Genomic DNA, 144,179 nt, shown 5'->3' on the forward strand with positions numbered 1-144,179 from the left:
GGGTTACTGTTTTAAAAGCACTATTTGCAAAAAATACAATGTATTCTATCCTGTGTTCAGATCACAGAAGTACAGGTCCAGGTAACTGAGAGCTCAACAGCATTAAAGGAATCCACAAGTATGTTGACTGAAGTTAGGAGGAAGTATCAGTCAATGGACATTGATCTTCAGTCTGCACGCAGTCTGGTAAGAATGTGTCATTCTGCAGTGTCACCACACGTAGGGGTGACTGGCAGCCAGTTATCCATGTTAGGTTTAACTAGGCATTTTGCATTCATATCTTGCATCTGCCAAGAATTACACTCCCTGGAAGTTGTTGGATTTCTTAAAGGAGTTATGATGCTTTACCTTTTTCCTTAAATGGGTTGAAAAGCTGTTGTGCTTGAAAAAATTCTGCAAAGCTGCAAAGTCTTAAGTCCACACTAAAGTCAGTTATTCTCTGCAACATAGTATCCTGCCCCTAACTACCTTAAACACTCTGTTTCTCCCTGTAGTTAATTTACATGATCCCTAGAGGCTAGACATACATACTTTAAACAAAAATGAGTAGTCTGAGCACACACAGTCTATTGTTTCTGACCAATCGGAGACCTCTTGAGAAGAAGAGACAAGCTGAAGTGAAACATTTCAGACATATAATGAGCTGCAGTGGAGTAACACATAATGTTTTCTTCATTTTGAAAACATTATTGCATATAATAGTGAAACCCCAAATTATGATTATTATCAGCATACAATCTTCAATTCTATACACCCAGGGTAGAGTTAGCTTATAGTTTAGCTCAAGTTCTACCTGCCGACACTATTAACACTTATGTGATCGAACTAAAGTTTATTACTTTTTGGTTTTGTAGGTGTAATAATTGAGCTTCAGACATCCTAGTAGATGGATTTTGTCACTTCAAAGTGCGTTAGCCATTGTTGCTAGTCTTAACACTAAGCTAAGCTAACTAAAGCTAAGTTAAGCTAACATGAGCTGTATCTTCATATTAAAAGGAGCAGCACAGCAGCTATTGATCATTCATGTAACTCTTGAAACTGTCAAAAGTATCATCCTATTTCCCTGCTGCAACAGTGAGTCTTCTCTTTCCTCTCTTAACAGAAAGAAGCCCTGGAAGCTACCTTGCGTGACATTGAGATGCGTCACAGCATTGAATTGGAGAGGTACAACTCAATCATCTTGAGGGTGCAAGAGGAGCTGAGTCAGATCCGCACAGACATCCAGCAAACCACAAGAGAATACGAGCACCTGCTGAATATCAAGGTGAAACTGGAGGCTGAAATCGCTGAGTACAGGAGGCTACTGGACGGTGGAATTGAACTGAAGTGAGTATGAGAAAGATAACATGGGTGAAATAGTTAAAATGACTTATATAAGTGCAGGTGGTAGTTTTGCCTGAAGGGATACAACTGGGATTACTTTTGCATATTTAATTCAAATAACCTATGCAAACATGGAGCATCACTGATATGGAAAGTTAAAATCCCTCTCCCATCACATTTAAAGTACAATGTAACTACAATAGTTTCTGTTTTCTTTTTCATATTAATAGACTGGAAGATGCTGTTGACAAGAAGACGGTGGAGAAAAAAGTGGTGACGGTCACTCTTGTGGACGGCAAAGTGGTGTCAGAGGACATTAAAACCACCGAAAAGATTGAAATTAGTTAAAAACTTAAAAAAAAAACAATCTAAGTAACAAAAATAAAAAAGAGCAAATATTAGAAAATGTGCCTGTGCCTTTTTTTTAGCTTTACACAAAGAAGCAACTAAACCATCACAATGACGATTTTGCATTCACAGTAATCCACTGGTTATTCCTGTTCTACATATAAAATAAAAAAGGGGGAAGCCATTTGTTCAACTTAACTAAAAGACCACAATGAATTAAGCTAAGCTAACTATATCATGGCAAAAGAGTGATACAGATCTTATTTATCACTTGTAGAGGAACCAAACTGAATCTATTTCTCAAAGTGAGTTATTATTTTGTGTTTGATATTGAATGAAAATTAACACCGTTCTAACAAGAGAGTTGCTGCATATAAACACAACGTTAAAACATAACAGCTTCACAACAAAAGGCATCTTTGCTGTTATGTAGGCATTTATAGCTGCCTGGCCTCCTGCCATCATCCTCCCACTTATCCAAGTCTGCAGGAAATTCTTTCAGCCTCTGAGAAATTCACATTGTGACCTGAAGTTCTTCAACCTTGTCCCATTGCAGGCAGAAAGCTGCTATTCCCATGCCATGCTCTAGCTGCCCAGTAAAGTCCTGTCTCTACTTTCAGTTTATTTATGTTTACATGAGTCATACTAATTCCTGTGAACTATTCTAAACAAACTGACCCCTTTGGGTCTGTTTGATTAAGTTGAATCGCTGCATAACTTTGGGTTTGTAGGAAGTGAATGTGTTAATAGAGATATGAGATGCAGCAGATTTGGTCATTGCTGGGATTTGATTGGACAGTTGAGGGATGATTACAGCCATAACTCGCACAATGGGACCATTTTGGAGAAAGAAAATTGCAACATTCCACAGACAGCACCATTTATCTTGCTGCCAGGGTCTTTTTAAAGCTTGTTTCTCAACTGCTGCCGAGAATAAGTGAAAGTTCCCTAATTTGTTCCAGTTTACAGTGGCCTAAAGCTGTTGTGAGACGTGTGTGTGGCAGCATGGCTGCTATGAGCAGCTCCTTGTAGCAGCCACACCAACTTCCATGTGTAAGGTTGTAAAGCTGTCTTTGTTCAGTGTTTTTTGGGGTGGACTGTAACTCTTTGCAGACATATGCTTCATATTTTGGCCTCACTGAAAGATGTTGAGCATCCAGATTGGTGAAAGGAAAAACATTCCTGAAGACTAGTGGAAAAGAGAGGGTGGGACTGATAAGGGTAGGAGGAGAAAATATAGGGGGCAGATGTGCATATCTCTCATATACTGCATGCCTGTAATCCTTGGGTGGGCCCCAAAGGGAGCTTACAGAACAGTTATTTTCTTTCATAGGATTCCTTTAGCTCTGTCATGCCACTCACCTAAAACAGCAAGGAAAAAATTAAAGTGATCATTAAATATTCTCTAAATTTTTACCACAGCGCAAGGAAATATTATAGACTTCACAGTGATAAACGCAAAATTTTTTAATGCCTTTTCATCTAAAGATCAGCAGTGAGCAGGTTTCTAACTTTGACCAAAGAATAAAAGAGAACAAACATATATGCTTTATTCTCTCACCTCTGTTCTTTTATATCCCTTTTTGTGCATGCAAAAGATCTGCAAAATTACAAAGCACACATCTATCTGTCTATATTTCAGACATTAGAAAAGTTTACAGTTCTTTTAACTATTGGGGGAAGTCCTCCCTTTTTCCCCCTTTCAGAAGCACAGGAACTGCATGCAGCACAGAGTTCAAAGGATTTCTTTTCATTTTTAAACTTAGCAATGCAAGTAGTGATTTACTGTGTGGGCTGGCGACAGAACAACACAATTCCAGATCGTCTACAAACCATCACTTCAGTGTTTCTATGGACATGCAACATGAGAAAAAAAAAAAAAAAAGAAAATCACATGGGTGTGCTCTCTTTCAGTAAGCTACCCAGTTTCCGTTAATCTCAGCAAGCGCCTTCGAGTCTTTCAGTTGAAGATGCAAATCTTAAACTAAACTGCCTGAAATGCTATGTCATGTGTATTTCATAATGTATGACATCACAATGCAACACTTGTGCATTCCCTCAATGCCTGCCTAGTGCCTGTTTAGGCATTTCTCAAAAAAAAAAAAAAAAAAAAAAAAAAGAAAAAAGGCACCTCCCTTGACCTAATTAGCTGACCAGTTAGACCAGAGAAGATACATGATTTAAAACTGGATTTTAGTCTGAAGGTGACAAGAGGTGCTGCAGCTATTTACAGTATGTGGTAATGTCTTGTGTGGAAGAAAAGAAATTAGCTTTTCAAAAAAACTGGGCTGGCCATTTCTGGGAAGAATCACTCATCCACACTTTTGCCATCAATCCATTGTTTCTCAAAGGAACTTATTTATTCCTAAAATGCCAACTTTGTTTAAAGAAACAAAAAACAAAGCTTATTAATCAATAAAAAAGAAAACATAAAATAACTGTCCAATCCATTAAAGAACTATTAAATCTATAGTGACTTATTTAACTTCAAAAAAATATTCTGACAAATATCCGAAGGTAGATTCATGCTTCTTTTATTATTATTATTTTTTAAAGAAAAGTGAGCAGGAGTTTTGGATCCTAGACTGCTGAGGTTCACAGTTAAACATGCAAATGATTCATTTCATAAATGTGTGGCTCAAGAAAGTTAAGCTGTGTAAGACTGTCCAGTCAGAACACAAAGGAGTGAAATACCAAAAAAAAAAAAAAAAAAAAACAGTTATAGATTTATTACATACTGTAATTCTCAACTTCGTGAGGGCTCTAAATGAAAAAGAGAAAAATCATGTTTTTCTTCTCTCCTACAAAGCAACAAGAGACCCTTAGAATGTGATTTAATATACTTTACAAGAGCCACAGCACACAAAGTTAGGATCCTATTACTTAAACTGCCTTAAAGTTAAATAAAAAAGCAGATTTTTTTGCTAAATAAAAACACAATCAAATTCCTGTGTGAGAGTTGAGCCATAAAATTCACTTTTGTGCTTAAGCTTACAGACAAGAAGACATTAGTTCATTCTAGAAATGACAACCTCTACTTCAGCATTTCAGTAAAGACACAAATTTGAAAAATGTTTAACCTAAAAATCATCCAAAGGTAAATATATAACTAGTGGAGGTGTGAGATGTGTAAAATATTTCTTACTGAAGCTGAGATGAGAAAGGCCTGCATAAAATTTATACAAATTTATTATATGTAAAGGTGGTGGAAATAAAGTCTTGCAGAGTTGATAAATATTGGAGATAAACTCTTTTTTTTGTTGCACCCACATTGCATCACCCACAACAAGATACTGAGGAACTCCCCTTCAAATCACAGCTACAGACCCTTCCAGTTTATTTTAACAGGACGAGGCCTGTTAAGAGGCCTATATTAGCAGCTATCATGAGTTAAAGTAAACAGTTTGAGAATTCATTCAGGATTTTCTCCAAACTCTGCATGAGTCACTCGTAACGGTATAAAATACTCCCGTTTCATTTCTTTCCGCAGTAAAACAGTTAAACTGTGATAAGACATTAATCATCTCACTCTCACCCAGTAACCTGTTCTTAATAGTTCCCTCTACTCCACACATCTGCAGGGTGTGTTCAATGTGAGTCAGTCATCCAGAGCTCTCAATTTGTTGGGCCTCGTTCCAGTGGGCTTAAAAATGGGGGAGAAGTGAGGGACAGAGGGTGTGTTTGTGTGTGCAGGGAAATTTCAGGAGTTTTGTGGAAAGTGGGAGTAAAGACATGGGAGCAAGAGAAACATAAAGCGAACTGATGAAAGCTGTTGTAGATTTGGTCTAATTGGCAGAATAAACACACAGTAGAGAACAGACTCCCCACAGGAAGAGCTTCTAATCAAAGCCTGCAATCAAAATCAAAGCAGTCTTTTTTGTCCTCTCACAGCATCACAGACCTGACAGATCTGGACATTTCAAAGTTAAATAGGGGAGTGGGGGTGGAGGATTGAAACTGAAAATGAGTGACAGATGAAAAGAGGGTAAAAACAGGAATGTGGGTGAGCAGAGAGCAGAGGAGGCCTTGAAAGTGGAGGAGGAGCAGAGGACATGTAAGTAAAAACAGAACTGGGCAGCCAGCCACCCTCCAGCCACCTTTTGCTCTCCCCACTTTCATTTTCCAGTGCTGCTGCGTGGGGGAGTGAGCTGGAAATCCAAGTCTCACCTCCCAAACTGAAAGGCTGAATTGGCTGAACTTGCTGAGTGACTCATCTGTCTGGTTTCTGTGGAAACTAACCAAAGAACTTGGTGACCAGAAAGTAGCCAGCTGTACACCCAAAGGAGAAAGATGATTGCTGCCTGTGCTCTGCTAAAAATACAGTGGTGAGGCTCTCTGGCATGGATGAATCCAGCTCTTAACAACTCCTAAACCTGAGTTCATCAAGTTAAAAAAGCATACAGTGTCTTTTGTTTCTCTTTCACACACTTTTATCCTGCTATCAGCAGTGGTTTCATTGACCTTGAGATTCTTGGAATCAGTAACTCACTCACATTCCAGAGCAGAGGGTAAATGATTAAATGTGTGAGATCATACTGCTCTGTACAGAGTAAAAAGACAGTAACGTTTTCAAGAAAGAATATAATACATTCATCTTTAATAGTTTCTAAAAGATCTACAAAATTACAAATTTTGTTTCCAAAGGGATTAGCTGGCTCATGTAAACATGAACACATTGCTGCGGTTTTAACATTGCTCTGTTGACTGCCTGTTCATTTTGGAATACAATTTAAGATCATATTAATTTTTAAATCCCTTCATGGTCCTGCACCACCCTACCTCACTGGGCTCCTTCCCGCTTACATACCTACACGTTCTCTAAGATCAGCTGATCAGCTGCTCTTGATGGTGCTCAGAATAAAGCGGAAGCTCCGAGGAAATCAGGCCTTTGCTATCGCTGGTTCCAGATTGTGGTTCGACCTACCTCTGCATATCAGACAGGCCTCCTCCTTCCCTATTTTTTAATTTCTTCTTAAAACTCACCTGTTCTCTTTGGCTTTTTTACACTCTTGAGATGTTCACTTTTTTTTTTTTACATTTTATATCTGATATTTGAACAAGTTTTATTTGTCTGGTTTTATTGTTTATTTTATTTACTGTGCTTTTATTTTTCTGTACAGCACTTTGGTCCATTGTGGTTATTTTAAAGTGGTTTATAAATAAAGTTGACTTGGACTGGATTAGTATGATGACTTGTACATATACAATAAATGAAAGAATAAGTTAACTGTAAAAAATTATAATGAACTTTGAGAATAACTTTTCTCTGGTGACTTGAACTTTGGTAGACTGAGTTAAGAACCATTCCAACCTATATTTTTACAACACACCTTACTAATCGGCTGGAGGATATTAGAATTGAATGGCACTTCAACAAAAATACTATTTAAACTGCTGACTGCTATAAAATTCCATCTAATTGCATAAACCTTCACCATGAAGGGGCAACATGTTTTTAGTCTCTGAGATGAGGTCTGCTTTTTGCTCTTCACATCTAATGTTTCTGTGTTGCCTCTTTCTGTTGCCTCTTGGCCAGGTCGTCATTGTAAATGAGAACAGGTTCTCAACTGACTCACCTGGTTATAAAATAAGGTTACTACTACTACACCAAACTTCATCTGTTGACAAAGCTAGCCATTGAGGCTGATTAGTAGATGGACCTTCTGTTGGATGTTTTGCTCTTAAATGACTGTATGACTGACTTATGATGTGCTAGCTTTCCCTCGCAGGTCGCAATGGACTGGATTTTTCTTCAAGTTGTTCCAGACAGACATTTTTGACATTTGTGGTCTTTGGCCATACATCTGTTCATTTACTTCTGCTTATACAGGGTCAGGTCATGGGAATAGCAGCCTAAGCAGGGTAGCCCAGACTTTCCTTTCCTACCTCACCACAGAGGTATCCAGGAGGCATCCTAACCAGATGCCCAAGCCACCTCATCTGGCTCCTCTTATTATGGAGGAGCAGCAACTCTACTACTACTTGACGATCTCCTGCTCCATTCTTCCCCAAGGTGCACAAACTCATGGGACAGTGCACAGGGCATGCATGTTGCAGTAAGCAGCCATGGAAAAGACAAAAAACTTTTAACAGGAAGGACAAATCTCCAGCAGAACCCACCCCAGGGTGGGCGGCCATCTGCCTCTACCGTTTGGGATAGTATGGTTAGAGTTAGAGTTAATGGACATGTTTAGGTTTAGATGTTAAACGGTTTATGATCAGGGTAAAAAAAAATAATGTATATTGGCTGTTTGCTACTTCGACATAAACTAAAATTTCACCTAGTTTTGAGATAATTTTATCACCCAGCTCAATAACCTGAACATATTTATGAGAAATAAATTCCCATTAATTTAATGCCTCTAAGGTTTCATTTTAAGGCAAGTCAAATATTTTAAAGCTCACTAATTTTTCCTCAACTTCAGAGGCTGAAAAATAGATGTTAATGCTTCAAATGGCATTGACAATTCTGTAAATGGACTGTACTTTTGTAGCGCTTTTCTAGTCACCTTTACTACTCAAAGCGGTTTCACACCACATGTTGAATTCATGCACACATTTATGCAGCACTTTTATTATTATATACTAAGTGCTTTGCTCTATCACAAACATTCCTTCCCCAGTAGACACATCAGGAGGTAATGTAGGGTCTTGCCCAAGGACACTTCAGCAGGTAATCAAGGGAAGCCTGGACTCAAACCACTGACTTTCGGTTGGCAGACAACTGCTCTCCTCCTGAGCTACAGCCGCCTCAATTCTTCAGAAGTACCTCAAGTTTAGAAAGCTTGTTAAGACCGCCAAAGTTTACAATGGTTTTTAAGGGTTAAAATAATCCTCACCACAAACATTCTAGGACTTATTAATGATTAGTGAACTTTATTTATGATATTCACAGAAATCAACAATCTTATAGATGGCATCATTTGTCCATACTGATTAAATTAGACATTTCCATCAATAAAACTTCTGTATACAAAGGGAAAATGAAAATATGTACATTATATAATATAATAGATAGATAGATAGATAGATAGATAGATAGATAGATAGATAGATAGATAGATAGATAGATAGATAGATTAGTTAGAGGGTTAGAGGATAATTTGCTCCCAACTTAAGGTCAATGTTACATTATCATTGTAACAATTAAAAAAGATCACATATTTCTACATGACAGTCAGGATTTTGTTCAGATCAGTATATTCTGCATAGCTGATACATTCCTGCTATTTGTAATGAATCCGCGCGCTTGGAATTTAATTAACTTCAACAGGACTTGTCACAAGATACTCCTTCTTTCTCATGTCTACTCTCATTGAAGAAAACATTCAACAACATAGTTTCCTTAAGACAGAACTTTCTAAGTTTTTGAGTAGTTTTGATTCCTACTGTGTCAACATAAAAAATGTTTTCTGTAAAGGAAAAAATTGTATTGATAATAACTAGAATTTGATGAGTACTTTGTACAAAGAGCTTTTTGGTTCTTTGTGAATTTTCTTGACCTAACCCAAGATAATCTACTTACTGCTAGATGCTGGTTGCGAGGAGGGGAGCTCTAATTATAGAGATTGTTTGGGAGATGTTTTGTGACAAGAGGAATTCCACCACAGGAAAGGAGGGCCAACATTTAAAGCGCTCTAAAGGTTCCAGTGACGCTGCCATAGCAACATGCCCAGTAGGAGTGACATTCAAACACATATTCTCATAGTTCAAAGACACACACATGCAAACCTGCATGATTCCTGTTCCTGTTTTCTGTCCTCAAACTTTCAGTCATGGGTAACATAATCTTGACAGAGCTTTGGCTTGTTTTACTGTGTGAAATCCAGGTCCAAGTAATTTAGGCACAGTGTGAGAACAAAGACCAAAAAGAGATGCAAACTAAGCTGCTGAGGCTTATCTCTTAATGGTAGGTAGTAAAACCAGCTAGATTTAAGAGGAAGGCAGTGCCGGGTTAGAATGATAATGAATCATTGATAAATATTTAGTGTGCATTTGGGAAAGGGAACTGGAATGTGGAGTTTTAAGGTCGAAAAGTTACAGAGTAGGTTATGAGAACAATAAAACATTGTCAAAAGCTTTTGTTCCCCCTTCCTCTCAAGTCACTCTAATTTGATTGTCTTGCAGACAACACAAACACTGACTTTGATCAAGAGTACTCCTGAGTGTTGATAGGCTTTGTTATTACCTAAAAACAAATTCGAGGTATGAAGATTTTATTGAATGCCACAACCCTTGTAAAAAGTAGGACTAAATTAGAACAGTTGGTAATGGGGACCCAACAACACAGGTGATAACTGTGCGGCCATTTTTAAAATTTTGCCAAGTAATATAAAAGCGCCTTCAAAATGTTTACACCAATTCTATAGTGTGCCTTTGTTCATGGTCACTTTCTTTTTTAAGGAGAAGCTCTTTTTTTTATTATTACTCAAAGTGAGAAGCCTTGCATGAAGTCAACACACCTTTAATTCAGTACTTTGCAGGGCAGTTGTAACCTTGAGTTTTCTGTTTTTGCACACCTGAATTTGGGATAATTTCTCCTGGTAGCTTTTCTCAAATTTGATTGTAAACACATCTTAACTATCACCTGAGGTTTCTCCAGGTGATCCATGAGTTTTAAATTTGGGCCATAGAAGGCATTTAGAGGCCTCTCCTGAGGACACCTCAGAGTTGACTATTTAAGAGTTCAGTGTCATTGGATCATTCTCCCAAACAATTACCTCTAGGTTCTAATTAGAGTTTGGCTGATACCGATACTAGCATCGGAAATACTTGCCGTTCCTGCCAACAATAAGGGTATCGGCAAGTATTACTATCTAAACACCATCCGTTTGTTGCCTTAAATGAAAGGCACAACAAACCACAGCAATAACAAACGCTGGCAAACGCTTTTAAAAAACATATAACATATTTATTTTAATTATAAATTTAATAGACCTCCCTTTAAAATAACACGTATCAGATCAGTACTTGGTTTCAGCAGATACCTAAACCCCAGGAATCAGTATCAGTATTGGACAGAAAAAAATGGTATTGGAACATCCCTAAACTCTTTATAATTTAGTGAGAAATATCTCCTTAGCATAATGCTAGACGACGAAAAAAGGGTGAGCTGTTGCATCTCTAAAAATAGATCAAGGTATCGACTCTTAGTTTCACACAACCCTACACTGACACAAGCATCAAGGGTATGGGAATGAAAATGTAAAACAGCAACCAATTCCCAGCAATTACTCCAATCAAAGTGATCAAGTTCATCCCCCATTTATTTTACCACTTTGTCATGTTCAGTCAGTAATACAAAGCTAACCAAAACTCTTTTTTAAGTCCTGGTTTGGTTACTTGCTTAGACTTCACTTATCTTCTCCCCCTTGGCTACATTTCCATAAATATAATATCAACTTCCATTCCTATGCAGACAACACCCAGCTCTACATCTCCCCCTAACCATACTCTTCTCTTCCACCTTCCTCTCTGACTGTCTGCAGGAAATCAAAGCATGGCTCTCCTCCAATTTTCTCAAACTCAACAGCAGTAAAACTGAGGTTCTACTTGTCGGTACGCTCTCCACTCTAACCAAGCCTCACAGTTTCTCCATCAAAATTGACATTTCTACCATTTTTCCCTCCCCTCAGGTCAAGAGTCTTGGCGTCATTCTCGACAGCACCCTATCATTTTAAGCCCACATCAATAGCATTACTCGGTCTGCTTACTTCCACCTTCGTAATATCAATCGTCTGCACTCATCACTCACTCCGCATGCTGCTGCAATCCTTATCCATAGTCTTGTCACATCCCCCATTGACTACTGTAACTCACTCCTCTTCAGTCTTCCCAATAAATCCCTTCAAAAACTGCAGCTTCCCAGAACTCTGCTGCTCATATCCTGACTCAAACCTCTTAAACATATTTCCCCTGTACTTCAACAACTCCACTGGCTCCCAAAAAAATACCAAATCAACTATAAGTTACTGGTCCTCACTTTCAAAGGCATTCACAATTTGGCCCCTCCTTACACTATCGTTCAAAAGTTTGGGGTCACTTTGCCATGGGATTCAATTGGGAAGTGACCCCAAACTTTTGAACGGTAGTGTATCTGTCTGATCTCCTCCATATTGCCACTCCCTCCTGTGCTGTTAGGTCATCCTCCTCCGTTCACCTTCATGTTCCCCGGCCCGTCTCTCTACCATGGGGAGCAGAGCCTTCAGTCGCTCTGCTCCCCAGCTCGGGTATTCACTCTCACCCGAGATTCGGTACATCAATTCTCTTCCATCATTCACATCTGCACTCAAAACCCACCTGTTTAAACTACTCCTTATAATCATGTAACTGACTGTCTTATGTCACTTTTATATCAATGTCTTTTAATCTTTATTTAACTCATATGTAATTTTTTTTTCCTTTGTGTACGGTGACCTTGGGTATTGAAAGGTGCCAAGAAATAAAATGTATCACTATTATTATTTATTATTTTAAAAAAATCTAAACTACTTTCTTAAAGCTAAAAACATCATGATTCGGACTAAAATTTGTTCTTTTTACAATGCCCCCACACAAGAACTGGTTCTAAGTTAGGCTTTGGCTCCAAACCTGCCATGAAACCACTGTGTTTGGTATCCAGTTATGCACATGGGCCATTCTACAGTGCAAACAGGCCAAACAATGTCTACCATCACATCAGCACCTCCACAACTCTGCTCCACACCACAGCTGGAGCAGGGTTGGGACACAGCCATCACAGTCTTCTTCACACCAGTCATGCAGGACAATTTAACTCTTCATTTCAACAGTTATTTCATCCCAGATGAGTTTCTTTCAACTCTGTACGTAGCTAAAGGTTTTTTGCTTTAGATATAGACCTAAGCCATTTCAGGATCTATAATAAATCTTGTGATAAATCATCTTGTGATGGATGTTCAACTTCTCCTCTATTCTTTAACACATCCTCTCATGTGGAAATGTGTTTCCAAAGGGAGCCACTTATAGCAGTGACTAAATGACAGGAAGTGTCACAATCTGTTTCTTTCTCCTCTAAGCGCTAAACAGGATGTGCTACTGAATTTCAACAAGCACTGCAAGGAGCACTTTCTCAGAGATAATGGATGGTTAGTAAAAGCTACATGATAAAGCCATTTATTCACTGGAGTAGCCACAATTAGCTGCACAGGGAACAAATAACTCTGGTTGTATCAATTACACAGTTTTTGCCAACAATATTACACAAGACATGAGAAAGCAAATAAAATTTGTCTTTTGGGGAATAAAATATAAATGTTTTGTACATTTAATTTAGTCAAAAGGAAAAACTCTTCCAGTGATGCTAATCTTTCAAATAGCCCATTCAGACAGCCACTGCATGGCGATGAGTTTTGCCAATGTCGGGTCAAGCAGCAGTAATGCAGCTCAGTTCTGAGTCTACAGTTCTGTCCCTCACAGCTGGTTTATTTGGCTCCTATTATTGTGATATGACCAAAAAAGGCGTTTCACTGCTCAGTGTTGCTGGGAATCCAGCCGTTATCTCTCACCCACATCGCTGGACCATTGCTAAAGGTCCTCATGGGATATTATTGAAGAAAAGTGACAAATGGCTGAGCTGGGACTGAAAAGACAAAAGGTAAGATTGGCGACAGTTAAGTCTATGCCAGTCTGACTTTAGATGGGTGTGCAAAAATTACAAGACCTTTAAAACTTTTTAAACAGGTCTTGTAATTATTAACAAATCCACCTGATATAAGGAAGCTCTGCTTGGCAAAGACCACTATAAACAGATATATTTTTTCAAACATTTATTGCTTTAATCACCTTGACATGACAGGAATAGTAGATATAGCAGTAACACATTGAGAGTTATGGGTTTTATCTGAAGTCTGACAACCAGGTGCAGATCTTTTCTTCTGGTTAATACCCACAGTAATCACCTTCTACAAACAAGCCCTCAGTTAATCTGAACAACTTCAAAAGGGTGAGAGACTGAGAGAGAGTGCACAAGGAAATTAATTCAAATTATAGCAGACAGCCTGATCACAGCCCAGGAGCACCTAACATTGGTTTTGGCTTGGATTCAGTGTTCTTATATAAGCAGGATAAAGTGTGCTCTGAACTTCCTGTTGTCTTGGAGTCCAAAAGGGACTGAGGCTCTGTGAGAGAGACTCCCGCAGTGATCTTATTTTAGAGGTATCTTGCTTTTGTTTTTTGATTTTTTTTCATCAAGTGACCATACCAAAATGAACCCTAAATGTTTCTGGCCTGACTTTGCCTAATCTGGTGTGCTGTTTGGAAGTTGGCTCACCTCTGCATACCCACAGCTCTTCATCCTCCTCTGTGTTCAATTTAGGCAGCGGAAGTTTAAAAGCTTTCCTTATAAGAGTAGAAAGTGCGCCTCATAAGACCAGCTCATCTGCAAAATGTTACAGTGCAACAGATACGAAGATGCTGATGTTTTAAATTCCTGGCTTGATGCACAGTGACAGGCTATCTGACCTGCATCAGACTACTAAAAATCATTGGTTGAACCTCCTTGAAGTTAAGCGAAGACTTTAGCTGATCTGCTGAGACATCTTAGACATGATTTTTCCTGTGTTGTTTGTCACCGTGTGCATGTAAGTGCAATGACTTTACCATTAACCTGAAATACAGAGGTTAAAACTGGATTAAAACAGCAATACTGAACTTTGGCACTTCAATGTCTCCTAATAAAGGATTGTATCCTGTCTCTTATCTGTGCTCTCCCCAGCCAGTTAAAGTCAAAACAATGCATTGATATCCATTTGTTGGCATGTGACACAGTGCTGGATGGTAAATAACAGCTCTTGCATGATGTTCCGGGCTTGAAAGCAAAGTTGTAAAATGTGGTTTCTTAGTCTCAGGACAATCTAAATAAATATAAATTAAATAAATAATAAATTAATAATACATAAATAATATATATAAATAGTAAATAAATCTATCTACCTATCTGTCTGTCTGTCTGTCTGTCTGTCTGCAATGCTGATCGTTAGTTTCAGGGTTTTTCAAAAGAAATGGCACTTTTCACATACTGACTAAATTGGTGGTAAACTTTTAATGAGTCCAGCTGTAAGTATGGACTGAAAAAGTTCTGACATACAGTGGAAGGTTAGCTGGAGAAAATGCAGACCACAAGGCCTGAGTGAGGGCCGATATTAAGGTCTAAATTAGCTTTGTACCCATTATAACTTCAGAAAATTGGTAATAATTTTAGAATGAGAGAGAGCTCTGTCCTGGGGGAAGTGTCTTCCTGAGAGTAAGAAGTATCTTCTTCTAATGATTGGTCTGTTTCCTGGAGGTTTGTCACAGAGCCTTGCAAGGGAATTATAGTGGCCCATGATTTGGTAAAATTCATGTTGCCAGTTAGGAGACTATTGCAAATTCTTTTATTACATGACCACTGTATTTCTTTAGTATGAAAAACACCTCAATTACAGCTGTATATGGAGTTGCTGGTGAGTTGCTAATGACTTTTCCTTATACACAATATGAAAAGTGTGTGGTGGTTCGTAAATGCAAACTATGGTTGATCACACTATAGGCAACTCAGATCCGACTTTTTGCCTATATATGAGCCAGCCTCTCACTAACATGTCTGAGCTGTGTTCCTTTTTAGGGTTTGCTAGCTATCGCCGCCATTTTATATGGAGGGTTTTCCAAAGCTGGCTGCTCCACTGCATTGGTTGGTCACAGAGCAAGGAGATAAGAAATCCAGAAAGGGAAAAGATCAAAGTTGGACAGAGGCTTGTTCCGAGGAATGTCATCTCAGCTTTGAAGCACTGAAGATCAAGCTGACTACAGTTCTTGTGCTTGCTAATACTCACTTCTCTTTACCCTTCAACCTGGAAGTGGATTTTTTTGGTGCAGTGCTCTCACAAAGAGCAAGAGGGCAAGGTGAGGCTTGAGGCCCCCAGAGCACAACATGCAAAATTACAGCTCAGTGAACTTAGAGTTTTTGGCACTCAAGTGGGCCATGACTGAAAAGTTCAGGGAGTGCTTGTTGGGTCAAAAATTAATTGTTTATGGTGACAATAACCCACTGAGTCATCTTTCTTCTCCCAGGCTTGGTGCTACAGAGCAACGCTGGGCTGCACAAATTGTAGATTTTGATTTTGAGATTTGATATCAGTCAGGGTGAAGCAGTAGAAATGCTGATGCTTTATCACGTCAGTGTCCGCCTGACAAGCAGGTTTTGGAAGATGTGGTTCGTGATACCTCTCTGCCTATACCACTACAGCAAGTTCTGCATATAGAACACTCTAATGCAACTCAACCTGCTGTCACTGTGTTGCATCAGCATACCTTGACCGATATCTGTGCTCTTCAGCAGGCTGATCCTGTCATTCGGGACGTGCCTATTTTGTGGGAAACAAAAACAATGCCCCAGTTATGAAGAGCAGAAACGGCTCTCCAAGTCAGCCATGTTGCTCCTTCACCAATGGGATCGTCTGGTTGAGAAAGACAGAGTGCTTTACTGCCAGATCTTCCATTCAGACGGTGCCGAATCAGTGTTGCAGTTGTTACTACCGGCTGTTTTGGTCAGAGAGGTACTGATCGGAGTGCATCAGTGTTATATGTTATATGATAACTTGTTTCAGCTTTAATTGCACAACTTCTTAACTGATACACACAAGCTAACAAGTGTAGCATCCATATTTACCTCCACAAACACAGTGTGCCATGTGTGACATCACGTCTTCCTCTGCAGGAAAATGCAGGTCACTTTAGGACCATGAACGGTTCATACTGGAGTCTGATGGCAACCACGTTATAAAACTTGGATCTCAGCAAAAAATCTGAATTGAGCTTTAACTCTCTATGTTCCATCAAACACGGAACCGGCACAGAAGTTGCTTTGCAACTTTGCAGCTGATCACAACAACTCCAGTGAATCAGAGTGCTTCCACCAGGCGTGCCGTAGAGCATTTCTGAAGCGCCACTGAAGCTCTGCTTCTCTCTATATAAGGGAGAGAGGACTCAGTTATTGGTCATCTTCAGGTTGTGCACATTCACAAGAAGAAAGGGACGCCCACTTTCACTGCTCAGTGTAAGGCAAAGACACCGCGGTGGATACTGCAACGTTTTCAGTGTCAACATGTCACACAAAAAAATGCTTCTTCGGCTGTGAGAGCAAGCAATATTTATTCAAATTCCCAAAGGAAACAATGGTTAGACAGTAATGGATTGAGTTTGTTTTTGGGAGCCAGCCACAGAGTTTATACCAACGTTTGTATTTGTGACCAACACTTTAGCAAAGGCTGCTGGATGAATAAGGGCAGTACAACAAAGGATTTGTGACCAGGCTTTAGCTGAAAGCAGGATCTAATTCTACAATCAAGGATAGTGTTTTTGATCCGCAAGCTGTAAGTAAAACCGAATAAGTTGTCTGTTTTGTTTTGTTACGCATAAAATATCAACCAGGCTATAAACACCCATCTGATTAGCCAAGTGAAACAACAGATGTATATGGAGTGGCTAGAAATACAGCTAACTATAGTGTAACAATGCATGAAAGTGTTAGCAAGTAGCATCATTACCTTATCTATTTCTTGCAGCAGATGTTTTCCACCTCTGCTGGTATTGTGGTACATTTGCCACACGTGCACCTATTAACAGGGGCATGTGCAAATATATAAGGCGAGTGGAGAACGGAAAACAAAATTATGGCAGTCTACAACTTGAACTTTTACCAAAATAGATACGTCCTGCATGTTTTTCACTCGTTTTCAGGGGTCTGATTCCGGTTCAAACATGTAAAGCTGTACGTTTTGTGTTGGCATTGTTTACAGAGTATTTATATTACTTTGGTGTTTTTTACAAGTTCTGCCTGTTTTTCAGTGACAAAAACAGTGCGCACTCTCAACAATTACCCTGGCAGTTGACCAGTCGGAAGCAGCCCACATCAGGGTAAGGCGGGGCTCAGGGCGGAAACGTTTCATTCTGCTTGTTTCTGGCAGAGGCTGATCTGAGGGAATCGATATAAAATAAATAAAGGGGTATGTGAAAAATGCTGGATTGATTCCTGCCCTTGTGGACTCACATATTAAAATAAATTAGCCTGAAATGAGCATAACAGAGCCACATTAAAGTTTTCTGGTAGTTTGTTCCTGATATTAGCATAAACTCACAGGTAGGCATCCATAAGTTCTCTGAAAATGGACCAAAATATGCATATAAGATACTGCAAGTTTGGTATTGATCTGATACCAAGTAAATACAGCATTATATCATTGATCCCAATACTTATAGGGCAGTCAAAATTAACACATTAATGCAAAGAGTATAATCTGTGGAATTACCTAATTTTGTGTGTTTGTTTTTATGCATAAACAAAGTTGTTACTCATGGCTTATTAAAAATCTGAATTTGGCATTATCTTGGCAAGAGAAGCTAATTTAGGGCATGTAGTTGCCTCATCACCAATGTGAAACCACACTACCAACTACCAAAAACCACATAATCTACTTATTTATGAAGTTTGTAATAGTTTTCAAGCCTTAAATTTTGAATTTTTATAATTTGATGTCCTTAAACAGTCATTATTTGTGCCATTTTTAAAAAAACTGAATTTGACATTATCTCGGTCAGAGAAGCTGATTTTGGGCATGAAGGTGCTTTGCTACAGCTGTAAAATGAATCTACTAAACTACTTTATCCTCCCCATTTAATGAGATTTTTAAGTTTTCAAGCCTTACAATACAGTTATCACATGAGTATCAATCGATACTGAGATCAAAGTTGATAATGTCATTGTCGATATTTGGATCCATCCACCCACAATTAGTGTCCATCAACAAATGCATTATTCTCCCATGGGATCTGCAGTTTTTCTGAACCCACAAAGTACAGAGAAACAAATGTAGTGCCAACTTAAAACTGGAAAGAGGTTTTCGTTCATTTTTCACAAAAACAAAAATACAGGTTACAAAATCTGATCCTGAGACAGAAGCTGGTTTATACACGACTTTATGACTTTCACATTTATTTCATTGGCGGACGAGATGATAGTGATAGTATCTCCTTCATGGGAAATATTTTAAATCTCCACATTCTCACTCACAGCTTTTCCTAATCCAAATTATGTGAATAGAAAAGACAAAGGACATTTATTCAAACATGAGACCCACAATCTTACTGAGCCTCTCCCAAACTCAAATTAAAAAATCACCATATCGTACAACTATCTGGAGACAAAGGGCCCAATAATGTTGAGTGTCGGCTGTCACCAGCCCCAGCAGCAAACTGGAAGGCCTGACTGAGCCCAGGCATGTCAGACAAAACTAGTCAAATAATGAGGGGTGTTACACAAAATTAGCTAAGTGTTTGTTGTGGTCAAATATTTTCAGAGCAGTCTATTTGAATTGCCTGGTTCCATGACATACTCCTGTGAAGAATGAAATGACAACAGGAAGGTTTGGGAAATCTTTTCAAAAGTATAATGATGTCAGGTTATACAAGTCAGCACCTTCCTCCCCATTACATCACCATGTCATATTATAATCCTCCAAGATTTTCTTAACCTGCGGGGTGAATAGCACATGATGCAATGCATAAACACAGCTAGTCTCATAAGCTGCCAAAATATTTAAACATACCTCCTTTAACTTGAATGTTGATGGAGATCATTGGTGTATTAGTGGTTTAGTTTTTTCAGTTGTAAAAACAGTCAGGAATTGTTCTCAGACTCAAGAATGAAAAAACAAAACAATGTGCAGCTATAAATGGGGCGTCTAATTCTTTCTTACTGTGAATCATGTCTTTCTTCACTCCAAGCAGAATATGAGGCAAACTGACATTTCCGTGAGCAGCTCCACTGGGAAACCTCATGACATCAGTTTGCTTGCCAAGTTTCTGCTGGGAGAAAAAGAAAAGAAAAGAAGGGGAAGGAAGGAAGGACAAAGACAGTGGTTTTGGAGGATTATTTTTAAGCAAGTGTTAAGATAAGGGAAGACATAATTATGGTAGCTACTAATTAAAAAGAGTCAGCAGCATCATCAACTTTTCACTTGAACTGCTTTATATGGTGTGTAATGAAAAGACAAATAGGGTGCATCTCAGCAGGGAATAATTGAAATGACTCAGCAGTATTGTTGGAACAACATGTTGTCACAACATGTGGAAGTTCACAATGTTGTATATGACTTTTAAAGGAATAATTTTTTATTACTGAAAATATTTATAATGGAAAGATTAAATCTGTTCATTATAAAGGAGTGTCTAGATCAAATGATATCTAGAGGTTTAAATCATAAATGGGATGCATAGATATTTTGGTGTTTTTATGCAAAAGGAATTAGATTTGTGCAGACGTCTCGGCCTCTCACTTTAGAAAAAGGACATGCATGTTATCCTCTGCAACCATTTCAAAAGTAGAATATGTCCTGTGCAAGGAGCAAGTGATCCAACACTTTCTCAGAGAATGGCCAACAGAAACTGTTTGGTTGCGGGGACAACATCACCCTGTTTAGATTCCCAAAAGACCCAGTGATATTGGATGAGCGGATGCAGTTTTCACCAAAAATGTTTGTGAAAACTTTATTTTTTTTACCACACTTCACGACAACTGTGTTATGACCAAGCGGCAACCTCAGCAGTAAAATGTGAAGCCTATGCAGAAGTGCAAAAAATTGTAGTTCACTCCTCATCCACTAGGGACTGACTCCAAAACAGAGTAAATCCCCATAGACTCCCATGTAAAAAAGGCCAACTTCACAGCAGGAATAAACATGTTTAAAGCCTGGTACAAAAATACATTTTTAACGCGGTTTTTAGACGGCTAACAGCGCGCCTTAGCTTTAGCCCACCTACCTTCATTAACCGGTTAGCTCATGTTAGATCCGAGTTGGCTCAGTTAGCTCCTAGCTACAGGCAGCTCTGAGTTTGATAGACATCAATCATCCACCCTCACGCACACAGCCCCCCTCTCAGCTCCACCACTTTAACCATTTTTGTATTTTCCGGGAGAAACGGCAGGCGTGACGCTTCACTTTTGCTCTTCAGAAACCTACGGGTGAGATCACGGAGGCTCCGTCCAGTCTATGGTTATGACAAGCCCCAGTATAATGCTGACTTTGTAAAGACAAACAACACAAAAGACGAAACAGACCAATCTGAGTCTGTTTTCCAATAAAGTTAGAAAATGTCCCAACTTGATAAATAATGTTGATGTTCAGCCTTTATTGGGTCAGTGGATAATGTTGCACAGATATGATTCCTCAAACAACTTCTGCTGATTCAGGCAGCAAAGTTCTGTTCCAATCCAACTGGAATCCAATGGACACCTTTGCACCTTTGCAGACTACAACCTGAAAGAAATCCATACAAAATTATGGCTTTATTATTACTTTTAAATATTTCTTTGACCAATTTCACCTTAAAAGTTCTATACTTCTTTTGTTTTAGTAAAGCCTCTTTCCATTGGCAAACGCTTTCCTCTCTGCAAACTCCTCCTCACTGCTCGTCATCACTTGTCCCCGGGTCACCGCCCAGCTGACAGTAAAGGAGCGGACCCAGTCTGTGTCACAGCCAAACACATGAACAACCAGGAGATGCAGCAACAGCAAGTCCCGAGAAAACAGAGTAAGAGTTTTAATCTGGAACCACAGACATCACTTTTCATCAGAGATAAAAGACAAGGACGTTATGAAAAATGTTCATTATGATCAGAAACAAAGTTTTTTTTTCATGGTGGCTGTAAACAGTTAGAATCACCTGAAGCTCCTCTCCTATAGGAGGAGCCTCGACATCCTGCAGCCTGAGATTAGTGTCCATGATTTTTCTGTTGGTAATTTATTCCATTGGTTTCCATTTCAATCATTAGTCTAATATTCGGTTTTATTATGAATTAATGAACATGCAGATGATTTTGAAAGGAACATATTTGAACATTTTTTAAAAATGTAACATAGTAGTTGCTTTTTCAAGTAATTAATTATTTACTATAATGCTGTAACTCTGTAACTAGTACCTATAATTAACTGCTTTTTTAAAGGTAACATGTCCAACACTGGAAGTGCGTCAATGTGAAATGCTCTTTTATGTTCTACACTAAATACTCATGCATGCAGACGGAGCCTTCTATCCATCTATCCATCCATTTGGAAAGCTTACACTGCCTCTTTTAATATCACTTTCTGTGAATGTAGGTTATAATGATGGTTACCTGATGATGTTAAATTCACACTTGCGTCATTTTTATGGATATAAATCTCAGCAAGGGAGCAAATGCTACATGAACAATGAACCATTGCTTCAGGCTAAATAAGACAAGGACATTTTTTCCATTGAAGTTTTCCTCTGCATTAAAGCCGTATTTACTCTTTACAAACGTCATTTTAAAATGCATTTCTCCATAACCAAACAGGTCAAATATGAGATCATCTCCTCCCAGTGTGCCAGTCCAAGACATTATCTTAATCATTATGTTTGTAGCCCTGTCAGAGCTTGCAGTTAATCATCCTTCATTTACAGGCTCAGAGTTCATGTCATGACTAATGAGAGTCTCTTTCTGTCATTTTTATGTTTCAATAAATCACCATTGTTTGTTTGGTATGTTGTGTAAATGAATAAATCCTCTTAATCATGTTATGTGCCTGCTGAGTTCATGTAATGTTGGCAAGGAAGGGGCTTCTCTGTGGTTTCTCACAATGAAGTTACAACAGATACCCTGTAAAACCCTGTGAGGAACTCCACTTTTAAAGGTCATAATGCGCACACACTTCCACCACGACACAGGAAGTTGTGTCAGTGGATCATAGGCAGGACATTCTTCCTGGAGCAAAATTAAAAATGTTCATTTCAATGTCATCCCTATAAATCAAGGAATACAAAGGTCATATTGTACCATTCCACCGAAACTCTAATACCAAAATTGTCAGAAAATAATTGGAACAATCTCACTGATTCATTTTGTTTGAAACCACAAAGGATGCACAGTGCTGTTCTTTCTCTGCTCTGTCAGAACAACCAGGCCTGTCTAAGGAGACAATACAGTCACGTGAATTTCTGAAAGCCCTTCAGATCAAGTTCAGCATGAAGTCTTTCTGACCTCACACTGCATTTCTAAGGAATCTAAAAGGTGATTAAGCCAGGAACCACACAGAGATTCAACTCAAATGAAGCTATGGGTCTCTGTATAGACACAATCCCACTGGAATCTGCAGTAAGAAATGGAAGTGATGCTTTATTAAGTGAACTTCGTCTCTAATAAAAATTTAATCTGGTTATGAAAGGATCTGTGAAAGCAAAACATAAAAAACTAAAAAGGACCCGAACATGTAGCAGTATGTCCTTCATGCAGCTTACCAGAATTCATGTAACATCACTAACTTGCAATTGAGGCTTTTTATTCTTTAACTTTCTCCATAAGACTCCTTAAGATCTAAAACATTTTTTTCAAATACCAATGTAAAAAAAACAAAAACAAAAAACAATAATTTAGATCATTCTAGAAGTATGTCCACCCCCACAGAAAAGACCACAATTAAACCAGAAGTTTTAGTGGTTTAAATATAAATATACATCATTCAAAGTTCACTTGGGACCACCATGTCGTCATTGTAACTCTGCACTAAAAGACTTTTCAAAATCTGGTACCTCTCTCTGTCTAATCAGGCAAAATTGAAATTTCTGAGGCAGGAAATAAACATGACAAACGGGACATTACTGTAAGTCAAATGCAGTCATATAAAAGGAAAGTCCATCGTCTTGTAATTCTAAATTATTCTAATCTGGATAAAAAAAACTCATCAGGTCTTTACACAACCTTCATACTCCTTGATTATTTTCTTTGTCAGTCTTAAATAATAATAAATAATGTAAATATTTTTGAATGAAGCTACAAACGTAGTAAGTTCAGTTCTTAAGTTCAGTGGGCAGATAGTTCCTTAACCCTTTAACTGACGGTTAAATTTTTGACCGTTTCACTAGGGAACACAGGGCAACGCTTTAGGGGGAAAAAAAAGTTTTGAAACTCAGGTTAAAGTCAGTGGAAGAGCCATGAGGATTTTAGGATCAAATCAATGAAAGTCATCACTCCACCGTTTTTGACAATTAGGTGAGGCGTATGAGGCATTTGTGCTTCTGTACTGCGTTTGTTTTTAAACAAATGTTTTACTGTGTGTCATCTCCAAGCATTTTCAAAAAGGCTGCCTTTGCCCAAGTTTAAGACCTAGAAAGGACAAGAATTTTTTTGTTTTTAATTCATTTTTCTTATTACTTCAATTTTACCCATAAGAGCCCAACAGTTTCTGAGACATTTTGCTTCAATTTATGATATAAACTTTGCTTAAAATCCTGTTGAACACAATCTGATATTTGTCCCCTAATAGATACCCAGAAGCAGAAAACCACATTATAATATTTTTAAAATATCACATGGTAATAAATGGTAGATATCCCCCCCAAAAATGTAATTTTTTCTGTTACATTTTGTTAAATGGCCAAATAGAGACCTCATATTTTAAAAAAATTGGACTTTTCTTACCATTTTTTCCATCGGTCGGGCCTTTATGGGTTAAAGAGACACTATGTAACTTTCTAGCCTTAAAACTCTGCATTCCAGACTCATTTGATGGCACAGTGACATCTATTATGTGCACTTCAGCAGGCTGAAAAACCACACTAAACTTTTTCATCCAATTCACGCATCATATCACGTGCCAGCAAACCGATACTAACACACTGTCTGCTTTGAACGTGCATTGTGGCTAATAGCACTGATCTCGAATGACGTCACATTTACTCATCAATATTCATGAGCTCCGGCAACAGCGCGAGTTCGGACAAACAAAGAGTTAGCTTACAATGGCGACACCGAGTGTACGTGTAGTTTTGGAAGAAAAAGACGTCCCGGGAGCTTCATTTCAGTACAGTTCAATCAATAAACACAGTGTTGTTGAACTTAAACGTTGGTTGACATGTAGAGGCCTCAAAGTGAGCGGAAAGAAAGCTTTATTAGTTGAAAGGTAAGCTGTTTTTAAGCTAGCTCTCGCTCAGTTATTAGTGTTGTATGCGGTGTAACTAGTGTGTTTCACATTTCAGCAGACCTAAACACACTTTAGTCACCAAAATGTAGTAAGAATGTTATAGTAGGAATTTATTTTAAATCTAGGCTATTACCCATCATAACTCTGACAGTGCAACCCTAACTTGTTAAGGAGCTAAACGTGATATAATTATTATGGAAATGGATAGGAATGGAAAACAAATCTTTTTGTGAACAAAAGATGATTTGTTTTGAACGTCATCTTCATTGATGCATTACATGCAAATCAATTTTCCTTTTTTCTACATCGATTTCCATTTAAACCAGTTTGAATTGATTTTAAATCAATTTTCGATTGTTTCCTTACATCCCTAGCAATCAATGAGTCATTCGGTTTTATGGACTTACCCCTTATACCACATAATATACTATGTAAAAACCATTCTTCTTAGACATATTAAAATAATATCAGGTATAGCTCCTTTATGAATTATAAATACAAAGGCAAGATATATTTATTTTCAGAGACATTGTTCTGTTTGATTATTAGATAAATACATTACTCCATGCATTGTATTTGTACAGATGCCAGCATGCTGTGGATCAAAAATTACCAATTGATCCAGCTGTAGACGGTGGTGCATGGTATAACATCAAAGCTGCATTACAGCGAGGGTCAAGTCCAGCAAATGAGGATCTTCAACCAAGATCACAGTGAACATTATCAGTCACAATAAAAAAAACAAATGCATCTGAAATGTTTTTATTTGAACTTCATTTCTATTACAATTAATTACTTCATGACAGAGTAGTTAATTCAACAGCTCATGTATGAATTAATTCAAGAACTTCACTGCTACCTCACGTTCAACATCTTTCCTGTTATGTTACAAGTGGTTCTTGAAAGTTGACTAAGCAGGCAGCAACAAAAACCATTTGTGAAAATACAGGCTGCAGTGACAGGGGTACAACTTTACTGAGCAATCTAAATTTTTTTATTCTCTCGATGCATCTTTCAACATGGATTCTTACTCTTGCTATCTTTTTAGTGTAAATTTCTTCCTCTGGCGTGAGCCGTATTCTCCCACTCAAAAATGGTGGGATGTTAAGGTGAACCCCCCTTTCTGCTAAAATTTCCCTTATTGTGAAACCCCGATCAGCTAGAACAAGATCCCCAGCTTCAAGATTATCAAGAAATCCACTTTGCTTTACAATTTCAACATCAGAGATCGACCCTTCGTATGCATCAGATACAAACATAACAGCGCCAGTGGGGGACACACCTACTAAAACTTTATATGTCCCATGACTTTTATACGATGAGTACAGATTACCCTGTTGCTCAAAATTAGAGGCTTGTTCAACAAAAAATTCAGTACAATCAATAATGGTTCTAATCCCTTTGAATCTCTTAAAACACGAAGGGAGATTTCTGGCAACAATTTCTCGAGATGCAAACATTTGTTTTCTCAATGTGGAAAACTCAAGATACATAAACTGAATCCAAGTGGTGACTATTTTTGAGACTAAACTAACAGAAACTCCAAATCTAAATGCCAAATCCTGATGAAGTAAGCCAGTTCTCAGTCTTATTAGGGTAAGAAATAGTTCATTAATGGGATCCAGTTTTCTTTTGACACCTGGCCTTTTACTTGGAGATATTTCTGACCTTAATGTGCTTTTGTGATATGTTAACTTATCTGTAGAGGGTCCAAGGAAATTCCAGAGAGCCATGAACTGAAGCCATGTCAGACCAGTGTAGAATTTTGCCTGCTTGTCATCATTTCTGACATCATCAACAGAAAAAGTGCTTTTCTGCTGTGCATTTACATCTTGCTCTCTGCACTTTGAGAGTTCATCTTTTTGAATCTTGTTTTCCAGTTTTAACTTAATCAGTTCATCACATGTAGCATCGGTCTGACAGGATTGGTCCATCTTATCAAAGCTATCCGTGATGATTTGAGCTGAAAGATCTGAAAAATATAAATTGAAACAATAAATTTCCATCCTGATAGTGTGAAAAGACACAGATTAAAAATATATTTTTATTCTTAATTTTGAAAAAATATATCACACAACCTGAAACTGAAGAAAGGTCCAGAAGGGCGGTTGCAGCTGTGGTATCATCATTTATGTGAAGATCAGTCGATTCATGTTCTGTCTCGTGGCTACTCGATGGAGTGTTATTGTGGGTCAATCTTTTCCTCTTTCTCTTTGCTTCAGAAACAGCCTCATTTCTTTGGGTAGGAGCTTTCCTTTTGCGGGCTATTTTCTCCACCTAGAAACAGAAAATGAGTTTTATAAGATAATACCTCATTTGGTTTAAAAACACAATCACAAAACAAAACATGACAATAGAACATTGGCTGAGCAAGCTTGGCTTGTTTTATTGACACCCAGCTGACAGGCAGGTCAAAGAAAAATAAATAGTGGCCCATTAGTCTTAATACTTTGGTGGCTTTGAGAGGTAAGGTCTAAAAAGCCTGTGTTACAAAATGTGGAGTGTTCAGCTACTGGATTCCATGACAACTGCCCACAGTAAAGCAAAGTTTATCATCTGTTGTTCATTCTTGTCTCATGAGACTAGTTTGAGCTTCTCATACTCGTATCATTCTGTGATCATTTGTTGCTGAATTACTTCTCCTAAGGTTACCATAGGAGCAAGAGGTAAGCAAAAAAGGGGAAAAGACATCATTGAGACAAAGGAGGTTGAGTTGAGATAACTACTTGAGCAATACTTGAGAAGTGGGATTAACAGGTGGGATCTCACTAATGTCTCAAATTCATCTGAATCCGAGACATTATAATTAATAATAGTTATAATAGTTCGTCCAGTAATGAAAGACAAGAAGTTGCCTTAAGTTCAGTAAAGAGTGGAGCTGTGCGTATAGGCAATTGTCTGGACAACCAGCTACGGAAAAAGGATATCATGAACTGTATGAATGACCATTCTGCCGCGGAAAAGGCAAAGAACCTACCTGTCCAGATGTTGTTGTTGCTGGTATTGGGTCTGGATCATCAATTGTTGGCCCTTTTCCACCGAGGAAATGCAAAGAGCAAATGTATGTATCCTTTGTCACATTTTTCTCAGTGAATCCCTCCCGTTTACAAGCTCGTACCCAACGTTGGCATTTCTCTGGTTCTCTTCCGGGCTTTGGAAATGGAATGAAAAAAACTCCCTTCATATGTTCACGGTCACTATATCGCGAGTCACTTCGGCAGACACCGAAGCAGCAGTGTTTAGTTGTTACCATAATGGTTTTGTTAAAGAAATATTCGGATATTCGGAATGCAACTTTGCTCGTACAAACACAGTATACACGCTCTACAGGTTGTTTGTCCGAATCCAATATGGCGGCAGCGCCTGCGCAGTACGCTGTTCTAAAAATAGCATTTTGACGTCATTCGTGATCAGTCCTATTCAACAAAGAAATGCAAGAAGACATTATTGGAGGACGAGAGATAAAGAAAGATGAAAAAAGGCCAGAGCAAGAGATTAGATAAGAATCAAGATAAGACTGTTTTTACTAGCTGGAGAGAGTTTAAAATGCAAGTAGGATGTAAGGTGGAAGCCAAATTAGCATCACTGTGAAAATATGCAAAAGTTCTGTAGTGCATCTTTAAATGTCCTGATATGAAACACCTAAAAATTAAAAGTGTGTACTAGTTTCTTTTGATTTGGCTTTAAAATAAAATAAAAAATCCTCCTCACACATCTTTGCTTCCTCATAAAGCAGCTGCTGTTTTCCTTTCACCTCTAATTGGCCTCTCCATCATTCTGCTTTTAAACAGCAAGTCGGTGTACAGTGTCAACAATGCTTTCTTCTGTTTCAGCTGTCCCTTACACACACATTTGACCCCTATTAAGTCAACACACAGACCTCAACACATTGTTATTTTGGTTATCCATAGCACAGGCTGTGACACACTCATTTAAAGTATTGAGCAGCTTTCATTTGGCTGTATTAATAAAAGCACACTGGTGATACACCTCATGTGCTCAGTATGAGATGTTGTTGACAAAGGTCTACTGGGAAGTGACGAGTGAATTTGGCTAAATGAGCATGATTGTATTAAAAGAATAATTCCCTACAATACAAGCCAGGACATAACGTGATCTCAGGTTTCTGGAACTGTCCCTGTATGTAGACCTCTTGAGTTTACAGCTAAACATTTTTGGAAATTTTTCCTCAGAAGACACTGCCACACAAATTTAATCTGGTAAGAGCATGATTCATGTCTCACCTAAGCCTCAAGAAAAAGCATTCTGTTGATGGTTGCCACATGTTAAATGAATCTAAAGAATTTATTTATATAACAGAAAAATTTTCATTGATGAAAGTTAGTTTTGCCCTCCTTGTGATTTTAAATGGACATTATGTTTCTGATGTTTACTGGCCAAAACCGGTGTCTGCATGTATGTGTTATCATTGGTGTATTATGTCCCCTGCTAATGATCTGACACAAAATATTTTAGATTTGTTCAAACTTATGATGGGTAAGCCAGTAGGGCAGCGCCATGATGGTCTGCCATCTTGAAACTACAGCCACCAAGGGACAAATAGCGCCAACTATGCATTTTTCCTTCAAGCCAGTGCACAGTGATTCAGACCCAGGAGAAGATTAACGAAAGAGGCTTACTACCACGGCAAGTTGGGAAATCTGTTAAATTGTTATTCACAAAAATGCAGGACCATGCATATGCAGCAGCAGCATGGAAGCCATTTTCACCATCGCCAAGGAAGCAAAAAAGGGAACTTAAAAGGTCACATGACCAGATAATACAATAAGGACAAAAACAAAAAAGGAAACACATTGGGCTATCCTTTCCCAGGTAGAAGGAGCTCAAAAAGGAGAAAGATTTTAAAAGGGATGCAGAAGTTGACAGCCGTCTCCTCGACAAGTAAGTCAGCAGTACTGCCTAAATGAGCCTGAAGCTAACTTTATCATTCGGTTTCATTCACACTAAAGCCAGACTAAAAGCTAGTCTGGCTTTATAAGCTGGCTTTTTCTGTGACCAAAAGCCGGTGTTGTATCAAGGCCAGTTTCCCCATCAAGATCCATTCCTCCTGTGAGAACCATTCTTCCTTCTAATCACAGAGGAATGATATCTGACAGTGAATTTCCGTCCACCAGATGTTTTCCTTCTGACCAAAAAAAAGAGGGAGGACCTTCTTCACCTGGGTGAATACTCTATTAACTGTTGGTTGACATGCCATGCTTTCACTGGTGTTGTCAAGGCTTTTGGGGATTTTGTGATGGCAAATAACAATGTTTACACATGCAACTTAAACTTAACCACACAAGCATAACAACAGATGGAATGCAATAAATTCAATAAATTATAATACACAAAAATATATGGCTTGAAAAAAACCCAAAAAACAATAAGAAAAAAAGTGAAATTAGTAATAAAAACCTGTTTGTCCCTGTGTTTCACAGACACAGGGACAAACCAATTTTTAAACTGTTAAACCTGCATCCAGGAACTCTATTTCTCCTTTCTGGTGGTAGTAGCTCAAACTCCATTTAATTTCATTTATTTTGCTCATAACCAAGCACAAACATCATGCCAAAGTGTTTTATCGACCAGTTACTTAAGGAATTCCTGTGTTATTTCATCTAAAATTACAAATTGCTTGCCTATAACTAAGATTTTCACAAGTCATGTCATTAATTATTTTAATGGCTTGTCTATGAAAGGCCTGTTCATAGATGGTCTGCATTGGCACATTGGCACCCCAATGATTTTACACACAGTGTTAGATAGAGGCAGCAGTTTCTTTTTCAGTTGCACAGCAAGGCTACCAAACCAAGCTGTAATGCTGTATCTTAGAAGGTTCTCTAGAACAGCTTAGTAACATAAAACATGATCTTCAGGCTAAAATATTTGGGGAAATGTCAGATGAATAAATTAATCTCTTGCCTATCTGGAACAGGCAATTATAAGTGGCATAAGTGTTTTGGTGTTTGTTTGTTTTTTTTTGGTTTTTGTTTTTTATTTGCTTTAAAATGTTGCCATGACAACCAGAAAAAAAGAGGATGTACATGTGAATGTCCTGACAGCAGCCAACTGAGTGAATAATGGATTTCTTTCTCTGTACTGTAACATTTCTGCTCTAACATCCCGTCCTTTGCCTTCTTCTGATGATTAGCCAGAAAGAGGATGTAATGTCCAGGAATAAGAGGGGGGAAAATCCTGGGTGGCACATTAATAAAAACTGCCACTGACAAGTCTACAGCAGTTTAGGTCCAGCAGCTACTGCTGGAATGTGAGGGGGTGTCACTGTTGTCAAAACAATGATTGAACTGTTTGGGAGTTACCAAGAACGTTTAAGCTTTGGGTTTGATGGCCAGCAGTGGGGGAAAATGAAAAAGAAAAAAGGAGTAAAGGAGTAATAAAATCCTCCTTAGCTAATGTTGTCTCCTTTAACCCTCTGCTTTCACAATCACACTTATGTCAACACATGTCGTCCCCTATCAATACAATTTGTATGCTTTTTTAATGTACACAAACATCTTTTCCCTTAGAAGTTGCTGCCAAACAGATAATCACTGGGTTTTCAGTAACACTGAGCAGTTGTTGACCTGGTTCAAAGAATCAGTGGCCGTTCAGCAACAGTTCATTCAATAGGGGTGTAATGGTTTTTTCAAAATACCTGGAAATGTAACAAGGCAAATCTGACAATGTGTCTCACGACCGGTATCACCACTGAGATTAAACTTCAAGCTTTCATTAAATGTTATAGTTATACAAAGACTTAAAAGTAATTTACAATTAAAAAGGTTAAATATGCAAATTAAACTAAACTATTAAAAAAAAACATTACTTGAAAGACATTGAACAACTAAGGTAGAAGAGAAGAAGTACAGTAATTTCTCCTACTAGAAACCTACTGAAGCATGAGTAAAAAAAATCATTTGGGTTTGAGTCACACATGTGCCTACACTGCCCCCTAGTGGCTTCTGGTTAAAATACTAGTACAGTAGAACCAGAGATTAATATCAGCAGTTCTGTTACAAACCAGTGACCAAATACTACAATCATTATTCACAGGGTTACTACACATTATGGTTAGCATCGAATAATCCATAACATATATACTGGCCTATGCACACATACATAAACACACACATCATTTTAATTGTTTTAAAGTCTTTAAATGACCTGGCCCTATCCTACCTTTCTGAGCTGTTACAGTGTTCTCCCCCTCCCTGTCCTATAGGTCAGCTGATCAGGTGCTCCTACAGCAAAGCTCAGAGGGAGGAGCTTTTTCTGTGGCATGACCACAGCGGTGGAACTCGCAGCCACTGCAGGCTAGACAGGCTTCTACACTGTCCAGCTTTCAATCCCTTCTTAAAACACACCTCTTTTAAATGCTATTTCACCAAGTATGAGAGTTGATTTAATTTTTTTTCTTTTTTTTTTCTATCTGATTTTATGTCTTGTAATGTTTTGGTTATTTTATGTTCAGCACTTTGTTCAGTAGCTCCTGTTGCATAGTGCTTTATAAATAAAGTTGGCTTGGCTATCAGATGTTGAAACTGAGCCATTTTATCATTTCACGGAAAATATGAGCTCATTTTAAATCTGATGGCAGCAACACATCTGTTAAAAGTAGCTCCAGCGTGATGTTTAGCATTGTGTAGTATCCCCTCTTCTTTTAACAACTGTCTGTAAACATCTAAGAGGTGAAGATACCATTTGCTGGAGTTTTAGGAGAGGAATCTTATTTTGGTCTGATGCAGGATTCTAGCTGCTCAACAGTCCTTGACCTCCATTGCTGGATTTTTGCTTTCATGATACTAAACATTTTCCACTGGTTAAAGTTCAGGACTGCAGGCAGACCAGTTCAGCAGCCAGACTCTTCTCCTGTGAAGCCATGCTGTTGTGATGGATGCAGGATGTGGTTCAGCATTGTCCTGCTGAAATCTGCAAGGCCTTCCCTGATAGAGACATTGTCTGCATGTGAGCAGAATGTGCTCTAAAATCTCCATGTACTTTTCAGCACTGATGAAGCTTCACAGATGTGGAGGCTGATCACACCATAGGCACTAATGCAACCCCATACCATCAGAAATGCAGGCTGTTGAACAGTCCACTGATAACAAGCTGGGTGCTCCCTCTCTTCTTAGAGCTAGCATACAGTATACTTGCTGTTAGCGACACATCCGCGTAGATATCATGGCTGCCACATGTTCCTAGTGTTCATTTGGTAAATAGGTACGCAACATAGCTTCAATATTGACTTGAACACTAATGGTGCTCATGCAAACTCTCCCATCCACTTCCATCTTATTCCAGTAGCCCACGTCTCGCCAGGGTGCTCTGGTTCCCCAGCACCTGATGCAGACCTTGTTTGACCGGGAGACGTCTGAGCCGGTATGTCTCGCGTTCCCTTGTCTCTCAACATATGAGTTAGGCAGTAGCGCAGAGGGTCTTGCCTAAGGACTGAAGTTTTAAAATATTATTTGTTGGTTTTAAAAGATTTGTTCACCACCTGTAAATAAATCATCAGAAGGAAGAGTGTTCAAAAATCCACATTTTTAAAAGAAGGCAAAAACACCAGAGATTGAGTAGAATTGACAATTCTTTGTTAAGCCAGTAATAAAAAGAGCAATACATATCTCTTAAGAGGAGGCCTGTTAGCTTAGCTTCTGGTCAACTAATACACGAAGTGTCGGGACCCTTCGGTTCAGCCAAAAGACCCGCCTACCTAAATTATCCTCCTCATTTATACTGATACAATGCATTGTGGCTATGTGCGTGCATGTGGTGCGCATTCATGTGAATGTGTATGTTGCAAGGGGGTCCTTCCTTCTTCCGGGTCCTCCTTTTGGGGTACGTCAGAGCTGAAAGGAAAGAAGATGCTTCGCTCTGCCCTGTTATCTGTCTGCCTTTCTATGCTGACTCCCTTATACTTTTTCTCACAGTTTCACACAAAGGCTGCTCTTTTAATAATTTCTGTGAGTTACTGTGAATTCAGTTCTGCTTGGAGTGAGAAATAGATAAGTAAGGAGATACGACAATATTTACAACCACTCCCTACTGGACATCCAGAACATTTTCAAGGTCCCTGTTATTTTCTCAGTATTGAACTCAGTAACCCTGTATGAGTTTGTGTCCTGTTTGTGAATGCATTATCTGTAAGCTGTGAAGGAATAATAATAATTAAGCTGTTTTCACCTCAGCACCACTATATAATGTAGCTCTATTAATTAAAATCAGAGCCTAATGAATGTTACTAAAATCTAAGGATAAAATGTAAATGAATAAGAATGCTTAAATGAGTAAATGAATGAGAATGCTTATAAAAATATTTGCAACAGGACCCACACTAGGTGTTGGTAATTGCCCCGGCCAGGATGTGAACCCGGGTCTCCTGCGTGAAATGTGTATATGTGTGTATATATATATATATATATATATATATATACAAAATTGTTGGTACCCTTTAGTTAATCAGTGGTCACAGAAATAATTTGAATCTGACAAAAGTAATAATAAATAAAAATTCTATTAAATTTAACCAATGAAAGTCAGACATTGCTTTTCAACCATGCTTCAACAGAATTATTTAAAAAAAATAAATTCATGAAACAGGCCTGGACAAAAATGATGGTACCCTTAACTTAATATTTTGTTGCACAACCTTTTGAGGCAATCACTGCAATCAAACGATTCCTGTAACTGTCAATGACACTTCTGCACCTCTCAGCAGGTATTTGGCCCGCTCCTCATAAGCAAACTGCTCCAGCTGTCTCAGGTTTGAAGGACACCTTTTCCAGACGGCATGTTTCAGCTCCTTCCAAAGATGCTCAACAGTTTAGAATTTGAGTGTTTTTAACTTCCAAAATAATAGATTTGTATGTTCCCAATATCTAACTTTGCAGATGACCCTTATTGCTTTTTTCTGTTCAGTGTGTAGTGGTTGCAATATGTGTAGTCTATTTGGATTATTTACAGTGCTCTTTCTTGGTTGTATTTTGTGATAATATATTTATCGACCATTTATCTGTGGACATTTGATGTAGATATGAAGCTCTGGATACTTAGGAGTGTTTTCTATGACCTGTGTAATTGTTTTACAGGTTTACACGGTGGTCTGACAACTTCCTGATTTGGGATGGTTTTTATTGGATTGGGCAGGTTTTAGGCTGTGATTGAGCTGGAAACTGTTAATCTCATCTGCACACTTTTAGTTTTTAGTTTCTGTGATTTTCCTGTGGTGCCCAGTAATTAATGTTTTTACATTTATAGTTTTATTGAATATTAAATGTCCTTTTAAAAAGTCCTTGGACATTAAGAGTAACTAAATTAGCACTTAACACTTCCTAACATATTCAACAATATTTTTATTATGTGATATTTATAGTGTTGATGAAGAAATGTTAAACCTGATGAAAATCAGTGGTTTCCTTAGAAAACTACAGGGACCAAATTGGAAAATAAGGACATTTATGTCATTAACTGCTGCGATACTGTTATTCACGAAGCTGGCGTTACAGAGACTCACCAGGCGGACCCATGCCGTGCCAGTCCTTTTTGCCAGTGCTGCCAACACGGATTTTGTTGGCAACCAGCATTTTCCAGAGGGAAAGCGGTTGGTTGGTTGGGGATATCACAGCCAACCTTCAACCATATTAAAAGACATCATTGGTTTGTCACAACGTTACATTAACTTTCCTACACTGAGGGAGAACGGACAAACAAAACAATGAAATTTGCAGCAATGTCCGGTGTTCCTAATTGACACTATTGACTGCACTAAAGTGAGAACAAAATGAATAATAATAATAATAATAATAGTAATAATAATAATTAAAGCCGCAAGCGGTTCGAGCCTTGTGGCCCCCACCACCCGTGCTCGCTAAATGCTAGGTAATATATGGTAAAATGGCTAGCTGAGAATCTGATATGTTGAAATACCTATTTATCAATTTTTGCTAGCATGCTAATTTGTTAGCATTTTAGCTAAATGCTAACATGCTAAGTAATATGGTAAAGGGCTAGCTGAGAATCTGAAATGTTGATTTACCTAGTTAGCATGTTTTTGCTAGCTTGCTAATATGCTAGCTAACATGCTAACAGATGAGATTTCCTCATAATGTGCTTATTTAAGTAGCCGGGATTCTGGCATGTTGATGGACGTAGTTAGCATTTGACGCTATACAGCCATTTCTCCATACCAGTGATTGTAGTGTGTTATGGACCTAACAACAATAGGGTCCTTCCATACTTCGTATAGCTCAGACCCTAATAATAATAATAGACATTTCAACAACAATAGGGTCCTTCCATACTTCGTGTGGCTCGGACCCTAATTAGATTTGGAGTTACCTTTAGACCTGGTTTTACTCTCAAGCCCTCATTCAGTTTATCATTCTGGTCTCTGTTAAAATGTGTTTTGATATTTTCATCTTGTGTTTTTGTTTAGCTCATTCTTTGCACCTTAATAAATTTATGGTTTTTGTATTTTTTAATGATTTAATTTTTATGATTTGTTATTTTTATTTGCAATTATCAAATTTAACTATTAAAATGTTGTACATTACGCCAACCCTCGATCAATTTTTAGATTAAGATAAATAGATAAGTAAGCTGCATAAAAAAGCATCTAACCTTCCACTTTTTAATTCGTAGTTATGTCTGTGAAATTAGAAAGAAATTAAGGTTTGGTGTGTTTTTGCATGTGAAGATATTGTCGTTTTTTTCCAGTAAGCCTCAGGTTTACTGAGGCATGATTATATTGGGCCAGTAGATAGCAGCATTGTATTTTTTTTTTACCTCTGATGATCAGTTTTTTTTCTAATCTTTCCCCTTTCACTTCACTTTCAGAGGTGTTTGGGGTGAATTGATTATGTTACGGGCCTGACTGATTATACAGAGGGGTTTTGTTCTATGTTTCATGGTGAAGTGGCTGAACCAGGAGGAAATGTTACTTGTTTGAGGCCTTTAGATATTTATGGCAGAGTATTAGGGCCACTGAAGAAAGAAACAGTAGAAATCTGAGATTAAAGTCAGAATTTTTTCCATTTTTCAGTGGCACTAATGCTCTTCTGTAGATTTTCTTGTACTCATGTCTCCATTTTCGTTTAAAAAGGGCACTGGGTTTGTTTTTGTTTTTCTATTGGCTTGTTTTTTTTTTTTTTAAATGTGCCTTTGGAACTTTTAAAACTTAACCTCACTCTGGTACAACTGTGCCATGATCTGTGGCTCTTGGGTTGGGTTTTTTGTGTGTGTGTGTGTTTTTCCTATTTTTGTTTTGTGGTTCTGTGTGCTTTGGTTTGGTTTTGCTGTAATATGGGTTCATTGTATTGTTTGATTTCCTTTAGTGTTTTCTAAGTTCATTCCTCTTGTATAACGTATTCCGTTTTGCTTGTTTTCACCTGGTTTGATTTTCTCTTTCACTTCACCTGTTCCTTATTAGCTCCTTAGTGTATTTATACCAACTTGTGACACAATAGGAACGTTAATGTATTAAATAGCACATGTTCCCCTTCTATGTAATGATAATAATAATAAAAACAAGAAAAATAAAGTAAAAGAGAAAAACTAAATGCTTTAGGAATTCTTGAAGAAGCCCTTTGCTGTCTTCCATTTCATAATGTGACTCGTTTTCCCCAGAGATAGCTTGTCCTTGTGACATGAAATCAGTATCACTGCTGACCAAAGGATCAGCAGGTCTTTGAGTGTGTCCAACATTTTGCCACAGTTCTTCATTTTCAGTTTTCTTTTGTCCATTCATGTGATCCAGGGGTTCGTCTCTCACATTGTCTGTACTCTGTACTCCTTCCATCTATGTAAAAGATCCCATTTTGAGAAATATCTCTGGCGTCTTCAAATGTATTTGCCACAGATATTGTTAGATCCCCAGCTTGTATGCTTTCTTCACCAGTACTTGTAAGGTTGTCTGGTTCAAAAAGACTCTTTTGTGTCAAAGTTTCAATTGTGTGATCAGCAGAATCTTGACTGCAAGATGTTTCCAAAATTTGACTGCAAGACTGTTGTACAAAATTATCCTCTTGCCTTGCAACGGTGTCCACATATTCATTGTGTCTTTCCTGATGCAGGGGTTCATCTCTTATGTTTTCTGTATTCCTTTGATCTATGTCAAAGATCCCATTTTCAGAAAAATGTCTGGCATCTTCAAATGTATTTGCCACAAATTCTGTCAGATCCCCAGCTTCACTGCTTTCATCATTACTATCTGTTTCACTGTCCGAATCGAAGAGACTGCTCTGTGACGATGAACCTTCACTTGTTTGATCAGAAGAATCTTGACTGCAAATCATTTCCAAGATTTGATTGCAAGACTGTTGTTGTACAAAATTATCCTCTTGCCTTAAAACGGTGTCTGTATATCCATTGTGTCTTTCCTGTTCGACACCTTCTGTGGCGGTCGGATCATTTAGATAACTCCGAGAAACTACTGGTACAAAGTTACCTTCACTGTCTACAGTGATAGCTTCATATACATTAATTCCTCCGTCTCTTCTTCCACAACATGATGTGGCAATTTTTCTGACTGCATCTGTTACAATGGCACCCACAAGGTTAAATAAACCGCAGCAATACATGTTTGACTGAATCAGGGTATTGAACAGTAAATACAAAATGTAACGCGCTCTGTTTGTGTGAATACACGGATGTCAGAAGGCAAATGAATTCGTTTGTTAGAGGTTCCGCATATATAGCAACTGTGCCATCAGGACATCATAGATGATGACATCTCGTGTTTTCTTTTGTTTAGCTCATTCTTTGCACCTTAATAAATTTATGGTTTTTGTATTTTTTAATGATTTAATTTTTATGATTTGTGATGTTTTTTTTTTCTTTTTCACTATTATCAAATTTAATTATTAAAACGTTGGACATTACACCAACCCTTAATCAGTTTTTAGATTGAGATAAATAGATAAGTAAGCTGCATAAAAAAGCATCTAACCTTCCTCTTTTTAATTCGTAGTTATGTCTGTGAAATTAGAAAGAAATTCAGGTTTGTCGTTATTTTCTGGCTGACATGGAAAATTCCAGTAAGCCTCAGGTTTACTAAGGCATGGTTATATTGGGCCAGTAGATAGCAGCATTGTATTATTTTCTGACTTCTGATGATCTGTTTTTTTTCTAATCTGTCATCTTTCACTTCACTTTCTGAGGAAGGCATCACGGACATCATTGCCTCTCTCAACCACATTTGTATTCCTCTCTAAATGGTTTTAATATTGTTTCACTAGATTTAAAAATTCAGTCCTAAATGAAAACTAATTTAAAAAAAAAGCAAATTACTTTCACTATAGTACAATTGTCTTTGCTCTCTTTGAAATTTGATTACAGCTTCAGTGGAACTTTATAAGGTCTGCCTGAAGGTAGCAACTGTAGAGTGGGTGGGAGGGTCCCCGATGATCAGGGAGGCTTTCCTGGTCATCGAGTGGCTGTATAGGTCCGCCAGAGGTGTTTGGGGTGAGTTGATTGTGTTACGGGCCTGACTGATTATGCAGAGGAGTTTTGGTCTATGTTTCATGGTGAGGTGGCTGAACCAGGAGGAAATGTTGAAGGTGAGTATGCTGACTTGTACACCACAGTTAAAATGTTCTTGTTGTCCCAGAAAGCCCCTGACAGTGTCAGCATGTTTTTTGGATGACAGGCAAGTGTCAGTTTGAGTTCTAAGGTATTTAAGAACCTGGACCTGCTTCCTCTGTTGGCCCTGGAGACTGAGTGGTCTGAACAGAGGTGATGGAGAGTTGTCTCAGCACAGCACAGCTCCTTGGTCTTAGTAATGTTGAGCTCCAGTGATGTCAGAAAAACACTTCAGATGTTCAATAAATATTTTACAGAAGGAGCTTGTGATGTTAAGTCATGCGAAGGAACAAACAGTCTAGCATATCATTTATTGTTTGCGCATCATTGCATTCTATCTAATGGTGTAAATCTATCAATAAAGATGAGCCGATTTGACTGTTCACCCTGACTTTGGTTTGAAGTTTTTGTGTGTATGCCATTTTTTAATACAAATACATATGTCAAAAAAATACCACACTTTGAGTTAAGGTTTTTATTGAAAAAAGTAGAAAAATAGGGCAGGATTATTTTTTGCAGAATTAAAGTCACCATGCGCCCCTTTAGTCCAATCATAGCGTTACTACTCTCTTCCACATTTTGCAGGCTTTGCAGCAAAGCAGAGGTAAACCGCTCATCTCTCTCTCTCTGTCTTCCTGCTTTCTCCTCTGCCCTCTCCAGGTTCTCAAGCACGTTTGCATTGGAGTTCTGCTTCCGTTTGCCTGTTCACCACAAAAAAATTAAAAAGAGTCAATATCAAGTATCAATTTCCACATGTGCCTAGCCAAAGTTCTTGGAAAAATTAAATTGTCAGGCATTAAAAATACTGCCACCTGCCTGTATTCCCTCTCCTGTCCACCAGTTATAAACCCCACCACTGCAGAGTCGTCAGAAAAATTCTGCAGGTTGCACACATACCAGTGTTGTACTGGAAGTCTGTGGTGTATAAGGTGAACAGGAAGGGAGACTGCACAGTCCCCTGTGGAGCTCCAACATCACTCACCACCCTGTCAGAGGGAGCACTGTCCATACGGACAAACAGGTAGACCTGTCATGAGCTGACATTCATCCCCCGCAGCTTGTCACCCAGATGTAAAACTCCCTCATTCCTGTTGCTTGTGCCCTCAGCCCACTTTCTGATTTCTGTTTCCTCCTTAATCCATCTTTTGTGTTTGTTTGTCTCTGCTCCGATGGGTTTAGCATTGTCCCAGTCAATGATATGGTTGTTTCTTTTGCAATGACACTTTATGGCTGATTTTTATTGTTTTTGTTCTGATTTTTCTTTTTGAGTTTTTCTAGCCCAACCTGCTCTCTTCTTATATATTTCTTCTTGGTTTTCTTTTGTCCTTGTGGTAAATGGCCTCCATGTTACTCCCATGCATGTTTTATAGCCTGATTTGCACAATATTTTGCACATTATGTTCCATTTTTGTTTTGTTATACTTAGTCCTTGGCATATGCCAGAAACTGTCTTAACTTCATGTATAGCTTATTTTATTTTTCATTACCTACTGTACTGGTTCTGTTATTCTTCTGATAATGGTAAGGACAACTATGCCATTACTCCAATACAATTCAACTTATGCCCAACTTATACTAAGGGGCCCAAAGTGTGCCAAGTAAATATTCCCCACATCATCACATCACCAGCAAGAAAAAAAAGAATTATTTCAACTACACATTCTTTACAAAGTGCTCCATGTGCACACATGCACCCCTAAGAAATGACTACCTTGCTCAGAGCAATAAAATATTAAAAGCTAACTTAAAACAACACTTTCATGGTACACCTACATAGAATAAGAAAACAATTAAAATTATGAAGACGTGATATAAAACAAAACAGCTAAACAAAACATCTGAACTTGGGAAATTAAGGGGAGCCAGTTTTTCACAGCCATCAAAACAATGTCTCAGTTTAACCACAAGAGGGCGCAGCAGATTAATATTGTATCTATGAATCTTTGAATTTATGAACAATTAAAGTATGAACATAAATTTGTTATTTTACCCAACAACATTTGGTTCAACATTCATAACTGTCTTAAGTGTCTTAACACCTTCTCATGCCGTTTGACAGGTTGGGGAGTCGGTAAAATTTATCTTAATCAGCTCAGCATGAGGCTTTTTATGCAGCCCAGGTTAACTAAAATGGATGTGAGGAATTCATGATTTACTCATCCTCTAAGGAAAAGGGTTAACCACATATTATAGTTTTCTTGTGCAAGCCTTTTAAATGTTACCCATCCAAAATATGTAAAACCAGCATCAACCGTGTGCTGTGGCTTTTCCATGATACCAGGATATTCAGAGTATGTTGGAGCTGCAGCATGCCAGCAAACCTTTATGCCAGTAATCTCTGTTTTTACAACTATGGTTCCTCCAACGATTCCCTAAACTCTAAGCTGTGACCCGTGGAGACTTGAAGTCTGCAAGATCCCGAGTAATTTATATCAGACCTCTATCTACAAAGACAGAAATATCATTGTTTCTGTTTTCCAAGAGAAGAGTTAATCATCAGTCATGTGTATTGATTTAGACTGCTGTGTCACACAGTATAATAATTTACATCTCTGAGGAATTCAGATTGTTGACGAGCCCGGGACTTTTTCCTACATTGTTCCAGATGTTCTTTGAAGTTAAGATTTGGTGTTTGGAATACTATGATAAATCTCTTCAGTGTTTCATCCAACTTTTTATATATGATGTACTCAATCTCAAGTATGAAATATGTAGTTTGAATCTCGTTAAAGCTAAAATGTGAATGCTGTTATTCAGATGTATTGGGGGTGATTTTTCTAATCAGACATTCAACTGAAATGGTTCTAAAGTTCAATTGAAGAACTAGTGAAGTATAGATTTAAAAAAAATGAGACACTACATATGCACTGAAGGTGAAAAAGGTTTATGAGTCTACAGGTAATTTTTACTTTCCTTCACACTGTGTGGGATATATATTGCTAAATGCCATTTGTGACTCCCTGGGTAACCAGTTTATGGGAGGCCTCATAGTGTAGTTGGTAATCGGTGTAAAAACTTTCAGTTGACAAACTATTAAAATGCTTAAGGGGTGTCAAACACACGTGTGTGTGTGCGCGCGCGCGTGCATGTGCGTTGCTGGTACCTATTTTACTATTACACATCTTTCCAAGTTCAGGTTTATTTATATAGCACATTTTCTGCAACAGCAGTTGCCCAAAATGCTGAACAATAGAACAAATAGAACACTCCACAGTTGAAAATAAAACTAATGGTTTCTCCTGAAGACCCAGAAATTCAGCCTCACACAGATCTTAAGGTTTTAACAGAGTATGATTTATTAAAGCAGGAGGAGTCATAGAGAGAAACTGGAGCTGTCTGATGGAATATGGCAGGAGGATCTGGGCTGACTGTGTGTCGCCGTATTCTGAAAGAACTCCAGGCGTTACAGCATGAATCCAATATCCAAAAACATGGTCAAGAGGGCAGACAATGGTCATACACAAAAAGGCAGATATCAGGCTACTTATCAAAGGGGGCAGGCAAAAAACTCCATGGTCATTCCAAGCAGGGGTGAATATCCAGGCAGGCAACCAGCAGGGAGAACAATCCGACGTGGGCAAGGCAGGAGCAAAATCCAGGGACGTGGCCGGGTCAAAAAAGGGGAGGTCTGCAAATACAAGGAAGCTCAAAGGTTAGATGACCATCTGGCAGAGAAGCAGAGACTGGAGTGTGTTTACGTAGGGTGGGGAGCAGGTGTGGAGAATGGGCAATCAGGGCAGGTGGAGCAGATGAGCTTGATTGCAGTGCTGCAGCAGAGCAGCAAACATGACAACAACAATACACAATAAAACAATAAAAATAAAAAAAAATTAAAATTAAAATTAATAAAAATAAAATCAATAAAACTGGTATAAAAAGTAAAACATGCGAAAGTCAAGCTCAGTTTTGTTCAAATGCCAGCGCAAAGAAGTCGGTCCTGAGTAGAGACTTAAAAGCAGAGATAGACTGAGCAGCTCTGCTGTGAAGAAGAAGGCTTCTAACTATCTTTGTTTATCCTTTTTTTTTTAATGCATCTCACTTGATGGGCATCTTTGAAATAAAGAATTAAATAGTTTGACTAATAATAGAAAATTAATTAATAAAATGTAATAAACATTGTTGTTTATTGTTGGGAACATTATTTTTTTTAAAAAGTAATTGATTATAATCAGTAGTTACTTTCCCCAAAAGTAACTTAGTTACTAATGGAGCATTACAAAAGAACTACTAATTACCATCATACAAGTCAGGAACGCAGAGTTTTAAGGTCAAATTTGCATTTGTGTCTTTAAAGTAGCAAAGAACTAAATATTTTAGCAATTTGTCCCTAACAGCCACTTACAAACACAAACACTAGTCAAAAGTTTGGACGTTTCCCCATTAGATTCAATGCAAAAGTGTGTCCAAACTTTTGACTGGCACTGTAATAACCTGTTAAAAATGCCAAAATAACACAGTGAGCTATTAGGCAATAGCTCCATTCAACAAGGTTTATAGTGTGCTCCTAAAAAATGAAGGAAAATGGGCAAAAAGAAACAATCCTGCAAAGAAAAACATCTGTATTAAATGAACAGTATCTGAAAGAGAAATTGGTAAGAAGCAGGAAAAAATAGAGCAAAGAACTGATGCAGGACCTGAGAAATGCATCTGAACTTTCATTTCTTCCTTTTCACTAACACCTCATCAGAAATTGGTGCAGTGGAAGAGTGACAGTCAAGACCTTTGTTTGGTAGTCTACATACAGTGTACTGCAAAAGACATCCACCAGAGGGCAGTAGACCAGTGTCAGCTTGTATAAAACAGGGTTTTGAGCAAAGTTTTTACCTAAAGGTATGAGAAACTGCATCAAATATGATACATTAGACATTGAAGGGTTAAGGAATGAACAAAAGGCTAAAGTATGCCAAATGACGTGATCTGAAAATCGATGGCAACAGATTGTATAGAGGGATGAATCCTCCCCACAAAATGAATCGACATTGAAGAAGAAATGTCTAATAACTAATTAGAGAAATTACTATGAATTCTGTCTAAAAGATGTTTAAAAGTCTAGCTTGTCTAAAGGCTTGTCTCAAGGTAAACTACTGTGGGCCCTTGAGCAAGGCTCTTAACCACCACAAACGCTTCCCTGGCGCCGAAACATGGCAGCCCACTGCTCTCTGGTACATCTAGCGATGGGTAAAATCCAGAGCCTAATTTCCTAATCAGGATTAATAAAGTAAGAGTTACTTTACTTTAATTTACTTTACTTTACTCTTTATTTCCGACACATCGGTCCTTATCAACAATAATAAAACAATAATAAAAAACACACATCATAAAAATTTTAACAATCTCTGTACAGACATCTATTCCACTGATTCTAGAAACAGGAGCAATACCTTGTATCACTCAGTGCTGGTACACTCAAAGTCATAATAATTATGTTTAGCAGGTGATGATGATGATTATGTCCACTGACGTTTGAACATAATTATCATCATCATCGTATAAATCATTTCTGATTATGTGACCTAAATATTTAACTTTGTTCACCACATGTAACACCTGGTTTGCTAAAAAGAATTGAAAGGAAATTTTAACTTTGGGTCCTCCTTGGTTCTAGCAATCCTGACAACACAGGTTTTAGGATCATATACGACGTCATACTGCACACCATAACTTGCACAGACTGCAAGCAGTTGCTGTTAAGCAGCACTATAGGAAGACAGAATGACCAAGTCATCTGCAAACATCAGATGATTAATAAGATGATGGAGTCTACGGTTTGCGGACTTCAGATGTTCTGCTGATATTTGGTCAAGACCACATGCTTTATTCAAAGCCAGTTTCTCGATGGCACAGCGTACTTCATCTGTAAACATTAACAGCTACATCACCAGCATTAAATACATCACTCTTAACAAAGTTAAAAAGATTACTACAACGTTTCTGCCATAATTCAACAACATCTTTATCTCCGGCTGATTTCTAGCTTGTTGTGATTGTAAAAGCTCTGGTTTTGCCCCACAAACTGTATTTTTATTTATGCAAATTTTTTATTTTTATGCAATTATATAAAGAAATAAGATGCATCTCTATGCATATTAAAACATACTGAAAGTTTAGTCTGATGTTTATTAAAATAAATAAATGCACCATATACGAGCTACATTGTTTTAGATTATGTTTTCATGAATTTCTCTAGAGGATGCAAAGCCTCCTCTGATCATTAAAGGTTTATTTTTCAGAAGCACTTGGAAATGCATTTCACCTATATTTATAGTACGCTCAGTATTTTTTGACTTGACATTAAAGTTGTTTTTTTTTTCTAAGATGGTACCTGCTTATGTTTAACCGTCTACCAGCTGCCATGTTACTGTAAATTGCTTCAGTGGGTGAGCCATTTGAGCCTTTACTGGAGGCCTTTTTTATGTGGCTTCCTGTTCTTTAAGCTCACTGAAGCAAGAAATGGAAACTGGAGCTGAGTTTCTGTCTGCAGAATCATCCAAAAGATTAGGATGGGACATTTTTTCAGTCCAGCTTGACTTTTATGTCAATTTCCTTTCATTTATTTCATGATGACTAAGCATGTCACCTCTCATACCGTCCATTTCCGGCCTTTGTTTTCAGTGTGCTTCTCATCAAATTTGACGTCAGTCTCTGAGATGAGTCTTACAGATGCAACACATCATAACTTTCTGGTCTGCAAGATTTCTCTGTTAACTTTTATAACCTTCTTTTTTTTAACTTTTCAGCTGACTTTTCTTCTCCAGTGATAATCAACTTTGGTTTTGCCCTCTCCTCATCAAGAGCATGTGATCATCTGATGTTTGGTGGGCAAAGCTCCATAAAAAGCATCACATGTGAAATGTTTTTCATGTCAGGTTTGATCTCATAACTTTGTCGATCCTGGTACTTTTCATTTCAATCTTCTCTAAAAACTTTTGTTTGTGTAAGGTTTTGATTTTAACCTAACAGTGTACTGACAATTACCCACTGGGTTGACTTAAATGACTAAAACCCGTCATTTTCAATGTCACTATGCAGGCCAAGGGTGTGTCAACAACACTGGTGCTTTGTGATATAGACTCAAATAATTAGCTTTAAACAAAAACTATTGGAACAATATATGAAGAGTAATGAATAATATCCTATTAAAATGTTTTAAACATTCTAGATTCTTAAAGTTTACAGATATTGTGTAGTTAAACTTTAGAGGTTATAATCATGGAACGGCCTTATTAATTAAAGATGAAGAGAAAGAGATTCTGGTGTTGACTCACCTGAGTAAGAAAGTGATTATCTTTCAGAACCCATTATAGTTTACTCATTGTAATGGCCACCTGGATTTATGACTACCTAACAAGCAGACCACAGGCTGTTAGACTGAATGGTTGTGTGTCTGATGGTGGTCAGCAGCAGAGGAGCACCACAAGGGACTGTACTCTCGCCATTTCTCTTCCCACTGTACACCTCAGACTTCCAATACAACTCTGAGTCCTGTCATCTGCAGACTTACTTTGCAGTTGTGGGGTGTATCAGTGATGGACAAGAAGCTGAGTACAGACAACTGGTCAGATTGTGAGATGGTGATGTAACACTCGCTCCATCTTAAACACAAAACAAAAGAGATGATTGTTTATTTCAGGAGGAACAGGAATAGAATTACCAGGGTTTTCTACTGGAGCCCCCCCTCCCTCTACTATATTTAATCACTTCTCTAACTGAACTATTGTTTTTCACATCAGGTAGCTCAACCCAGGCTTTTGGCTCTGCATCTCACAGAGATGGTAATGTCAGTGACTTTGTGCTAAATCTTTATTTTGTACTGCATTTAGTTTTATGTCCACTACTAAAATAAATGTAAACATCCAGTGTAAACATGTTTGTTTTCTGAAGAGAAGTTACTGTGCCACAAACAATGAATATATGATTGTAAAAAGAATTGTGGGTTTCAGTCCATAATTTTTACATCTTTCTTTCTACAGCATGTATAAGCTGCAATGCCCATAATGTGTGAATGTCCAGTTCAACAGTCTACACAAATCCATGCATTATCCATGCAAGGTGAACAATGAAAGTTGCCTTTTCTCAGTGGACCTCATGCACGCTTTGTACAACATGTGCATTCATCGCTGCCAGATCGAGCATGCTGTAAAACACAGATGGGCCACCTCACTCCATTATGTCAACACCACAGGTGGTGTAGTCTGTAACAGACCTCTGTCTCCACTTACTGGTGCATGTTGCTGAGAATATAGACAGATTTCTTCTTTTTGGGTGCATACACCGTCAGCAAAGCACTGCCAGCTGTGAACACCTGCATGGAGAATTCCCTGCATCCTGAAGCATCTTTGCCCCAGGGTGGAATCTCTCGTCGTATTTTGTTCATGGTACCAAAAAAAGTTGTGTTGCATTGCAGGAGCCTGTTAGCCAGTGACAACGATGAAAGGAAATAGTCCATTTTAACAGTTCTGCCCACATCCATAAATGGCTCCATTAGTTTCATGACAATGTTCTCTGACAGTTACTCTCCAGTCCCGTAGGACCAGTTTGGTCTGTCACTAAGTATGGAACGGCATTGCACATATATTTAGTCTCTAAATCTGCTCCGACCCAGAATTTGTTACCAAACTTGTAAGGCTCGGATGCAATGTATTGAAGAAAAGAACAGCAGACCTTTGTTGGGAAAAGCTGCTAATTGATGGTAATGTGTCATCCTGGCTTGTGCAACAACACACAGTTCCTGATGAAGCGTTGGGACATAAATATAACTGAATATTAGGTTGTTACTGTAAATACAGTCTGCCGATTTTATTTTATCTCACTGTCTGACCTAAATTCAGGGTTAAAAAAAATGCTCAATATCTATTTGCAATTAATATAATATTCTAAAAGAAAACTGTATGTAACACTAACTCCAGGTACCTCATAATCATAGACTGTCAGCAGCTGAGGTATTCGTCGATTTGGTTGTAAATTTGAAACGGAAGACCAATTAAACTTTTGATGCATATATAGTTGCTGATAAAAGGGTCCTTTTATGGTTTGTTCTGGTCTTCTTATGACAGTTGTTGATAGTGTATACCAGTGATGTCCAACCCTGATCCTCAAAGCCCACTTTCCTGAAGATAGATGTCTCCCTGCGGCAACACCTGGTTCAAATTAAATGGATCTCTAACAAGCTCTGCACAAATTTGCTAACGGGCCATTATTTGAGTTAGGTGCATTGAAGCAGGGAGACATTAAAAGTCTGCAGGACAGTGGACCTTGAGGACCATAGTTGGAGATCTCTGGTGTATATAATCTCCCATAATCTGTTGGTTGTTTTTTACCACTAGATGGCAGAAAAACTCCAAAACAAACAGGTAAATAAAATAACTTTCTGGCCTCATCAGTGTACAAACGTCCATGTAAACCATTACAGCTTTCTTCAGCTTTCAGTCCTGTGGTTCATGGCCTAAAAGCTTTTTGTTGCTGTGGACATTTAACACTCATGCAAACACATAAGTCGTGGATATATAGCAAAGGGGAAAGGATGAGGAGGGGGTTGTTATGCATAAAGCGATTTTAATGTGTTCACTCTTCTGTTTTACAACTCACAGAGAGGGCCACTGAATGAAATCAACTTGAGGACCCTCAGCTTTCACTCTGATGTGGAAGAAGCCTTTGGGTCGCATCATCTCTGACATCATCCCAACTGTGTCTATTTCTGTGCTCCTTTTGTTTCCTTAGAATACAACACCATCTCTTCCTCCCTCCTTATTAGGACTTTGTTGATCTACACCACTCTTCTCTGGGATTTTATCCTTTTACTCCCTCCTTTCTTTTCTATCAAAACCCTATCCAAAAATCTGTTATTATTCTTAATCACTGAACCAGACTGAAAGTTATTTCTTCCAAGACTCCAAACAAGCGCCAAGAATTCTGCAAAGACAAGCTTTTGCCAAAAGACGGGTATTAGAGGTGTTGTGTTATAATTGTGCTCACGGTTTCTTTTACTAGCATATTGTCTTATCAGGTAAAAATTGGAACTGTTGCTCAGCTTTGAAATTATCTTTAGATAATGGGTCAATCTGCAACTTGAAAGTGGCCACATTTTCAAGATGCAAACCTAGCAGAGTTGGCAGGATCCGAGTTGATTAGAAGGAGTTAATTTCATGGCATGTAAAACCAGGAGGGGGGCTTGTTGTAAACACTGTCTGCAGCCTGAGATCATGTCTGAAACCTTGCCTGAGAGAAATGCATGTAGAGAGGAGGGAATGAGGGAATGCAAAAGGTAGGGCTGGGGTCAGCTGGAAGGAGGAAGATGCAGAGTTGGGATGATGGAATGGATTGATGAAGTGACATTGTGTAGGCGTGTACCAGTGGTTTTAGCCTGAAGAGAGAAAAGAAAGGCAAAAGAGACAGTGAAAAAAATGAAAACAAAAAGGGAGAAAAGAGGGAAAGAAGAAAGTCAATATAGAGTCGTGAGGAGGGCGAGAGAGGGGGGCTTTTGGAGGGGCATCAAGAATTTGCCTTTTAAGGGGTACGGTCTCACTCTTCCAAGCCTTTTGAGTTCTTGCATGGCAGCCAAAACACTTAGGAGAGAAGAAATAAACAAAAGCAAAGAGCCTGTGTGCAAAAGGTACGTTTTTCTTGAAAAACAAGGATGCATCTGTCATTCCCTCGTGCAACGTCTCAAATCCTTTGTTATACAGGTGTTGAGTCTGTAGTGAAAAAGGACTTTGTTTCACAAAATGCAACAGAGAGGCCACTGCATTGTAAACAAGGGAAAGCTCAGTTTGCCGAATGCTCAGTCCATTCTGAATCACTGGCTTGCGCAGCATCCTAACAGCTGCCATTGCTGTTGTGCCTTTCTTGGTTGTTTTCCACACAATACCAACAATGTGTTGCCTGGGCTAAGGAGTAACTGCCTGTATCTGGGAGCAGGAAACAGAGGGGAGCTGAGGAGGAGAGATGGGTGGGGGAGAGAACAGAGAGGTGACTGTATATGTAAGAGTGAGGCAACCGTGGCAGTCGGGGTAGAAGAGAGGAGGGAGAGACATGTTCTTGGGATGGGATGACTGAAGGAAGGCAGCAGAAGGAGAGAAAAAGAGAAGGAAGAAACACAGGAGAGTTTCACAGGATGGAAAGACGATAGAATGTTGTGTTTTAGTCTAGAGTAGAAGGATGTAGTGAGAAAGTAAAGAAAGTGAGCTTAAGAAAGTTTCTGTTTGTAGCTGAGCGTGGGAAACAAAGAGGGGCAGCGGGTGGAGGCACAGAAATGGGGAGTCCACATGTGACTGGAGCAGGGCTGAGTCAGATAGAGAGGTGTTTTTAAACTGAGGGTTTCAAAAGAAGCAGAGAAAGACAGAGTCCTTCCCTGTGTCCCTGCAGCACGGCTGAACAAGAGCCAGGAAAAGGGGAAGGGCCTCCGTCTCCTCCTCTCCAGCTGACAAAAACAGCTGCCCAGGAACCCAGGGCTGGAGCCTGTTTACAGGGATAAGGGGGTGAAGAAGAAGACACAGAGGGAAAGAGGAGGAGGAGAAAGGAGGACAGACAGCAGAAAGAGAGAATCCAGGACCCCATCCACCTTTATGGGTTGTGTCCTGAGCTTGGACTGGTGTGGGGAGGGAGAGGTGCAACCAGTGCCGGTGGTCAGGGGCTCGTCTCTGAAGAGAAGGAGTCTGGAGAGGAGTGAGAGTGGCAGGATGAGGCTGACAAAGGTGAGTGTGTCTGTGGTCTCCATGTGTGCATGTGATGAAACTGTAGATAAATGTCAGCAGGCGTGTTTACAGTATGCAGATGTGCACCATCTGGTTCAGATAGTGGGCATCACGTGCCACAGTCTTTGATCCAGACTACAATATCTGCACATGCAACAAAAGGATTGGTCCCCCAAGGACAGAATCTGATATCTTTAGAGTCCATTTTTCCTCTAGCACTACCTTCATGTTCTTATGCTATTGTTCTTATGCTGTTGCTGTTGTTGTTTTGTAATTTGGTCCAATTCGCAAGGTGAATTTGGTCATCTTTTTACATCTTAGTACAGTCTCATTAATGATTTCCAGCTTGTACATGCTCTGTTTATTTGTTTATTTAGTTATTGTTTTAATTAAAAAAACTATCAAAAACCTTAAGGGATTTTTCTGTCTTTTGTTTTTTATAAATAACAAATAGAAAAAGAGGAGACCATAATTGTGGCTTTAGTTTTAAATTAAAAGCTTTTTCTTTTTCTCCAGAATCTAGTTGACATTTAAAAGTGGAAGAGATACAACACATAATATTTTTGTAGCATGTTTTTCTCATGAGAACATGTAGTCTAGAGAAGTGAAAACATATACTTTACATCCCTTTTAGACGTTTAACCCCTCATAAGTTCAGTTCACACACACAATGCTGTCCATTGTTTACAAGTGATAAGCAAAAGTTCAGTATGATTTTATGTGATGTCAATATGGCATGTAGAAGTGGGCAGATTTGAGGACAGACAAACTAAATGTTTGTATTGGATTCCTAGAACAAGAAGAGAGTGTTTTCTTTGGCCTCCTGTAAAAAGACAATGTGGTTAATCATGGCATCTCCAAGCTGAGGCCACATCTGTAGAGCTAAAAAGGAGACTGTTGTGATGGCCTCAGTGCTGCTGAGGAGTTACCGTCATGTAAACAGAGGCAGGCAGGCTGGTTGGATGGAGGGATCTTAGTGTCTTTAGCAGAACATTGAGAACCTTGACCTCTGGCCATTAGTTTACATCATGTTGGAGCACTTGTGACTTTTTTTTTTTTTGTCCAAAAACTTTGTGTGCATTCTTGTAAGTGCGTGCATGCAGAAATCTATTTGGGCATGTTTTTAAAATGTGTGTGTGTGTGTGTGTGGGTGGGTGTGTGTGTGTGTGTGTGTGTGTGTGTGTGTGTGTGTGTATTTGTATGCTCAGTTCCTGTGGCTCTGCATCACATGCTGTGCAGCGTGGGAATGTGGAGATTTCTGGACTACGTCATGCTGCAGTGACTGACCCTGACTACAAGGGTGTGGGAACAAGTTAGATCCCAATTATCCTGGAGGAGTAGATGTTGTCTTATCTATATATGGTCTATTTTTAATGAACATGATTTTCATTTTTTGATGCTTTTCATGGACATGTGGGAGTGTTTAAGGGTTACTGCAGCTCATAACTGAGGACCTGACAAGAATATGATTAAGTCTTTAATACCTGTTTATTCTGGCATGAACCATGTGTATGAATTCCTAATACGACTCATGCCAACTATGTAGAAAAGAATAAAACTTTCAGTTCTCTGTGTAATAATATAAGAACTAATTTCATGTTGGTTACATGGGTTACATGGTCACATCGCACATAAATAGATTCCTCACATCGTGTGCATATTTGTGTTTGCAGGGCTGTGGCTCTAATTTTTGCCTCAGAAAGAAATGATTAAATGATTCTGAGTTTTAGTATTTTACAGCAAATTGCTGGATTCCTCTCTGCCTTCTTTCTTGCCCGTCATTAAACAACATTATATAGATGGATTGTGGATATAAACAGCTCCTTGCAGTCAGAGTCAATAGTTCACATGGTTTCCTTTTACAAATAAATAAAAAAGTAAGTAAGTAAGTAAGTAAGCCTTGGCTTGGTTCTGGTGAATGTTGCAGTAATTGGGCAGGACAAGTCATGGTGCAGAACAATGAAATGACCAACTTGGGTTTCATCCTTCCCTTGAAATAACTTTTATGATTGGTCTTTTGATTGGTCTTATTAAATAGATTATTTTGGCACAGAGAATGAAATCCTTGGCAGGCATGGCTGTAAACCTGCATTTAAATCACCCACATGCACAATGAAGTGTGACTATCATTAATGGACTCACATGCAAGTTAAACTTACTCTCTTTTGACTTCCTTTGAAAGGAAAATGAATGATTCCTTACTCATATATCTAAAGAGATGTCAGCTGTCAATTTCAGCATTTTGGTCTGGAGTAAAATCTTTCATCGTATTGAAGGAGTGACAATAACTTGACATTGAACTGAGTACTGATATTCATTCTTTTTAGTAAATTCTATTCTATTCTACAGTCATTTAGCAGATGCTTTTATCCAAAGCGACTTACATCTGAGAGTAAGAACAACACAAGTAAGCATTCAAACAAGATGGGACATCATAATTAAGTGGTAGTCAGACTGCTGTGAGTCCAACTGAACCCAGGTGCTGTCATGTAGTGCTGGAGGCAGTGCTTTGTTTGTTTGTTTGTTTTTTGTTTTATTTTTTTTTTTTTTTTTTTTGTTTGTTTGTTTGTTTTTTTTATTTTTTGTAAGTCCCATGTTTAAATACAAGATCAGTATTTCATCCCACAATATCATCTTGGACATAAGTGCATGTAGCTTATTCAGTACTGGGTTGAGCCAAAGAGCTGGACAAATCTTTCTAACTCATTCCGACGAGTAAAAGATTTAAGCTAAGTGTGGAAATGCTCCTTAAACAACTGAGTCTTTAGCTTGCTCTTAAAAGTGGATAAGGACTCAGTGGATCCAATAGAGTTTGGTAGATCATTCCACCACCATGGAACAACAGAGGAGAAGAGTCTAGCTACTGATTTTGCGCCACGTTGTGGTGGGAGCACTAGGCGTCTTTCATTGGCAGAGCGTCACTGTCAAGAGGGAGTGTAGCTCTGGATTAAGGAGTGAAGATAGACAGGAGCTGTTTGGGTTATTGTTTTGTAAGCCAGAAGCAGAGCTTTGAATTTGATGCGTGCTGCAACTGGAAGCCAGTGAAGAGCAATTAGCAGCGGAGTGACATGAGCTCTTTTGGGCTGGTTGAAGACCAGACATGCTGCTGCGTTCTGGATCATCTGCAGAGGTTTAAGTGAGCATGCAGGTAGGCCAGCCAGTAAGGAGTTGCAGTAGACAATGCGTTAAATGACCAGAGCCTGGACCAGGAGCTGTGCCGTGTGTTCAGTCAGGTAGGGTCTGATCCTCCTGATGTTGTAGAGAGCAAATCGGCAACATGGTCCGTAAAGGTCAGCTGGTTGTCTACCATGACACCAAGTTTCCTGATAGAAGACGTAGGCACAAGCGTGATAGAGTCAAGCTGCACACTTATCTTTGGCGGTAAGGAAGGACTGGATGGACAGACAATAAGCTCGGTCTTGGACAGATTTAGCTGAAGGTGGCGATCCTTCATCCATGCGGAGATATCAGCAAAGCATGCTGATATTCGCATTGAGACGGTTGTGTCATCAGGTGGGAAAGAAAGGAAAAGCTGAGTGTCATCTGCATAACAGTGGTAGGAGAAACCATGAGAGCTAATGACTGCACAGAGTGAGGAGGTGTATAGTGAAAAGAAAAGTGGGCCAAGCACTGAGCCCTGAGGCACCCCTGTTGTCAGCCCATGCGAATCTGGACATTCCCCCTCGCCAAGTTACTTTGAAGTGTTTTCCTGTGAAGTGGGACATAAACCATGAGAGAACAGATCCTGAGATGCTAAGCTCTGAGAGTGTGGAGAGGAGGTTCTGATAGTTAACCATGTCAAAGGCAGCCGACAGGTCCAGCAGTATAAGGACTGAGGATTGACCAGCGGATCTGGCAAGCCGTAGGGAATCAGTGACTGACAGGAGAGCAGTTTTAGTAGAGTGGCCTTGCCTATAACCAGACTGATATGGATCGAACAGGTTGTTGTCTTGGAGGAACTGTGAGACCTGTCTGAAGACGGCACGCTCTAGTAGTTTAGACATGAATGGAAGCAGTGAGACCGGCCGGTAGTTTTCAACCTGGACTGGGTTGAGTGTGGGTTTCTTAAGCAGCAGGGTAACCTGAGCTTGCTTGAAGGAAGAGGGAAAGACACCAGATTTAAGAGAGGAGTTGATAATATGGGTTACTGCAGTTTTGATTGTAGGTAAAATGCTCTGCAGGATATCAGAAGGGACAGGATCAAGAGGACAGGTCGTGGGTTTAGAGTTGGCTAGAAGTTTAGAGACTTTGTCCTCATTTAGAGAAAGAGCGGAGTGAGGCACCAGTAGCTGGTTTGGTTAGGTTGAGTTGGTCAGGCTCAGTGAATTGGTTACTAATAGTAGCGACCTTTTCATTGCAGATCTTGTTCTGATAAAAGGCTATCTGGGCAGCCTTTAGGCTAGATGTGAAAATTTCAAGATTTTGCCGGTACTCAGACAAGTCAGCATGCTCTTTTGATTTATTTTTTAGTTTCTGTTGTGTTACACATTGTTCCCAGTTTGAACCAACTTTCCAGCAACTACGATGGCCACAGTTTCTTGATTTTGTTCTTCTACCCAGGCAGTAAGTGAATGCTATCACACTAGCTTTGCTCTTTTTTGTGTGTTTATGACCATTGAAATATATAGAGACCTGGCATTGGGACAGCGGTTTTGTATGTATTTGTCTAGCTTCCCTGTAATTTCTCTGTTTGAGAAAGTTTAGATTGGCATTGAGCAACACAGAGGCCTTGAGCCACAGGCATTCACTACAAACACCCACCCAACAGAGGAAGGAACAGTGACTGGTTAGGGTTAAATATAGACACCTCCCATACCCTATATCCCTCAAAGAAGGGAGGAGAATAGAAAAGGAATAGATGCAGACCTCACAATCCTATGTGTTTGGGAAAACAAGGTAAATTCCTATTTAAACCCAGGCCCGGGGTTGCTGTCATAGACTGGATTCCTGCGGCTTGAAAACAAAGATCTGTCCCAAACTGAGCTGGATTTGAGGAACGCTTGTTGTTATGTGTAGTGGTCAGACAGATGAAAGCTGATCGAGGGAAAAAAGAAAGACACAAACCATTTCCTTCCCTCAGTAAGTCCCCAACAAATCCCAGCACCGCCCTGAAAAGAAACACCTCCCTGTAAACTATGCACGGAATATTTTCTTGTCTTACACACAAAAATGTTAAGCTTGGTGTTTGGGTAACGGAGAGGATTTTTATTGAACTCAACGGCACAGTAAATGTGAACACGTGCTGATTTGTATCCTCTGTATCCCACCCGCTCTTCCCACTGTTTTTATATTTTTCACTCTTTCAACAGCTGCACCTTATCAGCCTTTGGCTTAGTGCTGTCTTACACAATCTGTCATCAAGCTGCACATCCCCCTTTTCCAGCCTCCTTCTCCCCTCATTTCCTCTTGGCCTGGGTTCCTACTCTGTCCACCTCTTTCTCATTTAGGCTATTTCCAAGCATGGACCAAGTTCTTTCACTTCCTACGACTTTTGTCTTCTGGATCAACTGGACAAAACACACGTGGCATCCCCAGTAATATCTCCTGCAACATGAAGCAACTTGCATTGTGGCGCCATTTGTGGCTGTTTGCTGTGCAGAGGCTGTTTTATTTAACATTAAGCCCCCATGTTTGTGAACCCTTTAAGTCATTACTCTGTTTCATCCAAATCAACTGCATCCCTTTTTCCTCAACCCCACCTTTCCTCTAACATGACCCTCCCCCACCTTACCCACCAACTTAACCCCTCATTCCAATCCCAAGCACTGGCTTCCTGCCTCTCAAGGTCCCTCAATGCTTTGTTAGTCTACCTTTTTCACCCCACTGCTTTGCCTCACATTTTCTTCGTCCATTACACCTTCTCAAGCACCTACTCATTCATGCTAGAATTCAAAACAGAAAGAGATATAAAACCCACACAAATAATTAAATTCCTCCAGACTCTCTCAGTCTAACAGCCTTCCTTTTTTTCCTTTCATGAACAGGAAATTCTTGGAGTATGAGTAAAAGGAATGAACTCCATTATTGCACGTGCTTTATGGTGAATGTATCTTGGGGGTGGGTTACTCCACATGTCATGCCATAACTCACTGTCACATTCTACTCTAATATACTGTGTAGCCGTCATACCTGCACATCAGTCCAACACATATGGAAGTAACTAAGAGATTTAGGCAGCATACAGACACAATGCTGAGAGCATTAAAAGTCTAAGACTGGAGAATATTATGGGCTAACAATTTAAGACAGGGTACTTAAAAGGAATGCAAGTGTATGCATATGTGGGTATGGTGCAGTTGCAACCATAAGTGTGCACAGAATGCTGTTTTCTTATTTAGATTATACCAAGCCTGACTAAATCAGACAAACTTTGACTTTATATATGCGGTTTAAACATTGCATCTACGTTCACAGCATTTAAAACCTTCAAATTGGAAAGATTGTCCAAGAGGTCTGCATCAACGGTTGCATCTCTTCTGTATCACCACTAGGTGGTGCTGCTAACACAGTAGATGCTGCAGAGGGGCACCGTCATTGCAGGTGTGTTTTTTGTATGTAGGGGCTCCACTGAAAACATGTAAGTGCAGAAAGTACCAGGGAGATGTGAACAGAATTTTTGTGCAGTCATTCTTATTTAATAAGAACAGCACAGTGCAAAATAATTTAAAATTTTCTGTATATTTTGCTTCCAAAAAGCAAAGCTTTCTTTTAATATTTTGAAGGGGTCTCAAGTAGGAGTTCTCCAGGTGAACTTTTTGTTCACTCATTTTCAGTTTAGTCCTTTTTTTCAAGTTTAAAAAAACTCATAACTCAAGAGACAACCCAGTGTAGTGTCTTTATCTTCAGGCGGTTAAAATGGCTGTGGCTATTCCCTGTATTTCTTGAAAATGTATAATGAAATGAAGTGTGCCACAAAGCATTTGCATTGCATTGTGTTTATGTTGTTGAGAAACATAAACAGATATGAGAAGAAATTGATGAAAGGCTTACCTGTTGAGAATTTTTGTCTATACAATTATCAAGGTTTTATGGGTAAACACCAAAAGATCATGACTCTGTCGCTTGTAACTCCTTATCAATAACATAAGACTAGTAGAAGGAAAAGCAGTTTCTCATTATATACTAAAACAGTATGGTTATTAATTATAACACTCAGATTTTAAATTATTTAAAGACATTTAGAGCATGTTTGGTGTGTTTTCTATAAAGCCTACAGCAGGTTTATCCCTATTCATGTGCTTCTTGTTAACATAAACATGTCTGAGACATGTAATAATGGGGGTGTAAAAGCAGAGGAGGAAAAGAAGAGGTCCAGGTCTACATGTGCACATGACATGGGGCCTATAATCAAAACTCCTTACTATGTTTGTGTGCACTTTCCAACTTATTAATCCAGTGGTTGTAACAATCCTGTAATTATGTGATCATGAAATATTGGCTGTGGTTTGTAACATCTAAAATGAGGCACAAATTGCCCCAAAGTCAAGATTTTGACTAGAATTCATTGAAAAGTACACCAACATAATTTATTAGTCATAGCAGAGCGTTTTATAGACCATTAAATGTGGTTTGATTGGTGGATTTAAACACTGTAAACCTCCAGAAATATGAGAACGCAAAAGAATCCAAAACAATAATAATTTAAGATGTATTGACAACCTCCGTCATGTCCTCGGTTTCCATGGGAAAATAATAATGATAACTTCAACCAATCTGGAGTGAGTATCTTCACGCGCCCCTCCGGAAGCTGGCCAATCAGGGGGTTGAGGTTCCAGTAACAGTACTCCACACATGCTTTTAGCCGAACGTGGCTCCACCTCGCAGCTCCAGAGCTGAGTGAGGGTGGACCGGAGTAAAGAAAACAAGTTACCTCACACGGACGGCAGCAGGGTATGTCAGTGATGGCCTTCCTGGGAATGAGTGGCAGCGCGTAAAGCAGGGAACATGAGCAGCGGGAAGATGAGCAAGGTAAGACCGGGAAGTCTGTGAGTCATGGGGGTAAAGTTGGAGGGACTTGTCTTGACCAGACTGACTCGGCTATTGATCTCTGAGTTATTTAATAGTCGGTATTTTAAGTAAGTTTTAGATTACTGTGGGATGGAGAGTTTTCCTGCGCTTGCTTTGCGCACTTTTTAAAATAAGTTTGCGCGTGTAGCCTGCTGTAGGTTGGTTCTGTTGTAAGAAATCTCACTTAAATCTTACATACCATGGCTTTTCTTATGGGCGGCTCCCAAACGAGAAATTCTATGTGCTGTTCATTAAGTAATTTAATATGTGAGGGAACCAGATTATTTTTGTTATCTTTGTTGTCTGGGCAGTTTTTTTGGGAAAACAACGTGACTTTGTGCTGCTCTGTGTGAAGTTTCTGGATGTGTCGCACTTCATTAAACTGACATAAAATGTTCTGATGGGGGGTCATATGATGCGTTCAGCAGCCCCCGCAGCCCCGCCAGTTAGGTTTTGTCGTTTCTCACGAGCGCGTGTGCGCGTGCAACAGTTTTAAATGGATTAAATGGCCAGCAAACTTTTTTTTTTCTTTTTTTTTTTTTTTCTTTTTTCAACGTCAGAGCAGTATCCGCTTTAAACCACTTTAAAAGTTAGAAAGGAAACTCATTTTAATGTGTTTGGAAGTGTATTTGTTAACCATGAATCAGCAAAGTAAGTTGGGGATAACAAATAACTTTAAAATTTGTTTTCCATGAGCGCTGCCTGTGTTCCCAGTTGTGTCAACATAATGTAGCCAAGGACAACAGCTGGAAAGGCTACTTGGATCAGCTGCCTGACTTTCCCTTCTCTCCTTTCTCACCACTCATGACTTGTAAAACTGCCATTTCATAATTTGATGGAGAAGCAAAATCTGTAAATTGTATTTAATGTAATAAAAGACATGCGGGCATAGTTGAGATAAAGTAATTAAAAGCAGGCCCCATTACAGGATGAGCTGTGTGTTCACGTGAGTACAGTTTTCTCAGGAGCTAGTTGAGAAAGGATATGTTTCACATATTGATACAGTTGAAAAAATATATATATAAATATATATATATAAATAAAATCACAAATCCTCTGGACGTTACCAGGTTTTAAAATGGGGTAAATATGACCTTAGGATGGAGCATTCAGGTGTGTGTTAAGGGAATGCCAAGGAGGAAAGACAACAGCACTGATCTTAGAGAAGCAGTTGTTCTTGCCTATCAGTCTTAGAGAGTTTATAAAGCCATTTCTAAATCATTTGGAGTCCGTCATTCCACAGTGAGAGAGATTATTTACTAATGGAAAATATTCAATATTAGTGCCAATTTTCCCAGGAGTGGACGTCATAGCAAGTTTATCCCAAAGTCAGAGCCTGCAGGGCTCAGAGAAACTGCAAAAAAACTAAAGAGCTACATCTTAGACACTTCAGACCATAGTCAGCATGATAAATGTTAAAGATCATGGCAGTCTGGTTAGAAAAAGAGTGAACAAGTATGACTTGTTTTGAAGGGTTATTAGGAGAGAGTTTCATCTATCTAAACAGAACATGGCAATGCAGTTTAGGTCAGCAAAGCTGCATCTAAACAAACCACAAAACGAACAATGTCCTGTGGGCAGATAAGATCAAAGTGAAGATGTTTGTACCAGCTATCAAGCACCGTGGTGGAGGCCTGATGTTTTGAGTTTGATTAGCAGCCACAGAACCTGGACAAAGTTGCCGTCATTGATTGGAACATGAATTGCTTCATGTACCAAAGTATACCAGAGTCAAATGTGAGGCCATCTGAAGCTTGGCCAAACTGAGGTCATGCAATTAACAAAGACTGCAAACATTGCAGGAAATCTGCAACTAAAAAAATCAAGGTGCTGCAATGCGCCAGTCAAAGTCCGGACCTCAGTCTGATCACATTGTTGTGCTTGGTCCTGAAGAGAGCTGTTCATGAACAAATGACTGCAAAGGGGAATGAACTGGAGTGACAATGTAAAGAGAAATTAACCAAAATTCAAAACATCATACAGAAAAAAAATTCAAAATATTGATAATATATCTGGTTATATAAGCTACTAAATAATGGGATGGACCTTGTCTTTTACACATCGCTTCTGCATTTTTCACTTAATATATATTAATAAATAAAAACATAGCATAGTGTATCGTGTTGTTGTTAATTTCAGGTTGTATTTATGCAGTTATAAAACATGACAAGGGCCAGATCCTTCCATGTACAACATCAAAATTTAAAGAGGATATGATTTCTTTTCCACATGTGGCATGTGGGCCGATGATAAATGACAGGTTGCTTACGTCATACATCAATCAATTAGCGGTGGCTCCTGTCCTGTTTGAAGAAAGCAGCGCGGTTTAACAACAAGATAACATTGTCAAACCTCTCCAACCTTTCCTTTACTGTTATCAGCGTGGCCATTTTTCTCCTATCTGAGCCGCATTCGGTGCAGATGAGCGGATGTCAGCCTTCGTTTTGGAAAGAGGCTTGTGATGAAAAAGTTTATCTTTCTGGGAAAACCTGAAAGTTCTTCCCAAAAATTTTAAAAAGTGTGTCTTATTTTAGCCAGGCTGATAAGCTGCCACTCCGATGGACATGCTCAGTGACCAGTAATATAATACTATGGCTGTGCTCAGTGTACAGTAGGTATTCTATATTTGTAATTGCTGGGTGTAACTGAGAGGTTTGATGGCACATGATGGTTGTGTTTACTTTGGGACACCCTCTGTTCACTGCCAAGTCAAGAGGCTGAAACAGAGGCTGGTTCACATTCCCTTGTACCAGATGCAGTTTCACTGGACCCACAGTAGCAGCTATTCACTCCCCCCTCCTGCTCTAAGCAGCAAGGATGAAAATGATCTATTTTAATTGAACAAACACCGCAACAGCTTAAAATGTGTCAAACCAGGTCAGACTTGGCTCTAACTACAATCTTACACCTAATCATTACTTAATATCACCCCTAGATGATGTCATACACTTATTGAGGCCCCATCTCAGTACATGAGTAACACTTGAAGCATAACAGATGCTGTTTTTGCTAGTAAATATGAATAAGACCTTTCTGTATGTGTGCATGTGTATGTGTTTGTAGCAGGAGTCTTACTAGAGAACGGAAGTGTATCATGGCAGCATGCTGACCTCACCTCAGGAACAGGCAGTCTCTGTTCCCCGCATTTACTGTCCCACCCTTAGGATGCATGAAAGCACACACACATCAACTGACACATTTAATAACACACATGTCGGCCTTGATGCCAACAAATGATGCAGGAATCCAGATAGCGGTGGGAACTCTCAATAGATTTAAAGTACACAAGAAGTCACAAACACACTGGTGAATAACTGGGTGTGTTGATGTACAGAGAACAAGCAGCTGTAAGCAGCAGCTGGTACAAAATGGACAACTGTGGCCTGTTGTAGTTCTGCTCTGATGAACAGTAAAAATTGAGTTAATGTATTTCTACTGTCACTGAGGGTCTTTAAGGATTTTTTCCCTTGTTGCTACAGATTGATATTCTTTGTCAAAGTGAAAACCTGCTTTAAACTTACTCAGTTTGCACATCAGGTGCTGTAACACTAAGTACTGATGCAGTACTTAGTACTTTTTTTTGCCAGAGATTGTGGCCATTATTTTTGAGTTAGCAGCTCTAATAGCAAATTTATCCCACTTTCCCCATGGTAAAGAAATCTTTAAAAAATTCCTGGAATCAGGTGATCTGGACCCTGTGGAAATTAGTCAAAATAATGTCAAATTTAGGTCTGTTTATTGGTATGAGTAAAATATAATGATGAATTAGTTCCTTGTTGAATTGATCATGTTTATACAATAAATGTTTGACACGAGAGATGTAGCAAATGTGCCTAAAACTCCTCATCCCTTGCCTCTTACTGACCCTCTAAAAGCTTAATCCAAATTGGTAAAAGTATGTTTAGATTAAACAAAGCAGGGAAATATCTTGCAGCTGTGGGCTAAAAAGTGGCAGCTGAGGCTGTTATAATGAGATAAAGTGCATCATTCTGTCTGACTCAGGCTGAAAATTCCCTAAAAATGTGCTTTTAACTGCTTCTATTTAAAGTAGCACTACATAACTTTCCGACTTTAAAACTCTTCTGACACATTTTCATGGCACTCTGACATTTATTTTGTACATTTCTGAAGCTGCTGTTGCCCAGCATCATCCCAAGGCTGAGAAACCGAACTTCACAACTTCTTTTTGTTGTTGTTTTTGTCCTTCTTTTTGCATCACTTTACAGCAGCAGTTCATTTTATGGTCCCGTGTCAAATGCCAGTAACTGGATATCAACACACTGGCTATTTTGAACGCACACTGTGGCGGATTTAGCAAACAAACCTGAGAGGACATTTACAGAGGAAAAGGAAAGCAAAGAGAGAATGCTGAAAGAACATAAGATAAGACAAGAGTCAAAATCGGACTGACTTTTACTCACTGGAAAGTGTTCAGAGATTATACAGTATGTAAGATGGATGCCGAATCAAGGCCCATTGATTCTCCCTTACGTACGTAAATAGAGATATCAGTTTCAAACGTCATACGACGCTGTCCTCAAAATTTCAATGCGTCTTTTATGCTGCCATGGTGCTGAGCTCAGAGTTCACTCCTGCAATCCAACATTAGGTTCAGACACCGAATGGTGGTGGTAATGCACCACTATTAAGTTGTTTCCAACTCCCCAACATGCCCTAAACACTCGCATAGCCTTTCTTCAACTCCTACAGTTGAAATATCATGTCACACAATTTCTACAGTTGTTATCCTCATCATCATTCTTTTTTCTTTCTTCCTTGTCCTCTACTTCTTCTCTGGTTAGTTTCTTTCACTGATCACATGCCACCTATTCTGCTCAGCACTGCCCCCGCGATTTTTGGTAGTTTGCATGGACTAAATTACATGCTTAACTAGCGCAGGAGACAGACAAAGCTGTCCATCCGTCTGTGTATCCGTCTTTTGCGTCGAGCATGAATGGGCCTTTAGCTGTCGTTAGGAGACCTTCAGGGAGAAAATCTGCCAAAGTTCAATAGGGCTTTAACAAGGGAACTGTACATATTACAGTTTGCCACTGTGAGTTTTTCTGTTGTTCTGTTTTCTAGGCAAGATGGAGGTATCCTTCACAGAGAATAAAAAAATGCAATTACTTGTAGGGCAATTGGTCATCAATTAAAATGTGGAAATCATGACCACCCTAGTCGGAGCTCTTAATAAATGTCAGTTAAAACCACCCACATTTCCATTGGTGGTTCACATAATAGACTGTGAAACACATGCCCCTTCTGTTAGTCATAAAAACCAAAGGGACTCTGCTCAGTCTGAAACTAATGATCCAAAGATCTAAAGACAGATCCCACTATATTGTTACAATCAGAGTCTTTCTAGAAGCAGTAAGAGGGTTTCCCCTCAGGCCTCTGACCATCTGCAGCTAAAGCTGAGCTTACAGTTATCAGTCCTGGAGTCAGCTCCCACACAATGCCCATCACTGTCGTAATATCAAGACTATTTTTAGAAGTAGGGCCGAAAGAGTTTCCAGCAATCTGTGGGTGTGTGTCCTCAAAGGCTTAGCTGTTTTTGTGTATTTGTTTTTACATTTGTAGGACTGTGTATGAATCTCTTGTGTATGTGTCCAACCACTCCCTCATTGAATCCAGCTACTGTTCTGTGTCAGCTGGCAGAGGGGCAGCGAGGAAAGAGAGGGCGGCGGCGGTGGTGGTGGGGGGGTGCTTAGAAAGCTTGTCTTTGACTCCTGATTCCTTTTTCTGCCAGAAGGCTAAAAATATTAGAAAAAGGACGTTGTTGTGTGCAGCAGATGTTGTAGGAGGGACGGAGGGATGGAGGGGGTGGTGGTGGGGGGGTCTGTCCGGGAGAACACGGGGACGGGAAGAGGAAAGGGGACGGCTGTCTGTTTTCAGTGGCTGTCTGCAGGGATACACGTCTGCACGTGAGTCAGTGTCTGTTTGTGAGTTTGAGGGTAAAGTTTTTCTACTTGAAGTCTCAGGTAGTTGTTTACAACTTGTGTCACTTTTGTGGAAAATTGGGCAGGCCTCAGCTGGTGGATGCTTTGCAGGAAACGCAGTCACATGTTATGTGGTTGTGAAATTTTGTCCATCACTTCTACAATTATAGAGGGATTCAGCATGGTCAAAACATGCACATGCACAATTCAATTAATCTAATTAATTTGAAGGTAAAAATTAATTTATAGCTTATTATTTGTTGCAGCTGTTTACAGGCAGCTGCAGCGATCTCACCATTAACAGCTTCTTTAATAGCCCAGAGTACTAAACATTAAATTCCACATGTTTTACCAGAGGAAGATGTTTTTTATCCATTACAGTGGTGACAGTAATTACTATCCTGAGGACTGACTCTGCATTACAGGTTGTTTTTAGTGCTCATGCATTCAGACTCTACCAGCTGTTTTCTGTAGAAATCTTCCACAAAGCTGTAAACCTCCTTCACTCTGGTTTCCACTGCTGGACCACCAAGTTGAGCTGAGTATTTCAGTAGAACAGATTTTAAACTCAGTTAGCATATAATATGTACTCTTTAATTCAGTTGTTAATGTGCTATTTTCCTCTTGATACCTTGGCATATAATGAAATCGTCTGGACTTTTTTTTTTTTTTTATAATAATTACACAAATAAATCTTAAAACTTAATATTATATAAATGAAAACACTGAAATTGGTCTATAATTGAATTGTACCCAATCTCATGAGAAAAAGTGTAATAGTAACTTTTAGAAATATGTTGGTTTACATAATTGTTCACGTGATGCAGAGATTATACCTCTGTTTTCCTTTGTGATGTTGTTGACACAAGACTTCTATCTAAAAATGTTGACATGAAAGTTTTGCTCCATATAAACAACTTTTGACACAGATGATTTGGCAAAAAAAGATCTTGTAGATGTGTGTAGAGGCATTGATTTCATTGGAGAATATAGACATTGGTTTTTACTTTGTAAATTGTAAGGATTTGATATTCAAAAACAACAAAAATGTACGGTTACAGTTACAAAAGCAAACTTATTTTGGAGTAAATAGTGCACCATTCATGGTTTGGCAGCTATGTTGCCATCTCAGAGAATTTCTCTATTTTTGGCACTACTTGGGCACCACTGTGTTTTGTATTTTGTGATAAATATATCTGTTACATGTTTTCTAGGCTGCCAAAGTTGTTCCAACTGCAGATTTACAAACTGATAACAAAAGGTTCAATCGCTCCAGGTTTGTAGGCATTGTGCTTTACCTAATGACACTAAGTTTACTGAAATGACCACAACAAAGGTGGCTGAACACTGAGCGTTACTCATCTAATTGGCAGATAATGTAGCCAAGTTGTTGACAGAGCTTTACCTTCCCTTCAGTTATTCAGTTACTCATAGTAAGGCTGGATTTATACTTGCGCGGCATCTGCATCACTGCCGTAGGTGCTGCGTAGCTCCACGGAGGCCCGACTCACACCCCGCTACGCATACAGCTACGCAGAAGTACTCGCTTATGATTGGTCAGTTTGGGATTACGAGTTTCCGGATTTCTGGATCTTCTCACGGAATTCGTGTAGTAGCCAGCATTTTTAAAAACAACACCCAGTGGATCAAGTTGATGAGAGCCGGATGTCTTTGTTTTCTTCTACAAGCTAAAGTCACTGAATCGTACTGGACTCCATTGTTGTTTTAAAACAGAAATACTTACAGGAACTGAAATGAATCATCAAAAGAACTCAGACCTGGTGAGTTTACTGGCCGATACCACCTCTGCTGCCACCTTCAGATTAGGAGGAGAAACTGCAACACAACACCAAAACAACACAAACCCTCTACACTCGAGTCAGCTATGCTGTAACCGACCACATGCAGATGCCTCGCTAGTATAAATCCAGAATGAGTAATTGAAATTTTATTTGGTTAATTTAAATTTTAACATTTTTGTAATGAGAGATAACTTGATAACATATACATACAATAGTTAACTGAATGTAGTCCCTTTTTAGCTAATGCTTTTTAACTTTAGCTAGTTTTTTCATCTTGCTAATGCTACTTCTTTTCTGACCTTTCTGTTCTTTACATATGGAACAGTTGTTCTATAGTCTTTGTACAAGTAGAAAAATGCATCCACTACTAACACCTGATAAATGATTCCAGCTGAAAATCTAAACTAGCTTTAGCCTAATCAAAGTAGTCAGACAGAAAGAGATGCTAGAACCTGATAAAAGAGCAGTAAAGTCCTGGTCTGAACAGTGAAGCCATGAAGATTATTAACAATAATCACAGCTGACAAAACTACTTCACCCTTTTGGCCTTTTACTTGCTGGTCTGGAGCATTTGGTGAGTGTGCAGATGTTTTCTGTTGCACTTGAAGGGCTGGGATTGAAAAACATGTTTTCTCTTTCAAATGAACCTTGGGATTAAGCTGTTTTCTCAGCTGCCATTTGCAGCTTTCAAGAAGAAATTTTGAACCTCTAAAAGTTAACATTAAGCTGAGTCTAGTTTTTGCCTGAAACATAATTTGTATTTGTCCTTTTTCATTTTAATACACGGTTTTTGTAGGTACACGGTACACTGTAGGGGACCTCAACCCAAAGGACTCAATATTGCCAAAGCACACCATTTGCTGTCAGCTTTATGATTTATAGAGTGGTTTCACCTCCGCCAGTTTCACCCTCCAGTCCCCTTAAATGAACCAGTATGGAGCAACTTTACAACACCTTATAGAGCAATGAGTGGCAAGAGTTGTGTATCACAATCTGACCATGATTGCATGTGGTTGGATTATATAGTGGTCTTGATTGTGTTTGAAGGAGGAAGAATACTGCCAGCCTCTCCAGTATGTGTTTATCTCACAGCCCACATCACCACTGTGGCTTAGCCGACAGTAACTGGTTGCTTTTTTAAACACATCGCTGGCCCCATGAGTATACCAGTGCATGTGTGTGACAATGATTGCATACTATAGACTGAAACAAATACAAAAATAACTTTATAAGGAATTTTGATGTCCTTTATTGTCAGGAGCTCCATAAGTAACATGACTTGTTGGGGGGGGATTAAGTGTAGATGAGGACAACTGAGCGAGGATTGTGGGAGCGTATATTCTCGCGTATTTGCAAAGCTAAGGTTAAAATTTCTCAATTCATTTATTTTTTTCTGCCTGTTCAGAATTTGCTTTGGTGAACTGTGTCAGTCTGTGTTGATGTAAGTCAGGAGGGATTGTAGTACGGCCCCCGAAGTTCTTAAATTAAATTATAAAAACCTTGTATATAAACTAAATCATGCCTAGCTACTTCTCTGTGGAACACTGGAGAATCCAAAGAAAAATCTGGGTTCAATGCTAAATTTCTTGCTGCTCCATATTAATTACCAAATCATTAGTTCACAACTTGATGTGTGAAAGTCATATTTGCTATTGTACAGATCAGCCCTGTTTGATGGTACAGAAGACAAAAGTCTTTGTGAGAATAAAGGGCAACAGACAGGTGCTGCACACAGAAGTATATTAAATGTACAAGTGCTCTTGCATTTTGTGAAACTGTAGGAAAACAATGAATTTGTGAAATATCCAAGTATGCAATACAAAGGTGCTCTTGATGTACCAACTAGAGTACAGATTTTATATTAAATGAAGTGTCACAAAACATTTCCATTGGTGGCACTTTCTGTATGTCTTTAACATCAATCTGCACTAATATGTCTCATTTTGTTGATGCTGTAGTATACTTATTGAAGGACCCATGAGTGTTGGGGGTACTCTCCTACAGCCTTGAGAATATTAAATAGGGTTGTGTTTCACATTCAGCTCTGTGTTCCTGACCACAAGCTCATAACAGGCAGTCACAAACATCACTCAATAAAGTTGTAGAGATTACTCAGCTGTTTTGGTAGATAACGGTGAGGGTTTTAAAAGAAAAAAGATGGGGAACCTCTGAATCAGACCACCAGCTGCTAGTGCTAACTCCACTCATGGCCGACTTGCTTGCTGCTTTTGACGTCAATGCATAATCCAGTATGAAAGCCAGAAGAGGTGCAGGGGAAGTCAGTGGAAAGTTAGTTAAGAATAGGTTATTTCAAAGTTGTTAATACATTATGAATCTTAAAATCTATTTTCCTCTGCTCTAGTCAATTACATAAGATAGTTTGATTGGTCATGGGAAAAGTCAGTGGAGCTCAAAGCTTAAAGGTAGGAAAGGAGTGCCAAATCAAAGCTTCATTAAAACAGGATCAAGATAAGAAAACATGAAGCTTTAATGACGATTTGTTTGTTATCGTGAATGACAGTCGACAATTCTTACATGGACTGTACTTATATAGCTCTTTTCAAGTCACATGTTGACGACTCAAAGCGCTTTACATGTCACATTCGCCCATTCACACACACACTCATACTGCTACTCATGTAGCCAGGGGAAGCCTGGAATCGATCCACCAACTTTCCAGTAAATAGACTAAGTCTAGTTTTTGCTTGAAACATAATTTTTATTCTAAGAATGAGTCTTATAAGATTTGAAATGCTCAACTTTCATTAGTAAAGAGAGGAACATCAATTACCCAGACCCACCATATTACATAACTGGTAACATCCCCTGAACCACCCACTCAGTACATCTCCACCATCCAGGGTGCTGTGGTCAAACTTGCACTTGCACAGGATCAGGCGAGCAACCGCTGACTACAGCTGGCAGAGCGTGATGCCAGGCAGGCAGCTGTCCAAACACAGTCCAATCCCAGAACACCGTCAGAAAGGCAGGATAATGGAAAAAGTGTGCAAACAGCCTCTTTCTGTTTTTACCATAAAGGAAAAGCACACAGACAGAATAAAAAGTTTAACATGTAAATCTTATAAAGCGATGGACACGGAGTAGCAGAGTGATAACTTTCTTATGTATAGTTGTTTTGTGGTGGTCATGTGTGCTGTCTGGTAAAAGAATAGTCTCAAATCCTACACTTTTGACTGGATACCTGCCCGTCTCTAGCATGACAGTGCACATTGTTTGTTCTCATATCCCCCCACCTATATCTTTCTCTCTTCTATTATATATCTTTGCACTGTAGCCTGTGGTCATTAGTGTTCTCATGTTCAAAGTGTTCAGAGTCACATCAAGCCCTGTCACCTATGGGTCTGATCCCGTGTTGGGAAAGGAAGAGGCACTGGGTGGGAATAACTACCACACATACTGCTGTACATTCAACTAAGCGCACACACATAAAATGTGAACATCAGACAAAACGGTGCTGAATTTCTTGTGCAGTTGCCTTGTCTGGCTTTCTTAACTTAATTTTTTTATCATTCACAAATCTACACATGCACACACACACACACACACTGGATTATAAAAGGGTATGGGTGGGAACCTTAAGGATTATTACTGGAAGACAGTTACACAACCAGAATAGAGGTTCAAAAGGCAAAGAGAGTAGAGAATGGATGTATCTGCTGTACACATGCAGTACATTCAGAGACACACACAACTATACACTCAGGTCAAGCATACAAATGGGTTAAGGCTGATAATTCTAAGCTCCTGTCATGATTACAGTCCTCATGATCACTCAGGCATTTCCTTATTTCTTTGTTTCTGTCTTTGTTTTTATCTTGGAAGGAATGAGAGCAGTCAAATTACTCAGAAGGCATTACACATTTGCTTAGTCAAACTCTGGGATCAAGGTCAAACAGTGATCTCAGTCAAACAGAGATTTCAGGGTTTCTGAGAGCAGGTAGTTTAAAGGCTGCACTATCAACAGCAGTATCAAATGTATAACTTGGTTGTCAAACTTCTCTGTGTGTTGTGTGTTTGTAAGCAGGCAGGGAAAGGAGAGCCACACGTCTTCAAGGAGAAGACTTTCAAGAAGAGACGGCAGTGCAGTGTGTGTCGGCAGAGCGTCGACAACGTGGGCTCATTCTGCAGAGGTATGTCGAAGTGTTGACAGCTCAGTTCCCTAAATGACCTAAGAGAATATGTCGGCTAATCAGTGTAAACACTGCCCAGAGGATGCAGGGACCGGTTACAGGGAGTCATGTCGTAAAGATGCAACAGAAGCAGACAGATTTTGTTCATTTTAAAATATGTTTGCATGTTGATATAAATAAGTGGATTCTGCACCTTTTACAATACTAATTTATACATTTTTTTCACTTGTCTCCCTCTGGACTCGTGTTTCCTTCAGTATGCAAAACAGCCGCCCACAGGAAGTGCGAGGCCAAGGTAAGCATCATCGTCAGGGAGGCTCAGCTGAGATATAAAAACGTTGTGAAGCATGTGGTTTATTTATATTTTTGGGGAGTTACTAAGTAATTTTGTGCCACTCAAATTAACACATGAAACAACCATAAATTTCATATTCTATTAATTTAATTTAATTTATATATTTTGTTAAGATGTTAATATATATTTATATCTACTGTATATAAACAAAAAGAAAACTGTAGAAGTGAAAACATGATTTTTTCTCAGCAAATACTGGTAATATTTATTCAATTAGTTTGCATTGTGACTATAACTAGCTGCAGATTGCATATGAAGTCATCTCCTTGACAACAACCATAATCCCACTGATTCATTGTTAAAGCCAAAGCCAAAGAAAGATGTGAGTGCACTGGACTTGGATGAACATGTAAATGCTCCTCTGGGTTGCTAAGCAGATTGTTTTGATAGCCTTATCGAGTTGAAGTGTGAAACAACACATGATAGTGGCTCTGTGAGGGAAGACATCTTAAGATTTTTGTCAGTAAAAAGGCTGTTCAGTTGCATTCCTCAGAACAGGCTGCAAGCATTGCTCGAATCCCACACTGCTGCCTCTATGAAAGAGTCATTGATGGAGGGATGGTATAATGAATAAACAGAGGGATGAAGAGGGGGAGAATGCCAGCCATGGCCAAAGTGACGAAGGGGGAGGTAGAAGTAGGGAACCTTGGCAGGCAGGAGAAAGCCAAAGGCGAAGGCATGTGGCAAAGACAAGTCTCATGCCTGTAGCATCCCTCTGTGCTCTGACTTTTATCTGATGAGACAAGTGTCTTGAAGATGAGTTTAAAGATCAAAGGATGGCTTTGAAACTACACAAACAAGAAAAAAGTCAAATAATGCCTTTGAGTTCAGCTTGTGTTACATGTCCTAAACTAGCATGCAGTTTAAAACTTAAGTGCCTCATAATACAACAATAAGTTAAGCTTTTTTCACATCAGACATCTGGTCTTATCATTTTCACATAACTTTTATCTGGAATGAAAACAGCTTTACAGAGGTTGATGAGGAGGTCAGTACCACTCTAAAACCTGGTACAAACTCGAAGCTATATCTGATTAGCTTATTTTAGCATCAAAGCTAGAAACGAAATTACAGCACAGTGTTGTCCAAAGAGAAAACCACAGTTCATTTTTTCTCTTTTCTTCTGTTTTCTTTGTAGTCTCACAAGAAAAAAAAAAGGTTTTATTTGGTTACCTTTAAAACAGGAAAATGTTGTCACCTCCCAACAGTCAGGCTGTTTTTATTCCAAAATAAGCTAACAAGCTGGAAATTCACATTAGTACAAGCATAAAGCTGGAACGGTTTTTAAGTTAACTACCAAATGTAACTTGGTTGTGTCTTAAGGTTTGTTTTTATTAACTTTGGACATAGAGTACATTGTTTTTTAATAAATTTTCATAGACAAAAGAAGCAAAGTGTTAACATTCTAAGTGTTAAAATGACATTTCCTAAACTTCAGTAGATATTATGAAACTCATTTAGAAACAAAGTCATGAAAAACGATTTGTCTTTTTATAGAAATTGTGGATAAACTTAATTCATCGTAAAGATTTCAGTGAGGAAGAGCAGGATGTTGTATGGGAATCGTCTGATGTGTGGTTGATGACTAGGAGTTAAACAGCGATATCCATCACTGCTACCCAGGAAGGGAGAGGTCAGATAAGGCAGGGTGTGGAGGTCTGGTTGTTGTGTCCATCTTAGCTGTTATCTAACCTTATATGTTGGGGGAGTTCAGGGGATCATAGGAAGGGATGGCATCAGTCTCTGAAAATGTAAATCATTAAACTGGGTTTTAGCAGTGTTATAACTTCAAGGTGTTTTTTGCATTTGAGTCAGATTTTTAAGTTTTTGTGCTTGAATCAACCACATCTACCCTCTTTAACGAAGAGTATCTACTGTGTCTGTCATCTGTAAGCCATCCTTTTCTCACCACATCTCCATCTGGCTGGTGTTGCTGTAAGCTTGGTGACAAATCATCTCTATACCATACTTTGAATATCCTGTTAGTACATCCACTCTATTTCTGTGGAAAAACCCAACCCCCTCCCAAACACACACACATTTCGTAAACTTCTTTCCCAGGATTGTTGGCGGTAATAGGTAGTCAGTTTTCTTTTCCCTGTCCCCTGTCAGTCTGTTCCTTAATCTCTGCCCACAAGGCCAACTGCCTCCAGCTGGCTCATCTCTGTGCTATTAAAAAACACAGACTCTCTCACAGAGACCAACAAAAGGCCATAAACAGTTTTATTTCAGCATGTTTTCTCTCAGAGAATAGTTTCCCCTGTATCTTTGATCCCAAGTGGAAAATTTAGTCCACTGGGAACTCGTGGGGGGTGGTAGGAAGAGTGGCTGGGACCCAGTAGCAGAGATGGAGAGGAGGCTGAGTGAGGAAGGACACAGATATGAGGAGGAGGGAAAGCAAGGAACAGTGGGAGGAGGAAGGATTAAAATTTGCAAAATGCAGCCCGTAACGAGTTGACTGGCCTGTCTAATTAGGCAAGAAGAGGCATTTCCGCTGGTTAGGGGGAGGGGGGTACGCACTCCACGATGGGATGTTTGAGTATCTGCTCAGCTTACAGTCTAACTCTTACCACCACTAATACACAATGACACAGGAGATCAGATGTGCTGATAGACTGGTCTACAGATCATAAGACTTGAAATGTTATTGGTTATATGATGGACATTTAGATTGACCGATGGGCTGATAAAAGCCAAAATAATTTATTTAATTTAAAAGAGTTGTGATTTATTCCTCTTCATTAGGCAGAAGTTGTTTGCAGGATGAATAATCAGACAGCTGAAGATTAACAACTAAGAACTTGTGCATGACTAAGAATCAAACCTGAAACTCTCACATAGAAGCCAAACATGTGGCTGTACACCTACATTCACCAAAAAATGACTATATAGACATTTAATCTTTTATTGCAGCAGTTGTTGGAGAATACATTAGTTACTTATGTTCTTACTCTACTAAAGAATGATTGTTACAGTCAGTGATTATACATGTGAAATCCCACACAAAACACATATCTGATAAACTTTCTTTAACATGAACACATCTCGACTGAATATAAGAAACTGGGAAAAAACACATAATATTGGGATGTGTTTTAAAAGTCAATCCTGACATCTTGGTTCAGCTTTTGTCTGTCATGTAGAGACAAATCACCGGCCAGTAAGCTGACTGTGGGGTTTAATGTCTTGTCCAAAGATATTTGCATATATAAACTGGTGAAGTTGGGGATCAAACCAGCAATCTTCCAAATGAAATACAACCATATTACCTCCTGAGCTACATCCACCCCAAAACCCATCACTTATTTAAAAAAAAATAATAATACAGAGCATAAGTCAGAAAAGAGAAAGAGATTTAATCTCTCCAGGTCATGGAAAAAAGTTTGAATGATAAGCCATCTTGCAGATGGCTTATGTTGGCAGTGCTGAGCCGTGTATCGCAGTAATTACAATCCCTGCTTTCCCTCAGCGTATGGAGAGTCCTCCTCGTTTGTCGTTGTCAGTTCTCTTATCCACTGAACATGACAAAATACACAAAACTAAGCTCTGTGTTCTGTACACTGCTGGCTCTTCTCTTCAAAAGAAGAGGATGTAAAATCAAGTACAGATAGAGTGGAAGTTGGGGAGGATGCAGTGGTGGGCAGAGCAACATAACCCAGCTGATGTTTCTCTAACATAAAACCCTTTCATCAGGACAGTTATACTTACAGTCACGCTCCCTAGGCTCTGTATTTTTTTTTTGTAAAGAAAACACCAGACAAAAAATATATCAGAGATTAAAGTACTTTTAAAATCTTCTTTCTTTTCTATTATGTATTCAAACTTCCCTTCCTTTCTAAGTTTGCTCCAGAGTGACTCTTACCATGCTCTAAGATCAGATGGTAGAGAAAGTGGACAATAGTCCTGTGTTTTCCCAACATGCAGTTTTAACATCGCAACTGACCCCAACATCCCTTTTACTCTACAGACTTCCTGTCAAACTGGAATCTCTTAGTCAAATCTTCATAGGAATATGTCAGTCATTGCTATAAAAACAAAACCACTGCTGCCTTGTAGTCAAGGGCTTTAAGGCTTACAAGACAGCATGTATGTATCCATATAATTCATTCCAACAATGTCCTGTAAGCAGCTTTCCTAATTGTTTCAGTAGGTTGTTTTGGGGGGAATCACAGTCATTTTTGTGGCCATTAGCCCAGACCTCTGGTTTCCCTCCCACCAACCCAGCACTTCACCAAATACTTGTGTAGTCTGCGTGACTCATTCAGAGTAACAAGATGCAAATGTAACGTTTAGCATTACAAGGACCATGACTGTCTCTTCTGACTAAAAGAGACCCCACTTTATCACAGACAGCCCTGGTAATTGCTGAGATAGGCTGGCGTGTTTTGAGTTTAAGCCGTGTGTGCACATCTGTGTGTGTGTTTGTGTGTGTATCCAGCACAGGCTATGCAAGTGAAGGAACAAGTGAGTGAGCAGTGTTGATGAGAGTTAAAACCATAAGCATGACAGCTAACTTAGCCAAGTTGGGTCTAAGCCAATTCACTGTGTGTGTGTGTGTATATGGGTGGGTGGGTGGTTGCATGTGTGTGTGCATGTGTACAAGCGGGAACATAAGCTGCACTAATTGGCCAGTGGGTTTGAGCTGTCCTGAGTCAAACATTTACTGGACACACTGGATTTTATTTTCAGCAGTCTAGCTCCCACCTACTGATAAAGATCTTTCCAATTTATTTTTTTTTACTAACTTTCTTTCCCTTGTGTGTGAATAATGTGGTATTCCTGTCTCTCTGGGTTTCTGCTCTGTTCCTTATATGCATCTCATCAGGCCTCAATGGGATGAAACAAAAAAAGAAAAGAAATCACAGGGAGAGAATAAAGACTTGGACCACAGTGACGTCTTGTTTGTGAGCTGTGGTATACTACAAAATGAAACGGGCCCTACAGCAGCTGTTGACAATGCTTGTCTGAAAAATCCAAATGCTATTCTGTGCATCATGTAAACACTGCTGAAAATATAGAAAGAGGAGGGAACTTTGTGAGTGTGCCCACTCATCAGCGGGATGATTGACAGAGATGCAGCTTCACCACAAAGAATAGACATGGAGGCAGCGAGAGAAGCTCTGGGATAATGGCCCCGTATCAGCTGGGTTACAGGAGATTTCTTTGCTGATGACTCCCAGGCTCATCATGAACCGAGTCTTCCTGCTTTGTTTATTTGTTCCTGTTTATTTTTATTTGGGTTCAGACTTTCAGAGCTTGTTTGGCTTTGGAGGAAGAAGAAAATGGTTGGATGAGAATCCCATGGTGTGTTTGTGATTTGGCTTTGAGCGTGCACCTTCCATACCCAAGCACCATCTGTACATTCATATTAGTATTTTCCAAACAGTGTAGTGGAGCCACCCCTTAATGTTTTCCAAAATATCCAAAATTTCATATGTTTTTCAGAGATTTTGCGTAATTGTTTTATAAGCTTTCTGAGTTTTTCAAAGTTTTTCTTTAAATGTTGGCTGTTTTACTAATTTTAATTCCAGACATTTTACCTGAACATTTTCAGAGTTCTGTATTTTTCTTTCTTTTTGTTTGCAAATTTAACCTATCCTAATCAGGCATAAAAAAGGGACCTAACCCAAGAGATGAACCACGGTGTGTCGACACATAATGGACAACTTAGCAACGAGCCAATTCTTCAGGCACTTTTACATCAGCAGCCTGTTGCTAAGAAACTTTTCTTGAGTTGTAGAAACACAAATGCTAAACATGGCAGAGCTGGACTGGAATAAAATAGTATTTTTTTTTCCAACAAGGTGATTAGAAAAAAAGAAAATCCATCTACTGAAAAAACCTCATCAGGTTGGCTGGCTTTCAAGAAGTAACTCTATAGGAAGGGAAACAGAGAGAAAAGACTGAGTTGTGTCAAATTAATTAAGAACTGGACTAAAAATAGGTGAAAAACTACACTGATAGAGTTACAAATCCTTCCCAGAGCCCAGACCTCAGCATTATCAAAGCAGTAAAGGATCATCTTGAAAAAAGAAAGCCAGCATCTAAAGAAGAAACAGCTTGACTTTCAACCCATTTAGAATTGCATGAATCCACTTTTTGCCTTTAACTGTATTCATATTTATATTTGCTCATGTTTCAATACAATGCTGCTCCTGTTTCCTGTTTTCCTGGCACTAAAAGGTGTCTCAAGACTCTTGAACAGTATTATAATTGTTGTGGCCGAAACCCTTAACTCTATAGCAGGGAATTTCATCCCTCTTGATCATAAAACTCCACCACAGGGAGCCATGTGACCCCCAATTTCGTCAGCCTCCCTCACAGCTGCTTGGAGCAAAAACTAAATGAGACAGAGACCTCTGCTTCTCCTTTTGGGGTTAAAAGAAAGTGTGAGAACAAGACCAAGAGAGGAAAAAGTGTTGAACAGTGAGAACATTTAAAAAGGAAGAAAGATTATCTGGCCTCACATAGAGAGGAATACAATATTGGACTTCTAAGTCTGCTGGATGTAAATGTTTCACTTGACTAGTATGTGTTGTTTCTGCTTAGCTGCAGCTTTGAGGCTCCCCTGAGTTAGGCTCAGTGCTTTCTGGTTTTCTCATGAAACCCACCTTGTCATGATTAAGAGGCATTAGACATTTAGGGTGCATTTGAAAGACTGCTATATGGCTAAGCTGTGCAGGTATCTCTCAGAACTTTCATAAAACGAGTCCTGCAGGTTTGTGCATGCCTGATTTCCTGACTGACATTGAAAAAGTTAAACTCAAGGTCTTAAAAATTTAGCTGTGAGCACATAGAAGAGAAGTAATTAAGTGAAACACATTAAGTACTACTACTGTCATCTCCCTGCCGTCTTACAATATAACCCTTGTGACAAATGACCCTCCGAACATTGCCCTAAATGGGATATTCAAGCACAACTTCAGTCAGTTAAGTAGAGTTTCTATCATCTAGAACAAAATTGCTCTCCTTACCTCATTAAACAGTACGGTACACACAGTAGGAGAAAGAGCCGCCAGTAATTTCCTTCCACAGAATGACTTTATTCAGCAGGTGGCCGTGACATTGTGCCAAAAACACAACTTTGGGATTGGCAGCCTTGTAGTTTTAGTGGGGAATAAAAACATTTTTGCTCAGTATTTTTTTTTTTTTTTTTGGCTCTGACAGCTTTTAGCATACTTTCCTTCAACCATTTATCTCTGTGGAATTTTAGCTGTGACATAAAACAGGTGTAAGACAAAGATTATACCACATAGCTCAAATTGCTGGCAAGCATGACCAGTACCGCCTTGAGATTTGTAAGTCTTTAATTTAGTTATTTATGTAGTTATTCTAAAGAATAACTATCTTTCAGTAGTTTGTGTCTTTAATACAACAACCATAAAGCTTGTTTGAGAGGAGCTGAAGTTTCTGTAATTAGATCATGTCCAACTGGATGAATCACCACAGAATTTGGGGAACTCCTTCTGTGCTTTTGCTTTATTACAACCATTTTATTTGGATGTGCTTCAGTGATGCTGACACACCTGTTCCATCACTGCTAAAAACACATGTTTAATTTCATGTCAAGGCTCCTTTTTGTTCTTGAACTCATTCTCTGATGATGTTAATGATAAAAGCACCAAAGGTCTTGGCCAGCATTGACCTTCACTGCTGATTCTTTGCAGCTTTCATCTGATTGACTCTCCCAAGGGGGTTGGAGGAATGAGGAGACTGTTTGGCCTCAAGCTGATCATCAAAAGAAATGCTACATTAAGTGCAGCACTCATATGTAACCAGGGAGCACAGCACACATGGTCTAATGAGGATCTAGGTTGGTTGTAATTGTTAGGTTTGCTCACAGCCATACCTGCTATCATGTTTCAGGACTCAGGAATCTCAAACCCTTTCCTTGGGCATATTCTTTCATTATGTAGAGGTGTGGTACCCCCTTTCTATTAGGGATTAAGGAGTAATAGTAATGCAGTCCTCACTGATCTCAGTAAGAAAACTGACACTTAACTAACCTTCAAGAATAAAGGAATTAGAACTGGGCTTTGGTTTGGGTGCATCTTCAAATTCTTGCTGCTTAGATAACCTGCCCACCTACAAAAATCCAAAAAAGCAATCCAGCTTTGGTTCTACCATTTCATGACTTTTCCGGCAATAAACTGTTGGACCTTAAATGCTTTGATTTTTATGATGCCTTGGCCCATCTCTTAAGTAACAATATAATATGAAAAAATGCAGTTGGTTTTCCAGAGTTAGCAACCTTTGTCCACAGTTTACTCCCCTGCCGTGCCAAACCAAAAGTGCTTCCTTATATATATTTTTCTTTCTTCATATACTCATATTTTTGTAGAATATGAGTGCAGTAGGGGTTACTTTTGGATAGTTCTATATTATTTAAGTGTTAGTTGATGACGTTTTAATGCAATGCATTAGGCAGAGAAACTATTAAAAGCATTGAAGTAATGTTAACCTGTAAGTATTTGCTCACAGAAATATTGAATCATATCCCAAACACACTGCCCTCACATACCCACTTCTTACAGTTATAACATACCAAGTTTGCTGCCTCACCCCTAAGTTATCCCTGTTTGAGCCCACAGCTCTAAAGCTGTGCGTTGAGAGGAGAGAGCTGTGCATTATCCATTTGCTATGCTTCTTCCAGCTTTGATGGATCAAAGAGGATGTTAGGAGCCAGAGGAGCCAGGGCCACTGCAGCAAAACAAAACCCTGAGTGTGGAAGATGACAGGGGGCTGGCAGATGGAGATAGAGGGAAGAGCACAAGGAAGGGTTGGAGGAGGGGGGGTGCGGAGAGATGGAGGAGAGGGTTGTGAGGGTCAGGGTTTTGCCAGCTGGACCAACCTGAGAAGAAGCAGCAGAGGTGAAGGAAAGGACAACATTTCAGAACTTGAATTGAGAGCAAGTTGGAACAAGCTTCCTAGTCACCAGTCCTTGCTTTGTTTTGGTTTGTTTTTAAGAATATTTGGTTACTGATGGACACCAGTGAAAAGGCTCTTAAAGATGAAGACTGCAGATGTAAGAGTAAAAACAGACTGCAGGGAATGAAACGACCTCAAGAAAAGTCATAGAAGGTAGGTCTCAAGTTGGAGAGGTGACAAACAGGAAAGATTTTGTTAGAAACAGATTAGACGAAAAAAGGAAGTGAAGAAGGAGGAAGGAAATATTGGAATTGAGAGAAGATATACAAAGGAAAAAAGCTGGTGATTAGGAGAAATTTCCGTACGTCCAACAAGAAAAACAAGATAAAAAGCATGAGAGGAAAAAAAAAAAGTAGTGAGAAAGAGAGAAAAATAGCCAATAGTAAAACACATGTTAAAAGGAAAGTGAAACATGACAGAAAACTAAGGAAGCAGGATGAGGAGGAGGAAAAGAGGAAGGAAGAGGATACATATACCAACAGATAAGAGAGGAGAAAATCTAACAGTAAAGAGGGGATGAAGAGAGAAGTGGAGAGATGGGTGGAGGTCTGTTAGCAGGAAGTACATGTGCAAGTGTTGGCCAGTGGAGATGGAATCTGGTTCTGTGTGGGGTGTTTTTTCTGGCTCAGCTGCCACCCTTAACAGGCCCCTTGACTGGGCACTGGGAGAGAGGGATGAAGAGGAATAAATGGAAGAGAAAAGAGAAAAACATATCATAAATAAATGAATAGGTAACCAATGAAACAAGTGTCAGCTGCTTGCAGCTTTTTATAAATAAGCACAGCATAGAGTTAAAATTGGGTAACTGTTGTAAAAGCAACTGGAAATTTGAGACAAAGTGGAATGTAAGAACTACTTCCAGGTCTGGAAACTGGAACCAGTGAATGATCCCATAAGGTTTTAATTTTTTTTGTAAGAAGCAAGTTGAACATCTGCATTTTCAGGCACCAAATTTCTTATTGAGTTTTGTGGCAAGTGTTTTTATTATATAACATTGATCACATGAAGCACCACAAAGCAAGAGTGATACGTTTCCTCATGAGATCAACGTCCATTCGTTAAACGTTGATTAAACAAATAAGCCTTGATAAATGAAAATTAAATGAGGATAACTGATTTTTTTGTTGTACTATATCACTACAATGGATCAAACAGTCTGTTAAAGGTGGTAAATAGAAGGAAGTTAAAGACGGATACAGCAAATGATTAAAACTGTGTAAGATTAGTTTTTTTAACAGAAGGAAACGAGCAGTAGATAATATGGTGCTGTGTCAAATTGAAAAATAATAACAGAGTGATATAATGAAACTAGCCTGCTTTACCCAGAGGGAATTAAAAGAAATAGGAGCCTGACCCTTGGGTGATTGGATAAAAAAACTAAACAAAACAAAAAATAAAGAAACATGCAGGATAAGATTTGAAATTCAGCCCTCTATAGCATCGGAAAAGATGTGACTCATAAAGCAACATTGTTCTGTTAGTCATACGATAGCCGACGTTCAACCTGAACCTTTTTGCTTCTGTCAACCATATCACGTCTCAATTTAGCTCTTTATCAGTTCCTCTGCTTTCCTGTTGATGTCTGTGCTTACGCAGAAACTGCAGCAAGTGACTGAGCCTTAAGCTAAAGAAGGAAGGGAAGAAAGAAAGCTTAATGTGGCCACGCAGCACATAGACTGTGGTGGCGACACACCCCCCAGGTTCAGGGCCTGTGTAACTTCCCCTTTGTGCACAATGAAATGTAGACAAGCCCTTGCCCTTTTCCTGTATCCAAATAAACAGTCCAAAAAGGGTTATTTGGCAGGAACACAGCCCTTCGTGTGTGTGTCCAGACACGTGTGTGTGTTTGTGTGTGTTACGTAAGCATGATTGTGGTCCTCAGTCTCACCATTAGAGCTGCTTTTCAACTCTTGCTTCCTTTGGTTACAGTTCATTGACCCATAGGGCCATAACAGACTTGGGAATCAGATGTTTTATTCTGTATACATGCGTTTGTGTGTCAATGCTGCCCCAGCTGTTTTCCATGTATTTGAATTCATGGTTGCACATACTTAACATTTTCTAAACATGACCTCAAACATTTGTTACGCTTGTGTTTACATGGCACTTAACTGCATCTTAGGAGTTTTCTGTGTGCTGTTCATCATCATAATGCGTTTCTTCCACCTGGATAATGGCTGACAAATTGAAAGGTTGAAATTAAGAATTTTTGCATGTTACATGTTTGCTTTATCCAAGTTCTTACTAATGTGGTGCGTTGTTTAAGCAAATTCTTTTCAGATTTTTCTGGATAGTTCATTGATACTAAAAATAATTTAAGATATTGGATTATGCTTTTTTGATATCACTCTTATGTTAATAAATATGCATTTGGAGCAAGACTACTAACTGAACATAAAGAGCAAATTAAACTTTTACTTACTATCCCTCTGAGCAAACACACTTATACGATCTGCATACGTGCAGCTTAAAATTGAGCTAATTAAGTCATAAAGTGAATGTTTTTTTTAGCATTTATATGAGCCCATAAATAGCCATAGCAAACTCAGGAATTGCAGTAGAAAATGTGACATTATTGGCAAGTTTTGTAGCCAAAAAGCACTTCTTCAGTGTCATTTGCAGGGCTATGATTAATACTCGCCAACCAAGCCAGCGGGTTAGATTCACTTTGGTTGGTATGAAAATTTACTGTCCAGTTTGGCAGGTGATGAATGAAGCTAGTGAGATTTTTCCTGGCAGTGCTAACTCTACATCTCCTTGAACATGTTCTAGTGATGTATGATGTCCATTGGCTGTGTGGTTACTTTAGCGAGTGTGGTGTCGTTTAAACACACCTGCCTGAACAAAGTGCAGCTAAATGAGGAGCTAGATTTAAATGAAGGGATGGTTAGCTGTTGGGGTGTAAAGAACAAGGCCAGTTAAAAGAGAGAGAGAAAAATGAAAACAGAAGTATTTTGTTAAGGTGGTTGTATTTTTTATGTTTTTTTACTTTTTATACATTTTCAACTCCTAATGTTGGACAGCCCAAATTACTAGTAGTGTAAAAAAATCTATTAAGCTGAAGTTTAAAGTAGGTTATTTCAAATGTGTTTAGAGCAAAAGTTATGGAAAGTTAAGTTGTGGAAAGTCTGATTGGAATGACACTGTTAAAATATTTCTTTAGCGCAGCATGCTAATTGTAGATAGATCTGTTTTCTGTTAGCAAAGACATAGCTTAGCTTAAAGAAGCTTAACAAATGTCCTGGCTCTGATCTGAAAGACAGCTATGAATGTTGCATTAAAATGAAACTGAATAAAAGAGCCTTTACTAAAACTTTAAACTCTGGTACTTTTTCAAGAACTCTTATTGTTCTGTTTGTTGTTTTATTGTGAATTAATCCTGGGTTCTAATATGGCTATCTTTCTGTGTTCCAGGTGACCTCTGCATGCATCCCAGCCCCCACCAATGATCTGGTTAGTCTCATTTTATTTATTTCTTTTCCTAAAGAGCATACTGTGTACAGACGTTTTCCCACTGTGTCTATCATAGTTGGGAATGGTGACTCCCCAAAACCACTGTATGATTTCCTCCCAGCTGAATTCCTTTTCGGAAGCCAAGCCCTCTGCTTGGCGGGATCTCTGTTCATTTCTGGAGGACAGTGAAATTTCAGCTGAGAGGAAGAATGTATTTGCTGTTGGTACAGGAAGTAGTCATGTTCATTTATTTGTTTAATTAACTCTCCTTTCCTTCCTGTATTTCGCCTCTTCCTCTCTCCTCTTTCTCCCCTCACCTCCCTTCACCATCCCTTTGCCCTGCTTTCTATTACACCATTCACTTTCCTCTCCTCCCACTTTCTTGTCACCACCTCTTCATCGCATCCAGCAGCGTAGAGGGACTGCTCCTTCTCGACACATCCAACACCTGGTGAGCACACTTTAACCTTCATCCTCTCTTCTCTTCCTCTTCACATTCATACTCTTTCTTATTATCTTTCCCTTTCCCTTCCGCTCCCTGTGTTACACAATCTGGGAAATTTCCAAATTTGACAGGGAAAAACAAGAAAAAAGAATGTACACAAACAAATCTTAAAGCTTGTGACTGATACAAATGCTCATAAAACTGAACCTGATACTTGATCATAAGATGTTGTGATTTTGTGAGTATATATTTTACCGTCAAGATGCACAGACTGAATGAATGTAGAATATCTAACAATCCACAGATCGGATTTAGACCATTAAGAAGTATAATGGAAAGTCATGAATCACCAGAAACAATCAACTCCACACTCAGGAGAAAAATATTCCTTTTCCAGAAATATACCCACAATTATTTGCTGTATGCTTTAAGTTTTGGTTGAGGCAAATGAATCTGCATTGTAGAAATGTCTGTACAACTGAGGCATGCATATCAAAAAGTTGTTTAATCTGATTAAAACTGTCAATTAAACTGATTTGTTTTATATGCATCCAATTGTGTGGTCTTGTCAGAAATTGTGTAGTAAAACATAAACACTTTTCTATGAACAGCCCTACTCTGTGATGTATCTGAGTATTATAAAGGAATAAATGACAGCTAATAAAAACACTAACATGCCTATTGTTTAGCTGGTATGTCAGTGTTGTAACTGGAGATAGATACTGTAGGACTGGATATAAATTGAATAGATGATGGCTGAAGCTCTCCATTGAAGCCTGTACAGAAATGTGTTAAGGTGCAATGCCACAGTTTGTTGCAAAGCACTGGCCTCAAGACATTTACTTAATAGATAGAAATCCTCAAAAAAACATACTTTTGCCCAGTCGGCTTTCAGGGATCATTTTCTAGCTCAACGTTTTTATCTTAATATGGTCATGCATGGCTTCAGAAAGACCGCCATGGCAACTGCAGAATGCAAGAAAATCAAGGCAGCAAAATGGCGGTCTACATCTTGGAGGGTTCATTCATTGGATAATATACAGACTATGATTACAGTGTAGCTTGCTAGGGTTGTCAACCAACCAAACAACCAACCAGCCAATCAATAAAAAAGCACATATTTTCTTTGTGGTGTTTGAATATGTTTAATTTACTCACAACAATAAAGAAAATAATAATAAGAAGAAGAAGACAAAGAATGACAAACATAGCAAACATGGATTTATCTCTTCCAAAGGGACGTTTTGTCCATACTGTTGTCCAGTCAAAATGTCACTTAGCTGAAGACTTACCATTACATCAAAACACTAAATGATGTCATCTCTGCAGCAGTCAATCATGTGTGGATCATTTTTATTGCATTGTATTTCTTTTCTTTTTTTCCCCCCACAGGGATCTACCAAGTCTCTAACTTACACCAAACAGAGAAACACCTTGCCAAGGTAACATCATTCTAAGCAATTTCTAAAGATTAATCTCTTATATTGTAATGTCTATTCCCTTTTTTTTCTTTTTTCTTTTTTGGCCCTTCTCTGCTCTCTGCTCTAATCTGAGCCTTTTACACTTGTTGCTCAGACTAATGGTCCTCTCCCCTTTGTTCTCAGTGGACGGTTTAGTGTCATGCATGTGATGGAGCAAGTTGATCTGACCTTTATGTTACAAACAGTATCCAGTTTCTCTCCTTTCCACTCCTCTCTGTCTGCGTTTTCCCCCTGTCCATCCAGCCCAGAGTTTAATCAGACAGGTTGAGCTGCCATGAGCAATCTACAGGGGTAAATGAAATCTGAAATGTACAAAAAATCCTTAGATTCTTTTTATATTTCTTTATATATAAAATATATGTAAAGAAAGAAAATGTTTTTCACTGAAGTCATTAAAGTCAATTAAGAAAATCCAATTGACTTGGTCATTCATTAACTGGCAAAAGAAAGTGAATCACTCAGATTCACAGTTCTTTTGAAAGTGAAATTAGAGTCAGATGTTTTCAGTCAGTTACATGATAATCAGATGAAAGCGCGCGCCTTGTTTTATTTAAAGAATGGGCAACGGTTTGTGAGTCATGGCAGAAACGAAGGAGAGTTATACAAACCTCAGTTACTGGAAAAACATATAAAACCCATCCGATAAGTTTTGATTCATTCAGTCCACAGTCAGGCATGTAATGTACAAAAGGAGGATGCTCAGGACCAACAGCCCCCCCCCCAAGAGTAAAGGCCTCTTATTCACCAAACAGATGTCAAGAACCAGTGGTATCAAAAGTCCATCTGTTATGTCTTCTTATTTTACCAGCATCTGGGAAAAAAGTAAGAAGATATTAAATACATCACAAAGACCAGGACCACCTCATAGACGTGCAAGCTACAGGCTGCTAACACTGGCTTATTTTACCAGTGAAAATGGTTCTAGGCCAGGACAACCTGAGTTCTGAAAAAAGCAGCAGATTCAGTTTAGACAGCTGTCTCTGAGCTGATTCTTAAGTCAGTTGTTGGTTATCCAGGAAGACAATGTTTTAGTGGTTTCTGGAAGATTTATGTGCCAGTTAGTGTTGCCCAAGTGGGTCACAACCCAACTGAAGCTGAAGGCAAAGATTTATACACTTTTAGTCATTGATGTAGCTCATTGGATGCTTTTCCTCAAAAACTACAAAATCAATCAATATAGTTTTTTAGACTTTAGTAAAAACATAATATATTGGACCTTATTTCCATATTTTATAAATGTCCTCTCTCATTTGTCCCATGTTTCACCAGGAGTTTCAGCGTGGACCGTGTAATGGAGCGTGTAATGGAGCGCCACTATGACTTTGACCTGACGTACATCACAGAGAGGATCATCTCTGTCTTTTTCCCACCGAAGCTGGAAGAGCAGAGATACCGCCTCAACCTGAAGGAGGTGGCTGCCATGCTCAAGTCCAAACATCAGGACAAATTTCTGGTGAGGGAACGGCAGCACAGAGACTCGCAACAACTACAGTAGTTTTCACCAGCTGTGTGGTTTATAGCAGATAGTTATTCTCTGCTGGAGATGCTTGTTTCACAATGGTGTTTGTCATTTACACTTCAGCCACAGAAGCTTAAAAAACAATCAGCAACCCACAAATAAGCAGCCTTTGTGTTTGTCTGGCACACCCGTACTGAGATAATAGAAATAACTTGCTACTGAGATAGAAAAAAACATCCTTTTCTTTTTCAGCTCCTGAATCTTTCTGAAAGACGGCACGATATCACCCGACTAAATCCAAAGGTGAAACGTTTTTTTTAACGTCTCATCACGTCAACATGAGAATAAAGCTCAGAAGCTTTAATATCATCTCCTCTGATGGTTCTCTTGTCTTCATCCACAAACAGGTTCATGACTTTGGCTGGCCCGACCTGCATGCTCCACCCCTGGATAAGATCTGCGCCATATGTAAGGCCATGGAGAACTGGCTGACCTCTGACCCCCAGCACGTGGTGGTCTTACACTGCAAGGTCAGAGTTCAGGGGGCCACTGGGCTTTTTCAGGCAGACATCCCATTTTTTCCCAGGCTCTTAAACACACAGATGTGGCTGTAACAAGACTGCATCAAAGCTGGAATGGCTGTTGTGTTGGTAGTTTTTGCTAATGCAGATTTCATATTTGTCTCTGGTGCACTGACTTATAACAAGCCTCTAATAGCTCACTGTAACTGATTAAGATGACAACAGTTTCCACTAGTTATACTGTTGGCTAATAGATGTCACTGCATGTTGTAAATGAATTGCAAATACTCCACGAATATAATTTTTTTTTTACAACTGTCAGATTTTATAACAGAAGTTTGACTATATGGGACCTAGTAATGAATTTAATATGACACAAGTCCACTCCACAACAGCCACATTAACAAACAGACAAGCAGTAAATCATTTTACTTCTAATCAGCAATTCACTGAAGTCAATAAATCACAGGTTCTCAACTGATCACACACACAGCCTATTAGAGCTTGGCATGCTAACCCAAATTATTAAGGCAGAAAAACTGTGACTCTATGAGGATTTCATGTTATACCTCACTCACTTGTTGCACTCTGCATGGACAGTTTTGAATTACGGGGGATCTAAAGGGAACCTGAAAAGCAGATGAGGTCCCCTTAAAGCACTCACCTCAGAAAATAAGGGAGAGCTGTGAAAAATACCACATTTCACATTCAGGCTATGTTTTATTTTGTTTTTCATAATATTCCTGGTGTTTCTTAAATTAAAAGACTAGCATTAATTTGTTAGAGTTGCATGTTTATTTATCTCTTACATTAAATATCCCAAACATAGTTCTTTACTTTTTGAGACAATTTTACAACCAATTTCTTCTGTGGCCACACAATAGTCACACATTACACTCATTTGTTGCATGTTATGAAATGGATCAGCAACAAGTTTGTTACCGTGGAAACTAACAAAAGCAGTTTAACATGACTTAGGAAATTGTGACTCCCATAAAAGCCTTGTGTAGTTTAAACTCTGGTTATACCTCACTGTTCAATCGAATGGCAATTATCGTGCTCGCCATGGCTCTTGCCTGAATAAAATTGTGAGGACTAGTAAGTGAAATGTGACCAAGGTCTGAATGGCTGGATGCTGTCACTTTAACAGATGGATGAAGCCAATAATGTTGAGAATCTCATGTCTGAAGTGGATTTAGTGATTTATTCGTGAAAGTATTTCTGAAGAGTAGAGCCAACTTTTCCTTCGTTAAGTGGTTTTGGTCTGGAGAATCGAAATAGTAAAACCAGACCACTTCTGTGGTCTGCCGACTTTCCAGAACATTCCAGCCACATGAAATTATTTGCTAGTGGATCACAAGGATGGGAATAAGCAAATTGTCAATGAGAAATGCTCCAGTCAGCTCTGTATAACAAACTTTCATTTGTGCTGTATGTGTGGAAGGAGACTTCCTACATGTATCTTGAGAGGTCACATTAGGAATTTCGAGCTGGAATGTCTTTGGAATGTGTCAGGAAGTATGGAGCCCCCACTGTGAAAGACACACCACAGGGAACTTTTTAATTTGAACACCACGACTTTTCTACATCTCTCCACGTCCCTGTCTTGAAGGCTCTGTTTGGGTTTTGCCGTTTCTCCTGTTGTGGCCGAGACTTGGACCAACCACAGTCTCCCAATCTGTGCAAATCCACTGTCTTGGAATAAGTTACAGTGTCTGTGGGTGAAGTCATTTAATTATGATTTTTCCCTTGTTCCATTTCCTTCCTACAGGGCAACAAAGGTAAAACAGGAGTTATTATTGCAGCCTACATGCACTACAGCAAGATCTCTGCAGGGTGAGTGTGTGTTACAGAAATCCAGAGCAAATGTCATTTGTTGTTCATCACAATATCCACATGGAAACATTAAAGGTGACTGAACTAAAGTGCATATTTAATTTAAATAAAGTTGTTTATTATGCATGTCCAGCTTGACTTAAAGCTTTTAAAACAGTAAAACTATAGACTTATGTGCATAAAAATGGTTTCTATGCAGACTCTTTGGAAACTGGTTTATCCTGTGGCCTATGCCAGCTGTATCCTCTCCATGTCCTTTCTGGCATATAGAGAGTCTGGTGCAAGTCCCATGATGGAACTTGTTGGCTCAAAGCACTTGTGTGTGTGTGTGTGTGTGTGTATCTATGTGCAGGGCGGACCAGGCTCTCAGTACTCTCGCCATGAGAAAGTTCTGTGAAGATAAGGTGTCCTCTTCCCTACAACCATCCCAAAACAGGTAGAGGCCATGGGATGAGCTGACAGAAAACAAAGAGGGTGCAGGGTGGAGGGGAAGGGATGGTAGTGCGTATCCAAATTCATAGCTAAGGTCATTAAATCTGGGAAAGAGAGAGAAAGCAGGTTGTAGCCTTAAGCTCATCATGCATATGACTGCTGGGTTATCCCTAGCTAGAATTCTTCACATATTTATTTTATTAATACATGTTGATAAGAAAAAAAAGAAAGAAAGAAAGAAAGAAAGAATTGCTTCATTATTTTATTCACTGCAAAATAGGATCCATTTAATATGAACAAGCAACAAAACTGCCAGCAAGTTTATTGTTAGTGTACATCAAATGCTAAAATGCTAAAAATAAAACTACAACTAATCAGTGTTAGTGTAGCATGAAAACAAAGGGGTTTAGCAAAAGACAGCATAAGCCTGTCCCTTATGTTTTTATGCTAAGCTAACGATAAACATTAACATTAATAGTAATAACAGTCACTGTTAAAGTATTTTAAAATGTGGCTTCTTTGCATACGCTGCTCATTAATGCCTCACTATATTCTCCCAGTGAAGTTTCTTTTTAATGCTAAGCTAACATCTACGTTGCCTCACAGTGGGCACAATCATTGCTAGCTTAAACATGAAAGTTTAAACACATACACAAAAAAATACGTCTAGCTGTTCATGGTCACGTGACCACAGGGTTTTGACGTAGGTTTGCGGCTGCCCAAATAATTTTTATTTATTATTTTATATTTGACTGTGGTAATTGCCAGTCACATTGCTAATCTTGTTTATAGGTAATTAGAGGCAAACTTTTATTCAATTTATAATACCTAACATAGCCTTTCTATTACAGGCACTAATTTAATTGGATTTATTTTAGTCAACAGATGAAACTGTACAGATGGAAATATTAAATTGTGTCATTAATGGCCAGAAGGAGGGTCAAAATATGGACTGATCCCCCTGTTTTTTTTTTATCTTCCAGGTATATCTATTACTTTGGAGGTCTTCTCTCTGGGGCAATAAAGATGAACAGCAGCCCTCTCTTCCTCCACCAAGTCCTCATCCCATCACTCCCCAACTTTCAGAATGAAGGAGGTATATTTGTGAATTTTTTAAGCCAAATTATAAAAAAAAATTTCCACTTGATGCAAGTACATGTCTGGACACTTATTTCCCAGTTCCATCTCTTTATCCACATAGTAAAGATGCTCCATTGCTTTTATTTCTGCTTGACTGATGATAAGCGATTACTGATGTCATGAAAGTTTTATCAAACTAGAATCTTCACAGTAGCTTGAGACCAGAAATCTAATTGCTTGAGAAAAGAAAAAAAGAAAAAAAAAGAAGAAAAGAAACGTTCTTTGGAAATTAAATTAAGATTAAAGATTATTAGTAGATTAAAATCACTCTTCAATTCTCTAGTGAGCTAGTGAGGAGAGTTTTAAGAGGCCTGACATGTACTGCACTGAGTCTTCATATGTAGATAAAACCTACATGAGACGTGATGTTTCTGTTGGCGGGGTCCTCTGACAGGCTTCCCACTGGAATCGCAGCAGTGTTTTTGAATGCTGATGCTATATAGATGGTTGCATTCGTGCTCTACCCACACACATACTTCCCTGTTTATCTTTAATCTGATGATCAAGTCTGCAAGGAAGGGATGGAAGTCAGCACATTCCTTCTTCTTCATGCTGATAATACTTGCTATGTCTAAAGTCCTCTCTCCTTTCTCTAGGTTATTACCCTTTCTTGAAGATCTACCAGTCCATGCAGTTGGTCTACACTTCAGGCATATAGTGAGTTTGTCTTTTCTAACTCATATTGTGGCTAAGCAGGGCCATTTTTGCTGGCTAGGGAGTGTTTGCTTTCATAAGTTGAGGTTTCAACATTGTCACAGTTTAATTAAATAGGAGGGAAGGTTGTTTTTCTTCTTTTGTCCTTCAATGTCAATTAAATATGTGGTCTGAGTGGTGCTAGAAATCAGTCATTTAATCCTATAATGTAAAATTAAATAGTAATTCCATCTTTAAAACCTTTAAAATCATCAATCTTCCACATTCTGTTCATTTCATACTGTTTTTTTTTTTTTTTTTGCTCTGTGAAAAGCTTGCTTGTATATACTTTATCGTTCATAGTGATCTTCAAGGCACTGGAGGCAGGCGACTGTGTGTGACCATTGAACCGGCACTGTTACTTAAGGGTGACATCATGGTGAGTTATATGGGAAGGAAATGGCAAACATAAGACCCCAGATATGTGGGGGATTAATTATAACTCCAACTACTATTTGAGAAAATAAATACAAGAATTAAAAAACAAAAACTGACATACTGCAAAAGTACAGTCATGTGTTTTTTTTTCATTTTGGTTTGAAAAGAGCTCTGTCATTTTGTTAACTAGGAATCATAATTTGTCTGTTTTGTGCAGTCCATCATTTGTGTAGGTGTCACTCATTTTGGGAACATGAAGCCAAACATTTACTGCTTAGACCTCCAATTATCCCAAATCCATCTCAAGCTGCTTCAGTTTCTTCACTCTCTGCTGCCCTCTACAGGTCAAATGCTACCACAGGCGAGCCCAGAGTGCTGACAGAGACACCGTGTTTAGGCTGCAGTTCCACACCTGCACCATCCACGGATCCCAGCTCTGGTTTGGCAAAGGAGAGCTGGATCAAGCCTGCACTGGTAAGTTTATTTAAGTGGCATATACAGTTCCAAGATAAGAAACTACAGGGAATTACAGGGAGATACAATTAGGGTAAGAAATATTTGGACTGTAAAACAATTTTAATGATTTGAGCTCTGCATGCCACCACATTGGGTCTGTTTCACATCCCCATCTTTGACTGCATGTTGTGGGTTCACAGCAACAGCTTCCAAACGCAAATGCCACCTGAAATCAACTCTAGACCTTTTACTTGCTTGACTGATGAAGCCCATAAAATAGCTTGAAAGTTAACTGTCCAATTACTTTTGTTGCCTTAAAAAAAAGAGCAAGTACAGGTAAAAAAAAAAAAAAAAAAGAAAGAAAGAAAGAAAAAAGGGCAGGTACATATTAAAGAGTCCCTAAACCTTTCCTCCAATTTGGGTGTCAATACCCTCAAATTAAAACTGAGAGTCGTAACTTTAAGCCCATATTGATTAGATAACTGTATCTTGAGTATGTTTTGATAAACAGCTAAAGTAACAAAACTTTTGTCAGTATCTAAATATATTTGGACCTGACTATATGCCTGACTTGTTGTTGAGTGTAACAGTGTGGACACAGTCCTATATGTGGAAGTATTAGTTTGCCCTTATATAGTAAGAAAAAGAGCAACATGAACTTTTGAATTATTCATAGTGTTATTTTAACATTTACGTGGTCAATTATATTAATTCATCCATCATCATTCTATACCTCCTTTTTACAATTCAGGGTTGTCAGTTATAGGTGAATATTGTTTTGATGTTAGGAAGCAGCTGGACTGTTATGTATCTTACAGAGAAGAAGAAATGTGTATATATACATATACATATATATATATATATCTATATATGTATATATATATATACATATATATATATGTATATTGGATTTAAGGTCACGGTTTGGTCATTTTTAGTACAATAAGGGAACAAATGCAAAACATAAAACAGCTTAACTTTGGTCTTTGGTCAGCTGACTGTAAAGCTACTATTTGCTAGTATTTAAGTGATTGAAGGAGTTTTTTATTACTTAGTTTTGGGAGTCAAATTATGTCTTAAAACAATGGTTCATCCATTTTTTACTGCGCAAGGGGAAATTTTTATTGTCCCCTAAATGTCACTTTTGGTATTTTTATTGTAAATTGTCATTCAGACACAGTTTGTTAATCTCACAGTAAAAATAATGACCACTTACAACAAACTGACAAACACAGCTCTTTAAAATGCCACTGTGGGAATATATTCTTTGTGGTTTGGCCTCAAAATGTCGTGGTTGGACAAATCTTTAAATAATAGTGGTCTAATTCCCCCATCATTGATGTAATAACAGCCCCCTGGAGGAGAGTATAGCCAGAATGTCTCAAGGTAATGCTGGGAGAGTAAATGTTAACATGATAAGAGGTTACACAATATTTATGTTCATAACAATTATGGCCATTACATCATTTCCTCCTTGGTTTACTTTCTCTGAAATGACAGATCATCATATGTTTGTAGAAGCAATGCGGGTTTTAAACCAATGCAAGAGATGAAGAGTTAAAAATATTTAGAAGTATGTGATTATGGGATCATATATTTGTGGAAAGCATTAATAAATTTGATTTATAGTACTGGAGCTTTCTGGGGTTCTTATAAATCTTCATTTCACGAAGACTGATGTAGGGAGTTTAAATCTACAGTCATGTATTTTTGGTAGTGTGTCATGATGTGCTGTGTTTTGTCCCTTTTCTTCTCCATAGATGAGCGTTTTCCATCTGATGCTACCGTGGAGTTTATCTTCTCTTCCGGACCAGAGAGGATCAAAGGTTGGTTTTCCCGACTCCAGGTTCTCACCTGATCAAGTGTTTAGTTTGCAATCACTAAGAGAAAAAAGACAAATCGATGAATGTTAAATAATGCATGTTAGCTTCCTCAAAATCATGTAAATCAAGGGAAGAAATGGAAATGAAAGATGTGTCTTCTCAGGCCGTGAATACCAGAAGAACGACCCTGCAGTCACAGTTGACTACAACACTGCTGACCCGGTGGTTCGCTGGGACTCCTATGAGAACTTTAATCAGCGATATCAGGACAGCCTGGAGGGTGAGTGTTGCCTTCATAATCTGTCTCTGTGGATATTAACTATATAAAACCATACCCAGACAACCGTCTAAAATGAAAAGGTAATAACTGGTTCCATGAATACCCAGTGAGTGTCAACTTTAAAGATGAGCTCTGTTTATTTTGTCTCAGATATTGCCCACACCAGAGGTCCCCTAGATGGCAGCCTGTATGCTCAGATAAAGAAACGGCGAGGTCCTGGCTCCGGTTCTCTCACCTCAACCAATGGCAGCAGCCCAGGAGGAGCCCTCTCAGAAGATAGACCTGATCATCTTATCACTCAGGGTTCAGACTCTGCCCTCTCGGCCCATTCCCTTAATTTGAACCAATTATCTATCCATCCTGACCACCAAGAGGAGCCTATTCGTCCACCACCACCAACCAGGCAGGAAAGGGAGGAGCTTGAACGACTTCTTGGAGGCATTGAAGGAAACGTAGATGGAGAGCGAGAGACCGCCATTCTAGATGATGGAGATTCTTTGCCGTCAGAAAGAACCGGGACACTGAGGCTTAATCGGTCATGTTCCTGCCGGGATGGTTACAGGTCCCAGCGCTGTGCTGAGCCAGGCTGTGACCGCACCCTCCTCATGCCTAATGGCTACTGCCTTGATCGAGCGCCTGGCACCAACGGGCACCATGGGGCGACTCCTTCTGCTAGCCCCAACCCAGCTTCTCCTCCATCACACATGGATCTGTGCCAACACTACAGCCCCCACTCCCACCAGTCCCTCCCACCTCCAGATCTTGTGTGGGACCGTCAGAGTGGCCCATCTCACTACCTTCACCGCTCTTGCTCAGAGACTCCGTCATCTCGACATATCTGTCCGTACCCGTCCCCAGATCTCACCCCCCACTCTCACAATCATTCGCATCACCACCCCATGTCTCCCCCGAATCGCATATGCTGCAGAGAAGATGACTATGCACCCTACCATCATCTTCCTTCACCTCACAGCCATCACCATACCCATCCGCACCACCCGAAACCCTCCACCAGCCCAACTTACCATGATATAATGCTAATGGATGGTCTGCCACCCCCTGGTTGTCCTTGTAGGGACTGCAGCATCAGAAGAGAAGATTCTGCGGCTTACCACAGCCTGAGGTTGGACCGCGGTGACAGCTTTCACTGGGACAGAGAGGCGGAGCTTCAGCAGAGGGAGGTGGGGCTTAGGAGGGCCAGGGATGCTGAGTTACCTAGAGGGTCAGAGCTTCACTGGGAGAGGGATCCTGGGTTGAGGCGAGGCAGAGAGCTGTCCCTCCAATGGGAACGAGACAGGGAGGCTGAGCTGCAGTGGGAGAGGGACAGAGAGGCTGAATATTGGCACAGAAGAGCCACCGTAGCCTCCTACGGCCCACAGGGGCATGATCTTCCAGCCTTCACCTTTGACCCATTGCCAGCAGGTCATCCAGCTTATCCAGAGGCATCAAGGTCCCACGCTCATTCCCACTTGGATCTGAAGTACAGCAGCAGCAGCAGTGGGTACCAAACCCCTCGTCAGGTGTGCCCCTGCTCACCTTACCAGCCTTCACCATCTGAAAGCAGAGGCTACGCCTCAGGCTACCAATCCGAGTCCACGTCCCCACTGCCTCCCTCTTCCTCAATGACAGGGCCCTGCAGCCACAGCAACGGGCCAGCAGACCATAACCACCACCACCATCCAGACTCACAGCAGTCATACAGCTCGGACTCTCATACTGGTGAGTCACGTTAAACAGACTTTCAGTTGTACGTTTAGATTTAACTAGAATGTTGAGGGAATTAGTTTTCCATAATCAGCAACAGCACGCTCCATAAATTTGTGCTCAGAATCACAATCCTCACACTTTACTCACAAACTGCTCCTTGTTGCCTGCTGCCTTCTCTGGATTTTTACACAGCGCTTACATAAGTATCACCAGGGGACATGTGAATTCAGCTGATAGAGTTTACTGAGGTAACTTTTTGTAAATGTTTTCTGTTGTTTCTCTCCTCCCTTAGATGGCCTTCGTAGCTCTGGTGAAAGTGTGGGCTGGAGGGATCACATAACTCATGGCTCCTTTAAGAGGGTCCACAGAGATGGTCACGTTGCCTGCTCCACGCCATCTGACATGTCTGGACCGTCCACTCCTGTCCACACCAGCAGTCCTCTATGCACACAGGAAAGGTACGCCATATTTACAAGTAGTTATTCTGTACCATAAAACATATGAACCACAGGCTATTGTTGTGATTTAGGATTCATCTACACCTGATATTTACCAGGATACAAAGTCAAAGCTTTAGACTGTATGAAAAAGCATTCCGGTTGTCTCTATTCTACCTACATTGATTTATTCATCTAAAAGGAGCTGAATCACCCCTGAGGTCAAGAAAAACAATTCAACGAATAAGTGTACCTTTTTCTTTTCTTTTTTTTTTCTTTTAGCAAAACCATTTTTTTAACCTGACATCGTTTGAGCATGAAATCTGATTATTGCATAATCCTGACCACCTGATTTCATTCAGACTGTATTTGCACACGCAATCAGCATGTGTTTCTGTGTCTCTTATGGTAATGATGACATTGTGTGTCTGTTAAAGTCCCAGTCCAGGAGGAAGAGAGTATGAGATCCGTACCACAGACATCCTTGGCAATGACTATGAGGCTTCCCAGCCGCAGGATGGACACTATAGTGGTAATCATATCATTCAGGATCCTCCAGGAAGTCCAAAAAGCAGCACTGAGAAGTCATTAAATCCAGTCAAAGATACACCATCACACACAGCAACTCCTGTTCAGACAGAATCCTCCAACCACTGCACAGCACCAACAGACCCGTCCATCAACAGTACCCAACAGCGGCACCTCAGCCCAGAGCCACCCCTATCACCTTCTTCTGATTCTGCAACACCAGCTAAATCAAACCAGGAACAGTGCCAGAATCCTTCTTTGCCTGTCCATGCTTCACCTGCAGTGGATATGCACCCCGAACTTGGCTCTCTCACTCTCCAGACCCTTGCTCCATCAGAAGCTGCTGCTCTGCCACCCTCCGTGGTGCAGGAGGTGTCCCATCCTCAGAGCCAGACCCAAACCCATGCTAATGGCTCTGCAGGACTGACTTCAACAATGAAACCTCACCCAGAAGCCTCCAAACCAACCATCTCCAACACCACATTTTCTCCTCCACCATCATCCCCGCAGCCTGCATCCAGCAGCATGGAAGGCTCCCCAGTCTCTGACACACCAGTCCCTGGTTTCGCCACCCTGGGAAGGAAGTTGATGTTAAGTGGATCAGACCCCCACCACCCAAATCATATGCAGCACCACGTACCTCAACATCACCACTACCCATCCATGGAGCACAGTGTCGCTCTGGACACTAGCAAGAGGCACTACTTTTCTGGTCACATCCCACAACATCACCCAGCCTCCTACGCCAACTATTCCACCATCTCCATCCCCCTCCCTCACCCACAGCCACCTCTGCCAGAGAAGAGACATCAGTCCACTCAGTTGGGATCTTCCAGCGATGGGGGGAGGCCAGCAGTGGGTCATGTGCCTCCCTCCAACACCAGTACCACCCAGCATCAACATCATGTCACATTTTCTCCCACTGTAGGGGAAATTGCACCCCCTGCAAGCCAAAATGATGAAGTAGCACCTGTGGTGCCTGAGACTGCCAACAGGGTCAGTGTTAAGTTTGTCCAGGACAGTTCGAGGTTCTGGTACAAGCCTGGCATCTCTAGAGAGCAAGGTAAGCTCTTTATTTCCTCAAGTATACCTTTTTCCAAACAGTAACAATCAATTTTGTTTTAAATGATCACATTTTTACAGCGTTAAAGTAGGCAGATGTAAGTTCCTAACATTTAGGTGTGCCCACCTGTAGCAATTGCAGCTCTAAAGGAAAGAGAGCCTGGAACCTTCCTGATCAGGGACAGTAACTCTTTCCAGGGGGCCTATGGCTTGGCCCTGAAGGTGGCCACGCCTCCTCCCAATGTCAACAACCACAACGGCAAAGGTACAAAATAATAGTTTACATTATTTTTTGCATGCATATTCTCTCTGCCTGTCACATATCACTCACTCAGATGTTGTTTCCATTTATATGCTTTACATAAATCCACTATTATAGTGAGTGATCCTCTGGAACAGCTGGTGAGACATTTCCTAATAGAAACAAGCCCTCGGGGAGTGAAGATTAAAGGATGTCAGAATGAGCACCACTTTGGTACGTTTCCCTTTCCAAATGTAGAAAATGTTCAAATCTGTGTGTCACTGAAAAAATATATCAACACCTGGGGTCTTATTTGTCTTCAGATCAAGAACCTGTTCATCTAAAATGAACTTGAACCGATGGCAGCTAACTTGTGATTTCCCCTCAGAAAATCCCAACACAAATGAAGATTAAATTAGGAGCAACTAGATGCCAAAAGAAAGAAGCAACTGATTACTCTGGAATAAAAAGATTTACAAAGCCAAACACAGATTGGCAGTGAGTTGCTGATGGAGAAGAGACAGGAATGTGTCTGATGTTAAAAAGCAATCCTCTGAGTTTAAATGAAAAGGCGTAACTGCTCGTACCACTTTGCATCTGGCAATTAATTCCTTACAACTTTATTTGAAAATTACTGACGTTGTAAAACCTTGTTCAAAGTTCACCAGAGGCTGTGACGCAAATGAAACACTGATTTTGCTTCAAGATAAGATTGTTTTCTAAGATCAAAGTAACATTTTACAACTTAGACATAGTTTTCTGCTTTAAGCATAGCTAAGATCTGGCTGTAGCTCCAGAGGAAGAGCAGTTGTCTTCCAACTTGAAAGTCGGTGGGTCGATTCCAGGCTTCCACTGAATGTGTGTGATAGCACAAAGCACCTAGTAACAACAGAAGATCTGTGTGTGACTGGGTAGTGTAAAACACTTTGAGTGGTCAAGATGACTAGAAAAGCTCTATATAAGTACAGTCTATCAGAATTATAAATAAGGCTCCAGGATTGAGTCATGTTAAATGTACAGTGTGTAAGAATTACTGACATCTAGTGGTAAAGATGCGAATAGAAATTACTTCAAATACCATGCACAATTGTGAATGGATGGTGGCCATCAGTGGCCAAAATTCTCCCAGACATAAACATGTTTTTTATCTGTGAGTGTACCCAATGACTTTTATGTACCTTTTAAGGTGTAACTTATTCCAAACGGTGCTCTGGCACCTATCAAATTAAGCCAGTACTGCAGTTTTAAAGCTCAGAGGGTTCTTGCTCCACACACAGAATTGTTTGTCCATTCAGAGACACCGTAGTAAAAATGGTGGCACAAATATGGCAGCTTCCATGTAAGTGGACCCACAACATATAAATGTCTCATTCTATGAGAAAAAAAACATCTCTTTAAGTAAAGTGATTAAATACCAATAGAAACACACTTTTGGATGATATATTGGTTTGTCATTGACCTTAGATTTAGTCACACACTGCAGCTTTAAGGTTGTTAAATATGTGTTTGATCTTATCTACAGGGAGTCTGTCTGCGCTCGTCTACCAACACTCCATCACACCCATCTCTTTACCATGTGCTCTTAAAATCCCTGAGAAAGGTTGGTGCTGCTTGATAGGCCACGGCTGTCTAATGATCAACTAATACCATGACCTTTTTTCATCATGTTATCTATTAAAAAATGAGAAGTTAAATTTTTAAAGTCAGATTTTAATAATAACAACCAACTTTAACATATTTAACGAAGCATGAAATGACTTTTTAAACCATATGTAGTGTTTTATCAGATATTACAGATCTGTTGTCTCCATGTTGTCAGACCTCATAGGTGAGCTGCAGGAGGTTCAACCGGTAACCAGTAACATCAGCACAGCTGCAGACCTGCTGAAACAAGGAGCAGGTGAGTTCTTCATCCTGTCATCTTTTTCTTCTAAATCACAACCAGAGGCCTGTTTGTGGCTAAAAAAAGAGAGCCATCTCAGAGCTGGTCCAACATTAGAACCTTTGAAGAACTGGTTTATATTCACCACTAAAAAGCCACAACATGGGAAACGATCCATTTTAAACATCTGCTTGATCACAGAGCAGGGAATCAGTTTATCTTTACAGACCAGTTTGTCCCATTTACCCTCAAACTATTGTGTAAATGTCAGCAATCCTGTTTATATGCTGTTTTAAATAAGTGTGTTTGTATTTTTTATTGATTTGGTGGGAAACGAAACACTATTACAGGGTTGTGAAGTCCACTTGAATTACATCATTTCAGTGCATTTTATATGTTTACCATTAGTCAAGACAACCAGATAATACCTGAACTCAGGCCCCAGAGCCGAGGCCTATTTTGTATCCTTCCGATAATCATCAAGCTGAATTGGGGCGTATTTGTACCAGCTGTGCTCTGACAGATGCTGGGAAAACCTCACCAAGAGTAGAACTGGAGCAGTTTTTAAGACAAAGGCTGCTCACATTAAATATTAATCTGGTTTAGTTAAAATATTTAAAGTATCCGACTTGTAGTGCCTTTTGCACAACAGAGAAAAGGGCTATTATTGTGCTAACACTTTTTAGCTTAAATATATGAAATGAGAGTTAAAGATTTCCCAGCAGACATACATTTAGCAATATTACTAACAATGGAAATATTAGTGAAGATGGAAGTATTTCTGTAATAAACATAAAAATTGAATGTTTACATAAATTGGTTTCATATAGGTGACAGAATGCTACAAACTTTGTTTGCCATCTCATTAGTTAAAATGCCTACATGTCTGTCTATTTGCCTTCAGCCTGTAATGTCCTCTATCTAAACTCTGTGGAAACTGAGTCACTGACTGGCCCACAGGCCATCGCCAAGGCATCAGATGCCACCCTGGGTCGTCACCCGCGCCCTGCAGCGACTGTAGTCCAGTTTAAGGTGACATCACAGGGTGTCACACTGACAGACAGCCAGCGCAGGTATGGCATTATTTGCGTCTTCTCTGATGTGGTACTTTGTCTTAAAAGGAAAACTTAAGGTCTTTGCACATCTGCATATTTTTTCTAGGGTTTTCTTTCGGAGACATTACCCAGTGAGCAGCGTGACCTTCAGCAGCCTCGACCCAAAAGACAGAAGGTGGGAAATTATTTTAAAAAACTGATCTTCTCCAAGTCTTGACCTTGTAGCTGGATCCATAACTAGCATACAGTAAAATAATCAGCTTCAACTGATTTTTCACTGCATCCATGATCATTCACTGCATTCATAGTCTTTGCATGGAAATCTGTTTCATCTGAGAATGTGGGCATTTAGTCTGTGAGCATGCTGGCTGTAGCTGAGGCTGCAGCTGCATCGGCATGTTTGGCCGCTCTGCCTGTGCGTGCGTATGTCTGAGTACAGTTTGTGTCTCTTTCTTTCTTTCTTTTGGCTTTAGGTGGACTAACTCCGACAACACAACTGTTAAGTAAGTGTTCTGATTGCGTGTAACAAAGTAGTTTTAATAAAATAGGTGTATGGATGCGTAGTTTCCCCTGTGGCTGAGAAATGAATGACGAGCCTCTGCATGGCATCATAGTGCGTGAAAGCCTTGGCAAAAGTCATTCCAGCAAAGAAGATTCAATTATAAAATCAAGTCCTAAATTACCCCATGTTACATAATACTAATTCTGTCGTTGGTTATCCATGCAAGCTGTTAAAAACTGAGCCTGTCTTACTAGACTTCTGCTACTACTTCTCCACAAGTAGCCTCTTACCTTTACTCACCTCCTCTTTCCTTGTCACGACTCTTCCTCCCTCGCAGAGTGTTTGGATTTGTTGCCAAGAAGCCAGGCAGCTTAGCAGAGAACGTCTGCCATCTATTTGCCGAGTTGGACCCCGAACAGCCAGCTACGGCCATCGTCAACTTTATCAACAAGGTCATGCTGTCCCCGCGCAGATAGACGCAGACAGCAGCAGTACCGACCAGGCATTCACTGCTCTTTAATGACTCTGTACTAGGTTGTGACAGTTGTGTCATCATTGTCCATCATTCCTACAGGTTGTTTTCATTTTTCATTTTCAGTCATGTTGTACAGTCTCACAACTCCTCCCCGGATGAGGAAGCCTTAGAAGAAACTGCCTTCCAAGAACAAGAACAAACATTGATCAGGGGCTGCTATCATGAGTCACAGCTTTGTTCATCTCTGGGTCTGAGGTATCACTGAGTGAGGTCACCATGGTAACTGGTGCTACAGGTTCATCTTAGCCAGCAGTATTAAAACTCATCAGGAGGTGAAGGCTCAAAACCGAGTCCTGTTGCCTACCACATCTACAAAAAAAGTTTCTAATAAAGATTAAAATAAGAACAAGAGAGTTATCCAACAATGAGTAGAATCACTTTCCCAAACAGTAATGGTATAGATGGTAATTAAATTACATAAATCTGCCTATGACATGAAATATGACTCATGTAAAGCCAGCAGCCCTGCCCTGTTGGCTGAAATCTTCACACATTTTAGATAAGTTATCACTGTAGCTCTGATTTCTATACTTTTTAATAGCTTTTTTTCTACAAATATGGTCAGTTATTAAAACCAGTTTTATTTCCAGCCGGAAAATTGTAGAGTTTTGTTTCAGAGTTAGTCCTATTAGTGGAAAAGAAAAGCCTGGTTTGATGGTCACATTTTTATGCTTTTAATAAACCTCCTGAGGATGTGATCTGATTGTATTCCAAGCAAAAACCAAGCTTTCTCCAAAATCGCCTGAACTGTGGCCGACCCAGAGTAATGAGGTCGGCCAGAGTCACCTGAAGTCGAACCTGTTGCTGGTAGGGAATCCCAGGATGAACTGAGCCGGCTGAAACACCTCAGTGAAGCCAGAGATGGACTTGCTTCATGATACAAGCCTCTGGTTAAGTTATAGTGTAGTAGCGCTTTAATCACCATGTTCGCGCTGCTGTCCAGAGGCACTTGAAGCAGCTTTACGGTAGTGGTAACAAAGAGGATTTTTCCTTGCACTGTTTTGTACGAACAAAAGGCCCCCAGAGGTTCATCGTTTAGATTTTATAACTAGCTTTTAAAACTGTTGTTTATATTTTTTTATTGTTTCCACACAAAGAAATTCCTTACTATCCCAATAAAAAGCAACCAAAGGCCTGAGGATGTGATTAACTTTCTGTATGTAGAGATGTTGAGGTGTATTCTGATGTATGTAAAGCGTATCGACAGCACCTTTGCCAGTTAAACACTTCTAATCATAATCGACAATCATGTCTGTGTTCCACTCACGTACACTTCGACTCGGAGCAAGCCAGAGACCTAACTGAACGAAAGCAAACACGAACGTGAGGTTTTTAACTGTTGACAGGTGCGTGCGGGCGGGGGGGGGTGTGTGTGTGTGTGTCAGGGTAAACGTGTGGTGAGGTAGGTAAACATAAGGGTCAGATAAGGGTTTCGTCACGTCCACTGTTAAAAGTCATGTATGTGAAATGGGGAAAAAGCCAAACAGAGAAGGATGGGTGTGAAATGTTTGCTGTTGATTCACCACTTCACAACTTTTAAGACAACGCACACACACACACACACACAAAAACAAGCCAGTTGTCTAAAGACAGACATTCTTAACCAAAGATGAAGCACTCTTTTATTAATAAGCTTTTTATTCACCTATATTTTTGTACTCATTGCTTCCTGTATTTGTATTATGCATTTATTTAGTGTTGTTTTATTTGGTAGAAAAAAACACTACTTGTATTACAACAATAATATATTGTGGTATATTTTCTGTGACTCTGTATCATGTAGTAATATATTTTCACATGCAGCTATGGGGCGGCGTATGAGACAAAAAGGAGACATTCGTGTGTATGGAAAGGTTGTTACGCCATTTTGTATGCAAAATATAAAAGAAATAAAGTGAAAAGTTGTTACCTGACAGCGTACTTGGGTCTGGGGTCATTTTCAGTTTATGGCTGCAAAGTTGCAACTAACTAATTTTCAGTTTGGAGTCGTCCAAACATTTCCTCTGATAATTGTTTTAAAGGCATAAGAAGCAGAACACAAGGTTGTGTTGTGGCCTTGGGAAGGATGAAATATTGTTTTTCCAGGTCAAGGGCTCATATATATATAATCTCCCCAGCAGGTGCTGCATCTGTCCTGGTGTTGAGCACCTGTATAACACCTGCCACCTACCAAAGAAAGCTCATTTCAGCCAGTTGTATTTATGATCTCATCCTTTCTGTCACTTCCCCACTAACTCTTGACCATAGCTGAGGAATGAAGATGGACCAGTAAATCCGAGACCTTAGCCTTTCAGCTCAGCTCTCGCTTTACCACCACGGACAAGATCATTTATTAATTAAATTTAGAAAAAAAAGTCAAAGTCAGCAGCTCTAAACAAAACAGCAAATACCACGTTTGATCATTTATTTATTCACAATTCCCTTTAATATGTCGTAAAATTAGAAACAAGCTGGAAAACATTTTCTGCTTATAAAAACTCTGATTTAAATCAGACATTTATCAAAACATTCCCCTTAAAATAAGTCAAATCACAATGATAATGTTTCCTTGTGACCCGAAAAGTTTCAGTGTCCAAACTCTGAAATGATGAAATTCCCCAAATGAAATACTTTCTCACTGTGTGGGGTGAGATCAGTAACGTAAAGATGCTCAGTCACAAATAAAATTTGAAAGATCTCTTCTTCCTTCTTTCTGCAGGTTAACCAGGAATGTGAATGTGTAAGAACCAAAGTTTCATGTGGAAACTCAAGTCTGACATCATTAATCTGAACCTAAAAGCACTGCATGAACTTGCTGTTGTGAAAAAAGAAAAAAAAAAAATGTTAAAATAAAAATATTGTGCAAATGTGCAGGTTACCAACTTCTAAACAGCCTCAAGGTGCAAGAAATGGTCCAAACCAGAAGAAGTAATCCCATTTTGACCAAGTCAGCCAACAGTGTGTAATAACCATTCAAGCTCAGCTTATAATGTCTCAAACAGCAGCAGAGAAAAACAGGGTTATGCAATACTCAAGCTTTTGTGGAAATGTCTTTTTTTTTTTTAAACAAACAAGAGCTGTCTAGAATCTCTGCCTAATAGAGGGCACTCACTCATCCAACTTAACCATCTCAACAACACAGCCTATGAGCATTCCTGTGAGCCTAAAATAACAAAACTACTTTCGAACTTTAGAGTGAAAACCACAAATGTTAGTTGCCTAAGCTGATTCAGCTCATCGAATGAGATATACTTCAGAAAAGCAATGCTGAACCCAGGTTACCCTCCTATGAAGCAACAGTTTCACTTCACAACCACATCAAAACCACTTACTGGCTGCCTCCAGGCTGTGAAAGTAATAAATTGGATGTCACAACGTCCCCTCCACCACACCTTTGTTTTCCAGCCAACAGTCAGTTACCTCAACTTCCCTTGTCTGTGAGCTTAGAAACAAACAAACAAACAAAAAAAGAAACACTTTTTGGCATATTGATGCTGGCTGGTGGTTGTCTTCACTATAGTCCATGTTTCCTCCACAGAAATGGTCCGGGACCACGGCCCTCACAGCAGTGGTGGGTTGAGGGAGAAGCGCTCATTGCCTGTCTGGTGGTACGTGGTGTTGGAACCGCAGTCTATGTAGCGATAAGCTTCCAGGCTGTTCTGGGATGTTCGCACCATGTACGAGGTTTTCACTGTAGTTCTGAAAACAGGCGAGAAGATAAAGATTAAAAAGAAAGAAAGAAAAAAACAAGCTGCTGCACAACCCTGCGCTGTCACAACCAGTTAGCTGCAGACAAAATGCAGGATGTGGCTGCAGAAATGATTTCAACATGAGCTTTCCCACAGCTCTTCACTGTCACGCATGCAAGAAAAAAATTCTAGGCATTTTCAACACACAGTGTTTGTTAGCATGTCAAGTAAACAAGGTCAATGAATAAAAGTTCTTTAATGCTGAACAGGTAACCAATTAGACAACTAATCATCAAACTTATTTCATTTCAGGCATACTCCCAGCAGATTAATCTGAAGTCCATTATAAAACTATACACTCACTGGCCACTTTATTAGGTTCACCTTGCTAGTACTAGGTAGGATCCGCTTTAGTCATCGGAAAGGCCTTAATTCTTCATGGCATTGATTCAACAAGGTGTTGGAAACATTCCTCAGAGATTTTGCTCCATATTGACATGACAGCATCACATAGTTGCTGCAGATTTGTCGGCTGCAGCCATGATGAGAATTTGAGAAAACTGCTCAACTGAATTGAGATCTGGTGACTTGAGGCCACTGAAGTACAGCTGGAGATGATTTGAGCTTTGTGACATGGTGCATTATCCTGCTGGAAGTAGCCATCAGAAGATGCTACACTGTGGTCATAAAGGGATGGACATGGTCTGACCCTACCATCTGAACGTTGCAGCTGAAAGACTTATCAGACCAATCTTTTATTTTCCATTTTTGGTGAGTCTGTGTGAATTGTAGCCTCAGTTCCCTGATTTTAGCTGACAGGAGTGGCACTGGGTGTGTCCGCCTGCTGCTGTAGCCCATCTGCTTTAAGGTTTGACGTGTTTTGTGTTCAGAGATGCAATCCTGCATACTTTAGTTGTAATAAGTGGTTATTTAAAGGCTGAATAATTGGGATTTTTTCCTTAAAAATCATTTAAAATGTTCTCATTTGCTGCGAGGGATAAAAGGAAGCTTCCCTATAAACAATCTGTTTCCTACATCAACAATGTCTCTGTCAAGTTTTTCTCCTTCAACTTGGGTGAACTGTGTTGCTCTTTCCAACTTCCTGGTTCCTTAACCAATCATATGCGACTCCCCACAGTTGCCCAACAACAACAACGCAGTGTTTGGTATTTTATGTCGGCAAAAGATCAGCAGCATGCAGGTATGGAAGCTAGTCAAAGAAGCAGACCAGAAATAGTTTCAGAAAAACCTCAAAAGCCTCGGCATCCTGCTAAAAAAGCAAACAACTAAAAAGGGAATAAAATAAGGATCAATATTGGAGAATCTTTTTCAATCTGAGCTGGCAAAGTTTCTCCTCGACAGGTAAACGCCGGAATTTTGCTTAAATTAACCGAAAAGTTTATCTTGATTTACAAAGGTTTTAGTCTAATTTATTTCTCTGCACTCATTAAATTAATTTGTATGACTGTATGGATGTATTAGAGGAGTAAATTGGTGGCCTGTTAGTTTACAACAACAAATGTAAAGATGTTTGGGGCAAGTGAATACTGTGTTTGTCCTTATAAACTTATGAAATTACAAATTATCTAATTAAATTTATTAAGTGAGACTAAGGGAAAACTGCCGCTGCGTGGCATTTGTTGATTAATATAGTGTTTGTTTACACTCTACTTTATGCTAACGTAAATTAGAGCATGAAATTAGCGCTAGCATTACAAAGCATAGCAACGTACTGTGTGTGTGAATAATGTTCACTCGTCATCATGATGTTTGCTGGAGCTATGTTCTCCGTCCTTCATAGACTGTATAAAAGAACCGTCCTCTAACAAACCGACAACCTGGCGAAACTCTCCGAGGGGGAGGGGGGAAGAACGCTCTCTGTTTTTCTCTTTCAACTGCAGTTCTGATTTGAAACACTAGGTGTCAGTGCTACTTATTTTCCCTTTAAGTTACTGTTGCCTTTCATTGTCTCTACCTAGTCTGCCCATTCTCCTCTGACTTCAGCAAAGCATTTTAACATTCAACATTCACTGGATATTTTCTCTTTTTCAGACCATTTGTTTGTAAACTCCAGAGATGGTCTATGTGGAAAAACTTGTAGATCATCAGTTTCTGAAATACTCAGACCAGCTTGTCTGGCACCAACAACCATATCAACCTCAAAGTTACTTTAATCCCCTTTTATCCTCATTCTGATGTTCAGTTTTCAGACACCTGTCTCAGGTGTACCTAATAAAGTAGCCAGTGAGTGTATATCACCACTACTAAGCAAAGCTTCCTGCAAGCCAGTATCACATGATGTTTGTGCTCTAATAGATATTGTTCTAGGGTTTATTTGGTTGTGCAAAATGTCAAATGACAGAGACATAAAAACATAAGTTACATGGGCTGATCATGTGGAAATTTACACTGTCTGGCCACAATAAAAGTTGCCACCTGGATTTAACTAAGCAAATAGGTACGAGGTTCCTATTGGATAATTACGGCATGGATCTTTCAGCTGGAAACAAGTCATTTAATCTAAACTGATAAATGAGTAGCTTCTCATTTCTTAAACAACTATGTATAAAGACCGATCCCATGGGCGTGGAAAAGATGTTAGTCTGTTTAAGAAGGGTCCTCACTGGCATGCATCAGAGAAACATCTAAGGAGACTGCAGGAACTTCTAAATCTGGGTTAAGAACTGTCCAACACATTATTAAAAACTGGAAGAACAGTGGGGAACCATCATCTTCCAGGAAGACAATGGTTCTCCAGTCTGAAAAGCTGAACACCTGCATAGCCATAAATAAAACAGTAATCAGTGAGGCTAACCTGAGAAAAAGGCTTCAATTTGCTAGGGAGCATAAAGATTAGAAGCAATGGAAGAAGGTCCAGATTTACCCTGTTCCAGAGTGATGGGTGCATCAGGGTAAGAAGCGGTAGATGCAGCCATCATGCCTAGTGCCTACTTTACAAGCCTGTGGGGGCAGTCTATGATCTGGTGGTGCTGCAGTTGGCCAGGTCTAGGTTCAGCAACGTTATGTGCTCAAAGAATGAGGTCAGCTGATACCTGAATATAGTGAATGAGCTGGTTATTCCATCAATGGATTTTTTTTCTTCCCTGATGGCACGGGCATATACCAAGATGAAAATACTAGGATTCATGGGGCTCAGATTGTGAAAGAAGGAAGCAGGAGACATCGTTTTCATACATGGATTGGCCACATTGTGCATCTTTGGGATGTGTTGGAAAAGGCTTTGCACAGTGGTCAGACTTTCCCACTTTGTCATATTGCAGAAGCTTATCAAAAACAATACAGCCAATGTGTCATAATCAAAGCTGAAGGGGGTCCAGCGAAATATTAGTGTGTATGATCTTTGTTTTTGGTGGCGACTTTTTCTTTGGCCGGGCAGCATATTAAGCCCAGAATGGGATTTTTCTCCCACCGTGAGGATGACTGCATCTTTTATTGTAGTTTGTATTTGGGGCACCTATTTAGACAAACAGCACTGCAAACATGCAAACACTCATCTGCCTCGGCTGAGGAATAACACTGAGGAAGTGGTTATGTGGTAACACTACTGCTCATTGTAACCCAACATACCACACAGCTTCCTTCTGTCCCTACATCTGTCAGTCATTCTGCATACACTGAGTTTCTGTCTTTCTGTCTGAAACAGTCATACTTTTCTAAAAGGTTAAACATGTGAAAAGCAGGAGTGTTTAAACCTGTTCAGCAAACAAACTGGAGCTCCCAAAGCACTTCAGGAACATTTGTTTATTGAATGCAGGAACACTCCCCTTAAGAGTTCCCTTCTTTTAACTTATGGTTCACCAGGAAAATATTCCTTGAATTAATAAATTCTTCTTTATTTTTAATTGCAAGTTTTGGTGCACAAAACCTTATCTTGACAACTATAGCATGGGAACTTTTGCAGAAGGCTTTTGTCTGGTTAGTTGCAGTAACATTATCCAATTCTTCACCTCATAACGTTGCAGTCAAGAATTTAATGTTGCAATCACATGCTGCACAGTCAGAGCACTCATTTTACAGGAGGTTATATCTTAGTCCCTGAATAGTGAAACTAGCTTAATCTAACTGTGCTGACCAAAAACAATGTTCCAGAAAGGTTATCCGTGTATTCAGTGTAAACAACTTGTTTGGAAGACTGTGTGAAGAGCACAGACATGAGGATTTTCACACATTAATTCTGCTGCTCGGACATAAAACATTTCTACCTGGGTCAGATTTTTAATGCAGGAAGATGTTTTTCACTTTGACCAGTGGTTTAACCTTTAAACTTAAAGATCAGGGCACTTGTTCAGGTCATATGTTCATTACTCAAAGACAATAAGTAATCCACTTTTTCACTGAAGAAATACTTACTGCATAAATACGACAATGTTGTGGACCTTGATGCTGGGCATGGTGCAGAAGGCACTAAAGAGACACAAAACAGAAAAAGGTTTGAATAATTTATACAGAGCTCTCCCCTTTTCTCTCTTACTGTGTTATTTTTAAGTTTGAGGTGTTTGGACAAAGTTTATACTTACTAGACATAGGGTGCACTGACGCCGATCTCCACACTGACTGTGTAGTTCACCTGTAAAAGAGTGGCTTTGATAAATTTCTGACATACTCTGAAACAATGGGATTAGACGAGGTTTAAATGGTTTGTAGGAGATGTTGACGCTTTATAAAAGAAGACCTTTTATTTAATACTGAAGAAATATTATCTATGTGCCACAGTTGCTGTGCACATCTGTATTACTCTGTCTATTTTTAAGGTCAAATGACTACTTTGTGCAAGTCAGGGCGGTGCAGCATCTTCCAAAGTCTCAACAAAACTTTTGAACTAACTATTGTGAATCTAAAATATAAGGCAGATTCAGCAACCGCATGCCTTTCATAAATAGTTGCAACAGCCCACAAGTAGAAGTCTTCGTCCATCAGACCATATGATCCCATTAACACTGCTGTACCATGTGCATTTTTCACACATGCACTGTGGCTGTTCAGGAACGCTGCACAGGAGAACACATATACCCACAACAGCCGCTCTGTACTTCTTGAAGCAACTACCAGCCCAGCAGAAGTGTATGCTGCTGATTTACTTTTCTGCCCACCCGTACTTTACTTTTCACTTGTTCCACAGTATTGTAGAAATGCTCCAAGATATACCAAGCTCATGTACAAACAGAGTCAGTCATCAATGATGGAGAAGGAGACTCATCTAAATATCTTGGCATGTTATAAACAATGATTTCCTCTGCATGTTTGCTGGCATCTTGTCCCATCTTCTGTGCCTGAGACACCACACGAGCATTTCCAGGTTGGAGAACAGTAACTGTGCTCAGAGTATTTTACAGACATCTTGCAGCTGATGAAAATCAAGTTGCATCGCAAAAAGAAAAATGATTTAACCTCAAGAGCTGGAGAGTTTGCACTTCAGAGCCAGAAGCCCGACTTTAAACCTGGAACACACTGAGCACATGTTTTGTTTTCTCTCTCTGTACTGCTTGGTCCATTACGGGTCGCGGGTAAGCTGGAACCTATCCCGGCATGAACAGGTGTGAGGCAGGGTACACCCTGGACAGGTCACCAGTCCATCGCAGGGCCAACACATAGGGGACAAACAACCATTCACACTCGCACACACTCCTAGGGAGAATTTAGAGGAATCAATTAACCTAACCTGTCTTTGGACGGTGGGAGGAAGCCTACACGGGGAGAACATGCAAACTCCACACAGAAAGGCCACTGCCTTCAAGGTTCGAACCTCCCCCCAGCCGAGATTCGAACCAGCGACTTTCTTGCTGTGAGGCTGCGGTGCTAACCACCACACCACTGTGCAGCCACATGTTTTGTTTTCATAATCTTGAAAACGAAATCAGCGAGGGGCTTCATGGACTGACCAATGAGAGCAGGCTAGACGGTGCAGTCTGCAAACACTTTCAACATGGAGGAACAGATCAGTTTAGCTGTGTCAGACTTTCCCCATACTTTACAATACTTCACACAAAGATTATAGAGACGTAAATAAAAGGCAGCCATGTGGCGCCAGAGTGAATTTATCCGAACGTAGGTTCTGGATTTATCTGGATCAGCCTTGAGGTCCGCCATCAAATGATGAAATTCACGATGCTGTTTCCTATTTTGTAAACTTGGACGAACCCAGGGTTGTCTTTTTTTTTTTTTTTTTGTACAGAAGAGTAAACAACAAGATTTCTGTCAATTTGTGCAAAATCTTCTGACTCTTCATCCGTATTACTTTGTCACGTCCTGCTTTGAAAATGTCAAAATTCCCTCCAATATCGAATTTATTTCACTAATAAGCTTAGAATTGAAAGCGAGTGTCCCTTATTTCTCACACAGCTGTGTATTGTGTACATGTGGACATTCACACAGAAATAAAATAGATGCTCTGTCGTACCTGACTCTTGCTGAGAGGCAGTATGGTAGTGGCATTGTTCAGCTGCTGATTCCCAATCACTGTCTTCATATAAAGGACCTGGGAGCTCACACTCTGCACCAGCACCGAGAAGAAGTTTGGGTTGCTGAAGTTCAGCGTGCTCTGTGAAAAAACAAATTAACCATATAAAAAGCGCACTGCCTGATAAAAACACTAAAGTACTAGCCAACATGTTGTGGTAGGTTTTGCTTAAATGAAATTGGGATGTCATAAGTGTTTATTGGAAATATGTTTTAAACATAAACAGGAAGAGGTACAAGACTTTCATAACCAAGAACTTCACCAGACTAATGCTCTGAAGTAATTCTGACACAAAGAACCATCCCAGTGCAATTTCCTCTCAGTGCTGAACTTTTTGTACTTTAACACATTTATTTAGCAGGAACCACCACTCCCAGCTGGAAACACTGACTCTTAGTTTATGAACACACAACAGAGTCGCTCTGTGTGGAGAACCCAAACAGGCAAGATAGGTCAAGGTCAACAAGTCTGAGAAACTACTAAAAAATTTCTGCTCTGAACAACGAGCAAAGATGAAGTTTATCATTTCACACCAATATTTAAAATTCGTTTCAAAAGGCAAAAACACACAAATACTCAAATTTGACATGAAAGAAAAACAATTCTGAGTGTATATATATATATATATATACACTCAGAATTGTTTTTCTTTCATGTCATGTCATGTCATGTATAAAGACGTACCGTCATGTTCATCAGGACCCTCATGTTTGAGTGGTCAAAGCGCACGTTTACCGAGCGTATCCCAGCATCCACCACGACCACAGTGCGGGGAAAGAGGAAGAAAGCAACCAGGGAAGAGGCCAGAAGGCAGAGCACAACCGAGAGGACTACATACAGCTTCCTGTAACAGAAAATATACGTTCAAACCAACCCTTTTATTAAATCAAAGCATGTAGATGTCATGATGTGGGAAGGGGTCATTTATCTTTTCAGCATGAGCAGTAAGTTGTGGTCACTCACGTCCGTTGGGGCCGCAGCCTTTGGTCACTGTACGGGATCAATGCAACCAACTCATTCACTTGCTCTGTCAAACACAAAATTAAGTAAACTAAACAAAATATATTCACAAAATTGATACTACAGTCAGTGCTTTGATTTTTCCTTTCTCTTTGTTACGGCTTTATCCCTGGAAATAACAACATATACTCCATCAGTTCTAAGGTTTTATCAGGAGATAAGAACAATTATCTGTTCCTCGTCAGTAGGTAAATAAACACCACATATTAAAGTGTGTCTTTATCTATTTCACACAAAAATAAGACAAAATATAGAAACAGTGTATTCACGCCCTTACTGCTTCCATAAAAAATAAAAGTAATGAGTTAATTGAAAAGAAAATTATTATTTTCTGTGAGGATTTTGTACATAAAACCTCAACGACGGAGGCTTTTCTTTACACACATGATAAATATAACTTCTGAGGGCTTTCAGGGCTAAATTTTGGCTTATGGAAATAAGTTCAAATGCTGATGAGCAGCAACATTGTTTTGAGGTGAAAGAAAATTGTGCTGTATCATAGTGTAATTAAATATTTTCAGAACTAGTCTAGTTTATTGATATTCTACTCACCTGACGGTATTCGTCCGGTGCCTTGACAGGTTGGACATGTTATGCTGTCCCTGCCGGTGAACTCCACGTAAGGAAACTGAGCGATGTCTTCCCGCCTGTCGAGCCCATCCAGAGAGTCATCATCGGAGTGTTCGTGTTTTCCTGGCCGATCCGCGTTCGGTCTCTCCCGGAGGAGCGACATGCTGAAGCCGCACCGAGACCAATGTATCCCCATGGCGGCGGTCGCGTTTCCCCCGCGACTACTGACTGTTTATGGGTGGCAAGAATGAGCCATTAGGCCCCGAAAGTTAAGGGAGTGACTCGGGAACGGCACAGCAACCGAGAGTTACAAAACAAAACAAAACTCCTTGAGTATGTCAGTATATTACAAAACTGTATAAATCAACAAAATAGCAGCGGAAGTCAGTCTCGTTTGGAGCGGCGTCCTTCAGCTGGTTACTTTGCTAAGCTGCACTTCAATTTACCAGCTAGCCGTTGGTACCTGGAAAGTATAACTTTAGCAAACTAAATTCGCCAAATTTTAATTACGTCTTAAACAAAGCTGCCACCACACAGTCATATTTCCTCCCAGTCTTCCGCATCGCCCACCGCAATAACCTAAATTTACGCCGACATTGTGTTCCCTTTACGTGCCCAGTTTATCGTTGCCATCGGAGTAAAGCAACGTGACTGATGGTGCGTTCAGGGAGTTTGTGCGTTCTCGGATTTAGGGTTTCTCAAGCCAGACCAGAAAGCCACGTGTGAACTATTTATTATCCACACGCTCTAATCAAGCTCAATGCAATTCTACTCTTGTATGACATATTTTTTAATTCTTTAAATCTCACACTAATTAATCTGTAATTTTATTAAATACAAACTTAATTTATTTATTTAAACATTGCCTATATGTTATTCTTTCTACTGACATACACTGAGCCATTTGATCCAAGCTCCTATTGTAGGTGCCACGACTTTTTACGGTTCACAGTTATTATGCACTTTGCCTATAATATAGCTAAATTTATAAATAAATACTCTGTAGAATTGAGGTTATTGTCCGGCAAATATAACAAAATCCTTCTGGGTCAAGTGGAACATTTACAAACAAAATATTCTGAAGTATATCAGCTCATTCCAAATTTTTTTAATCTTGTCACATTCAGTATACAAATACAGTTTAAATATGTATCTTTTGCTTCATTGCATCAAAAGCATGTATCAGATATTTATTTGTATCTACTGAGCTTGACAGGGGTGATATAGGTCTGCATTAACCTCTAGTATTAGAGCAATTTTAAGCTAGTGTTTGCCGTTTACGATTGAGACTCTTTACAGGCTATGACCCAGTCATCATTAGAAATATCTTTTTAAAATTCTGTCCTCCATGTTTCTAGTCTAGTCACTGATGTCTCCTCCGAGCCAGATAGTTGTAAATTGATTAAATCCAACCTCCATTTTTGTGTTTTTAATAAAGATGTCTTCTAAAAATGTAACTACAGGAATTTGTTTCTTTTTAAATGAGACATTGAGCCAAATTTAACTAAACTGTGAGAGTGGGTTTAATATTTTCATATATTTCTTTACAGTATGCCATACATTGATCATTTTCTTTTTCTAGCTGCCATTCATTATCACTGCCTCAAACATCATTCTCACTTGACTCAGAAAGTAGTGCCTCCCCTGTCCAGTTGGCCTTTCTATCTCACTCTACACTTGAGTTCTGGAAAATTAAGAGATACTAACTGGCAATGTCATAATGGAATAATCTGAATTCATATAATGTAAAAGAAAGAAAGTTATTCTGGATAAAAGAGCTTAAGAGAGAGAGAGAATTGTTACTGAAATACAGCTAACAATGCATGATCTCCAGTGGAGTGGACAGATGAATAACCCTCATTTCTGTCCAAAATAAAGTATAAAAATGAAAAAAATGGTAGTTTATTAGTATATTAGTGGTATTTTTATTAGTATAAAAATAAAATAATAAAAATTATACTGCTCTTAGCTGTAACTAGATGTAAGAAAACTTTTTCCCTGTTAACACCTTCTACAAGAAAAGAACTTGCATGAAAATCCTGAGCTGGATTGGTCAGTGCATGACAAATGACTCACTAATGTGCATCTATACCATCCAGTCATAGAAGAAAATGACAGTTGTCTATTGTGACAGCTACAAGTGAAGGGTTCAATCACATTTATTACAATCAACATCTCTCTCGAGCTTTTTCCAAGTTGCAGCAGTTTGTTGCAGCTACTACACATGTAAGCCTTGCTAGTTCATTTGAGCTGCGAGCCTCCTTTTCAACTCAGCATTCTCTTTCTGCAGCATTTTATTCTAAAGAAGAAAAAGAACCAAAGAAAGCTGTTTAAAAATGCACAACTGAACTTGTTAAACATGAAGACCTGATTAAAACAATTTCAATTCTGCTATATGATCAAATTAATCAACAAAATTAACTGTGTGATTTGCATAAAATGCAGGACTAACCTTATGTCTGAGAGCCTCCACTAACAGATCTCGCCCTCTTCTGTCACTTTCCTCGTTATTTGTGGCTCGGAAGGTATCCCCAATAATAGACACCAGCACATGACCCTGGAAATTGTTTTGGAAATTCACGTTTGGAACATTAGATGCATGAATATCCCGCTGGGGCCTGGTCTACTGTAATTCGAAGGGCACTGTTTGTGTTAATGCTACGGTGGAAATACTCACAAACTTCTTGCTTTGGAACAGGTAGCAGTGGTAAGTGTCCGCCACAGGATGTTTGGCCACAAAGCCAAATACTTTGGGGAAAGATGACAGGACAGCACAGAAGGAGACCGTCGAGAGAGGGCACGTGTACAACAGAAACTGCAGCAGACATAAGGATGGGATTTAAACTGATAATCCAAGCCACAAGTGTACAACTGATACAGTAAATACAACATACCTTGGTTTTGTTTTCCAAAATGTCAATCCCACTCACTGAAAGGAAGATATGGACTTTGCTCTTCTTTGCTGCCTTTTCTGAGGAGTATTTATCAGTCGTCTTGGACTGAAAGGATAAAAAACATGTCAGCTACTGTCAGGAAGAACTAATGGAAAATAATCATTATGTAAATGAAAAATTAAATATAATGATGCACATAAACCTTCCTGTAGGTGTCTTTGTCTTTGCTATTTCAGAAAGAACTTGGGGTAATTTTAATACAACAACAAATGTTTCCCTCTCAGGTGAAACATATTTAATCTGAGACATTGAAATATGGAAAAGTGTACAAAGCAGGACTAGATGAAAAGTTCAGGGATCAGGTAAAAACTGGATTGATCCTGCAGGGATTGAGCTTGTGATTTTCCCCTTTCCTGATACTTTCCCCCTATTTATCTGCTTTACAACCTAGAATTTAAATGGAGGAGGAGAGAGGAAGAGAACAGAAATGTCTTCCTGTACACAACTGAAACACCAGTTTCACTACACTAGTTTGGAGTAAATTTTACAGTAGTTCCCTAATTAGTCATCCTTCAAAAATACTGACATTTAGCCCTGTGCAAGTTCAACTACTAATGCTATTAAATCAAATCAATTCCTGCCAACGGCATCACAAAGTGCTTGGTAAAAACAATTCATGTATATTAAAGTAAAAACAAGCCTTCACACACCAAAGTTAAAACAAAAAAATCATTATTTTCTCTCTCACACACAGACATCCACACTCCCCATCTTAACCCAACATGTTTCTACACAAACATGAACTCCCTACTTTCTATCTCTTAGAATAAAAATATTAAACGTAATAAATATCTATCTGGCGTGACTCTGCTATGAGGAAACGATATCTTGGGATTCGATCACAGCAGGAGCCACCCATGTCCACAGACACCACAACCAACCAGGCAAGAGCAGGCCAGAGTCCACACCACAGCCGTAGGGCTGCAGTGCAGGACCCCCAGCCACCCAGTCAAGGGCAATCACCATGGCAACAATCCCCAGACTGAGCAGACAAAGCTCCCGGCGCAAAACATTATTAATCATGATTAAAGGCTATTAATCTAATGTTAGCCTGAAGTTATATAGCAGTGCGAATCTTAAATAATTTTAAATTTTAAATAATGGGGTGAAGCTTTGACATACCTATTTACAGTGAGGGTATTTAAGTATTACATATAAACTCCATTAATCAAGATTTTCATATTAGAGCTAAAAGTGTGCCATATTTTGCTTGACAGATTTGCTCTACCAAGGGAGACATGCGGGGATTTCTCAAATAAACCAAACTCCTCAATAATACCATGTAAACTCACCCATCTGGAACAATCCTGATATTCTACTAAACAAAAATATGACAAATTTTAACCAATGGATTGACAAAGGAATTAAATACTTTCAATATATTATCCATAACAGAAACATTTTATCTTTTAATACACTCTCATCACAATATGGGATTAACAGATTCTTAGAATATCAACAACTCAGAACCATAATACACACAAAATTCCCCCTTCACAGAACAGACCTGGAACTTCCTCCAATGGTAACAGATTTTATGGGGATATTTTTTTGTAAAAAGGAAGGACACCAACCAGGCCCCAAGCCCAGCATCAGAAGTATTCCAATAATATCAAAATGACAACAAGGAAATGCTAAACAACACAAACACAAATAAATAAATAAATATTAGAGAGACTGAATACAATCACAGAAATGCAAAACTGGAAAAGATCTGTGTCAATTCGTTAAACATTGAGACACTTCACTAATAACCTCCCACAAAAGGTAATTACACGGTGAGTCTTAACAGATCAAAATTAACATTTTTATACCAACTATAAATACACAAAGTGACAAGAAAGCCTGAAAACCACAAAGAATTAGAAAACTAGAAAAGAAAGCCAGAAAACTATGGCAAACAAATGCTTCTGTTCATCCAAAGCAGGATTTACAATTATATTTTAATTCTTTTAAAATCAGCTTTAAAAAAGTGTCAGTAATGCATGAAGTACTGACCTTCAGGCTCTGAAGAGCTTCATCCAGAATCTGTTGTCCATCAGGACGGACCACCTCCACTCGACCAAGAAACTGCAGGTCACAGACAAGGTAATGGTGGTGTTTATTTACCACTACACAACACGAGGAGGAGGAAAAATAAAGGATCTCACATTTCATGCATTAGATTAGATTTCTAAATAGAAGTTATACCTTTACAGAAAACGTGATCTCAATGCTGTCGTCTGAAGTGTCGCTCATATTTAATGTTTGATGTCAAACTGAACACTGTTGGCAGCAACAGTAAAAGTAAGATTATACATAAATGTCTGTGTCAAAAAAGAAAAAAGAACTTTAGATTTAATCTTACCTTTAGCGAATTTACCAGCGTGAACTGTGGTCCAAACAGAGAAGTGTAAAGTCTGCCAGAGTTAATCAATAACAGATGTATCTTCCTTATTGCTCTTTATCAGATATCAAGTTCCCTCTGCTTTTTCTATCACGTTAACCTATTTTTAACATGGGAAATTTAAAAGAAGCTTGAGAAAAGATTAAAAGAAATTCCCTTTTCAGTCTCTTTGTAATAATTAAATGGTAGTTATCATGATTTGACTTTTTTTTGGAGAAAGGCAGGCGGAATAAATAATAAATGTGGGACAGAAAACGCTGACATCTGTCCACGTTCACCAGGAGTAAACAGGAAACTACACACTAAAAATCTGTTTTTAAAAAAGAAGGTCGTGCTGTAGTATTACCTCCCTTGATTCTCCCCCTTATATATTTTCAGTCTCTAGCGAGCTGAAACATGCGTTTTTGTTGGTTTTTCTTTTACTTAAGATTGAATTTGTTTAAATCAGTATATTTTTACCAGGTTTTATTCATTTTTAATCTATAGTTTTTGAATTCCTTTTGTGATAGGGTGTGCTGCTAAATGTACAATTAAATGAAAATGAAATTTTAAAAAATCTTTAATTCCCAAAGTGAAATTATTACTAAAATTATGCATTATATCATTTAAGTAAATACATTGTATTTTATTGTAATAGATCAATTATATATGTTCATGCAAATAAAAGTGTAAAATGAAAATTTGTGCAATGATAAATTATTTTCTTATCTTTAATTTATTCATCAGTATAATTATTGTTTAAAAAGCATTTCTTTTAAGTATTGATGTTCTTGAGTTTATTTAGACTTAACTTTATTGTCATTATACAAGCGCGGTCCACAAGTACAACGAAATGTCTTCCAGTAAAACCCGTCCAAGACAGGATCAGGCCGACCGAGGCAGCAGCCGCAGCGGCGCACCTATTATTTATTTTTATATGTCATCCTGCCCCTGCAATAAAGATATTAATGCACATTGTACAATTGTGATTTTCCTTTAAGGGTCGAGAATCATTGATATCAGTATCAGTATCAATAAAAAAGTACCAAAAAGTAATGGCATTGTATCGAGAGGAAAAATGTTGGTATTGTCCAACCTGAATACAAAACATTTAAAACATTTAAATAAAGAGAAAATAATATGCAAAATGATAAATTATACAATCTTTTAAATTAAATAAGTATATTTACATGTAATTTAGCACGAAATGACGATCTGATTTTAGTTTATTGTAAAGTTTTAAAATCTTGTCATTTTCAGATTTTCAGTTAAATAGTTTTAATTTTATGTGCACATTGTAGAACTTTGTTCCACTTTGATTTTAGCTATAAAATTTCAGTATAAATTATACCTATGCATTTGTAAAAAAATGTAAAATATGTTAAACTGTAATCTATTTTTGAAAATAAATGACATACGCATATATTTTTTTTTATAAAAGTTAAAATAAAATGTAAAATTATAAATTATACCATTCTTGTAAATTAATTTTTTACTACATAAATTATATTCATATAAATAATAAAATGTCAAATTTGTAAAATATATTGTTCATGTGAATAAATTCTATACACATGTACAACACATTTTTAATATTTATAGTATAAATTATATTACATTAATTTATAAACATTTGTGTAAAATAATTGGTAAAATACTAAATTATATCTATATATTAAATCTATATAAATAAACGGTTAAATTATATTAATATAAAATAAATAAAATTACAATTGGCTGACTTATGTTTTATCTAAATAAATATATTTTATACAACTTTATACAACACAATACTAACTTGCCTCCACAACGCAGACCTGCCTGATTATTGCAGGGCTGTTTCGTCTTCTTGCCAGACCCTTCTTTGTGAAACTTTTTACGAAGGGGTTTTCATTAAAAGGTTTATCTTAGCATTTATTCACCACAACAATCTCTCTTGTATCTAAACGACACATTTCTACTGCTCACAAAGACTCATTAAAACGCAGTCAAGACCCATTTCAACTGTATTTATTTTTGTACAGCGAGTGCCACGTCATTAATGCGCATTCATATATATATATTTCATATTAGCATGTTCATACAGAGAATGTCTTGGTCACGAGTGACTCCAAGCAACAATGGTGAATGATGATGGTGAAGAAACATGAGAAGCCTAAAACAGACGGTAAACACACCTAAATGTACCCAAAGTGGTTTTTCTACATTTTCGTAAAGATTTCAGAACCATTTCAGACAGGAAGTAATCAAACAGCAGATGCAGGTTGGTGTAATCAAACCAAACATACTTAAACTGCACTGGAAAAATAAACATCTACATGACATTTGATTGGCTTCTTTCCCTTGAACCAGTAACAAAAACTACTGACCAGTAAGAAAGTGAAGCTTGAGGTTTACTGAAGATTATCTGAATATATCGACAGGCTGTAGAGGAAATCTTTACCTGCTGGTTTTAGACTCGCTGTTGCTGAAATATGAGGAAGTGACAGACGTAGTGGACAGAGGGGCGAGCGCATCCCTTTTTCAGTGTGCTTTATGTGAATGAGGGGATGAGATGAATAAACCATCCGCTCAGATGTTTATCGATGAGACAGAGCCAATCCTTCATTATAAGATAAATATCGCCTTTAAAAGGAGATCGAGTCGTTTTTCTAACCTTTATCATTTTCAGTCTGAGAAAAGCAGCAGAACCGATTCAGCATCAGGCTCTGTTCCATCAGTTTGTATCTGGGGAGGCTGTGACGTGTTACTAGTCTATGAGTCGTTGACAGACATGGTCTCCATGGCGTTGGGGAGGTTCTGATCTCCTTCTTGCTTCTTCTTCTTCTTCCCTCCGTCCTGCTGTTTCTTTGCCTTTTTAGACATCTCCTGATCAATGGGGGCCGGCTTAACAAACTTAATGATCTCTGTCAGCCCTGTGAGAAGAAAAACACAAATGTGAACTTCTTTTGGACCTTTAAAGAAAATCAACCCCCTTTTTGTTTTGCTTTTCCTAAATAGGATAACCTGTTGCATAACCATCAGTAACATCAATAAACCTACTGGGAGGCATAAGATGTGTCAAATTGTATGAAGCAGGATTTTAAGAAACCTTTATTTATGTGTGAAGCAGAGGTTTCAGAAACTTGTGTATCAAATATGATACAACTGGTGGTCAAAGTCAAAGTCACAATCTCACATTACAGACAAAAGGCCTGGACCTGAGGCAAATAAGCAGACTGATTGGTGGTAAAGAGCAGCGTTAATCCTTTAAAACTTTAGTCATTTTACTGACTCATGACTCTAATTCTTTGTCCCTATGAATTCGTTAACTGTGTCGTCACCTTTACCGCTAACTAGGTAACTGCAAAGAAGAGACCAGACAACATGTCATTACTGTGCAACAGCAATTCAGCTACAGGGTGCAAAACTACCGCTGGAGTCAGTGACTCAAATATGTGATTTTCTTTGGTGAGTGACTCGTATAAACTCAAAAGAATTGAGTTTTCCCTGTAACTAGTCTACAGCTCTCATGGTCAACATTTCAAGGATGTTAGTTGAGAAGCTTGTGTCCTGTTAGCAGCTAAACATCTAGTGTGCTACATGGGGAACATGGTGAGGAAACGACATTATGTTCAAGAGCCCGAGGCTCAGTTCTCTAACGAAAATGTTTTCTAGAAAACAGTATACCAGTAAGTGTCTTGAAAATGCTGATGTGACCTGAACACTTCAAGAAAGCAAAAGCTGCACCAGGTTGATACGTGTTCAAACACGTCCGGATCCTCAGGGCCCAGGCAACTCTAAGCAGCTTGAAATCTGCTAATTTTCCAAGCCTTTCCCAACGATACAGCACGTTTCACCTCATCACACAGCTCAAAAACTCTTGGTTTCACTTGCAAACAAGTCCTCAGGAAAAATGTATGTTTCCTGTGCATTGCCTCATTAAAATGTTCATCAACATGTTTTGAAAACAGTTTTCACTCTTTAATTCTAATTACAATTTGTAATATGGAGAAAAAATATTTACGGATTTAATGAGCAAAGCGGAGTGCAGGGCTTCTTCTACGTGAGATCAGTATCTAGAGTTAGTAACTTCAGCTACTTTAGAAGTTAAAAGCTTTTCTTTAATTTCCAGAATTGACTTTCTGGTCATCGTCCCCCTACAGCTCCTCCAGAACGCAGACGAACAGGTTCTGACCCGGACCAGAAAGAGAGCACATATAACACCAGTTTTAAAGTCTCTGAATAGGTTTCCTGTCAGTTTCAGAATAAATTTAAAGATTCTTTTACTGGTTTTTAAGGCTCTTAAAGGCCCTTGTCTGAAGTATTTAACTTGAGCTGCTTTTACGTTATGATCCTGTTACAACCCTCTGGTCTTCACAGTTCAGTTCAGTTCAGTTTATTTGCTATTTGCAGTATAAAAAAACCACATTGGAAAACAGTTGCAAGAAGCTCAAGCATTGTCCACATATAAACAGACGAAACATAAAAAACACAAGCCTAAATAGACACACGTGGATAGATCATAAGAACACATAGATGCCAGTAATATAATAAAACAACAAAACCCTGTATAAATAAATAGCAATAAAAAGGCAAAAAAAGCAATACAATAAGGTGCTTGTTTGAGGTATTTAAGGTGCATTGTTCAAAGTCTCCACAGCTTGTGGAAAAAAGCTGTTAGCATGGCGAGATGCAGTGCATTTAACAGAGCGATATCTTTTCCCTGAGGGGAGGAGGTTAAACATCTCGGAAGCAGGGTGGCCAGAGGGATCCCTGATGATCTGCAAAGCTCTGGTTAAAAGTCTGGATTTGTAGGTGACCTCTAGGACCGGTAGGTCACAGCCAATAGTCCTACGAGCAGAGCGAACCGCTTTGTTTAAAATTTCAGTCTTTTAACAGTTCTTAAAGTTAGAACTGAAATCCATGGGAAGAGCACATTCGCATTGATGCACATTTGTGGAACAACCTTTCTGAAAACAGTTGTAAAACCAAACTTAAACCCTCCGTTTTTAACCTGACTTTTGTTTTAACTGGTATTTTCTTTCATCTTAATTTGGCTTTATAAAGTATTTGATTCTATTTTATGCTTTGTGAAATTTCTTCATCGTATTTATTTGCCATATTTTATTTATTTGATCCTATTTTAGTCTGTCTTAAGGAATTTATTTTTATTTTATTCACCACATCTGTTTTTTTTTCTCAATGATAGCGCTTTGTCTTTTCAATTGTTTTACTTTGGTCTCAGAATATTTCTGTCTGCTTGTGTACGTGTAAGAAACCAAGAGAGAGAGAGAAACTTTTTAGCTTTTCTCTACTTCTGTTATTTCTGTAAAGCACACAGTCATACTAATTTTATGAAAAGTGCTAATATATAAAGACTTATAAATAAAGTCTGATTGATTGATGTCATGCTACAATATCACATACTCGTTCATGGAAGTGCGATCCATTTTCTATCAAAACAGACTGTTGCAATGCAACCAATCAAAGTCAACAACCAGGTGTGTAACACTTAGTACATCTTACCAGGAGGCATGAACTCCCTGAGCTTCTCTGGCACAATGATGCCTTCTTCTGTCTGGTAGTTCTCCAGGATAGCACACATCACACGTGTGGTGGCGCACATAGTAGCGTTCAACATGTGTACAAACTCTGCCTGCAGGAAGCAAAGAGAAAAAGGGAAGTGTGTTCAGAGCTTGGTTAAAGAAATGATAAATTTACTACCAGTGAAGTGGAGTGAAGCTTCTCTGCCTCCAAGCAAAACATGTAAACTGCACGACTAGCTCTGAAACTCTTGAATGGTGTTAATATAACCTGCACAGAGATCTTGATTTTCTACTCTTACAGTCTGATTTGAAAGATATCCAACCCTGAGTGAGCAGCAGGGAAGCAAAGATTAAGATGTAAAGAGAGACCTGATCTACGTTCCAACCTTCACCTACAGTCATGAAATTTGAGCGGTGACCGAAATGTTGATTTAAATGGCTGAAATTAGCATCTTTAAGGAGTGGCTGGGCTCAGCCTTAGAGATCAGGTGAAGGAGCTGATGCACCTAGAGAGAGCTTGGCACTGCTCCCCTGTACTGAAAAGTCAGCTGAGGTCATTCATGCATCCAGATCACCTCCCGTTGAGGTTTTCTGGACATGTCCTACTGAGAGAAGACCTGGTATAATAGTCTTTACAGGGTCACAATTTTCTTGCAACAGTATGCCAAATCAACAGAAAGAAAAATCATAGACAATTGATAGAAGTGTGCCAAGAGCAGTTGTTTGTTTTTTAAGAAAACAGCCATACGACTTTTATACCTGTTTGATCGTATTGAGGAGAAAGTATGAATGTTATCAGTCTGAAAAAAGACCTGACATGATCTCTACTGTCACTGTTGCAGGTTAAAAGTTAGTTTTCTCCTAGCATTATCTCACTCTACCATACCAAGCAAACAGCCACACAGGGTTAAAAACATGTTTCTGGCTTGTTTTGACGGTCAAAGTATATTTATTATGCACATTCCTGGCACTGTCATTGCCCTGCAAGGTTCGGAGCATGAGAAACAGTACTACATCCCGTCACACCAGCAAATGGAAATCAACACACTGGCTGATTCATCAATGAAACGTACTACTGGAGGACTTTTACTGTCTGGAGAGCTCAGAGAAGAGACAGGATGCACAGTGGATGCTGAATTAGTTGCTGTATGGGACACCTCACTGAGAAAATCTGCAAAAGTTCAGTAGTGTGGCTTTAAAGAAAATAGTGGGAGATAGGAGCAGCTCAGAATCAGACAAACTGTTTTATCTCACTCATTTACCTCAATTTTGGCTATGCCAAAGTAATGAGTTAGCGTTGCAGGGAATATCATAAGCAAAAGCTTGGAGGAGGAATGTTTGGACTGCACTGTTATTTATTTAAGAAGATCTGTGAATGCTTTAGATACTTCAAGGTTACTTTACTCAGTAGTTTTCTCAAGTGTGGGCTCATAAAGACAAAAAATATCCTACTGCACAATCTCAGAAAACAATCTCAGGATCAGTCTGGTTTGTTTGCCCAACACCAGGTTGGGCTATAATAGCATCACAAGCTAACTGGTATCACCTTGTCCATCATCTTTTTGGTCTGTCCGTAGCGGATGCGGAGACGTCTGGCCTGGTAGTCTGTGCAGTTTGAGCAGGAGACAAGCTCTCTGAAGGCACCAGAGCCTGGGAACCAGGCTTCCAGATCCAGCTTTTTACTGGCTGCATGATTTAGGGCGCCTGCAATGATGATGATGATAAGGAAGCACAAAGTTTGCAAACATCATGCTTATGTTGTTTATAATTATATTAAATGACATGGTTGTATACATTTTCCCTTAATTCCTGCAAAGTAGAGCTACTTTGACAAAACATTGCAAGACAAAGTTTCGACTCATATGTAGAGAAGAAATGAGCAAGAATAACAAAGGTCCTGCAGCATCATTATGCATATTTTAAAGACAAAGTTATCCCATGATATCTACTCCTGGAAGGTATCCGCTGCCGCCTAATTACAAACCTCTTAAAGACGCTGACAGAGCTTTTTGTTTATTAGGCACCTTCTAACAACCCTGCATTATGTGGTCTGAGGATTGTGTGTTGGTCCTACCGGAGACGATGTTGACGATACGATAAGGAATTCCTAGTGACTGGTAGAACTCTTCTGCTGTTCCAATCATCTCATCAAACATCTCCCAGGATTTGCCATCATGTGGAGATGCATAGATAAACTGCTCGATCTGCAAGGAGAAATATCTGGGTGTAACTCCAACAGCAAAAGTCTGTGAAATCACTAGTAAGTTTACAGGAAGAGTCATGATGTTTAAAATCACTGTGTAGCTTTAGTCTCAAACAAAGTTACTTGCTTACTCATCACTAGTCTCTCAAACCTACTTTAGTAGGAGTTTGACAAGCAGTTTCTGAATAATTATAAAAATTGTTTTACTGACCTTTTCAAACTGGTGCACCCTGAAGATCCCCCGGGTGTCTCGTCCATGGGAGCCCACTTCCTGTCTGAAGCAGGTGGAGAAACCAGCGTAGCGAATGGGCAGGTCCTCAGGTTTCAGCCACTCCTCTCTCAAGAAGGCTGCGATGGGCTGCTCAGAGGTGGCAATGAGGTATTTCTCATCTATGGAGCTGTCGTCTGACTTCTCACTGCCCTTACCGATGACCTGAAGGAAACGTGAGGAGTTTAAGAGTTTACAAAATCTCAGGAGCTGTAGGAAAACATCAAAATGTTGATTTGGATCCTGCCAGAATTCAGACATGATGACTGTTTTATTAGATATATGTCTGGGACCAACGAATGAAGTGACAAGTTCTCCCAGCATGGGAGGTCTGATATGAGTGTTAACAGAAACAGAACACACAACAGAAACTCTTTACATACTTACAGTTTTACTCCAGGCATTTTTCTTTGGCTTTTATATTTATTTACTCTTCTATTTAAAAACTATCCTCCCAAAACTAACTCAGCTCATTTCTGGCAACACCGTGTGTCAAAAACATCCTCTCTGCTTTATTGAGGCCATAGAAGACTAATATTTCTGATCTTTTCAGACTGACATTTAACTTTCTTGTCACTTGTTGGTCTTTGGCTGCTCCTGATTCAATGTTACCGTCAATTTAAGCTGTCAAATTGGTCAAAAGTTTGACAGGAAGTGACTTTATAATTTCTGGGTCAAAATAGAGGTCTTAGCAACATGGTAGTGAAAGCCACCTGTTATTAAATCGTGAAAATGTAATAAATAATGGTGTTATCATGGATATGTTATTGTGGATTTACCATTTAAAGTCTCAGAATAAACACTACATATGTAATGTGTGAAAAAACTCCTGGACAGAATATAAATGCCTGGAAATTTTCCGTAGATCACCTAAAGAGTAAGCTATTGATCACAATTTACCCCCCCCCAAGAGTTACACACTTTCTGAGACATTGTTTACAATACCAGCGAATCACGTTTCATGGGTTAAGCTATTCTATTTAATCATGTTGGTTTAATAACGGACATGAACTGCATCGTTCTCAGCAGCTCATATAAACACAATATTTAAAAGTCTTAACGTTCCTCTCTACAACATGCCTTGTTTTGTACCTCTAGAGGGCGCCACTGCAACTACAGAACAGGACAAAATACTGTACAGACCTGAATATTTCACTCCAGGCTCATTCTTGTAATATAACTGGTATTTAGCTTCTTTAAATAATACAAACCTCATTCTTCTACGGCTCCTTATTGCAACACTCAGCAGGACAGAAAACCCATTACCACCTAAGTTCTTGTACAAAAACAAAAGTCAAGGAATGAAGTAAAGGTCTGCGTACCTTGTAAAGCTCTTCATCAAACTGACTGAGCTGGGCCACCTCCTGCATCACCTCCTTCCTCATGAAGAAGGGTGTGTACAACATAGTGTAGTTCTTGCTGTGCAGAACCCTGAGGGCAAAGTTGATCAAAGCCTGCTCCAGGAACACCAGTGGACCCTGACAAGACAAGGGAGGACACCACTTACAAAACCAGTTTCAAACTTTACAGGCCAGGACATACAATGTGTTCATCATTCCTATTTGAGGTGTGTGTCTGTGTAGATTCAGTAAGCTATTTTTACATGCAGGAGGAAGAGCAGAGGAATTTTGGCCTGTTTGTGCTTGCTTGCAACAGTTAACCTGTTTGTGTGTTTGAACAAACCTTCAGAAAATAACCTCTGCTCCCAGCAACAATAGCACCTCTCTCGCCATCAAAACCGTCAATCATAACCACCAGGTCAACGTGGGAGTACTTCTTCTGCACGCTGCAGTCACCCCAGGTACGCTCCACCTTGTTGTCTGCATCCTGACAGGAGCAAAAGCAAACACAGTCAGAAGTAGCTGAACATTAAGTTTTAATCTGCATCTTGTTTGCCAAATTCGTTCCTGAATGATGACTCGTGTCAAACAAAATGGCAAAATATACGTAAATATACTGGAAGGGGACATTATGTGAGTGACCAAAATTTTCCTGAATCCTGGATGTGGAGAGAATAAATAACTATTTTTTAATTTAAGTGCTATGTAAATAATCTATTATCATTATTATTACTATTATGGACAAAATATATGCGGGCCCCAGTTTTGCCAAGTAAAAGTTGCAATAGACTTTAACTCTGTCTCGTGTCCAAAACGACATACCCAAAGTAAATAAAGTATATCTACAAGGGCTTTATATATAATCCTGGTCTCAAAAGAAAGTTAAGACATGTGAGATTACTACAGAAGTGTCAGAATGATGTGTTTCTGTGTCAGAGTGAATTCAACTGGAAAACAGTTGGTTGTTGCTTCCAAAAGAAAACCACATTACTTTCAGTCAAACCAGAGGATAGCAGCCAAGTTTATCTAGGATACAGTTACTTTCTCAATTTATTTTATTTTTTAACTGTGTTTTTTTATTTTGTTTGTTTTAACTCAATAAAAAAAAGGCAGCACAACCACAAGTACACAATTTCCCAAATAACATTTTTTTTTACCCATTCATTGTTTAAATTATTTTTCTTCTTTCTTTTATGTGAAGTTGCAGCTGTGCTTGAAAGGTGATATATAAATAAAGAAATTACTTGCAAATTAATATTTACTTGCAAATATTTAAGCTAAAAATAGTTGAGGTGCTGCAGAGGTAAATATCTCAGGAAGCCATCAGCTGACGTCGATGATCAACACCTCTACCAATCATCAGAGTCAGGAGAATCGAGGGATAGCCCCAAATTCCTCTTAGCCACACCACAATGATCCAGAAAGAAAATAAGCCCAAGATAGTATATCATATGAAGAGTTAATACTTATACTATAAAACTTCCTTCATCTCCATGAAACTACCTTGAACTTCATGAATCATTTCAAGCAAAGGCAGAGTCATATGGGAACATATTAGCAGAGTTTTTATGAGCTTTACTAAAACTTTTGAGCACAAAACGGTAAAGGTAAGACAGGATTTATGTCTTTGGCTGCAAGCTTGTGAAGATTTTGTCACACTGTGATTAGACAGACATCTTTGTAAACAGAAGAGTCTCTGTTTTCATATGACACCTTGTTTGTGTGGTTTGCTTGCTGCTGGCTAACCGACATTATGGTGCAACAAATTTGCAGTTCCTGTCACAACCATAAAATGAAACTGCTGCATTAACCAGATGGGTCTGTACCAAACTACCTACCTCATCATTGCTAATCGGTACAGATGGGTGCAGGAGGTTGCCAATCTCCCTCAGGTACTCGAAGCGCTCTGCTTCCAGCCTTATCCTCTCCTTGTCAGTTGTATCCACTGCCTCATCCACAAGTAAACGCACCTTTTTGATCTGCGTAACTGTCAGGGCCTGAACCCCCCCACCCAAAAAAAAAAAACACAACAACAAACAAACAAAACAGGTAAGATGCAGCAAAGGCAAAGCATTTCTTAGACAACATGCAAAGATGTTAAAACATAGAGGACTGTTACTCATACTGAGAGTGTTTCAGGTGTTAGGGACTCCAGATTTTGTGCTTCTTCTGGTACAGACTCATCTTCCCCAACTGGCTCCTTCTTCTGCATTACCAACAAAAAAGGCTGTTAAGTCTACACATTCAAAAGTTTTTCTCTTTTAAATCCAACCAAAGAGAATGAGTAGAGTGACCTATCCAATTGAGATTTGCTGATGCATATGTACCTTCATTTTCTCCCCAATGCTCTTGCTGCAAAGGTTCTTTGCTTTGTTCAGGTTGTCTGCAGTGAAGCGGCCTGTCAGGGGGGAAATACATCAGTTAGAGCAATATGCGAATGCGTGTGTGAGAAGACTATCACCAGCCAAATCTCATGTAACAAAATGAGTGACACATATATAAAGAAGTTGTGATTTTCCACTGATACGGTTGAAACAGAATATTGAGATTTAACGCCAACATGCTGGACCATGACGATATGATCTGTAGCTACACTGCAGGGCGAGGTTGACTTGACATGTTGCTTGCTGGGATTGCATCAGATTGCACATTATCACCCGGCACTGCTAAGCTAACACAGCATTACCCGCAGTTTTATATTCATCTATCAGCAACATCATGCTTGGTAAACTAAAATTCGAGCTGTCAGAAACCAGATATTAAATAACATTTATTTGTTAGATAAAGGGTAACCATATGGCTAATTTAAATGTGCGGAACTATGCTAGTTTAGCTAACATTAGCCTCATTTCGTGGTCTCTCTTCCTGCTGAGGAACACTCGAAAACCATTTCGACTTTGGATTTAAGTTGCTTAACGTCATTAGAAACATTCATGTTTTGTAAAAGGAAAAAACCCTTCAACATCCTGGTATTGTGCGTAAGGTCCTGTTCCTCTGTTGACAGATACGCTAACTTTAGCATTTTTAGCCACGGCGCTAACGTTGGTTGCTAATACTCAAACAACAGAGATGTACAGACGCTTACATTTTCTCCATTCTGTGTCTGCGGCGACCAACTTATCAACCAGCGTCACATCTTTAAACCTCTTTCTCTGAGTTTCACGGATGATTTCTGGATCACCGCCTTTGTCTGTCCGAAACAGGTCAAGATCGAGCACCATCTTTCCACGCTGCCTGTCTAAAGAGACTGAATGAATTTACACCGGTGACTACACTAACCGGGTTGCCAGATTTTGTCACTCATGTAACTAATCCGTAAACAGATTTTGAAATGTTTTGTAAAATTGTTAATATCATTCTTATTTTTAAAGCAAGTTTCCAATAAGCAAGAATTTCAAAAATTGATATTATTCATAAATCATCATCATAAATAAAAACTGAGGGAATGAGGGGGAAGTACCTTAGTTTTTAATAAAAGTCTGGCAACATTTAGAGTCAGAAACTTAAAGACAGTTTCAGCAGCATAGCTTTATTTGATGGTTAGTGCACAAATGACTGTATATTTTACAAAAAATTATGAAAATAACAAAAATATAACCACACTTGAATGAGGATTGAATCACTTTTTTTTCTTATGTAGACTATATGAAGCATGCATACAAATAAATAAAGCGTTACATATATCTATATACATCTATATATAGATATATATAGATATATATATAAACACAGACACACACATATATGGTCAGTACCTTGAGGTAAACATTCTCAAAGAATAACTGCATACTACTGGTATACGTTTGGGTAGTGCTTAAAATCATAGCAGCTTTTTACACGACATTACATGAAAATATTTGGCTTTTTCATAAGACACATCACATATTACTGAATGCATTTAGTGTGTTACACACATGTGCATAGTTACTGCCACTGTAGAAAAACTGAACCACAGGTAGTTAGCTGGCTAACTGATTATGGGCCAAACCAGCTCGGGCTTAATACATATTTGTCACCCTTCAGAAGTGATTCTGGTCAAAATGTCTGTCTACCAATGAATCTCCCATTTGAAACTGAGAACTACCATTATATTAGAGGATATACAGTAGATCCCCTCCTTCATAGTTTAATCTCCTCCCTCTGCAGTATGCTGCATTTTTGCCTTCATGGTCAACCCAACCTCATGGATGGCCCACTGCAGAGCAGCTCCAGCTGGCACCTTAACAAAGCCCTCCTCTGTGATGTGGTTTATCTTCAGGTAACACCCTGGCCTGTGCAGTGCCACTCCATGAAGGTGGGAGAAGAGCAGTGGCAGATCCCTCATCAGCGTGTAATGAGAAACTAGCCTCAGCTCAGTTGGGATGTCTGTTTCCTCAGAGTACTCAAAGATGGCTGACATGTATTTGGATAGATCCTGGCCTCTGGCTTTGGCTCGGCCCACCTCTTCTCCAATAAGTTGGATGACTGCTTCAGAGCTGTAAGCATTTGACCTTAAGTTAAGTACTTCTTCATCCTCCCCCTCTGGATCTGGAGTCTCAGGTCGTTGCTTTAGCCCTGGAGAACATATCACCAGGACAAAATTGCTTTCCTGGATCTGCCGACAGTGCCAAGCCATATAGCCCTCCTCAGCCACACTCAGAGAATCCCAAAGGTCCAAGCACACCTGAGAAGACACACAGCAAAATCCACATGACAAAAGGATCCAGTAAAACACAAAATAGTCCATAAACTAAATATAGCAAATGTTGCAGTAAATACAGAACCTAGGCTGCAAATTTGAAAAACACGTCCAGTACCTGAGTGGCCATGTGCTGCTGTATGAAGGCTCCTAACTGCATGACTGATTTGACATGAGAGGGGCCATCATGGTTACTATAGCAAATCAGAAGACGAGGAGGAGTCAGCTTCTGTCCAGGTAATGATACCATTTCCTCCTGAGTCACACCCTGTTCGTGTTGCCAAATAAAATCTACAAAGATGACAAGGAAAGAAATGTGATACCATTTTACACTGCAGGTCACGAAATAGTATTTTTCAAAAGGCATAAAAGTAACAAAACGATGAGTCTTTAAATCCTGTAAGCCTTAAGCAATGACAAATGTGACTAAATATAGTTTGGTTTTTACTAGCACCTGGTTTTAAGCCAAGTATCTTCTTTTGCAATTTGGGCCTCCAACAGATGAGAGCTGCCAGTAACAGTCCAAGAATAACGACCAAAACCAGACTCACAGGAAGCACCACTGCCAAGGAGGGAGTGGCAGAGGAATTCTCTGAGGATGGAGAAGTTTTAATTAAAGATCAAAGCGATATTATAGATTAATTATAGATAGACCGGCATTTTTTTTAAATTAGCAAATGAATGGTTTTTGGATCCTTGTGTGCAAACTGATCAACATTTTCCTGTTTGACAAGTTGGTTTCTGGTGTTTGTGCGTTGTACACAACCTGGAGCCCCCTAAAGGGCACAAGGGGTCCTGAGACTTTGAAAATTTAGAACAGTTGTGATTAATGTCCACACATTGTCCTTATTTTAAGAAAAAAGGATAAAATTTTGTTTTTGGCTTTATTAAAAGGACAGGACTTGGCCAGAAAACATTATTTATGGTCAGAATTTCACTTAAGAAAGCATAAAACCAAGCTTGATTTCAGCACGGGATGGAGCAGGGGGTCGACGGCTTTTTAGTATTTACACGTGTAGTGTCTAATTATTAGCATTATGTAGGTATTTTAATTACATTTAGATATAAGAGCAAATTTATGTATCACATGGATCTAGCAACCACAACGACCTTCAGAGTAGAAAGTATCCCTTGAACTCAGCAAAGACAATTTTTATTATTACCCACAGGAAACGCTCCATAAGTTTATGTTAGCCCAAGGGAAGGTTAGCCTCCGAGGAGGTGTCAGAGGTGAACTCAGGAATGTTCTTTGTTTGTGAACATATGTAAGTCCACTGGTATGAATGTTCAGTGGGATTCTTGAAATTGGCCGGAGACCTCACAGACACACAGATCTGTTTAAGATGTCATTTTTGTAATAAACCAGTTTTTGTTATTCAACAAGCTGGGGTCTGGAGCTCTTTTTACCTCTCAACTATTTTACCACATCTTCACTACACATGAAGGGGGTCCTCAAGCAAAATAGGTTGGGAATCATTGCACTAATGCATTCCAAAAGTAAATGACAACTTTAAGAGATTGAAATTCCTGTGCTTGCATGATATGAAACAAGCTTTATAGTTTGCTGTCTCCTTGCAAATGATGTCTTTTATGCCTGAATAAGAGCAAATCTCATCACACATCTTCTAAAACAGATGTTGTTTTCTGTGTTCATCTTGCTGCCCTCTCACTCTAAGTGATCAGAACTTCGAAGCTAACAGAAGGTGAATTTCAAGTTATGGAATGCAGAATTTTAAAGCTTTTTTTCCAGGAGCTAAAAGATTATTCCAGTCCTGTGTTCGTTGCATTTCAGGGGAGATCTGAGGTTCAGGGTAAATTAGACTAATTGAATCTGTCTGTGCTTGCTGGAGTCTCAGGACTGCCATGTTGAGCACATGATAAAACCAGGAAGTCCACTTCATTTACACACTTTTGGGTGGGTAACATCCATTTTTTGAGTTTTGGGTGTACATATCTGTGTCTTGGAACTTAACTGCTGAGATAAATCAGATCCACAACAGAGGTAGTTGCACCCAAAGTTCTTCATCTGTTTTGACTCAAAATTTGTGTTTAAATGGGGTTGTGTGTTTCTCTTAGTGTCTTTTGGATTAAAGTGCTTTAATATCACAGTTAGAGCCATCTTTTTGTGCCTTGGAGTGTAACTGCTGAGAAATAAATTTGATTGCTCTGGTCATGAACTCTGTATTGACATTGATTACTTCAAACAGCAGCATGCTTTTCCAAAGCCAATATTTCCAAAGCTGGAAAACAATTATTTTAGTTTCCCGTAATAGAGCTGGGGAAAACAAGACCCCAGAAACACGGGGTATTGGGAGAGGACATGCTACCTTTGGAGACTGACACTGTGGGAGGTTTAACTAGCCCATCTCTCCTTATTACAGTCTAATAAGAAGCGTCTGTCAACCTTTATTTTTAAATGATTATTTATGATTGTATTTCGATAAAAAGAAAATAAATACGAGTTCTCTTTTGGCTGAACATTGGAAGTGTCATGTATATTTTCAGATAAGAAGCATGGGAACTGCTTTAGGCTCTAAAGTATGCAAAATACCGGCCAACATTTAAAAATGTGAGATTTCAGTTTGTTTAAAAAATGATCATATCCACTAGATGTTGCTGTGAAGTTAGAGCAGGTGGCCTGCTTACTGCAAAGTTGATGGTTTGAACCCTGGACCCTGAAGTGCACATGTAGACATGCCCTGAACCCCATAACTGCCATCATTGTATCACTGTTATGTAACAGTTTCAATGATTAACTAAATGTATAAACAGCAAAAACAGATGTATAGATTATTTTTACATTGTAAAGCACTTCAAAACCAGTAAATCTACACAAGTAGTCCATTTTACCACAACAGGGTGATAGTGATGTTGCCCATCAGCTGTGGACTATTGAAAGAGTTTGGTATTCTGGATGTCTTTTAAGCTGGATGTGAGATCAGGTGGATACCTGCTCATACTAGAGCAACTTGCTAATCACGTGGCGAGCTCCCCAGACTTTTATTTACTCTAGAGCTTTTCTTAGACATCTAAACACTCTTTTCAGGAGTTGCTTCAATCAAATCACCATAAAGTACACAGCTGTAAGATACTTTCATGTTGGCACATCTTTAAAATGCTGTCAGGGTGAAAGTCTGGTTGCACTAGTCACATACTGGTTACATACTAGACTATATGAAGACTGCTACACATACTTAATGTAGAAATGTGTTATATATCCACAGCATAAAGCTTGGCAACTCTTATAATTTATTATGATGGTGAACAAGAAGAAATAAAAACAGTCTCCCCTACCTTTCTGGATGCTCTTGACATGAACATTAAATGTTTTCCTCACAGCATCCACTTCATTAGCTGCTATCTATAACACAAGAAAAAGCTTGAGCACAAAAGTGCATTCATGACATTGGAAATTATAGCTTGATGAAATAATAATCAGCTGATTCTTTAGCCTCTTAAGGGCATCTCAACAAGGTTTTACAGCCTGGAATCGATGGATGTGTCACAATTTAAGGTTGAAAATTATTAGCTGAACTAATACTAATTATACGAGCAGCACCTTTGTGTAGGCAAAGACAAATGTTTGTGGAAAATGTAAAATTTTTAAAATCTTCTCCAAACAGCCACATTTGGTAGGTATAATATGCTCTCCAGTGAAATCAGTTTGGAAAAAAAAATCCAGGTGTAGCTCCATAAACTTTGTAATCAGTCACAGGTGAGAATCTTCTTTCATTTTACCACACAAGTGTAGTTGGTTCCCTCTTGAAGGCCACTCAGCTGATAGCTGTGGTGAGTTTTGTTTTTGGAGGAATTCTAAGGAAGTAAAAATAGAAGTTAATAAAGTTACCAAGTTTAGATAAAGGGTCAGTATACAATAATTTCCCTTTAAAACCAAAGCTTCAAAATGACTGATGGTTTTTCTGTTTCCCATCACCACTCAATGCACACCCACACCTAATGCTGACATTGGCTTCAAATATTTCTCTGCCATATTGAAACCCAGCCAACCTAAACACTGAAAACAGGCCAACTTGAAGCCAGAAGATTTACTGTTGAGCAAATCTAGACTAGCTTATCTCACACGTGGGAGACTATTTTGAACACTCTGCAATATGTGAATCCTTAATTCTTTTTTTTAAAAAACAAGCCAAGCCTCCCCACAAAAAAAACTAAAGAAAGGGTCAGTCTAATTACATCTTTGGTTATATAAAATAGTTTATTCCATATTTTTTTAAACCTACAACAGTTGTTAAATTCTGTTTATTTCAGCATTACTTGCAAAGCACCAAAACATCACAAATGATTCCACAACACTTTTAAAGATTAGAGAGATTTAAAGAAATAACTAAAATCAGTCTAATTATAATCCAATTAAAACAAATCCATAATATGATCTGCACAAGTCCAATTCATAATAATAACAGTAATAACTACGTTCATGTCACTTGGGCACTTCACCTCCACTGTCACCATTTCACACACACATAATGCACCTCGTATGTGTGTTGACAGTTATGTAAGTGTGCGTATATATGTGAAAATATGTATACATGTGTAAGTGTATGAATATACCGTATACGTATGTGTACGGGTAGATATATGTGTATGTGTGTATATACAGTATGTATGTCCATACATATTGACAGATATTATCTATCCATCTATATAACCCTTCCTCCATAATGCACACTGTGTATGCTTGTACACAGAACACCAGTTACTGTGGTATATAGTTTTAATTTAATTGGATTTGTATTTTATATTTTGTTAATCTGCTTTTCTTGCTCTGTTTTTCTGTAGCTGAGCTGTAGTAACACACAAATAAATTTTTGTCTTATATAAGTCAGTTAATAAAAAAATTGCCTCTCTGAGGAAACCAACAAATTCCATCAAGAATAGTTTTTATTATATAATCTAGTCCAACTTTGACTAGTCTAGATGTTGTATTTAGGTCAGGCAGGGGGTGGAAGATGCAACAGGAACACTTTTAAATAAGGATTTTCATGCATCTAGAGGGTAACTTTGTATTGATTTTTTATCTGCTTTAAATTTTATTCAGCCCCGTTTAGCGTATTTTTATAGTATTGACTCCGGCCTCATAGGTTGGCTAATGGACTTTTCAGCAGGTGGGAGTTAATGTAGTTTTCTCTAATGTCCTCCTCTTCTCTGCTGGTTCTCTTCAGGACTCTGTTGTTTTGCCCCTTTCATTCATTCTGTGCACCAATGATTGTCCCAGCCAGCATCCACAGCATCTTATAGTAAAGTTTACAGATGACTCATCCTGTTCCTCCCCAGCTGTGTTGACCCTGATCGCATGTCAATCATGAGGGATTTCACTGACTAGTGCCAGTCCTCCTTAAGCATAATTGTTTTGAAGACAAAGGCGATGATTATTGATTTAAAAATACAGCACAGTTAGCTAAGCTGTGGTTAAGTGGTGAACCAGGATAAGTAGCCGAAAACTTTGTTTGATGACAGATGGACTTATGAGGCCCATATGGATTCACTTTATAAGAATTCTCCTCTGTGAATACATAGTCATTGGGTTGCCTGAGGCTTTAATATGAATTCTACTTTTATGAGAATGTTTTATTCTTGTTTTCATTTGTTAATGAACATTTAACTTTATCTGCTGGGTTGATGTTTTAACATGTAAGAACAGAGACAAACTGCTTGTCAAGTGTTTGTGCTATAAAATTGCTGGCACAGCCCTAAATGACCTCACAGATCTGCACAAGATGAAGTTAGTGAAAACAGTCATGGCAGATTCAGACCATCCACTACACCGAGAGCTCAGGTTGCTTCATTCCAGACGTAGATATCGCTGCAGAAAATGCAGGACTAACAGTCTAGAAAATTAATTTTTCCCTGCAGCAATAACCTGTTATCATGTGTTTATAAATGTTTGTTCCTACTGGCTGTGAAACTAATTTCCACTGGGGGATAATATTTATTTATATTTATATTTAATTTGGACCCAGTCTATGGCCTTAAACTCCCCAAAGCTGTTATATAACCTTTATCTGCCTTTCCTTTAAAGCACTGATACTCACTACGGTCCTACAAGGGCCGCAATCCAGCAGGTTTTCCATGTATCGCTGCACCAACACACCTGAGTCAAATTAATGAGTCATTGTGTAGAACCTGATTGGCTGTTAGAGCCACCTTATTTGACTCAGGTGTGTTGGTGCAGGGATACATGGAAAACCTGCTGGATTGCGGCCCTCGTAGGACCGAAGTGAGTATCAGTGCTTTAAAGGCTACAAACCAGATGCCAACGGCGGCATTAAGCAGGCTGTATAAAACAACTGCTCAATAAAAGATGCACGTGTTCTTAGTTTATGGGGTGGAGGAGAGTAATGTGTGCCATAAACAAGAAAAATACATCAGCGTGTTTCAAATGACTTGGGTTCGATCCAGTTAGAAATCAAAAGCGTTTTTTGATTAAATGAAATCTTCTGTGTTTTGGGAAAGAGGTGGAGTTAGTTGTTGCCATTGTAGAGTCAAAGTAACATAACACACGCATTTATTCACAGAATAAAACAATTTAGAGGAAGAGAGCACTTACAGGAGTTATGTCTGTGTAGCTCTTTATGCCATTTGCGTAACACAGTGAGAAGTAACTTCGGATGCCCAGGTTTGGAGGAGCCAGGTTAAAGGTCACAGTAATGGCAGTTCCTTCCTGCTGAACCTCAACATATGTTGGGTACCAGTCTGCAGCCAAGCCATGTAACACACTCAGATGTAGAACCGGTCTTGATATTACTGCATCAGAGTCAACTAAATATAAGAGCTATAAGAAGCTTCTCTCACCTTGTTTGCACTGCTCAAAGCCGTTCTTCTCTGCACATGCTGCAAAGCAGTAAACATGCAACTACAACGTCAATACTGTTTTCATTCTTAAAGATACATGAAGAAAAGTGTAACGTTCAGACAGCAGACAAGAGATGACATGTCAGATCTGATACTTCATGAAAAACCAACAGACAGGGATTTAATTCTAGATGTCACCCTGAAGCAACTTCAGATTCTCTGCTGAGCTGAGAACTTTACTGGGTCTTACTGCGAGTAGAAAAGATCTTGCTGTGGTAGAACTTTTCCCACTCCTCGGGCACTGGCAGAGCCATGACTGTAACAGCATACTGGGTTCCCAGTGAGAGGCTGGGGAATGGGTCTGACTTGTATACCTGCATCATGTAGAAGTAATAGTGAATTGGTTTAATTTAAACACAGACAGCTGACTTTTATAAGCTGATATAAGAGTTATAAAATCAGTCTACAGTATGAAAGCCTAATTTCGAGAAATTCGTTCCCATTTGCATACGCTCACTTGTACAGTGTCCTATAACAGTTGATTAACAGGAAAGTTTGAAATATGTTTTTGCTACTTTGGGCACTTGAGTTTGACATTAGAGACAAATAAAAATAGAGGTGCACCGTTGTGCTCTTGTAGGTGGGATGACTGGTAACCAATGGGAACCAATTATCCCCTCAGATCAAAAACCAATGTTCCACTCTAGCTCTAATGTGCTCTCATTGTGTTTCTTAGTCCAAACAGGTTTCTTCTTCCTTTTCTTTGCAACACCACCACAAAAGTCAGAGTGACACTACCACTAACACTGACTGCTGAAATCTGTCTGCTGGCTTTGTTTGTGCTTTGGAAATATTGATCCTGGGATGGTCCTCTAGATCACTAACTGCACATAGCACAAAACACAACTGATAGTTGTTGAGATGTTCTTGGAATGACATTTTGTACCTTGTTACTCTCTAAATATATATCTTTGTAGCCAAGAATTTCAATCCATCTGCAAATTTTTGATGTTTTGTTTTGTGGTACTCATCTAGGACACCATTTCTCTCTTTGCAGTTCCTCTGTTCGGGTCATACTAGTGGAGGTATTGCTGCAAATCAATCAATCAAACTTTATTTATATAGCACTTTTCATGCAGGATTGCAGCACAACGTGGTTCATGTAATACAAAACAACAGTTTTTGCATCTTAAAAACACCAGTAGTCACACACCAAAGTTTATCACAAAAACAAATAAAAGCACACACACACCTTAACATGCTCTCTCTCACACACACACAGATTAAATGGATATAGAATCCCTCCCCCGTCTAAAACAAGCTGTCTCTAAAAATATATGACATGTCTTGGCACAAGGTGAGGAAACGATATCCTTCCACACCAAGAGCCACCCCAACCATGACCACAGAGGCCATCACCACAGGAAACCACCTAGACCCAGGCAGATCGTGCCCACACCACAACCATAAGGCTGCAGTGCAGGCCGGGCCCCATCCACTGGGACAGGGACAGTCACCATGGCAACTACCCCACAGTAAGAGCAGGGGTAGCTCCCGAAGTGCAAGGCCCCCATGAGGAAAACACTGAAGTTAAAAAAAATAAAAAATACAACAGTGTACCACCACTCTGGAGTCTGAAATCCATCCATTTCATCTTCTTCTGACACACAGTCTTAGAATTCAGCATAAAATGTTTCCACTAACAACATGGTACAAGTTGTACAGTTGATTATATTATTAAGATTATGAGAATTTAATCAAAAAGTTTACTGGCTCACTGGTTAAAAGATGAGAGAAATAGACCTTTAAATTTAAACTTTCACATTTTTCCAACAGTCTAAAAAGAGGTGAGAACATTTTTGTACACAAAACCATGTGAGCTTTCATCATAATAAAAGCGTACCACACAGATAATGGTCTAGATGAAACATTCTTACCATTTGGGCATGCGAAGCTGGGAGGGAGATGTTACGGTGGAAGAGAAATAGCTGACAGGCAACACGGGAACCTCCCAAAGCCTGAAGGGTCACCTGAAAGCCTCGCAGGAAGGCGATGCCTGCAGCAAACACAGCAAAGACAGAGATTTGTCAGCATCAAAAACAGCTACTTTCTTGTTTTTCTAGTCCAAGCACCTTCACAATGCTTAATGTGGAAACTATTTGCTGAACACACTGCCTGTCTGCAGGCATCTGTTCCCTACAGATATCTGGATAACGAAAAATTGTGCAAAGAATTCCTTTAACATGTGTGGGCAATAATAGTTACTGCCTTTAAAAAGCTAAATGTTTGCTTAAAGTTTTTACTCTACTTAAAAAGTAGACTGAAGTCAGAAAACAGGGGTTTGAAATCTGTTTTCAACTTATTAGGCTCATCCCTCCTTTAAAAAAAGGCTTACTAAAACCCATTTATTGATTGTAAATGGAGGATTTTCAGATTGTTACTTTCCACTAACACTTTCACTTCTCAGCTTGTGAAGAAACAATATAAGATTAAAACCTTCTGGGAAGTTAAGTAGCTCCAGATTGTTTGAAATCTTGCCTTTCAATCACAATTATATACATTTTGAACATGCAATATTTTATGAAATGGGATATTTTCCTCCTTATGGTGAATATTATAGAGACCTAAAGTAAAATAGAAAAAAATCTCAAACAGAATTAAGCTCAGGGGAGAGACACTCTACCTCAATGAAATGAATAACCGGAGAATGATAATAGTTTTGTATCCTGGGTGACCTTACAAGAACTAGAAACAGATGCTGTTCTTCAGTTGGTGTCAATTAGATGGGCAACAACATACCGTAATAACTAGGCTTCCAGGAAACAATGATGGTGTCAGATTCAGGGTTTGGCTCAAGAACAAACTCAATTTTCACATCATCTGGTGCTTGGACGTAGTGCTGGCATATTTTTGGGTCATCTCCTAGCAGCTCCAAACAAGGCCATGGTATACAACCTGACAAGGAATAACATCAGCAATCATGTTTAAGTGTTTTAGATCTACTTGGTGGGTTAAAATTTGTCAGAGCGGATTAAAGTAAAAAGGAAAGGAGGTGGTTTAATTAAGACCAGTCATCATACATGCTTCAGTTACAACTCTGTAAGACAAACTTGCTGATTTCTGCACACTAAAATTATGTTAACGCTGAATATTTTCCACTGGTTGCAGAATGCAGCTGAAGTTTGAGCAGTTTCACTGGACCTTCTTTTTTTTCTGTATTTGTTCTTCATGCTTTGAAAATCAAATCAAAATGTGACAAACATTCATTTGCTAATTCTGCAAAGCAGAGATTTAAGCTTTGATCATGCAGGAAAAAGAAGATTATGATGATTTTGTGTTTTGAGTTTCAGTATAATCAGTCACACATGCAATGCAGTGAAGACCTTTACTTACTTCCAAACTTTGGGTTAAAACCCAGAGCTTCTTTGAGATCATCCCCAGTTACTCTGCAGTAATCACATGCAGGTCTACCCTGCAGAGGAGAGAGTGATGGTGAAATCAGACAGTGGCCATTTAACTTTGCCTGTGATCTGTTCAAGCATGTCAAGGACACTGTATATAACCTTAATCACCACTTTCCCAATGAGTCTAAATCAGGGGTGTCCGGCTCCAGTCCTCAAGGGCCACAATCCTGCAGTTTTTACATGTCTCCCTTATCCAACACACCTGATTCAAATTACAAAGCTTCATTCAACAGCTTATTAAGTTTTGACCAAGTATGTTAAACCATCAGGTGTGCTGCAGCAGGAAACTGCAGTGGTGCGGGAGGTCGGGAAGCCCACAGAATTATGTTGATAGCATAAACGGGTGCAGTTACGGTATTTCAAAAAACGT

The 144,179-nt window shown here is 39.1% G+C and overlaps 7 protein-coding genes across 12 annotated transcripts in view; 2 read left to right on the top strand and 5 right to left on the bottom strand.

Moving 5' to 3' along the window:
* LOC121651282 (keratin, type I cytoskeletal 18-like) overlaps nucleotides 1-1,676 on the top strand; it is a 3,920-nt gene extending 2,244 nt beyond the window's left edge. Inside the window, exons 5-7 of the mRNA XM_042003334.1 lie at nucleotides 61-186; nucleotides 1,103-1,326; nucleotides 1,554-1,676. Of these exons, the coding sequence (XP_041859268.1) occupies nucleotides 61-186; nucleotides 1,103-1,326; nucleotides 1,554-1,671 (468 nt within the window). The 3' untranslated portion in view covers nucleotides 1,672-1,676. The remainder of the gene's footprint in view (nucleotides 1-60; nucleotides 187-1,102; nucleotides 1,327-1,553) is intronic.
* A 23,732-nt stretch (nucleotides 1,677-25,408) lies between these two features.
* Nucleotides 25,409-28,013, bottom strand: LOC121652352. The gene is made up of 3 exons (XM_042005098.1): nucleotides 27,640-28,013; nucleotides 26,741-26,939; nucleotides 25,409-26,634 (listed from the first exon to the last, which is right to left on the bottom strand). The coding sequence occupies exons 1-3, from the start codon at nucleotides 27,913-27,915 to the stop codon at nucleotides 25,544-25,546; spliced, it is 1,566 nt and encodes a 521-aa protein (XP_041861032.1). The 5' UTR covers nucleotides 27,916-28,013; the 3' UTR covers nucleotides 25,409-25,543.
* A 22,248-nt stretch (nucleotides 28,014-50,261) lies between these two features.
* Nucleotides 50,262-104,373, top strand: tns2a (tensin 2a). Of its 6 annotated transcripts, none has more exons than XM_042003798.1 (28): nucleotides 50,262-50,932; nucleotides 70,723-70,831; nucleotides 71,089-71,126; nucleotides 83,529-83,567; nucleotides 83,977-84,018; nucleotides 85,405-85,454; nucleotides 86,763-86,946; nucleotides 87,205-87,255; nucleotides 87,360-87,482; nucleotides 89,245-89,309; nucleotides 89,662-89,745; nucleotides 90,725-90,837; nucleotides 91,478-91,538; nucleotides 91,878-91,953; nucleotides 92,297-92,426; nucleotides 94,169-94,234; nucleotides 94,395-94,511; nucleotides 94,662-96,230; nucleotides 96,511-96,676; nucleotides 97,093-98,246; nucleotides 98,379-98,510; nucleotides 98,625-98,720; nucleotides 100,009-100,086; nucleotides 100,306-100,386; nucleotides 101,273-101,441; nucleotides 101,530-101,598; nucleotides 101,897-101,926; nucleotides 102,263-104,373. In XM_042003798.1, exons 1-28 carry the CDS (start codon nucleotides 50,804-50,806, stop codon nucleotides 102,399-102,401), a joined length of 5,160 nt encoding a protein of 1,719 aa, XP_041859732.1. In that variant the 5' UTR covers nucleotides 50,262-50,803; the 3' UTR covers nucleotides 102,402-104,373. The 6 variants fall into 6 exon arrangements, with proteins under 6 accessions (XP_041859732.1, XP_041859733.1, XP_041859734.1 ...); XM_042003799.1 differs by having other exon boundaries at nucleotides 70,726-70,831; XM_042003803.1 differs by lacking the exon at nucleotides 50,262-50,932 and adding an exon at nucleotides 58,759-58,900 and having other exon boundaries at nucleotides 70,726-70,831.
* A 1,072-nt stretch (nucleotides 104,374-105,445) lies between these two features.
* On the bottom strand, nucleotides 105,446-114,900 carry LOC121651531 (transmembrane protein 106C-like). The gene is made up of 8 exons (XM_042003806.1): nucleotides 114,573-114,900; nucleotides 114,179-114,424; nucleotides 113,570-113,633; nucleotides 113,291-113,450; nucleotides 112,547-112,687; nucleotides 110,667-110,716; nucleotides 110,500-110,553; nucleotides 105,446-106,138 (listed from the first exon to the last, which is right to left on the bottom strand). Exons 2-8 carry the CDS (start codon nucleotides 114,390-114,392, stop codon nucleotides 106,000-106,002), a joined length of 822 nt encoding a protein of 273 aa, XP_041859740.1. The 5' UTR covers nucleotides 114,393-114,424; nucleotides 114,573-114,900; the 3' UTR covers nucleotides 105,446-105,999.
* A 471-nt stretch (nucleotides 114,901-115,371) lies between these two features.
* LOC121651532 (PTB domain-containing engulfment adapter protein 1-like) lies at nucleotides 115,372-119,583 on the bottom strand. Its single transcript, XM_042003807.1, has 7 exons — nucleotides 119,498-119,583; nucleotides 119,341-119,415; nucleotides 119,149-119,220; nucleotides 117,091-117,195; nucleotides 116,874-117,011; nucleotides 116,649-116,753; nucleotides 115,372-116,495 (listed from the first exon to the last, which is right to left on the bottom strand). The coding sequence occupies exons 2-7, from the start codon at nucleotides 119,386-119,388 to the stop codon at nucleotides 116,433-116,435; spliced, it is 531 nt and encodes a 176-aa protein (XP_041859741.1). The 5' UTR covers nucleotides 119,389-119,415; nucleotides 119,498-119,583; the 3' UTR covers nucleotides 115,372-116,432.
* Nucleotides 119,584-121,509: 1,926 nt separating this feature from the next.
* On the bottom strand, nucleotides 121,510-132,110 carry sars1 (seryl-tRNA synthetase 1). The gene is made up of 11 exons (XM_042003805.1): nucleotides 131,940-132,110; nucleotides 131,182-131,252; nucleotides 130,980-131,060; nucleotides 130,693-130,851; nucleotides 129,198-129,341; nucleotides 128,837-128,992; nucleotides 127,458-127,679; nucleotides 127,118-127,247; nucleotides 126,590-126,747; nucleotides 125,024-125,153; nucleotides 121,510-122,430 (listed from the first exon to the last, which is right to left on the bottom strand). Exons 1-11 carry the CDS (start codon nucleotides 132,073-132,075, stop codon nucleotides 122,270-122,272), a joined length of 1,548 nt encoding a protein of 515 aa, XP_041859739.1. The 5' UTR covers nucleotides 132,076-132,110; the 3' UTR covers nucleotides 121,510-122,269.
* Nucleotides 132,111-132,368: 258 nt separating this feature from the next.
* si:ch211-207e14.4 (interleukin-17 receptor D) overlaps nucleotides 132,369-144,179 on the bottom strand; it is an 18,139-nt gene continuing 6,328 nt past the window's right edge. The window contains exons 2-12 of the mRNA XM_042003817.1: nucleotides 143,739-143,817; nucleotides 143,145-143,300; nucleotides 142,283-142,401; nucleotides 140,596-140,719; nucleotides 140,346-140,384; nucleotides 140,101-140,246; nucleotides 137,271-137,345; nucleotides 136,827-136,893; nucleotides 133,987-134,124; nucleotides 133,651-133,823; nucleotides 132,369-133,517 (exon numbers count right to left, since the gene is read on the bottom strand). Of these exons, the coding sequence (XP_041859751.1) occupies nucleotides 132,981-133,517; nucleotides 133,651-133,823; nucleotides 133,987-134,124; nucleotides 136,827-136,893; nucleotides 137,271-137,345; nucleotides 140,101-140,246; nucleotides 140,346-140,384; nucleotides 140,596-140,719; nucleotides 142,283-142,401; nucleotides 143,145-143,300; nucleotides 143,739-143,817 (1,653 nt within the window). The 3' untranslated portion in view covers nucleotides 132,369-132,980. The remainder of the gene's footprint in view (nucleotides 133,518-133,650; nucleotides 133,824-133,986; nucleotides 134,125-136,826; nucleotides 136,894-137,270; nucleotides 137,346-140,100; nucleotides 140,247-140,345; nucleotides 140,385-140,595; nucleotides 140,720-142,282; nucleotides 142,402-143,144; nucleotides 143,301-143,738; nucleotides 143,818-144,179) is intronic.

The sequence above is a fragment of the Melanotaenia boesemani genome, chromosome 13, assembly GCF_017639745.1.
Source record: "Melanotaenia boesemani isolate fMelBoe1 chromosome 13, fMelBoe1.pri, whole genome shotgun sequence".
NCBI classification, from domain to species: domain Eukaryota; kingdom Metazoa; phylum Chordata; class Actinopteri; order Atheriniformes; family Melanotaeniidae; genus Melanotaenia; species Melanotaenia boesemani.

Bases quoted from the DNA above. Each gene is read 5' to 3' on its own strand.
- LOC121652352 (XM_042005098.1), bottom strand. From the start codon at position 27,915: ATGGTAACAACTAAACACTGCTGCTTCGGTGTCTGCCGAAGTGACTCG. The intron at 26,940-27,639 runs GTAGGTTCTTTG...TTCTGTTTCTAG, and splicing joins CAACAACAACATCTGGACAG to GTGGAGAAAATAGCCCGCAA. The intron at 26,635-26,740 runs GTTGTGTGATAT...TATATTTTTCAG, and splicing joins GGACCTTTCTTCAGTTTCAG to ATCTTTCAGCTCAAATCATC.
- tns2a (XM_042003798.1), top strand. From the start codon at position 50,804: ATGGGTTGTGTCCTGAGCTTGGACTGGTGTGGGGAGGGAGAGGTGCAA. The intron at 87,483-89,244 runs GTCAGAGTTCAG...TCCTTCCTACAG, and splicing joins TGGTGGTCTTACACTGCAAG to GGCAACAAAGGTAAAACAGG. The intron at 100,387-101,272 runs GTGAGTTCTTCA...ATTTGCCTTCAG, and splicing joins CCTGCTGAAACAAGGAGCAG to CCTGTAATGTCCTCTATCTA.
- LOC121651531 (XM_042003806.1), bottom strand. From the start codon at position 114,392: ATGGGGATACATTGGTCTCGGTGCGGCTTCAGCATGTCGCTCCTCCGG. The intron at 112,688-113,290 runs GTACGTCTTTAT...GTTTTTTCACAG, and splicing joins GGGTCCTGATGAACATGACG to AGCACGCTGAACTTCAGCAA. The intron at 110,554-110,666 runs GTAAGTATAAAC...GTGTCTCTTTAG, and splicing joins GTCAGTGCACCCTATGTCTA to TGCCTTCTGCACCATGCCCA.
- LOC121651532 (XM_042003807.1), bottom strand. From the start codon at position 119,388: ATGAGCGACACTTCAGACGACAGCATTGAGATCACGTTTTCTGTAAAG. The intron at 117,196-119,148 runs GTCAGTACTTCA...TTATCCTTTCAG, and splicing joins AAGCTCTTCAGAGCCTGAAG to TCCAAGACGACTGATAAATA. The intron at 117,012-117,090 runs GTATGTTGTATT...TGTCTGCTGCAG, and splicing joins TTTTGGAAAACAAAACCAAG to TTTCTGTTGTACACGTGCCC.
- sars1 (XM_042003805.1), bottom strand. From the start codon at position 132,075: ATGGTGCTCGATCTTGACCTGTTTCGGACAGACAAAGGCGGTGATCCA. The intron at 131,061-131,181 runs GTACATATGCAT...TTGGTAATGCAG, and splicing joins GCATTGGGGAGAAAATGAAG to AAGAAGGAGCCAGTTGGGGA. The intron at 130,852-130,979 runs GTATGAGTAACA...GGGGGGGTTCAG, and splicing joins TAACACCTGAAACACTCTCA to GCCCTGACAGTTACGCAGAT.